Source organism: Lepus europaeus, chromosome 13 (assembly GCF_033115175.1).
Source record: "Lepus europaeus isolate LE1 chromosome 13, mLepTim1.pri, whole genome shotgun sequence".
Taxonomy (NCBI): Eukaryota; Metazoa; Chordata; class Mammalia; order Lagomorpha; family Leporidae; genus Lepus; species Lepus europaeus.
In genome coordinates, this window is record NC_084839.1 from 81,171,944 (window position 1) to 81,293,839 (window position 121,896).

Below are 121,896 nucleotides of genomic sequence, written 5' to 3' on the forward strand. Positions count from 1 at the left end.
GTACCATGACAGCCACATGTAAGTTAAGCTCTATAGCCACCATGAAACCCCAAGCCTCACACATACTTCACACCACCCTGCTTGTGTTTCAATTAGGACACAAGCCCATGCCTCCAAAAGGGGGGAGTAAGAATGGGGGAGCGGCCCTTTTTGGCTCCTCGCTCCTGGACCACGCTTTTGGGTTCACCCTCCCGGGAGGGGTCGCCCACACTCAGGTGGGAACATACACTCACTCCCTCTCTTCAATACATTCTGCCCCACTTGTGCGCTTTACTTATGTCTCTGCTTTGACTTCTTACCTCTGTGGGGGCGAGAACTTGGAATAAAGATTGAGATGCTTAGGCGCAGATCACCTCCAGCCCCACTGCCTGGCTTCCCTCCCCACCTGGCCCTGACCGAGGCCTGCCTGTAGGACCCAAGTCTGCCCAGCACCTTCCCTTTCCATGTTCTGCCTGAGTGCAGCCCATGGCAGGGGTGGGGGTAATGCCAGCAGCAAACAGGGTGGCGGAAGGCAAGAACCACATGGCACTGGCTGCAGGGTGGGTTGGCAGTGGGGCGTCTGGTCCCTCTCGGGAGGGTCATGCTGTGTTCCAGCAAGCCCTCCTAAAGCTCTACTTCTCATGGGTCCTCACAGCCACTTTTTTTTTTAAGATCAGTTTTATTTTACTTGAAAGTCAGAGTTACACAGAGAAAGAGAAGCAGAGAGAGAGAGAGAGAGAGAGAGGTCTTCCATTTGCTGGTTCACTCCCCAGATGGCCGCAATGGCCAGAGCTGCACTGATCTGAAGCCAGGAGCCAGGAGCTTCTTCTGGGTCTCCCATGAGGGCGCAGGGGCCCAAGGACTTGGGCCATCTTTCACTGCTTTCCCAGGCCATAGCAGAGAGCCGGATCAGAAGTGGAGCAGCCGGGACTCAAACTGGTGCCCATATGAGATGCTGGCACTGCAGGTGGCGGCCCCCTCACAGCCACTTCCTCCCCTTGTTCATTCACGCTCAGTGGTGACAGCCCTCTGTGGTGACTCTCCTGGACAGGCTGCACCACTTCGTGTAGGCTTCCTTTCAGCTTGTCCACGTCTTTAGATAAATGGCCCATTCATTCTGTATGCTCCAGGAACTTAATAGTAACTGCAAACGGCCATCTCTCACCTGCTAGCTCTTGGACTTGGTGTGGCAAGGTCAAGGGAGGAAAAGACGGCTCTGTCTTCTCGGCCCACCTCCCACTCTGGTTCATGTAAGAAGTAGATGAAGAGCTACAAGCTCTAGATCTGAGAAACATTAGAAAGAAGGTATTCAGAACAGAGACGATACCCACAACTCTGCTAAAAGTGAAAAATAATAAAAGTCATAAACGGAATTCTTTTGTAAGAAATTCTCTATTTTCCTGGGCACATGAAAGAGTTAAAAAATATTCTTTCAATTTGACCAGGGCGCACTCTCTTTCCTGGGACGGGGTTTCTCCAAAAGTCAGCATCACAGGGCCAATGTTGTGGGGCAGCAGGTAAAGCAACCAGCTGCAACATCGGCATCCCGTATGAGCGCCAGTTCAAGTCCTGGCTGCCCCACTGCCAATCCAGCTCCCTGCTAAGGCACCTGGGAAGGCAGCAGAGGATGGCCCAAGTGCCTGGACTCCTGCCATCCACATGGAAACCTGAATGGCGTTCCGGGTTCCTGGCTTTGGCTTGGCCCAGCCCTGGGAGCGAACCAGTGGATGGAAGATTGCTCTTTCTATCTCTCCCTCTTTCTGCAACTTTGCCTTTCAAATAAGTAATAAAATAAATCTTTTAAAAACGAAATCTTGGCCGGCGCTGTGGCTTAACAGGCTAATCCTCCGCCTTGCGGCGCCGGCACACGGGGTTCTAGTCCCGGTCAGGGCGCTGGATTCTACCCCGGTTGCCCCTCTTCCTGGCCAGCTCTCTGCTGTGGCCCGGGAAGACAGTGGAGGATGGCCCAAGTGTTTGGGCCCTGCACCTGCATGGGAGACCAGGAGAGGCACCTGGCTCCTGGCTTCGGATCAGTGAGATGCGCCGGCCGCAGCGGCCATTGGAGGGTGAACCAACGGCAAAAAGGAAGAGACCTTTCTCTCTGTCTCTCCCTCACTATCCACTCTGCCTGTCAAAAACAAACAAAAAAACAAAAACAAAAACAAAAAAAAACACAACAAAATATATTTAAAAAAAAAAGGTCAACATCACACAAGCTGTAAACAGAGGTTATTTTTAATTTTTGACTTCCCTGTATTTTTCAGTCCCAAATCCACCAGAATGTTTGATTTTCCTGTCCCTTTCCACTCTGGCTCATGTTCGTCTTACTTTTTTTTTTTTTTTTTACTTTGACTGTGACAAGAGCCAACAACCTTGTGTCCAGCTTTTCTTGTTCGTCTACTCCACAGCCCTCTCTCACATTTGTCTAGCTTCACCCAGGCCCCTGTGTCCGGCCCCAGATCAAAGCATTTCACGGCTTCCTGTTGAAGTCTGAACACTTCAGCCTGACCTTCAAGTGGGACTCGGGTTTCCGGCTTGCCCCATGCCAGGAACTTCCCGCAGACAGATCAGACTCCAATCCCTGCTCCCCACTCTTCACTTCTCTCTCAATGAGCAGTCTGACTCCCACCTCTCAGGTGTGGCCTTCCCGGCCCACTCAGCCGGGGTTGACTCCTCCTAGGGCACCTCTCATTCTCAAGATGGAGAACCAGGAGATCACGAAGGAAGAGCTGAGCTCACATACCAGCTCGGGAGCCTGTGCTCGCCCGCCTGGTGGTCACCCCTGTAGGCCTCCCTGGGCAGTGGTGTGCTCAGCTCCATGCCAGAGGAGCTGGGGGAGACCCTGCAGCTGCAGGCGCGCCAGCTCCTCAGGCCTCTCCCTTACCTGATTTTGTTCTCGGATGTCATCGCATGATGGTGCTGGTGGTCTCTCTCTTCACAAACTGGGGGCCCCGGGTTATCTTGCCTGAATGCTTGCATCAAAAGTGGAGTCAAAGTCCCAAGGACTCCTTGCATCTTAGTTCCCTAGAATCTTAAGCCAGCTCCAGGAAGGACTTCTCCCAGGAGGGAATCAGGACAGTGACCTTGGGAACAGAAGAGTGCCAAACAGAAGGAAGTGCTTCCAGTGACCAGAGGCAGCCTCCTGGGGGAGGTGTGGGACCCCCAGAGCAGAGGCTGAAGCACGGATAAGTTGGAGTCAGGGTGGCCAGAGGTGGGAGGCAGACACCGGGTCTGTTGGTTGATGACTGGCTCTATGTCCTTGGCCGGTTCACCTCCGGATCTCACTTTCCTTTCTGTACATCACTGGGGCTTGAGGAGGGACACCTAAGAATGTTTAGAGAAAAAAAATACTACCCATCACTTTTCCCTCGCTGTGGGCATCCTTCCCGGTACCTTCAGATGCAGAGATGGAGCCCAAGAATGGTCTAGGACGGCAGAGTCAAGACCTCCAGCTGCTTCCTTACTGAACACCAGTTTTTTAGGAGCACCCTCATGGATTGGGAGAGACCTTATTCAGGACATCGGATATGCTCAGGGCGCAGAGGGTAGTGGGGAATGGTTGTTCCTGGCTGGGCAGGGGGGGAATCCTGCGGTAAACCCCTGAACAGCAGGCACAGCCAACCTCTGCTGAGTTGAGTCTAGGAGGGTAATCTTGGAGCTCCGGCACAGGAAACTCTTGGGGCTTTCCTGGGAAATCACAGAACAAGGGCTTCCCTGTAGCAGGGACAAAGCTGCATCACATGGGACAGAACTAAGTTTCAACTAAGACAAAGCGTGGTGGCAATATAACAGGAACAGTCCCCACACCCAGCTCTGTTTCTGAGCCTGGTGGCTGGGAACAGAACTGGATCCTTTGGAATGAGTCAGCCAGTAGGGGGTTCTTGGACCATAGGTTGAGGGCAAAGCACAAGGCAAGCCTCAAAAGAGACGCCAGACCTCCTGCTAATACGAAGGTGCTTCAAAAATTAGTGGAAAATGTGTATATTGAAAAAGCTCTGCATGAATTTAAAAATGGTCTTGCACTGAAATAAACTTATCTTCCATGTGCCTGGCAACTTTTTGAAGTATTCTTGCATAGTCAAGTGGGTGCTCAAGCAACTAATGGGGAAAATCCAAGAGATGCTTGCCAAATGAGTCACAGACTGCATGAAAAACAGATTTCCTAAGACCAGCCAACATTTAAAACCTGTGAGGTTAAGTGAGATTAAGAGATGAGGGGGGCCGGCACTGTGGCATAGCTGGTAAAGCCACTGCCTGAAATGCTGGCATCCCATATGGGCACTGGTTCGAGTCCTGGCTGCTCCACTTCTGATCCACCTCTCTGCCATGGCCTGGGAATGCAGTAGAAGATGGCCCAAGCCCTTGGTCCCCTGCAGCCACGTAGGAGACCCGGAAGAAGCTCCTGGCTCCTGGCTTCAATCGGCACAGCTCTGGCCGTTGTGGCCAATTGGGGAGTGAACTAGTGGATAGATCTCTCTCTCTCTGCCTCTGTCTCTCTGTACGCTTTCAAATAAATAAATAAATCTTTAAAAAAAGAGAGATGAGGAAGTGTATTGGAAAATAAGAAGAGTTGCCACCATGAAGGTGTAGAGACTATCATCTATTCTATTCTCCTTTCTTGTATTAAAAGAGTTGGTCCTGAGATTTAGCTATGCTTATGGCTACCCAATTGAAGACTTCATTTCCCAGCCCCCCTTGCAGCAAAATGTAGCCATGTGACTAAGTCTGAGCCAATGGAATGAGAATAGAAGCAACAGGTGTTGGCCAGCATTGTGGTGTTGCAGGTTAAGCCACCATCTGTGACACCGGCATCCCATCTAGGCACAGGTTGGAGTCCCGGCAGCTCCTCTTTTGATCCAGCTCCCTGCTAATGTACCTGGGAAAGCAGTGGAAGATAGTTTAAGTGCTTGGGCCCCTACACCCATGTTGGAGACCTGGAAGAAGCTCCTGGCTCCTGGCTTTTGATCAGTCTAGTTCCAGCTGTAGCAACCATTTGGAGAATGAACCAGCAGATGGAAGACCTATCTCTCTGTCTCTCCCTGTGTCTGTAACTCTGTCTCTTAAATAAATAAATAAACAAATAAACAAACAAATAAATAAATTAATTAAAAACAATAAAAAAGAGGGCTTATAACGCAGTTACAAAAGGACCAGTTTTGTATGACTCCACCTTCTATGTGAGGTACCTCGGGAAGTCAAACTCCTGGAGGCAGAGACTAGCATGGGGGCTGCCAGCGGGTGGAGGAAGGGGGTGCACGTTCAGTGGGTGCAGAGCTTCCGTTCTTCAATGTGAAGAGTTCTGGAGCTGGACGGGGGCAACTATGGGAATGCACTAAAAGTCCATAACTGTGCAATTGACAATGGTTAAAATGGCCAACTTTATGTTGTGTATATTTTATCACATTTTAAAAAAAGAGCATCTGGATGTCAGAGACAAAAAAAAAACAAAACAAAACAAAAAACAAACAAAAAAACCAGCAAAGACGAGGGAGCAAGCCGTGTGCTGTGCAGGTGCCAGGGAATGGCGGGCAGTCACTGCAAGGGACCTGCTTAAAACTGGCGAACCACAGATGTGACCAAGGCCCCAGTCAGCACTTTGAGTACAGCCTAGCAGGTCCCTGAGTAGAGGGCCCAGTTTAACTGTGCCTTGACTCTTGACCCACAGAAACTGGATGGTTTCAAACACACATGTGTTCATTCAAGTTGCTAAGCATGCAATCATTTGTTACACGGCAATAGGAAACTAAGACACCTGCTATGTACTTAAAAAGCTCCTCCTGGGGCCGGCACTGTGGCATGGAGGGTAAAGCTGCCGCCTGCAGTGCTGGTATCGCATATGGGTGCTGGTTCGAGTCCCAGCTCTTCACTTCTGATCCAGCTCTCTGTCATGGCCTGGGAATGCAGAAGATGGCCCAGGTGCTTGGGGCCCTGCATCTGTGTAGGAGACCTGGAAGAAGCTTCTGGTTCTGGGCTTTGGATCAGGCACCTCTGGCTGTTGTGGCCATTTCTGGAGTGAACCAGCGGATGGAAGGAAGACCTCTCTCTCTGCCTCTGCCTCTTTGTAACTCTACCTTTCACACGAATAAATAAATCTTAAAAAAAAAAAAAAAAAAAAAAAAAAAAAAAAAAGCTCCTCGTGTGTCTAAGAAGACCATGGGCTATTTTAAGGCTGGGGTACCCAAATCACTCTGCACAGCTCACTCTGGCTGCTTCAAAGAGGGTGAGTATAGAAGCAGCAATACCAGTTGGGAGCCTCCTGCAGTGGCCGTGGCAGAGGCAAGAGATGAGAGAGAGCTATTGGGACACCACCATGAGCAAAGAACAGAGAGAACTGGACTGATTCAAAATAATTTGGGAAGTGGGTAGTAGCTTGGGAGGGCAGAGGCAAGGGAAGGATCAATCATATCTTCCATGAATTTGGCCTGAGCATCTATGACGGAGTCGCAGCAGGGAAAACGTGTCCCTAGGAAGTGCTTTCTGGGATGCCCCCGTGGGAGTGAAGAATGCATTTGGCTGTAAGTAACAGAAAACCCACATGGCTAGGCTTAGTGATCAAGATGTTGAATGCCATCACATAACAGAGGCCAAGGTTGGCTCAGCAATTGGTGGAAACAGAAAATTATGAGTCATATATTCCTGAATTCAGCCCTGGCTAGAAAAGTTTAATTCAAGTTCAAGGCTGCAAGCTTCACTCCATGGTTAATGAAGGACCTCAACAGAATGGGCGCCTATTGACACAGGTGCCTTAGGAAGACAAACCCTGGGTCAACTTGTTGATAAAGTCAGCAAATATTTACATGCCCATTATTGTAAACTGTAAGTTAAAACTATGCCTTTTTTCCAATTTTGATCACAAAATTCAGTCTCTAAGTCTATTGACTAAGAAGGGCAAAAGGTTTTCCTGAAGTAGTAAGAGTTCTCATGGTAATGGTTCTAAGGATCCTTGACTTACAACCTTGTAGTAATGTATGCCAGATAGCATATTGTAGCAAATCTTTGTTCACGTAAGGTCACAAATTTTATCTGATCTTTTGGACTTTCCTGGACTTCATGGATCTCACTCACATTTACACAACTTTTAATTTTTTTATTTTTATTTTCATTTTCATTTTTTTGACAGGCAGAGTGGACAGTGAGAGAGAGAGAGACAGAGAGAAAGGTCTTCCTTTTCCGTTGGCTCACTCCCCAATGGTGCTGCGGCTGGTGCACCGTGCTGACCCAAAGCCAGGAGCCAGGTGCTTCTCCTGGTTGGAAGAGGACCATGCAGTTGCCCTTAAATGTAGGGACATGGTAAAAGTCTTCCTTGTGCAGCGGAGTGATGATGACATAGTAGCTTTAGAGCACTATGCAGAATCAACATAGGCCACAACGTCTATGCTAAGGCCTTGGTTGGCCCTCTGCTGACCTCGGTCTGCTCAAGGGCAGCAAGATGACCCCCAGCTGTACACCGTGCAGGACACGTGCACAGCAGGAAGGGGAGGAGGAAGCTATCAACGTCTTTTCCCAGGAGCTATTGATAGGTCAGTGGCCAATCAAGAGCAAAGGAATTGGCTTTTCTTTGATTGGGTTAGGCCAATTGTGGATGGGCATATTGCAGCCTGGTTGAAAGTGTGGTTTTAGGCCGGCGTCGTGGCTTAACAGGCTAATCCTCCGCCTTGCAGCGCTGGCACACTGGGTTCTAGTCCCGGTCGGGGCACCGGATTCTATCCCGGTTGCCCCTCTTCCTGGCCAGCTCTCTGCTATGGCCCGGGAAGGCAGTGGAGGATGGCCCAAGTGCTTGGGCCCTGCACCCGCATGGGAGACCAGGAGAAGCACCTGGCTCCTGGCTTCGGATCAGCCCAATGTGCTGGCTGCGGCGGCCATTGGAGGGTGAACCAACAGCAAAAAGGAAGACCTTTCTCTCTGTCTCTCTCACTATCCACTCTGCCTGTCAAAAAAAAAAAAAAAAAAAAGTGTGGTTTTGTTTCTAAGGGAGGCAGGGTGGACAGAAGGGCTGCCCAGCACAGGGTGAGATTTCAGAAAGCTGCCTCTGCCTTCATCCCCGTGCAGGCTGCACAGCCCTGGGCACCCACAAGTGAAGACCCATGATGGGCAAAAAACAGATGTGAAAAAGCTCAGTTTTTATGGAGCAGTGAGTACTAAGCAGCTTTGTGGGCGAGTAAGAAGACTGGCGGGGGTGAGTGGCCCAGGGTCCTTCTTGGAGGACTGGCCTTGACAGGGAACAGGCTGGCCTTGTGGGTAGAGCCCTGTCTGCTTCCCAGGGCACCTCTGATGGCCCAGGGCAGGCCAGGGAAGCGCTCCTCTTCTCCCGGACTCCCCTCGCAGGGACACCAGTGCTCGGTGGGCCTCCAGGAAGACACTGGCGAAGTGGCCTGAGAAATGACCCCAGGCTCCTCCCAACCTTCCTCCAGCCTTGGGAGACTCGCCAGAAGCCGGGCCCTGGTTGAGCACTGGGTTCTGCTCCCTTCTCTCCCAGCAGGGACGAGTGAAATACTGCCCACGAGTGAAGAGACAACACCCCTTGTGCACCTGTTTCAGGAAGGCCTTGCTCCCTCCTCCAGGCCGGGAGCTGGTACCGCCTGCCCTGTACAAGCGGCCACAACTATCTGTCTCCTGGGCCTGAGCCCTGCCATACTCTCCACTTACTCACAGAGCACTTTCAACTGGGACGACAGAGAATGAAAGACAGTCCCCCCCACCCCCAAAGTCTAAAGCTGGGCCTGCCAGAGGGTTGCCGGCCACCCAGGCCCCTGGCCTACAGTGCGACCAGACATGGAGGCATCTGAGCCAGGCAGCCCGTTCGTGGGAGGTGCAGGGGGCACACGGTGTTCCAGGTGAGGGGCCCGGGTGCCCTGCCAGGCCGTGAGAACCCAGGCAAAGCCTGGCCAAGCTTTGTACAGGGGCAGAATGCTGGACTGGGAAGAGAACTCTGGCTGGCCACCCAAGGGTGCCTTCCAAGGCAGGGCTGAGCTTCTCAAGAACCTCGAGTTCACCTTCCCAGAGACACCCCCCCCCCACGCCCCTGGACTCCTGTGGCCTCTGTTGCCCTCCCTCTCTGACCCAGGTCTCACCCCTCAGGGGCCCCTTTCAGGGACAAAGCTGGCCACCCTATCAAGTCCACCAGCCAGCACCCCATGGCGGCAGCAGGAAGCTTGCCAGGGAGAGCTCTAGGGACTCCCAGACCTGACACCCTCATCAGGATTTGCACCAACCCTAGGGTATCTGTCCCCCTCCTTGTCCTCTGTGAAGTGGGGCCACACAGTGATCCACACCCAGGTCCCCTCCACCGTGGAGGCCCCTGGTCTATAGACTCCTCTGCGTTAACCCACCCGCATTCAGGTCCTCACTATATTTTCTGACTCTTGATTCTACCTGCACCTGGATTTGGGGTTTTCGGTTTCTCGGTATGACTGCCGGTCATTATATTGGTTCCAGCTCCCCAACCAGGCGACGGGCAGCCCCCTCTCCCCAGCAGTCCTGTCTGTGCCTCCCAGGGGCAGGGGGTGCTCCTGGGCCAGAGAGGCATCTGACACCCCACTCCACACAGGGCACCCCCTGACTATGGAACTCCCTTCCTCTGGGTCTGTCCAAGCAAAGGGGTGGGCACAGGGAGGGGACTAAGAACCCAGACTCTGGAGCCAAGTGTCTGGCTTCACATCGTCCTGCCAAGACTTGTCGGTGATGGCCTTGAGCAAGCTACTGTAAGAGGCAGGGGGCAACTGTGCAACCACATCCCCCTCACTGGCATCTGGGGAGCACTGGGTACAATAACACGTGTCAAAGGCTTCGGCCTGCAGCTGCATGTGGCAAGCTCCAGGCAAAGGTGGGCATCTGTTCTTGCAACCGAGCCCAGCAGGAGCCACGGAGGGCAGAGCTGGCTCCACCTTGTTCCTGACTTCTGGTCATTTTTGGCATGTACCATGGTCCCTCTAATACATTTGGATACATTGACACATGACAGGTATTCAAAACCTTCCTGGGAACTGTCTACTCTGAAAAAATTATGCATGGATTTCAAAAATGTTTTGCCCCAAAATAAGCTTATCTTTTTTTTTTTAAGATTTACTTATTTATTTGAAAGGCAGAGTTACAGAGAAGCAAAGGCAGTGAGAGAGAGGTCTTCCATCCATTGGTTCACTCTCTAAATGGCTGCAACGGCCGGAACTGAGCTGATCTGAAGCCAGACACTAGTAATTAGAAGCTTATTCCGGGTCTCCCATGCGGGTGCAGAGGCCCAAACACTTGGGTCATCTTCTACTCTTTCCAGGCCACAGCAGAGAGATGGATGTGGAGTGGAGCAGCCGGGCCTCAAACCAGCGCCTATATGGGATGCCAGCACTGCAGGTGGCGGCTTTACCCACTACACCACAGCACTGGCCCCAATAAACTTAATTTTAGCCCCATGTTTTCACAGACTTTTGGAGGTTCCTTCGGCTGGCGGGAGGTTTCCTTGGTTGATTGTGGGTAACTAAAGCCACAGAATGGGAAACCACAGCTAAGAGGGGATTGTTCTATTCAATGCAGATGATAAAAGGTTATCTCTAATAATGATTTATAAAAATCAACAGGGGCTGGTGTTTAGAAGTTAAGTTGCTGCTTGGGAGTGGCGCTGTGGCACAGTGTTGGTTCATGTCCAGGCTGCTCCTCTTCTGATCCAGCTCTCTGCTACGGCCTGAGAAAGCAGTAGATGGCCCAAATCCTTGAGCCCCTGCCCCTATGTGGGAGAACCAGAAGAAGCCCCTGGCTTCAGATCGGCTCAGCTCCAGCCATTGGAGCCATTTGGGGGAGTGAACCAGGGGATGGAAGACCTCTCCATCTTCCCCTCTTTCTGAATGTAATTCTGTGTTTCAAATAAATGAAATCTTAAAAAAAAAAAAAAAAAAAAGGTCCTGCTTGGCACACCCACATCTCCTATTGGAAGACCTCGCTTGAGTTCCGGCTACTCCAGTTCTGATGCAGCTTCCTTTTCTTGCGTACCTTGGGAGGCAAGATTACTCAAGCACTTCCACAAGGGAGATCCTGAGTCCCAGGCTCCTGGCTTCAGCCTGGCCCAGGCCTGGCTGTTGTGTGCATTTGGGAATGAACCAGCAGATGGGGTATCTGTATTCCTCTGGTTTCCAAATAAAAGGAAAATCAATTTTTAATAAAATTAAAACCTAAAACAATACACACAACAGTACACCCTAATAGAAAAATGGGCAAATCTCAGCAGTGCAAGTCAGAATAAATAAAAAAATAAATATAGGAAGAGAGACTCAGGCTCATTAATAGGCAATCACAAATCTACAAGGCACCATGAGAGCTTTGCTGCACAGGTGCGCATACACACGGCTCAGAGTCCTACTGCAGAAACCTAGGGCCGGTGACTCACCACCTGAGAAATCCCCACATAGGAAGTGACCATGATCGTGGATTCCCACTTCACACTTGACTCTCCTGAGAGCTTTAACGCCTCCTCCGATTCAATCAACAAGCAGTTCAATTGGTTAATTAAATCAGAACATCTGGGAAAGGCCCTGGAACCAGCCTTTGAGAAGCTTCCCAGGTGGTTGCAATCTGCAGAACTGACAGCCTCTGTTTTTTTTTGACAGGCAGAGTGGACAGTGAGAGAGAGACAGAGAGAAAGGTCTTCCTTTGCCGTTGGTTCACCCTCCAGTGGCCGCCGCAGCTGGCGCATCGCACTGATCCCAAGCCAGGAGCCAGGTGCTTCTCCTGGTCTCCCATTAGGGTGCAGGGCTCAAGCAGTTGGGCCATCCCTGCACTCCCAGGCCATAGCAGAGAGTTGGCCTGGAAGAGGGGCAACCGGGACAGAATCCGGCGCTCTGACCGGGACTAGAACCTGGTGTGCCGGCGCCGCAGGCAGAGGATTAGCCTATTGAGCCACGGCACCGGCCTTGTTTTTGTTTTTTTAAGATTTACTTATCTGAAAGGCAGAGTGACACAGAGGGGGGAGTCAGAATGAGACCGTCCATCTGCTGGTTCACTCCCCAGATGGCTGCAACAGAGCCCAGAATTCCATCCATGTCACCCCTGTGGGTGGCAGGGGCTCAAGCACAGCCCCCTGTTCCGAGTGGACTTGGGAAAAAGTGGGTGGTGGTGGTTGGCATGGGAACATCTGATGTTGCTCACTGCAGCTGTTTTGGTGACTGGGGTTCAAGTAAGATTGTCCCGGGATCGAGAGGCCGGCAGTAGGTCCAGTCTGTTACCTCCAGGATGGGCTGCCTCTCCAAAGAGGGGGACTCACTGATGGATAAATCTACCCAAGCAGACTTTAAGGGACAGACTTTCCTGTTTCCGGGGTGCCTTCCAGACTCTTAGAGAACCCAACTCAACCGTAAACTCAAAAACATTAAGATTGGTAAGCAATGGCCAAGTGCTTCCTGAGTCTCGGCAGGTGCAGCCTACGTAAGGGCCCCAACATGCAATTAAAACACAGCCCCAATCAAACCACCATGAGGAACCACTTCACACCCATTAGGATGGCTATTGTGGGAGAAAAAAAAACACAAAGACCCAGGAGAGAGGAATTCGAATCCTCGCGCACTGTTGGTAGGAATGTAAACGGTATGGCCACTGTGGGAAAGAGGATGGCAGAAACTGCAAACCAAGGGGAAAAGGCTAACAAAACCCAAGTCTTGACTCTCAGCAGTTAGCTCCGGTGATGTTTATCACTAAGCCTGAGCAGGAGTAACATCAGACAAAAACAGCAGCAGCCTCTGGCTTCACAGAGCCTTTGTACAAGTCTCTGCTTTTCACGCTGGGGCAACTGGTACAGGGAGCCCTGGCCACCCCACACAGGGTAGGGCTTATGGGGAGGAACACAGGCCTTGATGCTGAACTGCGGGCAGAGCAGGGGCAGCCAGGCACACAGCGGTCCCAGTGGTCACCGGGGTTTTCTGGGTGGCAGTGAGCTGCTGGGGCCCCCCAAAAGAGCCTCCACAGGGGCAGGGAAGCTCAGGCACAGGGCAGCAGGGCCAGGACCCTGCCCCAGGGACAGAGATTGGGGCGGTGGAGGACTGTGCCACCCCACACGCAGCCCAGGGGAGAAGCCTCGGGTGGGGACTCTGCTCCAGGGATGCGGTTGGGACGAACAGGCCACAGGACAGCAGGCTGCGTGCTGTCCTCCTCATCAGGAGCCCCTGGAATCCCGCTGCCAGCCCTGGCTGCTCACAGCGATGAGGCCTTGCTTCCCTACGCTGGGGTACGGGGAGGCCCCAACAGTGAAGCATTGCTCCCCTTCTTCTTCCTGGTGAACAGCCCCAGGCCTTCGCGATTTTGCCACTGAGGCCTCTTGCAGCACAGGGGAAGCCGCGGCCACCTCGGAGGGGACTTGGAGATCCTTGTTAATAATCCTGAGACACGAGGGGCAGAGATGAGCAAAGCCGTCACTTCCTGGGGAAGCCAGCCCAGGCCAAGGAGCCTAGTCACTGCGGTGCCCTGCCCTGTCACTTGGAAGTGCCCATGGTTCAGGTCTCCTGGTCCTCTGGAGCTGAGGCCAGGCCGGCGGTGTCCACACCCGGGTCCCCCAGGCCGAGCAGACGGGGCTATCTCAGGGGCTGCTTGAGCTCGAATAGGCCCGTGCCGCCCTTGACGACCTTCCCGACCACAAGGCAGGCTGAAGGGGACCTCAGCTCGTCATGGGATCCTGCGGGAGACACAAGGGCACACGTCGCATGGTTGAGGGGGACGCTAGGGGTGAGGAGAAGGGACTCGGGGGGGGGGGTGTTCAACACCACGGTGGGATGGGCTGGTCCTGAGTGTCTGAGGCTGCAGGAAGCAGCTTGCCCATCTGCTGCCCACCCTCCCCAGCTGCCACGGCGGCACTGCCACATGAGGCTCCGTGGGCAGGAGCCCGGGGCTGGGCAGGGCACGCGGTGGGAAGGCCTGGGCATGGCCAGCACTGACCCATCATGGTGGCCTGCTTCAGAAACTGGAAGCTCGTTTCGAAAGTCATCTGCTGCAGAGGCGAGGAGTTTGACCGGATCCCGAAGCGATTCAGGGGCTTGTACACACCCTCGAAGCACATGTAGTCAGCCACCAGGGAGAGGTGGCGAGGGTCGACCGCAATGCCTGTAAGCGAGCGAGCAGCGTCAGAATGCATTCAGGAGTGACGAGGGACACCAGGCGGGCTGCTTCCGACCCCAGCTCCGCCACCCCCAAGTCCAGCTCCTCAGCCCTTGTCGGGGGAGCCCCCCACAGTCCCTGCATCCTGCTTCTACTTCCAGCCAACAGCACCGGAACTCAGAATCTAATCACACTGTTTTCACCAGGGAGCAGAAATCCCGAAGGCAGGAGGGGGCCGAGTCATCCAACAGTAGCTTCCTCACGGGGGCTGGCAGGGGAGAAACCCTGGGGGCCGCAGTGATGGGGCTGCCTGGGGGCCGCCATGATGGGGCTGCCGTCTTTGCGGGGTCAGACTCCTGCAGTGCCTCCCAATCGCACACTCACCCTACCACGTCCAGTTCCTGCCTCACTACCAGATGGACTCAGCCCTGACCCTCTCACCCTGGCTGCTGGGTGCTCCGGCCAGCGCCAGGCCCTCCGCGTGTCGTCTTCTTACCGTACACGGCAAACACGTCCTTGATCTCCTTCTCGATCACACGGAGCGCGGCCTCGATGCCATACGTGTTGGCCATGGCATGGATGTCATTGGAATAGAGGCGGCGCAGATCCAGAACCTGTGGGGAGGCAGGGAGGGCCGTCTTTAGGGGCCAGGGCTTCTGCTCCATCTGAGCGGAGCCGATGACAAAGTGTGCAGAGGCAGCCCAAGACGAGCGGGAGGAAAGGCCATGGGCCCCCCGCTCTGTCTTGCTGTCATTACAGGAAGCCTGAGAGGACCTGGGGTGCGCTTTAGACCCAACAGGGTCTGCTGTTTATCCTTACTAGCAAGATGACTCCCCTGGAAGTTACAGGGGCTCCTCCTGCAAAGACACATTGCGCAGCTTTTCAGGGCAAGTACAACGGCGACATGTCAGCCCCACGAGGCTCTGTGGGGCTTCACTAGGGGCCTGCGGCTCTAGCTGGGCTGTCTGGGTGGCCGTACCCCAGGGCTGGCAGAGCTGCAGCCCAGCAAGTCATGCGCCACAGGAGCAAGCAGAGACAGGCAGCCTGCCTCGGGCATGACACGAGTCACCCATGTGCAGATGGGCAGCCGACTCTGAGCAGGTGCACGTGCGCTCAGCCCCTGGGGAAGCACACGGGGAGAAGCTCCGTGTGGCGAGGGGCCCCAGGCAGCAGAGGGCCCTGGGTTGAAGTGCATGAGGCATGAGGAGCTGTGCCAGCTTGGCGTGGACCAGGGAAGAGTGGGCTGGAGGACCCTGCTCTTCATCGTTCTCGAAGGAAAACCCTCACACTCAGGGCCCGAGAGCCTCTGGGAAGCACCCGGAAGTCTGAGTTCAGTGGGAGAACTTGGGGCCACAGCTCAGGCAAAAGGAGCAAGTGGGACAGCAGTGCCACGAGCGGTGTGTGGGGCTGGGCCACTCAGCTCCCAGGGCTCCGTTCACTAGATCAGTGGTAGAGCAGCCTGGCCAACTCTGCTTTGGCAAACTCTGGGTTTGGGACCCTCTAGGTTTCTGCACAGCAAACCTTCACCAGGCCAATGTGCACCGTGTGTCTCCAGGCGAGTGAGGGCACGCACGCTTGGTTTGGGAAACTGGGCCAGCAGCATGGGCGGTTCTGGAAGGGCTAGCCCCTGGCTGCAGGGCCGGCTCTGGGACAACATGCGGGTCGCTGCCTCAGCCCCGGGGGCGCGTACCTCTGCGTACTTGAACAGCTCCGGCAGGTTGATCCCTTCTGTGCTGAGCAGGAGCTCCTTCTCATTGTTCCTGTTGGTCGTTTCGTTCAGGAGGCACCGAGTGATGCCCTTGGTTGTGTAGACCACAGCGCTGTGGGCCAAGGACACCACCAGGGAGCTCATGTCAAAGTTAATCTTCATCAGAGGAAGCTTCAGGGTCACCTGCAGGAGGAGCAAGAGCTGAGCCAGGGAGACCCCCTCCCCCACGGTCAGCTTCCGGGGAGACCGCGCAAGGCCCTGGCTGAGGGCGTCGGGGCTGAGAGCTGCACTTTCACAGCCAGCGGCGACGACACAGGCTCCTAGCCCACGCCACACTGCTCCAGTGTCCTTTCCACGCACACTGCACGCAGTGCGTGGCCCCTCAGTGAGTCTTTGCATTATCAACTGCGAACCCCTGAACTGGGTCAAAGGGAGGACACGGGGTAAGTCTGAGTGGGTGTCAGCCAAACCATCCAGACTGAGGGAACCATGAAATTCCTTGGGTCCACGTGGGGGGCGCTGATGGGTTCCTGCTTGCTGGAACAAGGATTGTGATGTGTGCCGCCCTGTTTGTTGTGCAGAGGGTAGATGAGATGCTGCATTTAAAATACCAATAGGGCCTGGCAGGTCCCGCCCCCACACCGACTACCTTGGAACAATCAGAGACAACTGGCTCACCAGGGGTCTGAAAGAGACATTGTGGGGCTGTACTTTGGAGCAGAGGGTCCACAGCTGTCCCCAGGCTCTGCCTGGCATCCCTCCCTCCCCTTGGGGCCGGCTGCAAGCACACGGACCTGGCACCACAGGCTCTCCTCGGTGTCGTACTGGTAGTCCTCTATGAAGGCGTGGGCCTCTCGCACGGCCTGCACGCGGCGCTCCACGGTCTTGGCTCCCCGGGGCTCCTGGCTGTAGGGGCGCTTCTGGGGCGAGTCGTCCTCGGCGCCGGAGCCCACCTCATCGTTGTCCGGCTCCTGTGTCTTGTGGGCACCTTCACTCTGGAAATTCCCTTCCTCCTGCGCATCCTCATCTTCATTTTCTTCTCCCTCCTTCTCCTCCTCTTCTTCACTCTCATAATCGACCTAGCAGGAAACGGAGCTCGGCTGTGTTACCTGTGATTTGGCTTTTACCCGTGGAACAAGCTCCCCGGCAAAGCCTGTGCCTCTCCTGGGGCCCCACCTATCCACACTCCTGGCCTTTCTGCTCTGGCCAGGCCGCCTTCCTCCTTCCCCCCCACAGCCCCTCCTGAGGGAATGCCGCCCCTAGTCCTGCTGTGCCCCCTCGCACCCCACCCAGCCTGCCCTGGCTCGCTCACTCACTTCAGGCCTTGTACCTGTACATTTCCTCAGCACCCTCTAACCTCCCTTTGCCCCTGCACTGATTCTGACAGTAGGGGACTGGACTTGGGGGTGGGGGTAGGGGTTTTATGTCACTGTAGAGGCAGCTGACTTCCTTCAAGTCTGATTCCAACCCAGGGACAGCCGGATGCAAAGGGCAGCCCTGGGACACCTCCCAGCCCACAACCTTCCCCACTGGCTAAGTGCAGGGGTGTGCGGGCAGGCAGGTCTTGCTTCTGGTGTCCGGTGGGTTCCACAGGACACGAAGTGTGGCCCATACGCCTGAGGTGTGTTGGTGAAGGAGAGGTGTGGCTACAGCGCCTTCCTCCCAGCCACTGCCCGCTCACCTCCTCCTCCTGCTTCTTCCTGCGTTTGGCGTCAGACGCATCCGCATCCCCCTCCTCAGCTTCAGCATCCACGATGTGTCCGTCCTCTTCCTCGTCACCTTCCTGTTCTCCCTGCGGTTAGGGCACAGAGAGGAAAGGATTAGCTCATCTAGTGCTCAGGGGATGCTGACTCCACCTGTTCACCCGCAAACCCAGCCATCGTTCATCCACACAACCACCTGGCCGATGGACCCTTCCATCCACCATCTACTCCGTGTAGTCCCAGATTCCAAGCTCCTTCCTTTCAGTCTTCATCTTCATATGCAACGTATTTAATTTTTAAGTATTTAAAAAATAGGGGCCTGCGTCATGGCACAGTAGGTTAAGCTGTGTCTGCAATGCCAGCATCCCATACGGGCACCAGGTTGAGTCCCAGCTGCTCCACTTCCAATCCAGGCCCCTGCTAATGTGCCTGGGAAAGCAGTGGAAGATGGCCCAAGGACCTGGGTCCCTGACACCCACATGGGAGACTCAGAGGGAGTTCCAGACTCCTGGCTTTGACCTGGCTCAGCTCCAGCTGTTGTGGTCATTTAGGGAGTGAACTAGTGGATGGAAGATCTCTCTGTCTCACTAACTCTGCCTTTCGAATACATAAATAACCTTAAAAAACAATTTAAAAAGAATAAAAGTTCCAGGGTCCAGGTCACCAAAAAATGAGGTAAAATATTGTTCCAATTATTTCTGACCAAACCCAGTCGCAGGTGGGGATAAGAAGAAAAGGTTGTCTAGTAGAATGGTGTTTTCTCCTCCTGACCCTGGCTCCTAGTTTCTTGTCATCTCCTTCTGGATAGATGAAGAATGAAGATCAGGCAGCCTTCCAAAGACTTAGTCTCATGCTTGTTTGTGCTTGAGCTAGCCTATTAGTGAGCTCACAGGGTGGGAGAGACCTGGCATTTTCTCTGACCTCAGAAAGGTGACACAGGTAAGACCACAGGGCCAGATGGGGCGATCCCACTCCACATGTGCCCCCACCCAACAGGCTCTCCGCACTGGCTGCCTGTCAACTGCTGGCTCAGAAGGCCCTCAGGGAACGGCCTGGGTTGCTGCTCAGGTTTGGCCTGTGCCCTGCTCCCCTGACAGAAGTGGCATCATTATTCCTGGACTCTTGCCTCCCTGCCCCCTCGTTTTTCATCACTGAGGCCAACCTCCCACTTTTTTTTTATTATTTAATTAATTTGAAAGGCAGACTTAAAGAAACAGAGACAGACAGACAAAGAGGTCTTCCATCTACTGGTTCACTCCTCAAATGGCTGCAACAGCCGGAGCTGGGCCGATCCAAAGCCAGCAGCCAGGAACTTTTTCCTGGTCTCCCACGTGGCTGCAGGGATCCAAGCACTTGGGCCATCTACCACTGCTTTTCCAGGCCATGAGCAGAGAGCTGGATGGGAAGTAGAGCAGCAGAGACTTGAACAGGTGCTCACATGGGATGCAGGCACTGCAGGCAGAGGCTTAGCCTACTACCCCAACCTCCCTACTTTAAAACACCTCTCTGGCCCCTGCCTGGGCTCTGTGAGGCTCAGTTCATCTGGCTGAAACCAGAAGAACTTTCAAAGGCTCAGCAGCCTCTGTTACTTCGAGCCCAGCCTCAGGATGAAAACCTTGCAGAGGGGCTCTAACAGCAGGGGGACAGATGTCCTGAGCCCCAAGCCAGGCCAGACCACGTCATGTCGGCTGGCAGCTGCCCTGCCTGGCCTACTGCACCTAAGAATGAGTGTTGCTTCTTGGCTGCCTCTGAGCCACAGATAAATGTTAAGGTGAGTGGAGGGACAGGCCAACCCCAGGACGGGGCTTAGGAAGCAGCGAGAACAGTCACAGAGCCTTCCCAAGAGGGAAGACTAGGTGAGGCTTCCACGCTTCCGGCCCTGGGTCCGCTTGGGGGTCTCCCAGACACTCACTCACCCGATTCCTCCCCGACTCCTCAGAGTCATCTAGATCCCGCTGTGTCGCTCTCCGAGTGTTCACGCTTCTGACAGCTGAGGCTTTGCTATTCTTCTTTTTGATGGATTCCATCAGAAGTTTAAAGAATCTAAAACAAGAAGAAAGTCATACAGCCCCTTTTAGTCCCAGTGTCTCCAGCAAACCTGGCTGCAGGGGCAGGAGGCTGAGCAGTTTCTAAGGGGACTGGCACCCGAGTGGAGGCACAGCCTCTCCTATCTGCCCTCTTTTGCCTCTCGCCTGTTCCTGTGGGCCTGGCATGGGCCTGCGCTCTGCCACTTCATGGTGTGTGGCTTGAACAGGACGACCAGCACCCTGGGCTTTAACCCCTTCATCTGGGAAGTGTTGCCATCTATATACACCACGCAATCTTGTTTTAAGGGAACAAGCATCCCACGTCTGACACTTTTCCCAGGGTCCTGCAGAGTGGGTATTCATTAAATGATGGCTATTGCTGCCGCTGCAGCTGTCTCATAACCTGGACAGCAGAACCAACTGGGAGAGGGGAATCTGGTCTGGAACAAGGACTTTCCCCTGCCTGCCACCTGCGACATCTCCAGAAAGGGAACTCAGAGTGGGAGACCCGACAGTTTGATGCATCTCCCTGCTGCCTTTCTCACACAGTCTCCTGCTTCTTCTTCACCAAATTCCACTGCTGTTAACTGTAGGAAGTACCAGCCCCCTGCACACTCAGCCCCCCACCCTCCTAACTCCTCCCTGCCTCCCTCCACCACGCAAACCTCCTTCCTTCCCTCCCATGTTGTCTGAGCAACTACCGTGGGCCCATCCGTGCTACCCCGAGGACAAGCAATGACAAGACAGGCTCCTGGCCCTCATGGGACTTTGGGTCTCATTATGAAACGGCGGCGGGTCAACTATGCACACCTCCAGGAGCAAACATTTTAATGCTGTTCCGTGAGCTAGGGACAGGAACTAGCAAGCTAGTCTGCTCAGTAAATCCGTAAGAATATTACTCTCCCTTGTTACTTATTTATTTAACTTTCAAGACCTGTAGGTGACTTTGTAGATTTCTGCCACTGGCAGAAAAAATGGTCCCCATACACCCATCCAGCAAGAGCTTGCTCACTAGACATGGAACAGGGACATGAGGGCCAGAGAACAGGGGCTGAGATGTTTCAGACAGGACAGCCTCAGGTTCAAGTCCCTGTTGTGCCAGACAGGAAAGGAAGGCCCTGATCTCAACTGTAATGTGGGGCCACTCTCACCTCCCACACGAGGCGATGCTGGTACAAAGCAGAGATGGAATGAGCTGGAGCAGGGGTCATAGGCATGTCCCTCTGCTGGGGGCCGGGGGCCACTGCCCTGTCTTATCAGGTGCCCCTGTCTCAAGTGGGATGTCACAACTCTGAGGCTCCTCCCTCCAGAATCCGACAACCAGCCTCAACCCCAACTGTGGCCCTGACCCAACTCCCGTGCACCCTTTGGGACTTTGCTCAAGCTCTTGGCTCTACCAGCAAACTCCCTGGCCCATCTCTTCCTGCTGGCGTGGTACCCGCCCTCTGAGGCTGTAAGTGCAGACGTAACTCCGCCAAGGAGCCTTCCCTGGTTCCCCCAACTGGGAATCTTCTCCACCTTATTTGCCTCTTCTGGTGACTAGGAATGGTAAGAACATGGGAGAAGGCAAAAGAGTAGGATAACCCCACCCCCCAGGTCAGTAAGTGGCAGGCATGCGGCCAGCGAGCCAGAGTTCTCCTGGGTTGCAAACAACATGCCCTCTGTGATTCTGCCAGAAGGGCACGGCTGGCCCCAGGGACTGCTTGCTGAAGGTCATGCTATTTATCAGAATGTAGCAGCCGAAGGGACCGTGCAGAGAAACCTCCCACCCCACATAAATAATTAAGCACAGAGAACATGACCCTCAGGGCTGTTTCTCAAAGAGCCTGGCGGCAGCTCCGCCCCTTGCCATCGGAAGTTGGGTCCACAGAGGCTGGCTCTGCAGACGCTGCCAGCTTAGTCACTTCACGCTGGGGACCGGAACCACCGGAACTTAGGCCCCCGGTGCCTAGCTCTGTGCTCTTTTCCCTGCCCCTCCCTGGGCCACCTTCCAGAAATTCACAAGTCCTTTGACTGAAAGGCACCAGTGCAGACTACATCCAAAGAGGGAGTGGCAGAGATTAGGGGGAGGTGGAGGTGGGAAGTGTGGAGAGGGGAGGCGGGCAGGAGAAAAGGTTTCTTGCAGGAGGGCTGCTCTTGCAACATACACTCCCCTCCCCTGGTATTTCCTGTGGGTTGGCAGAGGCCTTCCCGTGACTGCTTGGCTGCCTGGGCCCGACCACGGGAGTCCAAACCACACCCGCTTCCTACAGAGCGCCTTCCTGTACCCTGCCTGAGACCTCAGGCCCTCCCCGCTGCAGGAGCTCAGACCACTTCCACTGAGAGCTGCATGCACGTGGTTTTGTTCATCACGGCTTTTTCAAGTGCACGAGCAAAGCACAACTAAGCACTGAACGAGCACTTCACTGCTGGGCACAAGCCAGGGCTGTCATTCATTAGGAGAAACGTAGAAAGGTGACTTATTATTTGCAATCCCACGAGGTAATGAGTGGAAAGAACTGAGCCCAGCCTGGCGGGCGCCCTACGCCACCCTGCCTGAGCCGCAGGTGAAGAGAAATGGGGCAGCCCATCAAGTCCACTCACTCTCGGCCACTCAAGAGGACATGTGATGCTAATTCCCATGTCTCAGAAAAGGGCTGCCGGGCCAGCACAAATATCCACTGCGCCAGGGAGCTACACTCCTAGCGGTTAATTACCGAGCAGGCAGGCTGGTGCCTGTCCTGCTTTCCGGTCACTTTGCCCAGAGAGCATGGAGGACAGCCTGATGGAACAAACCATCTCGATCCAGGCAGGCACCAACATGGGTGCTCCCTGAAGGCCCAGCCAGCCACCGCTTGGTCCAGGATTACTGCCACTGATGCAAGATCCACCTAGCCTGTCCAAGAGGGCTGAGTTACAGCCAAGCTCAGCCATCCCCATTTCCAGCACCCTAAACACCACCTGCTCAGCCAGCCACTCCCGAAGCCAGGCCACATCTCAGGTCTTCAGGCAGGAGGGTAGAGGAAGGCTCAGGACAGCACAGTTTCTCTCCTGAACGGGCAGCACTCAGCGCAGGAAGACCCGATAGCCGCTCTGGACTATAGGTAGTGGGCAGGACCCATGGCAGGATCCCACCAACCAACGGGAGCTACTGTGCTTTTACTACACTTCCAAAAACCTATGATTTAGGTGATGACGCTTAAAAGTTACAAGACTTCTTTTTCAAAAAAGCAAATGCAAGCAACCAAACCACCAAAGAAAGAAAATGAGAAGGGAAGCTTGCTGCATTCTTCCCTTTAAGGGGAAGACCTGGCCACTCTGGTCCGTGTTCCTGGACACTTGAGAGTGGACCTGTTGGGACAAGTTCAGCCCCAACCTGCTTTTCTGGCACCTGCAGCTGCTTGAGTTTGCCCACCCCCACGGAGGGGCAGCCAGCAAGTCTGAAGGCTTTGCTGGTCCTTCCTAGCTTGCCTCAGTCCCAAAAATCTCCCTCCTGCTCCTAGACACCCAGCATTGTGGCTGATGGCTTCAAATGCCCAAGTCACTTGCACGTGAGAGAAAACAGGTGCTCTCCCTCCCTCCCAGATCCCTCTGTAGGGAGCTGGAGGTCAGCCTGCTTACAGACTGGGGTTGAAGAGCAGCACACCCTCAGCACATGGCTCAGATAACCACAATGTAAACACATCAAGGACCACGTTACGCTGCCTGGAATCCCATCTGATCAACTGATTCCACACGCAGCAGTGGCAATGCAGTGGGGCTCCCTTCCCTCTGCTGAACGTGTACTTGCACCTCTTAAGGCTTGCAGGACAACAACCATCTTGACTCATCAATCTGAGAGGGGAAATGGGTTCAGGGAGTGAGGTGTGGCTAACAAAATCACATCCACAAGCCACTTGAGAGCTGAGGTTTCCAGATGGGGCTGCAAGGGCCCATGCTCCTAGACGCTCTCCTTGAAGGCTCACTCGGGCAGCTTGACCCAATCTCCAAGGAGTCCCAAGGCCAGGAGAGCGCTCTGGGTCAAGGTCAATGACGAATGTGGCCTGAGCCCTGACCTTGTTTCCATGAAGCGCAGGATGTCATCAGGTCGCAGGCACTTCTCCTGCTGGTAATATGCGTGTGGCAGGAACTGAAACCGCACCTCGTACACCCGGAATTTGTTCTGTTTTTCTCCCATACAGAAGGACTCCTGGACGTCAACTTTTTGCAATACCTAGAACCAGATGGACAGAGAGAAATGGACTTGTCCAGGTGCCAGGTGAGTTACAGGAGATTCAGGATTTGGAGGGACAGCAGCTGGACCTCAATCCCAAACACAGTAAGCTCTGCTGGCACGGATGCCTTGGTGGGGTGGGGCGGGGGCGGGGAGGGTGCAGAGCCACGGCTCCCAGGTCACCTCCAGACAAGGGCCTGTGCCTGCTGGGAGTGGGCTCCCGGGAGGCTGGTAAGCTACCAAGCTAGCCCAAGCAGCATTCTCTTTCCCAGGCGAGCGAGGACCCTGCAGAACTAATGACTATCTTAACAGCGTCTTGATTCACGGCCGCTCAGCACCTGGCAGACACAGCGTCTCCCTCGCTGGTGGGATCTGAGCCATCCTGAGCAGTCAGTGAAGTCTGCTCTTCACGGCCGGTGGGGGTGGGGAGACAGGAACGTGCCCCTACCGCGGCTGCAGCCCAGGCAGGAGAGAGACAGTTACCTCCCCTAAGCACACCCTGGTGAGCTGCTTCTTCAGGCTTTTCACTCTCTTCAGGGCTTTCTTGGTGTTGAGCACCGGCACGCTCATCATGGGTGTCTTGATGTTGGCGCTGGCCACCATGAGAATCTCCCTCAGCCTGTCACAGAACAAGGGCACAGTGACCATGAGAGGAAATAGCTCCCTGCTTGTGTGAAGCTTCTGACGATGTCAGTGTTCTACGGAGACCCGCCAGAGGCTATGAGACTTCGCAGGGGGATAAGCTGGACCAGAGAATCCCGGGCCCCATGTACAGTCTCTTCCACAGAGCGCCAACCCAAGGGCGAGGCTGCCTGACTCTTGTTTCCAATCACTTGTGCCCTGTATACAGCAGGTGCTTTCTGAGTGCTCACTGAGTGAATGAGAATTGCACCCCCAGACTGGACAATGTGTCTCAGCCTCTTGCACTCCATGGGGGCCCTGTGCAGGGTCCACCTGCAGGGAAGTGGCAGGGCCAGCGACTGGATGCAAGTGGGTCTGATCCCCCACTCCTCCTCAGCCATCATCCTGCACTGTGCATACATTTATTGACGGGCCAGGGTCACACAGGTCAAGTCAACTGACACCCCTGGAGTTGGGCAACCAGGTGGCCCTGCGTGGGGCTTGTTGACACAAGTGCACAAGTCTCCTGGGTGACTCTGATGCAGGCAGACATTGGCAACCACAGAGATCTTGATAGGTCATGGACACCGGCTGGGCTCCAGAAATTCCAGGCCTGGTCCCCACAATGAAGAGAGCCCATCACTCTCTCCAGCTCTCACCCTCCACTGAACGACTCCTTCCCTGGGAGAGGGCTAGGACAAATTCCAGCCCACCCCCCCACCCCCCACCCCCCCGCCACGGTCCCGCACCTTGGAATGCCCAGCGTGACGTTCATCTCGCCTCTGCCAGCAAAGTGGAAAGTGTTCAGGGTCATCTGTGTGGAGGGCTCTCCGATGCTCTGGGCAGCCAGCAGGCCCACGGCCTCGCCCGGGTCGCACAGAGAGCGCTGCCACTTCAGCTGCAGCAGGGTCCTCAACCTGGAGATGGCGGGGCGATGCAGCTCAGGAGCAGACACCACACACTGGCGACGGCACAAAACCCACAAACCCAAACCTCTGCCCTCTTTCTGGGCTTGTTTTTCCAAGGCACACAATCCCTCTCATCTTTAAATTCCCACCAGTGACCCTGGGTTGTCCTCAGATCATGCAGCACAGAGCCCAGGATCTAGAAGCTCCTGCCGCGTCTGTTGCATTTGCTTCTGTGTGCCCCCCGAGCCAGCTACCACAAGCCCCCAGTGAGGATTTCTGGGCTCATGTTCACCCTTTTCTTTGTCTACCACACTTGGTCCTGGGTCCTAGAACTGGCAGAAGCTAAATGGGGACCAGATTCCTTGACTTCCCTCAGCCACGCCCACCAAACTCAAGAGAGAGAGGCCATGCTGCCAGCCTCCGTCCCAACAGAGCCTCTTCCCCGCCTTGGCCCTGATGAAGAACAGGTGTCCACTCCTGCCTACCCGCTCGCAGCTGGCCTGGAGTCATCAGGGCTTGCAAGGTGCCCCCTCTCCCCAACCCCCTCCTGTGTGGTGTCTCAGACCAGGAGGCCACCCTCTTCTTCAGCAAAAGGTAGGGAAGGAGCTGCAAGGCAGATACGACCCCTGCACAGGCCACGCAACACACTGATGTCATTACCTGTCCAGAGAAAGCTCCGATTTCTCATAACTCGTCTCTGCTTGAGCTGCCCACTCCTGACTGTAGTCATCAACCTTTTTTTCAAATGTTTCAGACACAGACCCCAAGTAGATGTCTGGGCGCCAGACGGACAGGCTGGGGTCAGGACAAGGGGCTGCTTTCTTCTGGTATTTCCTTCGGCTCTGCTCATCCAGCTCATACCACATCTGCAACATCTGGAAGGAGAGAAGGGCGGGTCTCAGCTACACGGGAGGACAGCAGGAGCCCCCTGCTCCTCCCGGGACATCAGTGGCCAAAGATCGAAATCCTGGCTGCAGGTGAGAGCAAGGGAAAGAGTAAGACAGAACCTCAGCTGCAGTGAGAAAGCCACCATGGTGTCCGGAACAGGGAGAAACTTCAGGTGTCTGGGGCACACCGCCTGAGTGTGACTCCCAGCTCTTCATCCTGGCTCATTCACGCACAAGTGCAATGACCATGCCACCTACTGTTCACACTCAGATTAATAATGATGCTGGGACAAAATGCAAGGCCAGGACTGTCCTTGGCCCACCTGGACGGTTGTTACAGGCCAGGTGACTGTGCTGGACCTGTCCGTCCCAGGATCCAGGCTCTTTCACACGCACTGTGCGCCCAAGGCTACTCCAGTGGGCGCTTCCAAGAGCTTGGCTGTTTCCGGCCCCAAGCTGTTGGTTCAGCTGATGGGCAGCACAGGGGCAGGGAGGAGAGTGAAGCCGGGCATTTGTCCTGGATCCTTCCCCAACAGGGCTCCTGTCCAGAGGCCTCTGCCCACAGCCACCCTCTCCACTTCCTGTTCCTTCACAGCTGGGGTGGTGAGGAGCCTCCAATCACCAACCCTCGTAAGTTACCTCAAATCACACCCTCTTCCTTGTGCAAAAGTCCCCTCCTCCCATTGCCATTTGAGTGCCGTGTGTCCTGACGGGGAGCAAAGCCGATTTCACTATTAACCCATACGTTAGGGAAGAGCCCTCACACCCAGCCCCTCTGCATCACCTGCTGAGTCTCCGGGCTGCGGCCGTTCTGGTTCTTGCCCTCGAGGTTCTGGGCTTTCACGGCCGCCTGGATTTTCTGAGAGTAGCGCAGGAAGGCACCAGTCCTCAGCAGGGGGCCGGAATGCTTGCTTTGCCATTTTTTGATGGCTCGGAAGTGGCGCAGAGCTTTCTTAGGATCTGCTTTGGCTAAAACCTCATGGAGATGCTTCGATTTCGTTATGACCTGAACAAACAGAAAGAAATGAGAGTGAGACAGAAGGGCCAGGTCACGCATTGTCCTGGGATCCAGGCAGCCCAGGCGGAGCCCTGGTGATGCCTCTGATGGGATGTCGCTTTGTGCAAACTGGACTTGGGAGTTGAGGAAGTCCTGGGAAGACAGGACAAGGTGGGGTGACAGCCAAGGCTCCGGGACACATGCCAGAATGGAAAGGACCCGGCACTGGGGCGCAGTCCTCAATTTTGCCATGAGTTTGATGACCTTGGACAGGTCACCTTGGTTTCAGTTTCCCAACCTGCAAAGTGGCTGGCGGTCGTTACCGTGGCAATAAGCCCTGCAATCAGGAGCCACGCCAGAAGGGCCTGGGTCCAAACACTGGATCTGCTCTCCCCAGGTGGCTGTTTGAGCTCTGGCACTCGGCTGTCTCTGCTGTGAAATGGGCAGAGTGGTATTTACAGTGCTCGGTTGCAGTGAGGATGAAATTAGTGTTTGCTGTATGCATCAGGTTAGGGCCCAGCACACGGCACGTGTCATCAAACACAGGTGCTGTTCCAGAGGTGCTCGCGCCCTCTGCTGCTCGAGTGATGACAGTCTGCAGGGGGCTTTGAGAGGCTCAAGTGCTTGGGGCACTTCCTGCTCTACTCTTCTATGGCCATAAGTCTCTAACATCAGGGTGGGAGGTCCTGTGCATGGGCTCCAGGGGTCTGGCATGCTACCTCATAGTTGCTGGCCAGGAAGGGGAACTGCTTGGGCTGCAGGAACTGTGTCTTGGGGATGTCCAGGCCGTCCTCCCCATACAGGAACTGCACCACGCTGCCGTCGCTGTCACGCACCGTCAGGTCATACTGGACGACCAGTCCTTCCAGGTGCTTGATGATGCACCTGCAAGGAGACCATCAGCTCCGCACCTGCCAGGCCTGGACCTCCCAGGGCAGCCTCTGAAGGGGCTGGGGCCAGTGGTGGGGAAGAAAGGGGACTGCTGTTCTGCAGGCAAGCAAGACTCCCAGACAGGGGGCTCCAACGCCCCAGGCTTTGGGCCGCAGCACCCTCACCAGCCAGGAGCTGCACTTCCTGACAGTCTTCTGGAGGAAGCTGCAGCCGTGAGGCTGAGAGGCGTGGCTGCCTGCCAGACACGGCCGCCACCTACCCTGCTGCTGGGTCTACTGCCGCTTCTCTCTTGCAATGCACAGCTTGCCTGAGCCAGCATCCTTAGCTCCACAAGGTGGGTGAGGCAGGGAGCTGGCAAGCATTTTTAGACTCTCAGTCCAGTGATGGTCAAGGATCCCAAGGGGCATCAGAACTACATGCTGATGGGATTTCCCCAACCCAGGGGCTTTTTCCCTCGTTCTCCTGGTGGTCAGCTGCCTCCCTCAACCTGTGCCTCGCTGTGGCCCCTAGGCTTGTCTCTTCTCCTGCCACTCAAGAGGGGATTTCCCAGAAGCCACTATCTCCCCCTAACCTCCTGCCCCCACCCCCAGCTCTGAGGACAGAGCTCTTTGTGAGCTGGCCTGGCTCAGGGCCTGGAAAGGATGGTACCGCGTAGCCACTTCCCTTCTGCCATTGGCCTGGGGGTCTTTAGCGCTCCGCTCCACTGGCCTCCCAGGCTCTGGCAGCTGCCCTCATTGCATTTCTTTCCACTGGGCTTCTGGCCTCACCTCTGAGTGCCCGCTGACAGTCCACTTGAAGGTCCTGCTCCTGCCACCTCACGCCCACCCACTTCCTCTTTCCTCTGTAGCTGTCCATCACCTGTGCCACCATGGGGCCCTACAGGCCTGAAACATCTCCTGCACTCCAGCCAGTCACTCACACCTTCTCCACATCTGCTTCCTACTATCCACTGCCACCTTCGAGACGGCCTGTCACCCATGATGCTGGCTTCTCCTACTCAGGCTGTCTGAAGTCCTGCCTGGTACCCTGCCTGCTCATGAGCCTGTACCAGCTCCTCACTGGCAGGTGCACCACACAGATGTTTGTGCCTCTGCTCTGACACCTGCTGCTCTTCTGTTCCTACCAGGACCCCTAATACCTCCCATTCTGTACCCACATGGAATCTCCCAAACCAAATTTGGCCATTCATTTTCTAGTCTCTTCTATACTACATATGTATTCATAACCCACTTGAGGGGGATGGAGGTGTACCCTCTGCCCACAGGGAACTGGCCACATGGCCTGTGTCCGCAGAGAAGGGGAGCTGGCCCTGACGCACTGAGCATTTGAGCTCCCCAGGGCACTGTAGCCCTGCAGCTGGGCTCCTCACAGGCTTCCCCCTCCAGGGTGTGTCTACCCCAATCCCACCCTTTCCTACCCATCCAACACCCGGGGGCTGTGTCTTAGGAGTCAGAGGGCGAAAGCGCTAGAACCAGGTGTGCAGCACTGGGAAACGGGGAGCTGGAACAGGAGGCCGGACTCTGAGAGGGTGTGCCCCTCCACTGGCGAGTCCATGGGGCTCCCCGAGGACCCGACTTAAAGCCAGGCCCGAGGGACTTGGGATTTCTTCTCACGTCCTCCTCTACTTCCTACCATCATTTCTACAGCATAGGTTCTTGGGGCTCAAGGGGAACCATTACAGAAACGTCTGAAGGGAGGCAGGCTGGATGCTGGGATCTCCTGCCCTGTCCTGACGGCACCCTGGAGTCAGCCTTCTTCAGGTTTACGCCACCCCACCACCACCACCTGCCCAGCGAGGCTGGTTATAGGGACTGCTGCTCCCTTTCCTCCCGGAGAACAGAGGAGGGACAGTCACACCTCTTTTAGACTCGGCTACGGACTCCAGGCCTGGAATCTCCCACACCTCCCTCTAGCACCCAGCTCACCACTGTCCGAGACCTCTTCCTACATCCTTAGCTTTCCCCACCCTGTCCCCCTGCCCAGGACAAGGTGGGCCACAGAGTGTGGGGGTCCCCTGTGTGCGCTCCTGGGCTCACGCTCTACCGATCCTGCTAAAGGGAAGAGTAGCTGGTTTTTTCTTTTTTATCTCAATTCACCCAGAGATGTTTAAACATTCTTTTCACCCGAGGAATTGCCAATAAAAAGGTGAACGATGACAGAGGCTCACCCCAGGGGCCAGACTTCCGGGTGCTTTTTACCTTTGGAGATAGCCGGAGCGGCTGGTTTTCACAGCGGTGTCGACCAGGCCCTCTCGCCCCGCCATGCAGTGGAAGAAGAACTCCTGTGGGAGGGCGGGACCGGGTCTCAGAGGGCAGCGAGCGTGTGTGCTTCCTGCAGCAACACCTCCGGTGGCCTTTCCCTGATCTCCCAGGACCCGGGCTGTGCCAGCTCCCATGGCCCCCAGTGACGTCTGCCCTCCCCTGTGGTTCTTTGTCTTCCCTGCCTGAGACAGGACAGGTAAGTGGGTCAGGAGCAACTGCTCCCAGCTACAGGAGTCAGTACACATCCTGGCACGCCAGCCTCAGGATGTTACCCCATGCCCAGTTCCCAAACAGCAACAGCACAGTGTCTCACCACTGCCTGGATTAGCCCACACTGTCCTTCCCATGGTGTTAACAGAGGTACACAGTGTTTGCCCACAGTAATCGGCAAATGCAGACACACATATTCACATGAGTATAAAGACAGGGAATAGGAATAAGTGTCTGGCACAGAGTCAGTGTTTCTTGGGATGCCTGCACTGCATGTGGGAGTGCTGGGTTCAAGCCCAGTCTTTGCTTCCAATTCTAGCTCCTGCAATTGCACACACTGGGAGGCAGAGGGTGATGACTCAAGTACTTGGGTCTCTGCCACCCATGTGGGGATTCGGACAGAGTTCCAGGCTCCTGACTTTGGCCTGGCCCAGCCCTGGCTATTGTGGGCTTCTGGGCAGTGAACCAGCAGATGGAAAATTTCTCTATCTCCGTCCTGCCACCTGTCAGATAATCATAAAGATATGCAACTCAAATACAAACTTTATGGCACCATGCCATTCCCTATCACGTGGGACAAACTCTGGTTTTCTTCACCTCTCCACTCTATCCACTACAATAACTTCTTGATCTACTAAGGAGTCACTGTCAGAACCTGACCCACTCTGATCTACACTGCTTCCCCAGCGATCCTTGCCAGAGGCCATGAACAACCCCTGGAGCAGCCGGGAGCCGTGGCTCTCACAGCCTACACTCAGCCATCTGATCACAGGGCCACCCTCTCAGAGACACACTACGCCAAGGAACAAAAGGTGCTGGCATTCAGAAAGCCATTCCCGACAAGTGTGAGGAGAAACTCTTCTCTCAGGGGAGAAGGCTGCTGCTGTTGTTGATGAAGCAAAACTAGCCAGTCAATTCCCCCACCTGAAGGAGTTGTGGGAGGTACCTGGGCATGGACAATTGCACTCTCCATGATTCTCCTTTTGGCAATGAGAACACGCTGGGAAGTGGCACCCTTTTTCTAGTTGCCTTCATGTGCAGGTGGAAATTGTTCAGAGAGTTCGCACAGCAGAAAACGATGGAGCTGGGACCAGCCTCCTCCATCTTTTAAACATTCACTGAGCACCTACCATGTGCCAGCACTGTGCTAGGCTTTCGCGTGACAACGGTGAACACAACACGGCCGGGTCTCATGGGCCCTCAGGTCTAGTGGGCAAGTAGTAAACGGCCTGGCATTTATCACTCGATTACTTGATCATTCCTGCTAAGTCAGTGGGCGTCACAGGTCACCTCCCACTAAGCTTAGAGATGAGAGAAAAAGCCAATGGGAAAAGCAAAATACATACGGGAGGCTTGATGCCAGTGAGGAATCTCCCGGTGACAAAGCCACCAGCTCTGGGGGTGAACTCGTAAGGCTCGAAGCAGGGCAGTGACTTGCCAGATGCCATCAGCGGAGGTCTCCGACCTTCCAATTCGATCTGGCCCAGCAGGCATGAGATCTGGGGGGAAGGAGGCCCAAAGGTGACATGAGATCCACATGCATGCTAGACAACAAGGGACAGTCTGCTCTTCAAGAAAGGTGATGCAGAGACCAAAAAGTTCATGGAAAAATGGAATTAAAAGGAAAGTTTATTTTGCTGAACCTGTCCAATGAGGTGAACCTGCCCACTGTTGTGGTGCAATAGATTACGTTGCTGCTTGGGATGCCAGTATCCCATTTTGGAGTGCCAGTTTGAGTCCCCGCACTTTGGCTTCCAATCCAGCTTCTTGATATTGCATACTGAGAGGCAGCAGATGACTGCTCAATTGTTTGGGCCCCTGCCACTCATGTGGGAGACCTGGATGGAGCTTCAGGCTTCTGGCTTTGGCTTAGTCCAGCCCTGGCTATTGTGGGTATTTGAAGAGTGAATCACTGGATGAAGATTCTCTATTTCTTTGTTGTTGTTATTGTTAGAGATTTATTTATTTATTTGAAAGACAGAGCTAGAGAGAGAGAGAGAGAGAGAGAGAGAGAGAGAGAGAGAGAGATATCTTCCATCCGTTGGTTCACTCCCTAGATGGCTGCAAAGGCCAGGCCAGAGCCAGGATCCGGAGCCAAGGAGCTTCATCTGGGTCTCACACATGGATGCAGGAGCTCAAATACTTGGGCTGTCTTCTACTGCTTTCCCAGGTCCTTAGCAGGGGGCTGCATCGGAAGTGGAGCGGCTGGGACACAAACCAGCGCACATATGGGATGCTGGCATTGAAGGTAGCTGCTTTCCCTGCTGGCCCTCTCTCTGTTACTCTTTAAGTAGATTAAAATAAATGAAGTTCATTTAAAAAAAATTGAAATCCATGCAGTTTTTCCATTATTTGCATTTTTCATGAATTTCTGAAGCTCTGTTACACGCACAGATCTCATGTCTTTCACACTGAAGCTATATTTTAATTCTATTTTCCACACCCTTTCTGAAGTGCCCTCATAAATATGCACCATATGTACTCATGTTTACATTTGTCTCTAACATTGACATGCTAACAATCACCAACGACCCTGAAACCTGCGGCCTGCCAGCAGCCCCCCGCCCCCCACGAGCCTGCCGAGCCACCTGCTCACACCTGCATTGTGTTCACAGTCGAACCTTTGGCTCCCGATTGCACCATCATCTGCAAGTTGTTCTCGGGGAACTGTCTGTGCAGGCCAAAAGGCATGCATGCCTGCAGGTGGAATCAACACAATGGTCAGTGATGACCCCCGCTAGGTTCAGAAGTTAAGCCCAGGACACAGAAGCACCAAAACAGAATATCCACCCAGAGATCAATGCCAAAATCCCACTTGCCATCAATTTTTTCCCTAGAACCTCTACAGAGGGTTCCAGTGGATGGCCCCCACCTCCACCCTGTGTGTTGCACTTCTACGCTCAGCCAGCCCCAAGGTCTCAGAGCAGCAAAAAAGGAGGAGGAAAATGAGAAGCTGAGAGCCTGCATATCCAGTTTGTGCCTCTAAAAAGGAGCAGGGTAAGAATAGCATGTAAGGTGACGCCCTTGCAAACTGGCCCAGCAGAGCCTGGCCTGGCCCCCACACTGCCGGCAAATGACCAATGTCCACACCACTCTCTCGTTCACCAGCATGCTACCCAGCAGGGTGTGGGCCTTGCCTCGACTCTGGGACTGCGGGAAGTGAGCCTGGAGAGAGGCTGCGAAGGGTCTCGGGGTCTGTTTAAGCCCCTGCCTGGGGTTACAGACATGCATCTTAACACGGGGCGGGCAGAGCCTGGCTGGAACAGGAGAGCTGGAGGGCGAAGCAGCCATTCTGAGACACTGCTGAAGATAACCCCCCACCCCCCATTTCTATAACCCAGGAAGCTGAGCCCTGCGAAGGCTCCCTCTGAACAAAACCTCTCAAGGACAGCACCTGTTCTGGCAAGATGTAGGTCTTCTTGGCAGCCTAAGGGGACGCTGAGTGCCAGGCGAGAGGACCCCACCAATGCGGACTTCCCTGGAGCGCTGGCCTTGCCGTCTCCTCAGATTAAGCCCCAAGGCCCAGGAAGCAGGGAGAGGACCAGGCTGGCTCCTCCCAGTCACAGGACGGGGAGTCCCAGCCCTGGGGCAGAAGAGTCAGGGCTTGTGCAGAAATGTCCCTTTCCTTCCTCAACAGCCAGCCGCTGCCTTGGCATTGGGCACGTTAGCTCCTCCCCCTCTCAGCAAGCCTAGGAGCGCAGCCCCACACGTCTCTACTTCCTGTCTGACCATCAAGGCACAGGCTGGTGATAACCCCAGCCCAGGTCCACGAGGCAAGCACAAGGCAGAGCCACAACCTGCAGCCAGACCTCCACCCTGGGCCCCACAGCCTGCTCTTGCAGCAGGCCCACAGGGAAGATTTCCGTCTTCCCTCCCCCTGAATGCTGTGACCCCCAGATAAAAACATCACGAGTGAAAGAGCACACGGCATGCCCTTTCAGTGTTAATAACAGCCTTTCCAGATCCCAACTGGTGAGAGAAGGAGAGCCCAGGCTCCTGAAAGGGACGGCTTCTGCCCAGCCCACGCCGCATCAGGCTGCTCCACAGCCACACCGCTCCGCAGGGCCCCACGTGACAACCCAAATGTAATTTTTTAAAAACGAGCATTGAAAATGGTGGGGATAAGTGCATGCGCTGCTGGGCTAACCTTGTTAATCTCATTGCTGTAATGGTTCACTTCCTCCTTGAACTTCAGATCAATCATGTTAAAGTCCCTCTGGTCCTTGCCCAGATGGGCATCCTGCCATTTCTCTCGGACCTCATCGCACGACGCGGCTTCTGGCAGGTTGAGTGCAGCTCTGACAGCCTAGAACGACGAAAGGAACACGTCTGGTGGGGATGCAGCCGAGCTAGGAGGCGGGGCTTTCACTCGGCAGCAGACCACGGCCTCAGCACCTCCTTACCCGGGACCCACACTGGGTGGATTCTTCAATGATCCTGTGTCTCCTGACGTCTGCCTTTGGCTTAACCAAAATATCTTCCACACCTGTGAAGTGAACCAGACAAGCTCAGAGGGAACCAGGCCTGACTTCTCACTGGCATGCCAATTCGACGATGGCACGGCAGTCGGCACAGGGTCGCAGACACAGGAAGTACTTGAACCACGCTGATGAAATGACCTCATTACTAACAGAATGCTACTGCACTCATGGGCTGACCCACGGCCCCTAACATCGTAATCTCCATTTCACAGAAAATAAAACTAACGCTCAGCATTGAACTACTTGCCCAAGGTTGCACAGGTAGAAGGCAAACCCAGGCCCATGTTCCAAACTTATGCTCCTAGCCACCAGCTGTCCTGTCTCCTCCATTCAGTAAGTATGCACTGGAGGAATGGGAGAGGGAAAAGTAGAGGATTCTGGATAAAAAGCTGAGTTTAGGGCAAGACAGGGAGAGCATCCTGGCATTGGCTCCCAGAAACTGTGTGTTCCAGAGGCCAACCTACAGTGTGACCATCGAGCCCTGGCAGACACGCTGGGGCCTGGGTCACTTCCGGCAGGCCCATCCTGGCTCACAGGCTGAGGAACCCCTCCTGTTGGGCACAGTATGTCCTCCTACTTCACCTCTGTCTGTGCATGATCTCGCGAGTCCGCAGCCAAGACCTGAGTGGGAAGAACACAGCGGTCTGTACTGGTCAAAGGCCGGGGCTGAAACTCCTGGAGACCCCAATGTGTTGTCTTGAAAACTAGAGGGCTTCTGAAGAACCAGTGTGAGCACAGGGGGAAGAAATAGTCCACAAAAGTGGGCCCTCCCCTGCGGCCAGCGCCCTGCACTGGCCCTGGCTGAGAAGGGCTGGAGTGAACTTGACCTCTCCAGCCAGTCCTCCCCTCGGAGCCCAACTCCCAGCTCAGCTGCGCTCCCTCCTCCCTCTCCTCTCTCAGCCTTGCAGCATCTGGACTCCCTTTGGGCTCAGGGGGCCAACCTCTGATTTTAAGCAGAGCTGCAGGCTTGCCTTGTTTGTAAAGTTTGGTTCTCATCATGAGCTGCGTGTGGAATCTTCCTCTATGCTTCATTTTTAAACCTCCCCAAACTTTTTCTAGTTAGCAGAAATGCTTGTGCTTATTCCAACTGTTTGAAACAGATTACATTTTAAGAGTGTGAAGTTCTTAGTCATCACATATCACTGTCTGCCACTGCCCTGGGGGTGAGGCTCCTGGTCGGGTTTCCAACTGGAAGTGCAAGGGCCTGGACACAGGTGCCTCCATCAGCCACCCAGGCCCAGTGCAAGAATTAGGAGGGGGAGGGAAAGGTCTTAGTCATTTATAGTCCTTAGTTTGGTAAAATAACAGACTATACAAGCTGTTTGTTCAAGGGTGCTTGTCTCAATGATACTGGAATGAAAACCTGGAAACAGGCCGGTGCCGTGGCTTAACAGGCTAATCCTCTGCCTTGCGGTGCCGGCACACCAGGTTCTAGTCCCAGTTGGGGCGCTGGATTCTATCCCGGTTGCCCCTCTTCCTGGCCAGCTCTCTGCTATGGCCCGGGAAGGCAGTGGAGGATGGCCCAAGTGCTTGGGCCCTGCACCCGCATGGGAGACCAGGAGAAGCACCTGGCTCCTGGCTTCGGATCAGCACGATGTGCCGGCCGCAGCGGCCATTGGAGGGTGAACCAACAGCAAAAAGGAAGACCTTTCTCTCTGTCTCTCTCTCACTATCCACTCTGCCTGTCAAAAAAAAAAAAAGAAAAAGAAAAAGAAAACCTGGAAACAGCCTAAATTAATTACAGGAACTGGTTAAATAAGCCACAGTACATCTATACTGGTGGAATAATCTGTAGCTACCAGACATGAGGATGTAGATTTGTATCGTGACCCTGGGGAACATTTCTAAATACATTTGGAGATGGGGGAGGAGGGGACAGATGATCAAACAGCATGCAGTAAAGGACTTCATGTTTTCTCAATATATCTATAATACGAAAGTCTAGAAAGACACACATCAAACTGATACCAGCAGTTTCCTTTGGCAAACGATGTCGGGGGATTGTAAGTTCTCTTTAGGTCTGTATTTTAGAAATATTTTCCCATAATTAAATAAATTAGATAGTTACAAAGTAGGACACGTGTAATGCAGACCCCCCTGCAGCCCAGGGAACAGACTGACTGTGGCAGGCCCTCAAGCACACGGGATTTTACTACCACCATCACCGGCATCACCCACTGGACAGTCCTGACAAGTGCCGTGGTATGAGCTCCACACACAGCCTCTCCTGGCACTCTCCCGAGACCACAGCAGAATGGATTCTGCTCCCTGTACATGCAGCCGCACCATCCTGAATGAGCTCAGCCCGTGGCCGGGTCCTTGGGCAGCTCTCCTGCCGGCAGTCCTGCTCCGCACATGGAAGCAAACGGCACACTTGTTTTCTGTATCAAAGCTGGTTTGCTGAAACAGCGAGCGCTCATTTTTCAGAGAGAGTGGTCCCTCTGCCCGTCTTAGAATCAGACCAACAGTTCTGCCTCTGAGGAGTGTTTTGAGCACTTCTGACCACGGGGAGACCCCCGTGTGGAGTGCAGAGGACCCAGGGAATTCTGGAGGGCACTTGCAGGAGAGAATGAGGGTGTGCATGAGTGTGAGAAACCAGTCTCAGGGCCAGAAACTGTAAAGGGTGAGATTAGGAGAGGGTCAAATGCAAAAGGGGCTGGGGGGGGGGGTGTCACTGTAGGCTGTTAAGGGGCAAGGAACACCTACTGGGGGGAGGGGCTCACAGCACCAAGAGGGAGAGAGGCCTGCCAGCAGGTGAGGACATGCTTGGAGAAGGAGCATGGCAGTCCTCCCGAGGGAGACAGCCCGGTGGCCATGTGGCCCCCAGAGGCGGGGCCAGGCCACTGCTCCAGGCGGCCAGGGAACTCACCCAGGGTAAAGCCCCTGTAGAGCTGCAGGTAGGCGGTAAAGAGGCGAGCCAGGCAGGTGAGGACCTTGCCGCTGGTCTCGCCCCCGTAGATCTCATAGCAGCAGTGCACCAGGCCGTAGGCAGAGCTCCCGTAGTGTGCCTTGTCCAGCACTCCGCAGAGCAGCTCCCCTTCCTTGATGATCACCTGTGCAGGGAAAAGCCACCGAGGCCGGGTTGTAGGGGACGCCTCCAGAGGAAGCATATTATTCTCTGATTTGATATGTATTAACCTCATTGTGTGTGTCCCTCTCCTGTGGCCTGCCTTCAATCCTTCATTGAAACAAGCAGGGTATACATGAAGTTAATATAGCTATAGCTTGTAAATAAAGCAGATGAGCACACACAGACTAACAGTTTTCACTCTTTCCTTTGTAAGCATCTCTCTCTTACCAGGATGTTTATATGTTCCCCTGCTCCCCCCACTCACCCATAGTGAGCGAGTACCCTTGACAAAGACCTTGTGACTAGAATTGAGAACACCTAGAGCTTCAACTTCATAATTATGACCTTGGCCTAGGTACTCCCTCCTTGCACCTGGGAAGTAGGGACAAAACCTTTCTAACAACCTCTAAAGCCTGCGTTTGTACTTTCAAAGAGTTGGGTTACAGCTAATGAAAAGAATCTCAAGCTGCATAATGAGCAGAGGCCAAGCACCTGCTCCACAGAGGCCAACACAGCAACAGCCTCAGGTACTTGCTAAGCCCCTGTGAGCTGGGAACCTGAGGCTGCCCCCCACTGAGAACACAGAGGCCTTGGAAACCTCCAGGGTGGGCTGCTCTACTGCAGCCTCACAGCACCTGGGTTCCACCACCCTGGGCCAGGTTCCTAAGCTTGGAGCTGCCACGCGTGTGACCTTGTAGCAGTTCAATTATCTTGCGCCATACCATGGTCTGGAAGGAAAATATGTGCTCTGCATTTCTAAGGCCTGCAAAATCAACTCCCACTTTCTGCTAGAGAAAACTCGCAGCTTCCCAAACCAGCTATGAGTTTCAAATGCTACAGATCAACCCCGACTTTTGTCGAAACAAAAGCTCGGACCCACTTGGGCACAGCTCCTCCCCTTCTGAGGCACTGCACCTATTTCTGCGAGTAGGTCCCTGCCTAACCCTGGGGCTAGAAGTCTCCAATGCATCCAGCCGGCTGGCCATACCTGGGACTCACACATCGAGTTGGGGTCAAAATTGGGAACAGGTCGAGGAGTTTCTTTAACCCAGGCTTTCCCGCTGATTTTTGCCTTCCCAGACAAGTTCAGTGGGATGTGGTCCTCTGGGATTATATTTATGAGCAGCGTTGAAACAACCTGGAGAGAAAAAGAGCACAAAGCTGACGGCAGGAAAAAAAGCTGAGAAATTCCCGGGGAAGACCTCAGGGTACAGCAACACAGACAGGGCCTCCTCTGTGGGACAGATGATTTCTGTTTTTATTGAAATGACTTCAGAGTAGCAACAAAAATAAGCCAGTGAGAACTTCACTGGGAATTTTATCCCTAAAATAGTTCTTCCTAAAGTGAATGACCCCCTAGACCTGAATTAAATTCCTGGTCAGGCCAAGGGAAGGAGAGGAAAAAGTAAGTCCTGAATACACAGTAAAGAACAAAAAAAACACTGGCAGGGCTGACAGGTGATGGGGCTCCTGCCGTCACCCCAAGTGCCTGAAGCGAGCCAGTCCCTGAGGGAGGCCCGGCTGCAAAACTCTTCCCAGAGACATCTTTTGTTAACTCAGGCCCCTCCAAACGGACAATGATTACACCTGGTCAGAACTTCCCCCTGCAGAACCGTCTGGACCTTCTGGGGGGGGGGGGGGCGCCAAGGAAGGAGCAGGTGCAGAGACCAAGAATGGACAGCATTGCTGCTCAGCAGCCTTCCCACAGGGGGCCTGAGGCCGCCAACGGAGAGACAGGCCTGGCAGCGAAGCTCCAGAGGTCATGGCCACGCCCTGGGCGGTACATTCTTTCTCTCAGCCCTGGGGTTGCTCATTTGCAGAACACAGACAAGACTCATTAGTTCACCAGGCATGTCAAGTGCTTAGTATGTGCCAGGCACTGGGAAGAGCAGTGAGACTTCATTCTCCGGGGATCCGTGGTTTGGAGGAAAATAAAGTGGGCAGGAGAACCGGAGTGCAGCAGGGGAGGGTAACTGTAGTAAAGCACTCAGAAGCGCCTTCACCAGAAGGTTCGATGAGCAAGGGGCTGTGCAGACGTCAGGGGAGATGACGCGGAGGCTTCCATCTGTGCTTTTCCAGAATGCGTCTGGGCTACCAAAACAAAATACCACAGACAGTGTGGCCTGTACGTGGCAAAAACTTATTTTTCATGGCTTTGAAGGCTGGGAATTCTAAGATCAAGATGAATCTGGTGTATGGAGAAGGCCCTGTGCTTTTGTTTCAGGGAGCTCGATGGGGCCTCTCTTGTGGACTCCTCCCACTCCAACCTAGGTACCTCACACACTATCACCTTGGCACTGAGATTTTTTTTTTTCTTTTTTTTTTGACAGGCAGAGTGGATAGTGAGAGAGAGACAGAGAGAAAGGTCTTCCTTTGCTGTTGGTTCACCCACCAATGGCTGCTGCGGACGGCGCACCGCGCTGATCCGAAGCCAGGAGCCAGGTGCTTCTCCTGGTCTCCCATGCGGGTGCAGGGCCCAAGCACGTGGGCCATCCTCCACTGCCTTCCTGGGTTATAGCAGAGAGCTGGCCTGGAAGAGGGGCAACCGGGACAGAATCTGGTGCCCCGACCAGGACTAGAACCTGGTGTGCCAGTGCCGCAAGGCGGAGGATTAGCCTAGTGAGCGGCGCTGGCCAGCACTGAGATTTTAACATATGAATGGGGTGGAGTGGAGGGAATACAAGCATCCAGATCATAGCAGGTTCTGATTTAACTTTACAGGGTCATTTATTCTCTCCCTCTCCCTCTTAGTATTTATGTATTTGAAAGTTAGAGCAACAGAGAGATAGATGGACAGAAATATCTTCCATCAGCTGGTTCACCCCACAAATAGGTGCAACAGCTGGGGGCTGGGTCAGGTTCAGGTAGGCGCCAAGAACTCCATCGGGGTCTCCCAGGGAGATGGCAGGGGTCCAAGCACTTGGGCCATCTGCTGCTGCTTTCCAAGGAACATTAGCAGGGAGTTGGATAAGAAGCAGAGCAACTGGGATTCGAACTGACACTAATATGGGATGCTGGCATTGCAAGGCGCGGCTTAACCTGCTGTACCACAATGCCAGCTCCTGGTTCATTTGTTCTAACTACATTCCTGGTCTAGACTTGGGGACGAAATAAATGCCTTAGAGAAGAGAGAGGCCTTTTGAGTGACATGAGTGGGAAGGGCTGATCCTGGACAAGCGGTTACTAAAATGCTCTGAGAGAGGAGCCGAGTATCCTGCATTCCTGTACCGAGGGGCATCACAGGGCGTGTGGTTGAGGTGACTGCTCGGGAACCTAATGGCTTCTGTGCAATTAGCTTTTTACAGAGCTAAATAACAGAAATCAATGTGTTTGGCTGGAATTGATTATAGCTACTGAAAGGCCAGGGGGTCCCTTCCGCTGCCCCAGCTGGGTCCATCAGAGGGGCCACCCACCAACAAGTGGTTGCTAATGGAAGGCCACGAGAAGCTCAAGCAGCTGCTCCCTAGAATGCCCGAGGGGAGCCAGCTGTCCCTGGGGAGAGTCAGGGGCCGGCTCCAGAAGGCCCAAATGTGCACATTTCCGCAGGGGAGCCGGGTGGGGTAGACAGTCCGTGTAACAGGCACCAGGGATGGGGAGAGCGCTAGGAGGAAACAGCTGGCATCAGCAGCCCTTTGTGTGGCTGTGGCACGCCCCAGAAAGTAGCATCTGTACCTGAGTGCGATGAGGACAGGGCAGTTAAGGGAGCGGCTGCCTTTCCACACACAAGCGCCAGGAGCAGGGCACTACTGGCAGCAGCAAGGGAGCTTCTGAAGGAAGCGGCAATACTCCCTGTCGTCCCGGCAGAAGACGACCAAAACGCCACAACCCACACTCTCCTCACCTCGGCTCTGCAGGAGGCCAGGAGTCAGGGCAGGAAGGTGAGAGTTCCCGGGGATGCCTCCCACAGGTGCACCTCACAGTGCCACACGCATAGCAGGGGCCACTGGCCAGGCACAGTCAAGATGGTTTGAAAGACAACAGACACTCTTGTATCCAAACATTATGATACAAATACAGACTTAGGAATAGAAGCGGACGTCACTATTCTAATAAATGAGGAGGCACCTAGGAAAAACCCACAGCTCAGTGACAAAACACTGCACACTCTGGCTAAAATGGAAAAAAAGACAAAAATGTCTACTCTCGCTACTTCCGTTCAACAATGTACTGGAGGTTCTAGCCGTGGCAATCTGACAAGAGAAGAATTAAAAGGTGTCTACACTGAGGAGGAAGAAGTAAACTACCTTTTTTTGCAGATGTCATGACCATATACAAAGAAAATTCTTTAAGAGTTCACAAAAAGATTATTAGAGTTAGTAAATGGCTTCAGCAGAGCTGAAGGGTACAAAACCAACACATAAAAGCCAATCAGCAGGGCTGCTGTACTGTAGCAGTGAAGAATATGAAAATTACACTAAGGGAAAAATCCATTTAAAATAGCATCAAAAGAATAAAATGTTCAGGAATAAATGTAACTGAAGAAGTGTAAAATGTGTATACTAAAAACTATAGTAACACTGTTGACCAATATCTGAACAGAATAAATGGAAAGATTTCATGGATTTGAAGCCTCCCTGTTGCTTAGATGGCAGTTCTGATCTACAGCTTCAATGCTATCAGAATTCTCTCTATTAAAATCCTAACTGCCACTTTCACAGAGACAAACGAACTGATCCCAAAACTCACACAGAAATGTAAGGGACCTCAAAGAGCCAAAACAATCTTGAAAAAGAACAAAGTTGGAAGACTCACACTTCAGGTTTTTTTTTTTTTTTTTTTAAAACAGGCAGAGTTAGACAGTGAGAGAGACAGAGAGAAAGGTCTTCCTTCTGTTGGTTCACCCCCAAAATGGCTGCTAAGGCCGGCATGCTACGCTGATCCAAAGCCAGGAGCCAGGTGCCTCCTCCTGGTCTCCCATGCAGGTCAGGGCCCAGGCACTTGGGCCATCCTCTACTGCCTTCCCAGGCCACAGCAGAGAGCTGGATTGGAAGAGGAGCAACCGGGACAGAACCGGCACCACAACTGGGACTAGAACCCGGAGTACCAGTGCCGCAGGCGGAGGATTAGCCTAGTGAGCTGCGGCGCCAGCCCACACTTCAGGTTTTAAAACTTACTGCAGTGCAGGTCATTGTGACATTGGTGTGAAGACAGATACGCTGATCCACAGAAGAGAATGAAAAGCCTAAAGATAAGCAGCTGACTGACTTACGGAAGGGGTGTTAAGAACATTCAATGAGAAAAGAAAAGCCCTGTAGGGGCCAGTACTGTGGCATAACTGGTTAATCCACCGCCAGCAGCACTGGCATCTCATATGGGTGCCAGTTCAAGTCGGAGCTGCTCCACGTCTGATCCGTTTCTCTGTTAATGTACCTGGGAAAGCAGCAGAAGAGGGCCCAAGTCCTTGAGTCTCTGACTTCAGCCTGGCCTAGCCCTGGCCATTTTGGCCATTTGGGGAGTGAACCAACAGATGGAAATTCTCTGTCACTCCTCTCTCTCTCTCTCTCTAACTCTGCCTTTCAAATAAACAAATCTTAAAAAAAAAAAAAAAAAAGTCTTACCAAGAGTGGTGTTGACACAATTGCATATCTAAGACTGAATCTGGACCCCTACCACATAAACAAACAATTCATACAATCAAATAGTATTCAGCCCTAAAAAGGAATTAAATCTTACAATTTAGAAGTCTTGAAAACATTATATATTATAATAAAACAGTATATTATAATAAAACATTACATATTAAATCTTACAATATAGAAGAGTCTTGAAAACATTATACATTGGGGGCTGGCTCTGTACAGTAGTGGGGTTAAGCTGCAGCTTGCAGTGCCTGCAAACCATACTGAAGTAGTGATTCTTGTCCCTACTACTCTGCTTCTGATCCAGTTTCCTGCCAATGTACCTGGGAAATCTTCAGATGATGGCCCAAGTGGATCAGCAGATGGTGGCCCTGCCACTTACACGGGAGACAAAGATGGAGTTACTGGCTCCTGGTTTTGGCTTGGCCCAGACCTAGCTTTTGTAGCCATTTGGTGAGCGAACCAGTGAATAGAAAGATCTCAGTTTCTCTCTCTGTGTCACTCTGTCCTTCAAATAAATAAATGAATAAATAAATGTTTAAAAGATTATGTTGGGTTGGGTGTATGGTCTAGCAGCTAAGATGCCTGTATCCAGTGCCCGGGTCTGAGTCCTAGCTCTGCTTCTACTTCCAGCTTCTTGATAATGCACACAATGGGGGGGGGGGGCACGGAGCAGGTGACAGCTCAAGTAGTTGGGTCCCTGACACTTGCATTGAGATCCTGGTTCAGGGCTTTGGCCTGGCCCAGCCCCAGCCAGTGCAGGCATTTGGGGAGTGAATGGTAAAGATGGGAAGGCTCTTTCTCTGGTCTCAAATAAATAAATCACATCATGTAAAAGAAGGGAGTCACAAAAGGCCATATATTGTATGATACCACTTATGATATTATTATGTACAAATTAGGCAGATTCATAGAGACAGAAGTGGTAGGTAGGGGATAGGAGAACTGAAAGTGACTGCTAATAGTTGCAGAGTTTCTTTTTGGGGTGATGGAAATGTTCTGAAATTAGCAATGATAGTTGTACAATACAGTGAATGTACTAAAAACCACTGAAATATACACCTTAAAGTGATAAATTTTATGTTAAATATGAATTGTGTATCAATTAAAAAAAAAAAAAAAACAAGGGAGTGAGACAAGATGACCTGAGGTCCCTTCCTGTACTAACATTCTAGAAGTGTTTCATTTCCTTTCTGATCATAAACCATTTCTCATATTCTGCAGGTTTAGTGGCTATTTGCAACATTCTCTTAAACTATGAATTATAAAATGGATAAATATATGATGGAATATTTATCTAATGAGATATTATAAATGAAAACTAACAAACTACTGCTATATGAGGGTACTTCAAAGAGCTGTGGGGGGCCGGTGCTGTGGCACAGCAGGTTAAAGCCCTGGTCTGCAGTGCTGGCATCCCATATGGGTGCTGGTTCGAGTCCCGGCTGCTCCACTTCCAATCCAGCTCTCTGCTATGGCCTGGGAAAGCAGTAAAAGAAGGCCCGAGTCCTTGGGCCTCTGTACCTTTGTAGGGGACCCATAGGAAGCTCCAGGCTCCTGGCTCCTGGCTCTGGATCGGCCCAGCTCTGGCCATTGCAGCCATTTGAGGAGTGAACCAGTGGGTGGAAGACTCTCCACTATCCCCCTCCGCCTTTGCCTCTCTGTAACTCTGCCTTCCAAATAAATAGTAAGTCTTAAAAAAAAAAAAAAAAAAGCTTGTGGAAAAAATAATTGAAAGTTGATTTTGGCATAAAAATTCTTTGAAATTCATGTAGTTTTTTCATAACACATTTTCCATGAGCTTTTTGAAGATCGCCTCTCATGCACGTATTTCAAAATTTTATTGACCAAAATATATTGAGTTTTTAATGCCATTTTCCACAAACTTTCTTAAGTACCACTGTATTATGGATTGAGTGGGACCTGTCTCCCCAGAACTCAAATGGAGACTTGCTCTGGCAGGGAGGTCTTTAGGTCACTGGGGGTGTGACTCAAGAGAGGTTCTCATGAGATGGCTCATTATGTGAATTCAAGGTCAGCCTAGCTCTCTCTCAGCTTTCTCGCTCACCAAGTGATCATTTCTCTGCAGCCACCATGACCAGGATCCACTAAACAATGGAGCCATCTCATCCTGAACTGCAACCTTAAACTATAAGCTGAAATATACCTTTTCTTTCCCGAGGAGCTCCTCTCGGATATTTTAAAGTGGTGAAAAGCAGATTAACGTATCTCATAAGTTATCACATGAGTGACTCACAGAAAGGCATGACTTACCACATGATCCATTTAGAGAAAGTTCAAGAAAAGACAAAACTTACCTACAGTGTTAACACGGGAATCAGGACAGTGGTCACCTCCGGGAAGGGGCAGACGGTGGGAGGGGCTGAAGGAGATATTCTGGGGGTGCTGGTGACAACCTACTCTACGTTCTGGTCTGGGTGAGTTTTCCAAGGTATATTCACCTTGCGAACATCAGCAAGCTGGGCACTAGAGTTGTGCAAGGATGGGCAAACTCTGTTTGGGCATGCTCTTCAACAAATGATAAGACCGCTGATTCACAAAAAAAAAGCAAAGCACTCAACAGGTATCTGAAAGGTCCTAGAGAAACAGGATAGGACTTCATTTTCTGGGGCAGTACACAAACTTCCCAAGCTGAAGTTCCTGATTCTAAACATGGCTTTTCTCTGCAGAACCAGACTGAGCTACTCACCAAATTCTTTTTTTTTTTTTTTTGACAGACAGAGTGGACAGTGAGAGAGACAGAGAGAAAGGTCTTCCTTTTTGCCGTTGATTCACCCTCCAATGGCCGCTGCGGCCAGCGCATCTCGCTGATCCGAAGCCAGGAGCCAGGTGCTTCTCCTGGTCTCCCATGCGGGTGCAGGGCCCAAGCACTTGGGCCATCCTCCACTGCCTTCCCAGGCCATAGCAGAGAGCTGGCCTGGAAGAGGGGCAACCGGGACAGAATCCGGCGCCCCGACTGGGACTAGAACCCAGTGTGCCGGTGCCGCAAGGTGGAAGATTAGCCTGTTAAGCCACAGCGCTGGCTACTCACCAAATTCTTGTGCGATGAATTCACTCCTGCCCTTTTTTACCTATTTGAAGAGAAACAGCCTGTACCAAAATTTTGTGAAACATTGAAAAAAGTCTCAACAGTGACACACGTTAAAGCTGGGTCCAGGGCCGGTGCCACGGCTCATTAGGCTAATCCTCCGCCTGTGGCGCCGGATTCTGTCCCGGTTGCTCCTCTTCCACTCCAGCTCTCTGTGTGGCCCGGGAGGGCAGCAGAGGATGGCCCAACTGCTTGGGCCCTGCACTCGCATGGGAGACCAGGAGGGAGCACCTGGCTCCTGGCTTCAGATCAGCAGCAGCGCCAGCTGTAGCACCCATTTGGGGAGTGAACCAATGGAAGGAAGACCTTTTTCTCTGTCTCTCTCTCTCACTAACTCTGCCTTTAAAAAAAAAAAAAAAAAAAAGCTGGGTCCATTTTCTAATTTTACTGGGTTATACAGTAATCACCACAGCTTAGAAATATCAAATAAAACAAAAAAGAAAGGATCCTTAATATGAATAAAGCTATTCTATCATCCTGATCATTTTAATGCCAAGTTTATCCTCATATACATTTAAAAAATGCTTGTAACTATGAATGCACATAGAATTGTTTGATCTGTTTTTCTCCTTGAACACTGTCATAGCATCTTCCAGACTGCTGCATGGCCTTTCAAAACCATCCTTACAACAGCTGCATAATATCCTAGCAAATGGATTTGCCATAATTTACTTAGTCCCAGTGTTGAGTTATCTGTCTTTTTCTAATTCTCTACTATAATAATAAACTATGATGTAACAGATTATTTCTTTCAAATAGCTTTTCCCACATTTTAGATTATTTCCTTTGGCTGGATCCCTGGATCAAAGGGAGGAACATATTTGTGGCTCTAGATATTTATTCTTTGTCCACTATTTGGCTCTATTTTGACTACACTGTTTATGTTTATATAAAATATTATTGGAATTTGTACACTTAATTACATAAGATTTACAACCCATTGATTTCCAAGATAATCTGAAATGGATGCTTTTTAAAATAAAGACATATAAACAGGAAAAAAAGTAGAAAAATACACATAGCTAACTAAACAAGGCTTGGCAAACTACAATCTACAAGCTAAATCTGGCCTATCAACCTGTTTTTGTAAATAAAGTTAAGCTGGATTGCAGTCCATGGCACATCCATGCAGCTGAGTAGCTGCAACAGAGACTGTGGCCTACAATATGTAAAATATTTACCATCTAGTTCTTTACCAGGAAAAGCTTACCAATCCCTGAACTAAATTATCTAGATTCAGAGGTTTTAATTTTAAACAGCAAAATTCCTCTCCTATTCCATTAAATCAACTTCCATTTCTGGTTAACAGGACCTGATTTATCCGCCCATTAGAAATAACAATAAAAACACAGATGACTATGCAACAGTTTCAAGACACTGACACAAGGCAGTGAAGGAAGGATACAGTAGACTAGATCGTTAAGCAAGACAGACCACATTCCAAGCCATAAGGCAAAACTCAATGAATTTAAAAGGATTCAAGACACAGTGGAATTAAACCGGAAATCAGCAACCAGGATATCTGGAAAATTCCTAAATATCTGGAAGCTAACCAATGTATTTCCAAATAATTCATGTCAAAAAAAAAAAATCAAAAAGGAAAACTAGAAAGTATTCAAAAAGGATGAAAATGCAAATACAACATATAATTTGTAGGATGCCACTTAAGTAGAACTCAGAAGGAAATTCATACATAAAATGCCTGTATTAATAAAAAGGGTCTTGGGGCCAGCCTTGTGGCATAGAGGGTAAAGCCGCTGCCTGCGATGCCAGTATCCCACATGTTCTACTTCCAATCCAGTTCCCTACTAATGCGCTTGGGAGAGCAGCAGAAGATGGCCCAAGTGCTTGGGCTCCTATATCCATAAGGGAGACCCAGCTAAAGCTTCTGGCTCCTGGTTTTGGCCTAGCCCAGTTCTCACCACTGTGGCCATTTGGGGAGTGAACCAGAGGATGGAACACCTCTCTGTCTTTCCCTTGGCTCTCTGAAATTCTGCCTTTCAAATAAATAAATCTTTAATAATAAATAAAAAAGGGTTTCAAGTCAATGACTTCAGCTTCAGGCTTAATTAACTGGAAAAAGAAAGCAAAATAAACCCAAAGTAAATAGAAGAAAGGAAGTAATAAGAGTGAAATCAATAAAATATAAAACAGCAAAAACAATAAAGAAAGTCAATAAAGTAAAAAACTGATAAACTTCTACTAGACAAATTGGTCAGGAAAAGATCCAGAATAAGAGAGTTGACACCACTACAGTTTCTACCATAGAAAAGGACAGTAAAGAATACAATGAACAATTTTATGGCTGTAAATTCAACAACTTAGACAAAACAAATTCCATGAAAAACACAAACTACTAAAGCTCATTCAACATGAAACACATAACCTGAATAGTCCTATCTCTATGAATAGTCCATTTTCTGATGTTTCAACAAAAATAACCTAGATTGGGTAATTTATCTTCTCACAGTTCTAGAGGCAGGAAGTCCAAGATGCAAGGGCTGGCACCTGGTGAGTTTCCTGATGCATCATCCCATGGCAGAAGGACAAAGAGGGGGTGAGTGAAAGGCACCAAGGGGCCAAACTCATCCTTTTTCTTTTTAAGGAACCTGCTCCCAGGATGGAGAACCCACATGGCCTAATCACATCTTTTTTTTTTTTTTTTTGACAGGCACAGTGGACAGTGAGAGAGAGAGACAGAGAGAAAGGTCTTCCTTTTCCGTTGATTCACCCCCCAATGGCCGCTGCGGCTGGCACGCTGCGGCTGGCGCACCGTGCTGATCCGAAGCCAGGAGCCAGGTGCTTCTCCTGGTCTCCCATGCGGGTGCAGGGCCCAAGGACTTGGCCATCCTCCACTGCACTCCTGGGCCACAGCAGACTGGAAGAGAAGTGACCGGGACAGAATCTGGCGCCCCGACCGGGACTAGAACCCGGTGTGCCAGCGCTGCAGGCAGAGGATTAGCCTATTGAGCCACAGTGCCGGCCTTTTTTTTTTTTTAGTTTTGACAGGCAGAGTGGACAGTGAGAGCTAATCACATCTTAAAGGTCCTTCTCTTGATACTGTCACACTGGGGATCAAGTTTCCAACACCTAAGCTTCAGGGGACACATTCAAGCCACAGCAGTTCACTGCAGAAATGGAAATTTTAGTAAAAAACTTTCCCACAAAGAAACTCTAGGCCCAGATGCCATCAGTGGCAAATTCTACCACATATCTAAAGAAGAAACAGTACCAAAACTACATGAACGCTGACAGAAAACTGAAGGAGAGTAAATTCTGCCCAACTCATTGCATTGTATGAGGCCAACATTACTCTTTGTTACCAAAATCAGAAAACTACAAACCAATATCCTCATGAACACAGATGCAGAGACATTCTAAGCCAATTATAATAAACTGAATGAAATAACATACAAAAAGAGTTGTATTGCGTAACCAAGTAAGGTTTATCCCAGGAATGGTAAGGTTGGCGTAACAAATGAAAACCACTGAAGTAGCTAAGTCCATAGACTTAAAGAATGGTAGAACTGGAAGAGATCAGTAACATGAGCTCCTTTTTTGGATGAGAAACTGAAGCCCACAGAACCACGACTACATAGCCAATTAGGAGGTGATCCCCAAGGCTGAACATGGGAGGTCCAGTCAGCAGTAGAGAATATCTTTTACCCTACCTCATTCTTTGATCACTAGGTATACTATTATCTAGTTATTTTGAGAAGTAAAGTGCGATGCTGTGGGAGCTGGAAAGGCCTGGGTCTGAAGCCCAATTTTGTTTCCTACAGCCTTGGGTATGTATATAAACTTCTCTGAGTCTCAGTAATACTGTTTGCTAAAGGGAGATAACATGGTGTCTGCATCACAGGTTGGTGGTAAAAGGACTGAATGGGTGACGGATCTCAGGGAAGTGCTTGGTATTTCACAGTGGGTAATACTACTGCTTCCACCACTACTTATCATCATCACATCTGGATTCTGAGGACAGCAAGTCTAAGTGATGCAGCCCATTCCTTATAGATACTCCCTAGAAAGCACCCAGACATAGGTACCCCCAAAAAATCAGACTATTTCTTGATGAGCCCCTTCTCTGTTTCTGGCGTGGATCCTCCTGGAAATTAGAACTGTTACCTGCCTTTTCTCTTTCCTTTTTCTTTTAAATATACACTGAGTATTTTCTCCAATTACCTGCTTTCCTGTCCACAGTGGAAAGGGTTTCAGAATGGCTGGAGGCAAGAGCTTCACACGCCCGACTTTGTCTGTGAGTCCTCGGTACACCAGCTCCATATATTGTTCCCGGGTGAAAAAACAACCCCGAATCGTCATGTTTGCACCTGAAACCATGTGATCCTGGATCAGTCCTGCCAATGGCTGGCCATCCTACAGACCAAAACAGATTAAAAACAGAAGAGCAAAGATCAATTTTGAGTAAAACTTTAATTGCTAATCATCTGCTTAGAAGACAACTTCTAGCAACAGTCTTCCCTGTATCCCTGTGTTGTCTTGTCCATGTCCTCACCAGGCGTGTGCTTAGGAGCAAACTGCCTCCCCAAACCCACGGCCAGGGCTTCCTGTCAGTCTCCACTTTTGCCATTGGCCCACTGTCCTGAAAACTGCTTCCAACTCATCCAGCTTCCCAAACTTTCTCTGCTTAGGATCATCTGGTTCTAGTTACTCCAGCATGTTTTTGGCATTTACGCACAAATTTGGTCTGGTTAATGTTAGTTGTGTTCTTGTTTTTATACTTTGGTTTTATGCTTTAGTATTTTTCACACATTTCTGGCCTGGTCCTCCTATAAATCAGTCATCCATTCAATAAATATTTATTGAGAGACTACTGTATGCCCAGGCACTGGGGATACCTTTGGCCTACTCCAGTGAACCGAATGGCCACAGTTCTGTATGAGAAAGAGCTAGACAGTAAACAAAATGACTGCATAAATATATTTATCACAAAGCACTTTAAACTATCATGGAGAAAATCACAGAATGGGTCCTCAGGGGCCCGAGAGTGATGGAGCTAGCCAATGCAGGGAGGTTGGGGTACAGGCACAGGTGCTGTAGAGGGCTGTGACAGAGCCTTGATCCACAAGACTGTGGAAGGAAGAATGTTCATTATTAGGATTTCCTCACAATGGCTCATGGTGGGCCCTTAATAAAGGCTGTTATCTACCAGATGTCAAAACAAGGGCTTTTATAGGAGCCCCAGATTCGGTGAGTACATTCATCTCAGTTGACACTTTCACAGCTTCTCTGATCCCCAGTCTCCTGGACCTTCTCCGTTGGTCTGTGTTCATGGCAACGTAAGGTACACTAAAGTAAAAACAGCTATGCTCACTGATGACCTTTAAGAAGTAGGTTTTGCAAACTTTTCCATTCTTACAGGAATTTGAGAAAAACCTGAGCTTTGGATCCAGAGGCTGTTCTCCTTTGATTACTTGTTAGAAACTAGCCACTATTAGGGCCATGTTTCATAACTCAGGTTCAAGGAACTCACAAATGCAGCCAGGGAGAAGGGCCAGGAATTTAACCACATGTACTAATTCAAAGACTAAAAAGGGTCCTTGTCAAATGGTCTAAATACTACAGCGATAGGCTCTAAGTAAACTCAAAAATAATTATTACAAATGGGCTGAAAAGGAGCCACAGACGTAAGACAAGGTCAGATGGAGCGCTGGCCCTTCTTATGGAGGCTCTGAGTTACTAACATAAATAAAAAATTGTACACTGCACTCTGTGCCAAAGATGGTCTTATTTTACTTGGTGGGGGTTAGGGGGCCCAAACCAATATACCACATTTGACTTATCCCACAGTCTTTGGGGCAGTTAAAGATTGTTCCTTTTGTTTTCTTCCTTTAAAGAACTGAATTACAAATTATGTGATACATTCAGTGCCTTCTCTTCTTTCTGTCAAGATTTTTCCATGACTAGAAAATTACTTTAATGGCTAAACTGCTTTCCAGGCAATAATCACATGAATTCTAGCTTGGAATGCTGATTAAAGCAATTACTAAGGGTCTACTTATAATTTTCAATCTCCTAAATCCCCCTTGGGATCAGAAAGAACATCTCTGAATCAGAACTCCAGAAAATTGTCAGTTATACAAGTCCACTTAGCATCATAGCAAAATGACGATGTAATTAATGTCTTTGGTCAGGATGCTTGGAGAAAACGGGTATCCAATTTTCTAGCTGACTGTAGATAGTCAGGAAACTATGTCTCAAGCCTGTTAAAAAACTTTTCTACAAAGCATTGGCCCCCACTACCTCTAACAGAAGGAAAAAAATAAATTGATAAAGAAACATGGAAACAAAAAGTTTATTTATTTCCTTGGAAAAGAAATGGCTAAAGTTCCACTCATCTCATGCTTTAGTTAAGAAGACAACACAGAACTCTACTTAGTGCATGCAACCGATAATCCAGAAATATGGTTAGGTAAGGAATAGAAATCAAGAATACAAACAGAGATAGGGAAGCAAAGGGAAATAAAGATACACCCATAAAAATGATCCTCAGAAACGTGCTTTCCCACGTTTAACCAGGCCAACCCTTGTTCTCTTGGGATTTTGCTGCCAAAATCATGTGGCATTTTTATAACCATTAGCAAAAATAAGGGTTTCACTTCTTAACATTTACACTAAGGACTAAATAAAATTTATCAAGACTGCAAAGCTCTTTACCTGACAGAAAAATCAACTCAAAATGTATGGCAAGCATTGTGGCTTACAGGTCAAGCTGCCGTCTGCAATGCCAGCATCCCACATGGGCGGCGGTTCGAGTCTCGGCTGCTCCACACCTGATCCAGTTCCCTGTTAAAGCTCAGCAGAAGATGGCCCAAACAGCTGGGCCCCTGCGCCCACACGGGAGACCCGGATGAAGCTTCTGGCTCCTGGCTTCAGCTTGGCCCAGCCCTGGCCCTTTCAGCCATTTGGGGAATGGACCAGTATAAAGTATCTCTCTCTCTGTAACTCTGCCTTTTAAAAAAATAAATCTTTTTTAAGATTTTAATTTATTTATTTTTTAAAGATTTATTCATTTATTTGAAAGTCAGAGTTACACAGACAGAGGAGAGGTAGAGAGAGAGAGAAAGAGAAGTCCTTCATCCACTAGTTCACTCCCCAAATGGCCTCAATGGCTGGAGCTGCATTGATCCAAAGCCAGGAGCCAGGAGGCAGGAGCCAGGAGCTTCTTCCGGGTTTCCCACATGGTCGAAGGGGCCCAAGGACTAGGGCCATCTTCCACTGCTTTCCCAGCCACAGCAGAGAGCCAGTTCAGAAGTGGAGCAGCCAGGACTCAAACTGGCACCTATATGGAATGCCGGCACCGCAGGTGATGGCTTTACCTACTAAGCCACAGCGCCGGCCCCTATTTGTTTATTTGAGAAGTAGAGTTAGGTCTTCCATCTGCTGGTTCACTCCTCAAATGGTCACAACAGCCAGAGCTGGATCAACCTGAAGGCGGGGGCTAGGAACTTGCTCTGGGTCTCCCAGGCAGGTGCAGAGGCCCAAGCACTTGGGCCATCCTCTACTGCCTTTCCAGGCCACGAGCAGAAAGCTGGATTGGAAGTGGGGCAGCCAGGACACAAACTGGTCCCCATATGAGATGCCAGCACCGCTCCCTAAAATGAATCTTTGAAAAAAAAAATCAACTGAAAATGAAGTGAACCTGAGGCCATCCCTTGTAAGTTTAATTTTTAAGAAATCAGGGGCAGGTGTTTGGCATAGTAGTTAAGTAATGGCTTGGGATGCCTATCTCACACGGAGGGCCTGTTCAAAATCTGTTACTGTGCTTCCAATCCAGCTTTCTGCTGACGTGCACCAGGGGAGACCGCAGGTGTTGGCTCAAGCACATGAGTCTGTGCCATCCACGTGGGAGACTCAGATGGAGCTTGGCCTGGCCCAGCCCTGGCCGTTGGAGGCATCTGGGGAGTGAACCAGCAGATAGAGGATCTTTTCTCTGCCTGTCACTCCACTTTTCAAATAAAAACATGAAACCAAATAAAATTTTTAAAAAGTATTGATGTGAGCTTATTTACTGCAGTCTATGAAGGTGTGACATGGCTCATTTAGAAATAAAGGGACCTGCCCTTTGCAGGACGTGAGGCAAACATGAAGCCTCATATTGCTTTGCACCTCATGCAATCCAAAGCAAACACAGGTCCATCGATCTGAGGACTCTGGAGTGCCTCAACTCCCCACAGAGCTAATGCTCACGGGTCACTCTGCCAGCAAAATCCACCTGCTGCTCCTGGCAGGGTTCTCGCTGGTGATCCTGATTCTGCTGCTAGATTTGGAGCAGTCCCTAGGAGGCACTTTCTGTCATGTGCCCTCTCCCACCCAACAAGTCAAGAACACATGTGGCTAAGCGCACAGGCTTTAGAGTCGGTTTGAGTCCTGGCCTCATCACTAGCTGGCTACTGACTTACTTAAATCTTCATCTGAACATCACACCTACCACTCAAGTCTGTTGTGAGAACCAAGTAAGAGAATGCTTGTGAACTGTTTAGAGCAATACCCGAGGTCCAGGGCCTGCTCAAAAACGATGGTTTTTACTGCTGCTACTTACTAAAGCTACTAATACTACTCACCTGAGAAGACAAAAAGCCAATTTCCTCATTAGTAAAATTATTTTTTTCTCTGCTCCAAATGATCCAAATGAGACCTTACTTCTTCTTTCTGCTTTTAGTTCCTTTATTAAGCAATTTAGCAGGGGAAGTCAAACAACTGGGCCATGCATGAAGCCACCCTGGTGCACCTGGCAGGAAGAGCCTGGGACGCTGGGCTCCTAGCCAGATGCCTGACCCGCAAGGGGCTGGTACATGGCTGACGGGATGATTGAAGACACAAAGAGCACAGGATGCTAACTGGGACTGGGTATCTCCAAGCAGCCCTATGCTCCTTGGATATAGAATTCTCTGTAGAATAAACCCCACAAAGATCTGGGAGCTCTTTGTCCTTCCTCTTACTTCTCAGCTGGGTGTCCCTGGGCAAGCTATAGCAATTCTTTGGGTATAAAATGTGGACTTTATAGCACCTACCTCCAAGGTTGAAGGGGAAGTTGAAACAAGAAGCCTCTAAAGTGCTTTGCACAGTGCCTGACACTGACAAGTGCGGGTGACTGAGGTGTAACTGTGAATCACTTGATGCAAATGGCTTAGCACTTCACAGGCCTCAGACGTTTGAGTGGAGGGTGAGGGCTAAAAGGAGACTAGAACTTCCTCCATCTATTTGCCTGCACCCTAGCTCTTTACCTCCCATAAGCACACACTGACTCAAGACCCTGCCACTTTATGGAATAAATTGGCTGGCCAGGCAAGGTGGGAAGAAGTTACATCCTTCCTACGTGTCCCACTGGAAAGTCATGACCACATGGAGCTGCCTTTGAGGATCGACAAAGAAAGAAGGAAGAGATTCAAAGAGGAGGTAATTTCAGGGGCTGCAGGAGGATCTCAACTGGGTCCTTGGGTTAAGCTGTCTCTTAAAACTCAAGCTTACTAGAATCCAAAGGATCAAAGTTACCTGGAGACCATGATAACCATGACAGCTGAGATGAGAGGATGATTGTCAGGAGCTAGCAAGTTGCAAAATCCAAATATAAGTCCGGAAGACAAGACATGCTATGCAGCTGTTGACCTTGGTTTTCTAGAATGGCCATCACACTTTCTCCCTGACTTAGTCAATTTTAAGACACAGCAAGACAGAAGTTCTTCCCTGCCTGGGAGCAACTGGAAGACTGAAAACACCTGGGGAAAAGCCAGGACCCTCTGTTCTATGTGCCCATGCATTGGAGCTGCCCACCGACCCCAGAAGCTGGGGGAGGCCCAGGTTTAAAGTGGCACGCCATGCCAGAATTGACCATGGAAAGGCCTCAAGGTCAGACCTACCTTGGGAACAAGGTACTGCTGATCAGTGCAGGCCAGGACGTAGGCCTCGGCCCGGCCCAGCTCACTCTGGGGGAAGTGGGCATTCATCTCATCTCCATCAAAGTCAGCATTATAGGCCTTGCAGTTGGCATAGTGGAGCCGCAGGACTTTCTCTTCAGGTAGGATGCGGGCACGGTGGGCCTGGATGGAGGGTCTGTGCAAGGTGGGTTGCCGATTCAGTAGGAGAATGTCCCCATTCTTCACGTGCCGGCACACCTAGGGCAGAGTGGAGACCAGGTAGATGATCAGTGGGAACTCAGCAACATCACTGCCCCTTCCAAGGCTCACCTCAACTTGGCCTCGGCGTGACTTCTGTCCCATTCAAGAGGCACAAATCTTAGCTTATCTAGACTGGAATATTATGCAATGATGAAAAAGCCTAAGTTAAATACAGTCACACAGCGCATAATGTCTCTGTCAACAATAGACTATACATAGTAGGTGGTGCTAGTTTTCACTGCCATCTTAGTTTGCGAAAGTAAACACTATGACATTTGCATGACAAAATTACCTAACAGTGCATTTCTCAGAATATGTCCCCAGAGTGTAAATATAAGTCCTGGAGTGAGGAAAAGAAAATCCCAGTGGCGTAAGGTGATAAGGTGCAGCAATCTAAAGCCCAATCTAAAACTCAGTGATGGCCAGCACCGCGGCTCAATAGGCTAATCCTCTGCCTGCAGCGCCGGCACACCAAGTTCTAGTCCTGGTTGGGGCTCCAGATTCTGTCCTGGTTGCCCCTCTTCTAGTCCAGCTCTCTGCTGTGACCTGGGAGTGCAGTGGAGGATGGCCCAAGTCCTTGGGCTCTGCACCCGCATGGGAGACCAGGAGAAACACCTGGCTCCTGGCTTCGGATCAATACAGTGCGCCAGCCACAGTGTGCTGGCCACAGTGGCCATTGTGGGGTGAACCAACAGAAAAGGAAGACCTTTCTCTCTGTCTCTCTCTCTCAGTGTCTAACTCTGCCTGTCAAAAAAAAAAAACAAAAAAACAAAAAACAAAAAAAACCACAAAAACAAAACTCAGTGATGGGGGCCGGTGCTGTGGCATAGCAGGTAAAGCTACCACCTGCAGTGCTGGCATCCCATATAGGCTCCGATTTGAGTCTTGGCTGCTTCACTTCTGATCCAGCTCTCTGCTAGTGTGCCTGGGAAGGTAGTGGAAGATGGCCCAAGTCCTTGGGCCCCTGTACCCATGTGGGAGACCCAGAAGAAGCTCCTGGCTCCTGGCTGCAGATCAGCCCAGCTTTGGCCACTGAAACCATTTGGGGAGTGAACCCACGGACAGAAGATTGATCGATCAATCTCTCTCTGTAACTGTTCCTTTCAAATAAATTAATCTTTAAAAACAACAACAACAACAACTCAGGGATGGGCATTTGGCCTAGGGGCTGACAGCAGTTAAGACCCCCGAATCTGGGGCTGGAGTTGTGGCACAGTGGGTTAAGCCACTGCCTGCAATGACGGCATCCCACATGGGCGCCACTTTGAGTCTGCTCCTCTTCCTATCCAGCTCCCTGCTGATGCACCTGGGAAAAGCATCAGAGGATTACCCAAGTGCTTGGGCCCCTGCACCCACATGGAATACTAGGAAGAAGGTCCTGGATCCTGGCTTTGGCCTGGCCCAGACCTGGCCATCGCAGCCATTTGGGGAGTGGACCAGCGGATGGAAGTTCTCTTTCTCTGTAACTCTTTCAAATAAACACATAAATCTTTTTTAAAGGGTATCTCCATCATCCTCTCCCCATTCCCCTCCAGCGTGGCTGAAAGTTCCCTCTGCCTTAGGAAAGCAGGAAGCAAAGCCCTCACATCTACGAGGCAGGCCTGGAAGCACGTAGCACACAGCTAAGTCTTTTTGCACCCTAAGGAATTGGAATCTTGCCCTCCCTATTCCCTAGTGGCATGTTTCCAAGGAGACCTGAACTCCAAGGATTCCCACGAACATCTGCCCTGGTGCCCCGCGTGACTACGTCACACAGCCCAAGATCTTCCTTCTTTAGCCTCTCAAGGGAGAAACTGCTCCAACCAAAAACCCAGGCTGGGCCTATGACCTGAGTCTGGCAAACTTGAGACATCCCGAGCGTAAGCAAACTCGGTGCAGCTGGGATGGGACGCGGGCCAGTCGGGCAGGCACTGGCCAATCCAAACAGAAGCCCTGGAACCCAGGGTGCTCCCCTTGCCAACCCAAACCCCAGGCCCTTCCTTTCTCTTGTCTCTAAATAAACACCGCAGTGAAAATTAGTGTGCCCCAGTGCCCGGGTCAGAGTTTCCAGAGGCAGGCCTAGGGCCAAAGGCCTCCCCCTGGCAGATGCTGGGCAGGAAAACAAGCCTAGAGGTCTTGGCCGCTTCCTCCTTTACTTATGAGGCCCAGGGGAAACAGCAGAGGTTTCCCACCTCATAGGGGGCACATCCTTTCGCCTCCTCACCTAACTGTGGTTCACCCTGACTGGACTCTGTCTCCTCCCTCAGCCTCCCTGGCCCCGTCCTCACCCGTGTACAACATGCTGACAAGGCTGTGCAAAGTAAGCCTGGGTGCATCACATTACACGTTCACATGTCGCACACACCTTTATTAAGATTTTGGAAAATGAAGTTAGCCATCCTTGCCCACCCCTTATCCCAACGTAAGTACCGCGTCCTCATGTCTAACCTGGCCCTCATATCTTGGGGCCTCCAATGCCTCCACCTGGATCCACACATTCCACAGGGATGTCCCGAGCACTGGGTGCTGGGGAAAGTCGTGAGCAGAACACTCCCTGCCTTGAACTCACAGGACAAAGGAATTCAAGGGCAGAGAGCTGGGGGCACACACAGGGACAGCACAATACGAGGGGTGAAGGGTGGACAGACGCAGGTGGGCGCTGGAGGTAGGGGAACTCACGGGGGCACCTAACGCAGGTTTCTGGGAGCCATGAACTGCATTCCGCCAGCTAGCCGCCTGGTTTTGTAAATGAAGTTTTACAGGTTCCCAGCCACACCCATTCATCCATACCCTGCTCTGGACTCCCAGGTGCTCTACGCAGAAGTGAACCAGAGGTCCACAGAGGCTGCAAGCACCAACTCTCAGACCCTAGAGACTCTGCTGAGACCTGCAGGAAGAGCAGTCAGCCAGGAAGTGTGGGGGAGGGCGAGGGGAAAGCATTCCAGGCAGAGGAGGAGGATCTGGGAAGCCTAAAGGGGAGAAGGAGCCCAGAGTGGCCAGGGACAAGCTGAGCAAAGAGGCCGAAGGTGGATGAGTGGAGAGGTGAGCCCGGGACAACGTGAGGACTCGTGAGTTTGCCAAGGATTTGAACTCAAGGTGACACGGGTGACCGGACCACTCTCATTCAGCCTCCCCACTGCACACGGCGGCCAGGCCTGCACAGCCTCCAGAGCCGCTGATCACAGCCCTTTCCCCATGCCCTCATCTCAGCGAGTGGCACAGGAAGTTCCCTCTGCCTTTGCCTCATGCTCTTAACCAGACAAGGTCAAATGCCTTTGGTTCCTCTTCACAAAGGCTCTGAACACTGGCTCCCTCCAGGTGACCTTTATATGTCCCTGAAGCACCCCACAACCACATTCAAGAGATAAATGACACAAAATGAGTGAGCCTGGTCCTGTGCCTCCCATGTTTGAGCCTGTCCGGTGTCCCTTCTTCTCTCTCCTTTGTACTCTGTGCTCAAAGAGGTCAGCGCGCCGATGGCTTCATGTCTCACCTCCATAGCCCTCCAAAGTCTTACGCTTCTACTCTGTACATGAGCTGGGCCCCTGGATTCTCCACAGCCCCTTCCGACTTAGCAGGGCCTACAGGCAACTCCTCTGCAGCATTCCCATTGTCCTGCACTGAAAGCCACACTTCTGTTCTCAGCTCCCTCCCTATTCTACAGCCCCACGCCCAACCTATTGCCAGTACAGGACCCCTGGCTCTCTCCCCAGCACCTGCCTGCAGCCCTCTAGGATGCTCCATTACCTGACTCACAATCGCCTCGTGATGACTCTGAACTCTGCCCACTCGCCCTGCGTGCTTCCTTCAACCTTGTTTCTTCTGAGCGTCTCGTGTGCACAAAGTTGCTGGCCCCCATCGCTGGCCCCTATGTTGCCCGCCATACCAGTCAGGACTGGGGGATCCATCTACACACTCATTCACCGCTGGTACCCTTGCCATACTGTACATGGGGAGCAAGGGCCACGGCCACAGTGACTGGCAGGGCAATAGCACACAGGGGTCCTCAGTCCTACCTGAGCTCTTAGCTTGTAGTTCTTCTCTGAGATTTTCTTGCTGTAGGACTGTTTCCCGTGCTTGACCTGGGTAAACTACAAGACTGTTTCCTTTTTAACCCGCTTTCACCCAAAGGTGCATGAACTAGACCTTGCATACTCTTACAATCCTCACACAACTAATACCAGGTACTGAAGAAAGGCAGAAATAAGCCCCCGAATCTCAATACAAATCATACTTAATGCTCTGGGGAAGAACAAGAGGTGAGTGTATCTGTGTCTGCACGTGCTGCCCTGCCCCAAAGCCAATCCCAGTGGCATGCTAAAGAGAACCAACAGCCACAGTGACGAGGCCAAGAGTGCGTCCTCTTCCGCTGCTCCTCCAAGGCTGATGGAAACTTCGTAGCGCTTCGGCTCATTACTCAAGAGGAGCCTTTGACCCCTGGGTAGAGACTGGCCAGATGGCAGAGAGGGCTCCCAGCTGCACAGATGGTTTGGGAAATGCAGTAACCTCTTGCCTCTGGTAAGTCACATGTTCAACCCAAACTGAAACTACTATCTGTGCTGCTGTTGCCTGGGAGGGGGCCATGTGCTACTCTCCTCCCAGCCAGAATGGACAAGGACACAGATGCTGTCACCCACCCAACTGATGCCTCAGCAACCATGCTGATTGATTATTTGCTTTCCAATGAAACTCAGATAAGAGCCTCACAACACAGCACAACAGGCGGGAGCAGCAATGGTGCACTAAGGACGCGTTAGTCAACACTAGTCCGTTACGGCTACTCCCAGCCCAGAGCACTTCCTTCCTACACAGCAGTTCCCAAACTTTAGCACGAAGAACCCCTAGCCCCAATCCCAGAGGTTTCAATTCTAATTCAGAGGGTAGGTTTTCATTTCCTTTTTTTTTTTTTTTTAAAAAAAGATTGATTTACTTATTTGAGAGGCAGAGTTACAGACAGAGAGAGGGAGAGACAGAGAGAGAGGTCCTCCATCTGCTGGTTTACTCCCCAAATGGCTGCAAAGGCCAGAGCTGGGCAGATCTGAAGCCAGGAGCTTCTGCTGGGTCTCCCATATGGGTGCAGGGGCCCAAGCACTTGGGCCATCCTCCACTGCTTTCCCAGGCCATAAACAGAGTGCTGGATTGGAAAAGCAGCAGCTGGGACTTGAACCGGTGTCCATATGGGATGCCGGTGCCACAGGCAGAAACGCAACCTACCATACCTCAACGCTGCCCTGGTTTGTGTTTCCCACACCTCTGGACACGCTGCTGCTTCCACCAGGGGACTGCCTTTGAGCAGCCCTGTTCCGGAAACTACCCTGCCCCAGAAACACAAATGAGTTCTGAAAGTACACTTCCCAACACCAGCTGTGTGCCCAGCACTGCGCTGCATGGTGTGAGATGGCCAGAGAAGGCTGGAAGTCAGGGTACATACGCCCCAGTGCACAGACTCTGGCTAGGGAGACAAGGTGAGCGTCACCAACCACCTGAAGACCACCCCTGGCTTCTTAAAGGTGTAGGAATACTTACACAGCCTTCCTGGATCAGCACCCATTGGAGTCATAGCTCTAGTCAGCATTACAGGGGAGTCAGCCACCTCTGGGCTCTTGACCTAATCTGCCCACTACTCACGATTTTTGTCCCCTGGGGCTTGGGTGCCCCTGTAGCTGGTGTCAGGAGCTGCTTGGCCACGGCCTCCCGCTGGGTCACGTCCGTCGCACTTAGAGCTGTGCGACTGCCATCCTCGTTGATGACCATGGAGGCCCCTGGGTGCACGTTGGGGCCATTGATGACTGCTTGCCTCAATTCCTGCACGTTCCAGGGAGTCACCGGCTGAGGGTAAGTCAGTTTTGTGGCAAACACCTAGAGACAGGGAGTACACGTAGAAATTCAGAGTGGGCAGAAGAAGGTCACACGGCGTCAGGATCTGACGCAGGTTGTGTGGCTTCCCCCCCAGCAATGTGCAGAAGCTTCTGGGCCAAAAAAGCCCTCCAGTGAGTGAAGCACATCCCGCTGGCCTCCTCCACGGAGCCGTCTTGCCAGACTCTCCCTCAGGGACTGGAGATTAGGCCTCCTTGTCCAGCAGTCAGTCTGAAGAGAGTAATTGAAGCCTCACAGTTGATGCATTAGAATTTTTTTAACCACTCTAAAACTTCATTCTGCATCTGCCAATGAATTCAGAGTCTCCAAGGAAAGGAGCATAGCACAGGACACAAACTTGAGAAAAGTGGCGAATCCCACCGGGCCCTCCTTCATCACCAACTGATCACACAACTTCCCAGAGCCAGACATGGCGTCAGAAGGTCTTAACTCAGGGCTGGAAACCCCTACTAGCAACGTGGCACTTCTGATAGATGAGAAAATGCAGTGTGCTCCATTTGGTACTAGGTCTGCAACATGCTCCAATAAAAACAAGCCCACCTCCCCCGCCCCCCCCCAAAAAAAAAGAAAGAAAAACAGCTTCCTTCCCAAAGAAAAATGAGTTTCCTGATTGAGTTTCTGAACTGCTAAATATTATAAACTCCTCTGATGTTTCAAAATGTATATGAATACATCAAAGAGGCTGAGAAGCCCCAGATAGGGAAACTTGTCTACATTTTTCCAGGCCTCTGCACAGTAGCACTCAGTAAGGTGCTTCCCCTACTCCCCCTCGCCCCTGTGCTCCCTATCCCCTCAGCCTGCTCTACTGTAAAAAAAAAAAAAAAAAATATATATATATATATATATATATATATACATACAGAAAATGGTTGGGGGGGGAAGTGCACACAAGAACGAGCAAGTTTATATCCACTGGTTCATGCCCCAAATGCCTGCAACAGCCAGGCTGGATCAGACCAAAGCCAGGAACCCAGAACTCCACCCAGGTCTCCCACATTGGATAGCAAGGAAGGACGCATCATCCACCATCTCCTAGGACTGCATTAGTAGAGGTGGATCAGAAGTGGAGTGGCCAGGAATTGAACTGGGCACAGGTGTTCTAAGCGTCAGCTTAACCTGCTGCGCCTATACCCACGCCCTCCTGCTCCACCTTTCGCATCTGACACGGTGCTGATGCACTTGTTTCCTCTTCGTCTCTCCTGCTGGAACCTGGGTTTACCTTTATGAGGAACACTTTGGTCTGCTGGGCCCACTGCTGGGTCTCCAGCTCACTGTCCAGGCTTAGCTCACTTCCCCTGTTCCCCACAGTCTCTAGGGGCAGGGCAGGATATGCTACAAGGGGCCGAGAGGCAGTGTGACCTGCTCTGTCCTTCCCACCACGGCCCTGAGACCTGAGGCAGGCTGGAGGTGGGCAGAGGGGTCACTTCAGGGCCCCTCCTCAGGGAACAAGCTACCAGAGCCACAAAGCCAAGCCTAGAATCTATGTTGGTCCAAAAAAGGAGACTAAAGGTCTCTCCCAAGGCTGGGACACTCTAGGTGCTGACACCAAAGCCAACAGAGGTGGCTCTGCCTGCTGCCCAGAAAGGGCAACAAACAGGCCCTGGGCCTCTCCTCGCAGGCCCTGAGACCCAGGAACGTCCCCCTGGGCTTTGCAAAGCCTTTCCTTGCTGCTGGGCCCAGCACTTGGAAGCAGGAGGCAAGGATGGAGCCTTCCCAGATGCTTGTCTTGCCCTCATCTGCCCAAGAGAGATCACAACACTTCTGCTCACGACCAGCACCCCCGAGGGAGAGGCGGCCACGGTGTGCGAGGAAACAAGAACTTTCCACGGAGGGCAGGACACCATCACCACAGTCCTGATCTCATGCCCATTATGAGGGAAGCTGATGAGCGGGTTGCTGCTAATGAGCACCACAGCTTGAACTGGATGGGAACTGAGAAAAGGAAGCTGGCTCCCCAAGGCAACACTGATGGCGAAATGGGCTGAGTTGTTTCCTCCAGAAGGACTGGGGTGATGGGCAACACACGCCTCCTCTTTGGGGGCTCTCTCCCCTTCTTCTCTCATGTGACCAAAGGCTTCTCTCATATAACCCCTGGCAGGACTACTGTTCCCCTTGCCCTCTTCCTCACCTGTCATGTGTTCAATCTGACAAGGCAAGTTCAAAGACTAGGCCAAGGCAGGCAGGAGGCAGCCATGTGGGCAGAGACACGGGAAGCCTTGCCATGAGTTCCCTGGGGCCCCAGAGTGTGGGTCTCCCTTGTGGGGAGATGTCTGAAAGACTGGCACGGAGCGACAGCAAGTCTGTCAAAGCCACATGGGCCACTCAGGAAAAAAGCAGAAGCTATTCCCACCATAGGAACCACAGGCTGCCACAAACCCTGTCCAGGGCCCTCGGTGGCACTCCCTGTCTGCCACCCCCAGTACCAAATGAGCCCTCTTCCCCCCCCTCGCCTTGCCACATACCATGGGAATTCCGATTTCGTTGGTGTTGATGTACATGTCTGGGCAGATGACTGAACGAGCCGCGTAGTCCACTCGCTTTCCCATCATGTGCTTGCGGAACAGGCCTTCCTTCTTCTCCAGAATCTGTACGGAGAAAAAGTCCAGAGAAACATGGAAAAAACAAAAATTAATTATTTACTATGTTGGTTTCGATACTACCAGCTTTGTTGTTCATTCTCCTCAGTTAGCAGTGGGAATCCAACTTACTGCTCACCTGTCTAATGCCGGGGTACTTTTCCATCATTAATTTATCCATCTCACTGTCAAACACGATATTGACGTGGCTCTGAAGGCGAATCCAAATGTTGTAAAGTTTGTCTGTGAGGGACTGGCCCGGAAGTGCGCTTAAAAAGGATCGATCCACAGCAACTGAAGTATCTTTATCCTGAGAAGAAACGACCAAGAAAACAGGCACGAATGACAAAAGCTCCGAAAGATCTGGCTTGGTTTTATTTGTATTTCTGACCCTATCTGTGACAGATGATGAGCTCTGCAGTTTGCCCTCACATATCAGTGGCAGAAGTGCTAATAACTCAATTTTGTTAAGTATGTCTGGTTTATTTTACAAAGATCCATTCATCCATCCATTTATTTATTTGAAAGGCAGAATGAAAGAAAAGAGAGAGACAGAGACAGATAGATCTTCCATCCCGTAGTTCACTCCCTTAATGGTTCAATAGCCCAGACTCAGCCAAGCTGAAACCAAGAGCCAGGAACTCCATCCTGGTCTTCCACATGGGCGCAGGGGTCCAAACACTTCGGTTGTCTTCCCAGATATATTAGCAGGGAGCTGGATTGGAAGTGGAGCAGCAGGGCACTCCGATATGGGTCACCAGTGTCAAGTGGCAGCTTAACCCTCTGTACCACAATGCTGACCCAGTAAGTATCATTAATAACACACAAGCCCATTACATATTTACTAGCCTGTGTCTTTCTGGCAGTAAAATGACCTGAAAACGTAGAAGCTGGCTCCTTTATCAGGCACTTAACAGCTCATCGCTAAGAAGCCCTTCTGACATCAATACCTTTTTTCTAAAGTTCTATTATCCTGCCAGTTAACCAATATTCACAAGAATTTCAGCTTTATTTATGGTTTTTAGAAAACCCAATCCAAAGCACTTATGAAAACCAAGTGGAACAACTGCTTAAAAGAAAAACTGTTTGCCATATGATATGTATGTCCTCAAGATGTGGGTCCCCAACCACGCAATGTCAAGTTACTGGTTGTAAGTCTCCAAGTCTCAATGGAGTACTGAACCCATCCTTAGAAATATCTGTGCCCCTGGCCTCATCTCCTCCTTGTCTTCCACTACTTGCTCAGGTGACAGAAACACAGAGGCCTTAGCTACCTGACAGTACTGCCTACTGACACCGTCTGCCCATCCCATGTCCTTCGGGGTGGGTCAGATGACAAAAGAAATCCAGCAGTGTGGTGGGCTGGCAGGGAGGGTGGGTGAAGACCCAGTAACCGAGACTGTCATGAGAGCCACCAGGGCTGAAGCGCGTTCCAGAGTCACCACTGATGGGCTTCCCTGGCTCAGGGCCACCAGCTCACTGTCATCTCCCGAGCGCCTAACACACTGTCTGGTGAGGAACGCCATGGGAATGGAATGAGGGAGGGAAGAACAGCAGCGTCCCGCTCGTCGGAGAGGAACTGTGACTTAGGATCCAAGAACGTGCTGGTTGTTCCTACTGAGACTCAACCTTTATATTTTGGACAGATGGGCTGCCCTATTTCCAATGACCACCACAATAAAATCATCAGCCCTGGTCACCGGATCTGTCATCCTACGGCCTTGCATCGTCAACGGGACTGGGGCCTGCAGAGGGCAGCTTTCTCTTACACTGAGGTTTTTTTTTTTTTTCCAAAGAACACCTACACAGGCTAATCAGAAAACTTATGCAAAGCCAGAGAAAGCTCCAAGGAGAAAGCCTGGGTAATGCAGAGCAGCCATGTCCAGGAGACAGTGGCGCCACCTTGTGATGGGCATGGCTGACAGCAGGACTGTCTCTGGCTAACAGGAGTCCTTTCCTGATTGTATCCAGAGTACCCTAGAGCTGGGGTGGGGGGGTGGGGGGGGCAGTGACCTCAGCAAGCTTTCTGAGCACTCAATTCATCTTTATATCCAGTAAAGACCTAGTGCAAGGCTTGTCACACCAAAGGAGCTCTGGCAATGTGATCTGAGACTCTCTTACCTTGGAAAATTCCTACTCTACACTCTACAACACTGCCTTCCAGAGCCCAGTGCAGGGAGCTAAATGACCCAGAAGCTGACAAAGGCCTAGAATAGCCTCGATGTGGAGACCAGTCCTAGAAATTAAAGTGACTCAACTAAGGTCTCTCAGTGTTAGTACCAGCCCAGACTTTGCCATGCCCACGCTCATGCCTACACCTCGGACCTTAACCAATTCATCCAAACCCACAACTCCCACTAGGGGTGCTGCCAGCTGCAGAGGACATCCCAGTGACATCAGCTGGCACCCACAACATTTGTATCTACACTGCATGGGGGCCAGACCGAAGCATGTGTGCCTAAACATCAGTACCAAGGCGGTCCTGACCTCTCCTGTGACGGGTAGTGCCACCTCACACGGCAGCTTCTGCTCCTGGGCCATCAGTGCCAGAAGCTTTCGGATCAGAACTATGTCCTTCATGACAGCCTGCAGGTTCACTGTCTGGCCATTGGTAAACATCTGGTCCCCCAGGCGATTGACAGGGCGATACCTGCAGGGGACAGACAGAATCGACAAATGTTTAGCTTGAGGCGAGGGTCTACCTGTAGGCAACAGACAACACCACAAGCAGACAGACAATATTCCTTTAGCATTCACAACAACCAGACAGGAGAATACTTCCTCCTCCTGCAACTGGAAGGAAATGCTGATCTATTTCTCAGGGCCCTTGGCCCTCCCAGCTCCTCCCATGGGTTGTCACTGTAGACAGTTGATGAGAGGGCATTACCTCGAGGGTGGTACAACCATGAAATCCAGGAAGAACACAGCGGGGTTGAATCCGGACTCCACGCCAACATCATCCAGTCCAGAGAAGAGGTAATTCAGAAAGAATCCTGTGTTTGAAATAGGCCAAAGAGATCATTTAAATCTCTCCAAAAAAGCACAACAGGACAACCCCAAAAATAGTCCCCAGTGAAGAAAAAAAACAGAGGGTAATATGTAGAATAAGATCACATTCTTCTCATAAAAACAAATAAAAAACAGCCTCTGTGTGTATGGCAGCTTGTACGCCAATGAGCTAACAGTGTAAAGACAGTACTACAGGGGCAACACTGCGTAACTCAAGGATTGAATTGAGCAGGAATAGAAAAAAAAAAAAAACACCTTCCTCTATTATCTTCCTGGATTACTAAACTTAAGATACACAATTAATCAGATACTTACTACTCTGGTGTTTATAAAAAACTGACTTGGGTACAAGCATTTAGCCTATTAGCTGAGACGCCAGTTGGGACACACGCTTCCCATACTGGAGTCCTAGGTTTGAGTCCTACCCTCTGCTCCTGATTCCAGCTCCCTACTAGTGTATACCCTGGGTCCCTGCTACCTATGTGGGAAAACTTGGATTGGGTTTCTGGCTCTCGGTTTTGGCCTGGCCAAGTTCAGGTGGTTATGGGTACTTGGGCAGTGAATCAACAGATGGGAGCTTCTGCTTTCTCTCTCTGCCTCTCAAATTAAAAACACATAAATTTGCGGCGCCGGCACACCGGGTTCTAGTCCCGGTCGGGGCACCGATCCTGTCCCGGTTGCCCCTCTTCCAGGCCAGCTCTCTGCTGTGGCTAGGGAGTGCAGTGGAGGATGGCCCAAGTCCTTGGGTCCTGCACCCCATGGGAGACCAGGAGAAGCACCTGGCTCCTGCCATCGGAACAGCGCAGTGCGCCGGCCGCAGCGCGCTACCGCGGCGGCCATTGGAGGGTGAACCAACGGCAAAAGGAAGACCTTTCTCTCTGTCTCTCTCTCTCACTGTCCACTCTGCCTGTCAAAAAAAAAAAATTATTTAAAAAAAAAAGAAAAATATCAAAATAAAAAACATTAGCTTTCTTAAAACACGAGGATGGATGTTGTGGCCCTTGGGATGCCTGCAGCCCATATTGGAGTGCCGGTTCAAGTCCCAGCTCCTTTGTTTCCAATCTGGCTTCCTACTAATGCCTCCTGGGAGGAAGCAGACAATGGTGCAAATGCTTTGGTCCCTGCCACTCATGTGAGAGACCTGGATGGAGTTCTGGGCTCCTAGCTTTGGTCTGGCCCAATCCTGGCTGTGGTAGGCATTTGGGGAGTAAACCAGGGGATGGAAGATATTCTCTCTGCCTTTCAAGCCAATGAAAATTTTTTAAAAATCAAAACAAAACACATCCTCCACACGGGTGCTGCCAAAAAGGGATCTTTTATCGGTCAAGGCTGTATCTCAAGTTTCTGGTGACCTAAAAAAAATGCTAAGAGAAACTGAATAAAAAGTACTAGAGCCCGCCACAGAAAGTATCATAGTAACTCCAGTGCTTTTTTTGATATTACACAGGGGTTACAGTCAGTGTTCTAGAACACACAGAGGATGGACAAGAAGGCTTGGATCCACTGCCAAAAGCTCTGTCATTCATTCAAAAGGGAATAGACAATTTCCCTTTTTTTTTTTTTGGTAGGGAATTGAAATGTGAAGAAATTCACATTTTTTTAAAAAAGCTCATTTTTTATTTATAGAAGGAACTCCCACAGAAACTGTTAAAGGGGCCTTTTATTTACGGGCATTTGAAATACTGTGAGTTCCAGGGACCCTTCAGGAAATACAATCTTTTTAAGCTGGGCCCTCCTGCAGCTTTTATTTAAGGTCAGGCTCATTTATAGTAATCAAGTTCTTGATGCTAGGTATCACCTCCTCGACTCCACGAGACCTCAATGAAGCCTGCCCCAAACCTATGGATCAATTTCAGGAGACAGCTACAATAATCACAACTTTATAAAAAAAAAAAAAAATACAACACGAGGGTTAGCGAGTCCAGGAAATGAGAGCCTAGAGAAGAAAAGGGCTATTCCTTTAGCTTGTACAGTACCTTCATTCTTCCAAATGGCAAAAAGATGTTCTCGTGCACTGTTTGGTGTTAGGTACCCTCGCTTTCCCATCTGTGATTCCTCAATTCCTGGAGGCAAGGAGGGGAATCAAAGCCACATAAATCAATAACAGTTACTCTGACCATAATGAGATTTATCAATTCTCTGTCCCCACCCTGTAAAGCCTGCAACTGACTGCAAAAATCAATCTTTAGACCGTTTATTTTCAGCTCTGGCTTTTCTCCCCTTGATATAATTTCTAAAGTAATGAAAACAATATACAGCAAAAGAGAAATGTTAGTCACTATTCCATTATATTAACATAGCGATGATCACTTTTATATATTCTTTTCCAGTCAGTTCCTTTATAGAAATATTTTACGTAATTGTAATCTTCAGTGTGCCCTTACTTTATACATTATTTCACTCACTTAGTATCCACTAGTGAGCATTTCTACATGTTCCTACATAGCTTTTGCCTAACCAACCACCACTTATTATTTAAGATGTTCATTTTTCTACATGAAAGGCAGAGGGAAAGAGGAGACAAGACACACACAGAGAGAGAGAGAGAGAGATCGAGAGAGAGAGATCTTCTATGTGCTGGTTCACTCCCCAAATGACCACAAGAGCCCGGGCCTGGCCAGGCCAAAGTCTGGACCCAGAACTTCATCGGGGTCTCCCAGAAGTGTGGTAGGGACCCAAACACTGAGCATCATTTGCTGTCTCCTGGTATGTACTTGCAGGAAGCTGGATCAAAAGTAGAGCAGCCAATACTGAAACCAGTACTCTGATTTGGGATGTGGGCATCTCAAGTGGTGGCTTAACCTGCCGTGCCACAGTACGCACCCCTGCCTGACCACTTCTGATGGCTGCACAATGCTCCACTGAAGATGCTTGCTAAGTTGCTTAGCTACACTGGCACAGTTAGACGTTTGGATAGATTTCAATTTTTTTATATTATAAGCAACACTATGATGAATACCTTCATGCACAGGGCTTTTACCAGAAAAGTTTTGAGGGGCAGACTTCAGGGAAAATCAATGCAGACACTGCTATGGGTAAATATATATTGATTTCTTTGTATGAATATCATACCAGTATGCGAGAAGATTGGGTGTGGCTACTCAGACTAAACAAGGTAATTCTGGGAGACTTTCTATCAGTTATGCCCAGATTAAGTCTGGAAATCAGACTTGCGAATACCATTCAGGAGATCAGGCCCCAGGCCCTCAGATGAATAGTACAGAGAAGTAATGGATCTTCTAGGTGCAAAACTCAACCTGCTTTGGGATGCATTTACTGACACTAGGCATCCCTCAATTCCCCACTTTGATCTACTTCTCAGGGTGGGAACTGTGCCTCATCCGTGTCCCTAATACCTGACATTGTGTATAGCACAAAACAAATGCTAGTCACTGGTTCGGCATAGATGTCCAAAATATCCTAAATCTACATAAAAATCCCACTGTTTTTGCCTTTTTCACACTTGTAATATCTAGTTTCACTCCACCTCCAGTTCTCCATTTAGTTTCTTTACAATCTGCAGAAAGTTTTTCCACAAATCTAATTAAGATCACAATTAATAGATGCATCATCATTTATTTAACTGGTCTCTATTGGTAGGCACTTCAAGCACGCTCAATTCTAAACCATTTAAACAATGCTGTGGATATTCTAATTCATTAGGATAAAGTCGTATGAGCAGAATTATTGGGTCAAGGAGTCTACACATTTCAAGTTTTGGTACTCTCATGAAAGCAAAGCAATTCAGTGAGTGAACGCAACTGAAGGAAGCACTGACCTTGAGGAAAACCACAGCATTAGAAAGCTATGTCTATTTATTGGGGGAAAACAGGCTCTAATAACCTAAAGAACAGTTGTGTGGGCATGCCTGGACATGAGTAGCTGAACTTTCTCTCCTCCTTCACAGGTGCTGAAGGGCTGATGAAGCTCTAACTGAAGCTCCCCACATCCTGTCCCACGACAGCAGTTCAGTCGCCATGAGGGGGCCTGGGGATGTTCAGTCATGCGATTTTTAGGGTCAGAACGACCTACAGGAAGCTACTTCCTCACATAGGCTGTGCCTGCTCCTAACAAGGCATTTCTGCAGCCTGCAACAACAAAGCACCTAGCTGGACTTTCAGAGCACCTTGATTGTGTGTTTAAGAGGTGCCGTATAAGCAAATGGCCTACATAAAAGATCTCTGTGAGTGAGATCCTGGAGGAAAGAAGGGGCCATCAAAGAAGGAGGTATCTTTCTCTGAAGGGAGGAGAGAACTTCCACTTTGAATATGGGCTGGTCTAAATAATGTTGGAGTTTGTGGACACAAGAGGCTTCCATAGCCTTGGCAGCTCATGACAAGAGGCTCGGGTGATCACTGATGTCATAAAAGAGTGTCAATAGTTAAATCAACAACAAGAGTCACTGTGCACTTGCTCCCCATGTGGGACCTCTGTCCTCAATGAGTTATACTATGAGAATTAATGGTAAAACCAGTCTTCAAATGGTACTTTATACTTTGTGTGTCTGTGTGGGTGCAAGCTGCTGAAATTTTTACTTAGTATAAAGTTGATCTTCTGTACATAAAGATAATTAAAGATGAATCTTAATGAAGAATGGGATGGGAGAGGGAGTAGAAGGTGGGAGTAGTTTTGGGGTGGGAAGGTGGGTTTGGAGCAGGGGAAAGAACCACTATAATCCAAAAGCTGTACTTTTATTAAGTAAAAGCTTTCTATAAAAAAAGAAAAAAAAAGAGGTGCCGTATAAAAAGCGGGTCAGAGGTCAGCATGGTGGCCCATTGGGTTAAGCTGCTACTTGGATTCCAGCATCCAATCCCATACTGGAGTGCCCGTTCGCATTCCAGATGCTCTGCTTCTGATTCCGCTTCCCAATAATGTGCCTGGTAAGGCAGAGAAAGATAGTCCAAGTGCTTAGGCCCTTGTTACCTGTGAAACCCCTGGTTTGGCCTGGCACATACCTGATTACTGTGGCCATTTTGCACGTGAACCAACAGATGGAAGGTATCTCTCTGTCTCTCCCTCTTTTTGATGCTGTGCCATTCAAATAAATAAATAAATCTTTTACAAAAAAGGGTCAGTCGTCAGAAAATCTGGAAAAGATTGTGTCACGGCACATGGAAGTGTTTTGGCTGCAAGAATTCTCACTTTAAATGCTATTGTGCCTCATGGGGCCTCAGAACTCGCCAACACACACACAGCAGGCTATATAAGCACTCCTCATGGGATCACCAGTACACAGGGACCGCCGAGGCCTCACTTCTTGGTTCCCTCTTAGTAGCAGGCTCACGGTCAGAATGCCCACTGCCCCGCCTCACCTGTTCCCTGGCGTTACTGACATGTGTCACCTGAAGCCTGGCTGTTCATGTAGCTGGTCTCCACCTTGGCACTGTGCTCAACCACAAGCATGGCCCTTGGCATGATGCTGAGTGCCAAGTACATGTTAAATACTAGAACCCCAGGTCTGGAGTCATCAAAAATCACTGCCCACATATTTCTAATGCACAGACTTTGTCTGCATCATCTTCTCGGGCTGCAGTGCGAGGTTATTTCAGAAGAGTGGGTTTGGCAAAGGCACTGAAAGGCTACTTAACTGCTGGATGTCTGCCCCAAACCAACAGCTCTTTTCTAGAATTCAGACCATCTTTTTTTTTTTTTTTTTTTTCTTTCAATCTGTAAACATTTTCTAAGGCATCCCAAGTGGTGTTAAAATTGTATAAAGGGCTATTAGAAAGTTCACTCTGTGGTGTTAACTAGTAATCATTAAACAAAAGTAAGCAGGCTTTCTGAATGCACTGTGGTACCCTGGATGGGATCCTGGAACATAAAAAGGATGTTTCTGGAAAAACTGATGAAATTCAGATAACGTCTACAATTTCATTAATGGTACTGAACCAATTTCAAATCCTTAGTGTTGATAAGCGTGTCACGGTAATCTAGGATGTTACATTATGGCAAACTGAGTAAAAGGGTACATGGGAACTATGCTGGCTATTCTTTAAGTTTGAAATTATTCTAAAATTAAAGGTTTATTAAAAAAATAAGAAACAGGTTCACTATTGACTCCAGACCTTGCCAAAGTCTTCAATGTAAAAGACACATCATACCTCTCCAGGAGAGGGACTCATTTCTCAACCTATTCCATACTCTCAAGCCCTGGAAAAAATGTTTGGTAACATCATCTGCTATGGGCTTCAACCCAGAAGATCCCCTCAGCTCTGGGCAACAGGTTTTGTTACTGTCTCTTTATGTAGTTGGAAACTAAGAAGTAGCTTTCTCTGAGCTAGTGAGAGTACACAGCAGAAACAAGTGTCAATATCAAGTTGCACCTTTTATCCCCTGGCATGTTGGTAATACAACAAATAATATATAAAGCTCTATGTTCTATAGTTAACACCTGTAAAACACCTAATACAGTGACAGTGTTGTGGGGTAGCTGTTTAAGCCACTGCTTGCAATGTTGGCATTCTTTAATGGAGTATCAGTTTGAGTCTTGGGCACTCTACTTCTGACCCAGCTTCTTGCCAATGTGCCTAGCCCCTGCCACCCACGTGGGACACCAGGAGAGAGTTCCTGATTCCTGACTTCAGCCTGGCCCAGTCCTAGCTGTTGCAGCATTTGGAGAGTGAACCAGTAGATGGAAGATTTCTCTCTCACTCTGCCTTTCAAACAAACAAACAAACAAAACACATAGCAGGTACCTGTCTCGGGATATCACATGGAATCCCTTAATCTTCCTCACTTCACAATAAAAAAAAAAATATTTAACTAATAAGCTTATAACTATAGGGTGGGCATTGTAGTGCTATGGGATAAGCCACTGCCTGCAAGGCCCACTTGAGCATCAGTTCAAGTCCTGGCTGCTCCGCTTCTGATCCGGCTCCCTGTTAAAGTGCCTGGGAAGGGAGTGCAAGATGGCCCAAGTGTTTAGGCCTCTGCCACCCATGTGGGAAACCCAGAGGAGTTCCAGACTCCTGGCTTTGGCTTTGTGGCCATTTGGGGAGTGAACTGGCAGATGGAAGGACCTCTTTCTCTCTAACCCTGCCTTTTAAATAAATATTTTTTTAAGTGGGCTAAACCCAAAAATAATAAAGTAGGAGTTCTCAGTCTGTCAAAATTCTCCCTAGTGTTCCCTGGGGGGGGGTGTGTTGAGCAGAGCTGAGAAGACTCCGCCCACAGAAACCTGCCTGGAGAGCCAGGAGGAGCAGCCTGAAGGAGACAATAACATTCTGTGGAATTCTTGTGGGTTTTCTTAAAAATTATTCACCTACATTTTATCCCAAGTACATTCATACTTGCTTTACGATAAAATGTTTCTAAATATTTGCCAGAAAAATTTCTTCATCTCTCCCTCAGGAGTCTTGCAGGGGGCAGCTGCTTAACCTCGCAGTTAAGGTACCTGCACCTCACATCACAGGACTTGGGTTCAATTCCTGGCTCCAGCTCCTGACTGCACCTTCTGTCAGTGCAGCCCCTGGAAGGGAGTGGTGATGGCTCAGCTAATTGGGTTCCTGTCACCATGTGAGAAATCCAGACTGAGCTCCTGGTCCCTGGCTTTGGCCCCAGCCTAGCCCGGCCACTGTGGGCATTTGGGGAGTGAACCAGCAGACTGGAGTGCACTTTCTTTCTCTGCCTTTCAAATTAGAAAAACGAAAAAAACACCAAAAAACTTTGAGTGAAAACATTGGAGCCCAAGAGGCAACCACAGATTCTGCCTCACAATGTAGCTCCGCTCACCAGCTCCCCTGGCTGCAGGCCTGGGCTGGGCACTCACTTACATCCCTAAGTGGCCTGGATGCCATCCCTCCTCTGATGACCACAAATACGCAGTTAAGAAACACGTGGCAATGAGAACAAGGGGTTGCCCAGGTCTGGGACACATCTGATAGCTGAGAAGCACCTGCTAAGAGCCAGCCTGCTTACCCAGCGACTCCGTGTCCTGCTGCCCAGCTTTCTTGTGCACAATGGCAGGATACGTGATCGTCAACTTGCTGTTGTGCTCCTTTCGGACAACTGACCGCCCAGTCCTGCACATGGAGAAGGTTGTGACTGAGCAAAGACACCCCGATGAGACGTTCGGTGACAGCTGTGGGTGACTGGCCAGAGCCTGCTCGCCTGGAGAATGGGGAAAGGCAGGTGTGCCTAATACTCACTTGCAATGGGGACATCGCTTGGCGGTCATATGTGTCTTCCAGAAGTAAGCAATGAGTTTGCTCCGGCTCTCACACACATTTTTCACCTGTTAAAAACAGTCAGAGAACTTTGCAGTGCGATTTTGAAGAGAATATATAGGTATTCCAATTTTGTGCTTCTCCGCTTCTATTTTCTAGCCAGAGTTTGAAACTGCTGCTGCTGCTTAAAGTTTTCCACAGAATGCAAATACAACCATGCTCTGCCGATTACTAAGGGACCTCTTTACCGGTTCCTCCGTTCACGATGCAGGAACAAGTGCAGCCAACACCTCAGAAAGCGGTTACCAGGACAAACGCTCAGGAGCACAGTGCACTAGGAGCCCAATGAATGCTGGTTCCTTTACTTTTTATAAAACAATCTCTCTGATGCAGGAGGGGCACCAGCCCTGCTGCCTCCCTCAGACAGACCTCAGGGTTCTGAGGAGGGTGCATCCAACAAGGCACCAGGAGTGGTTCTGAGCCTGGCTGCAGACAGACCCCAACTGGGAGCTTCGGGCCCTGCCCCAGACTATTAAATAAGTTGTCTCTGGTGTGAAACCCGAGCAAGGGCTCCACTGGCTCCAGGATTCGTGCTGTAAGTTGGTTATCAACTTCACTCATTCACTGCACAAAGCAATCCTTACACAGGAGCTATGCACTAGGGCTGAGGGGGGTACAAGAAAGTGCTGGAGAAAGAACAGGAGGACAAACAGGCCAGCGTGCCAGCGTGGACGCTGGCTGTATGCTACACTTAAACATACAGATGTCACCTAAACTCTCAGCAGTTCTCCAGACACACAGGTACTAAAGATGAGGAAACAGACACCACAGAGACAAGTGTTTAATTTGCCCACCACAGGTCTCTGAAGCAGAGCTGAGACTCAGATCCTGGTCTACCCTGGGAGGCCAAAAGCACATGTAAATGACAGTGTCGAGGGAAAAGTGATAATTATGACAAAAATATTAAGGGAAAAGAGAGACAGCGATAACTTACATGTGCACCCTGGGACCCCAGCAGGTTGTTCTGTACTATTTCAGCTGTGTACTTTTCTAACTCTTCCTGAATTTCGAAGGCAGAAGGATCAGCATTTTCTTCCAGAAACTGGAAAACAAAGAGGAAAATCATATTACTGCAAAGAAGTTAGTATTTGTCTGATGTGCAGCATCCCTCGAGCCAGTCCTTCCAGAAGGTCACTTTGAGGGGAGAAAAAAAGACACCACGGCTGCTGAGCCGCATTTTCAAAACAGTGAGGCAAGATTACTGTTGGAAAATCCAGCAGAACATCCTGCTTTCAATAAAGGTAGCTTAGATTAGTCGGACAAAATCTAAGATTGCAAAGAACCAAGAAATGGTAAAACATTTATCAAAACCTTAAAGCTCTGGAGAGCTGACAGGTCAGCAAGGAATAACTACGCCAAACAGGAAGGACAGCAGGGATTCAGCAGGGTCAGGGAGTGCACAGGGGACATGTGTGCATGGAGAATGTTCAGTACACGTATGTGCCCCTGAGGAAGACACCGACGGATGGCCAGGAGGCTCCCTGGAGCTCTGGGACATGCCAGCCCTGGCCTGCGTGCATTTTCCAACTCAGCAAGTTAGCATTTTTCATTTTGAAGGCCTCAGATGGTATGGGAGCCTAATAGGACACTACCACTCCATACTCCCCATCCCCCCAGCGTAATCTAGGAACCCACCCTCAGGAACCATCAGCCCCCGTACAATCACATGGGCAGTCCAAGGAACCCGGACTGTGACCATCCTGAATGGGGGGCTCTGAAGCCCACGGCTGAGGCAGTTAGAATCCTCTTCAGAAGAAGGCAGCATTGTCCTGTGCCTCAAATTATTCCCAGAAGGAGGTTTTTAAGCAAAATAACAAACTGTACACAAGAACCAAGGAGAGGGCCGGCGCCGTGGCTTAACAGGCTAATCCTCCACCTTGTGGCGCTGGCACACCGGGTTCTAGTCCCGGTTGGGGCACCGGATTCTATCCCGGTTGCCCCTCTTCCAGGCCAGCTCTCTGCTATGGCCCAGGAAGGCAGTAGAGGATGGCCCAAGTGCTTGGGCCCTGCACCTGCATGGGAGACCAGGAGAAACACCTGGCTCCTGGCTTTGGATCAGCGCGATGCGCCAGCCGCAGCGGCCGTTGGAGGGTGAACCAACGGCAAAAAGGAAGACCTTTGTCTCTCTCTCTCACTGTCTAACTCTGCCTGTCAAAAAAAAAAAAAAAAAAAAAAAAAAAAAAAAAAAAGAACCAAGGAGAGGAGAACGATTCCAGAACATGGGCAGTATCTTGATATTTGAGGGCTTTAAAAAAAAATTTTTTTTAAAAAGAATCATTTTTATTTTGAAAGAGTTACAGGGAGAAAGGGAGAGGGAGGAGTTTTCCATCTGCTGGTTCACTCCCCTGGAAGCCGCAAAGCCAGTGCTGGCCTAGGCCTAAGCCAGGAGCTTCATCCAGATCTTTCACATGGGTGGCAGGTGCCCAAGCACTTGGGCCAACTTCTGCCACTTTTCTCAGGCCATTGGCAGGAAACTGGATTGGAAATGGAACAGCCATGACTTGAACCAGCGCCGGCGTGGGATGCTGGCATCGCAGGTGGCAGCCTTACCTGCTATGCCACAATACCAGCCAATACACATAGAAGCTTTAAATTCCATTTCAACATTAGGAGACTAATTCTGGGGTTCTCTCTTTTATATATCGTAATTCCTTTTCCTGATAGTGTGAAATCTAGCCCCGATTTTCCTTAACCTATGTTCTTATTCAATCAGTCCCTCTCCCTTATGTGCACTCTGACTGCCATCACCCCTCCTCTGTATGGGCCCCTCTTGCCTGGCCTGGGCTCACACCCCTCACTAGTCCATCTCCTTGCAGATGCCTTCCTGACCCTGTTTGGGCTCATGTCCTCCCGCAGCCCTCACCTCGGGCCTCCTCCCACTGGCAGCCTCTCCCCTGATTGGGACTGTCATTTATCATCTGATTAGCGTCTCCTCCGCTGACTATTTGACCTTTGGCATCTGACATGGGGCTGCTTGAGCTGAGCACCTGTCTGGGAAGCCCCCATCCTGGATGTTTCCCCCACCCTGCTGGGGCGCAGACACCCACACAGGGCCTTGCTGCTCTGTGGACTCCTACTTGTCCTGCCTCCCAGATGTCTTTAGGACTGAAGTAGTCGGGAAGGGGGAAGGGAAGATGAGAAACAAGACAAGCATGCCTCATTCCACGTCAACACAGCAATGCAGATCCTAGTCACCAAAATAATCCAAAGAAGGACCGAAAAGGAACAAAACTGCCCTGAACGGCTGGCCCTCCGCATCCACAGGTCCCACGCCCGTGGACTTAATTCGCAGTGGCTCATGCTCTGTGCTGCTGGATGTAGTTTCTTGATATTCCCTAAACAACACAGCATAACGATTATTTGCGCAGTTTTTGTTGTATTAGGTGTATTAAAGTGATTGAGAGATCATTTAAAGTATTTAGCAGGATGTGCGTAGGCTACATGCATGCCTATTTTTATGTAAGGGACTTCAGCAGCCCTGGATTGTTGTATCCCTGGGGGAACCTTGAACTAACTCCCTCTGGATGCTGAGGGCTGACTGCATTTGCAGGGTGACACGACTGTGCTGACAATCTGCCAGTGTATACAGATAACGTCTTAGAATTAATGAGAGTTTTGCCAGGCTGCTTCACATACAGCCAATAATATTCTGATACATCAACAAATAGGAAATGAAATTTTAAATGAAGTATTTACATTAGCACCAGAAATCTGAAGGAAATTATAAAATTTACAACAGAAATGGTGATCACCACCTTATCCGAAAATAACCCAATTTAGAACTGCCAATAAGGGAACAACTTGTCATCACGAGCCTCCTACAATGCAGCAATATGAAGTATTCAATATCACATAGATTGTATTCTTTTTTTTTTTTTTTTTTGACAGGCAGAGTGGACAGTAGAGGGAGACAGAGAGAAAGGTCTTCCTTTTTGCCATTGGTTCACCCTCCAATGGCCGGCGCACCGCGCTGTTCTGATGGCAGCAGCCAGGTGCTTCTCCTGGTCTCCCATGGGGTGCAGGGCCCAAGCACTTGGGCCATCCTCCACTGCACTCCCTGGCCACAGCAGAGAGCTGGCCTGGAAGAGGGCAACAGGGACAGGATCGGTGCCCCGACCGGGACTAGAACCTGGTGTGCCGGCACCGCAAGGTAGAGGATTAGCCTACTGAGCCGCGGTGCCGGCTATAGATTGTATTCTTGCACAAACATGATTCTCATGAGCAAATAATCAGACAAACTCAAATCCCGGACGACAACTGGTCTTTCATCTTCAAAAAGTCTGTTTCATGGAAAACAAACCAGAGATGCGATAAGGAAAAGCAGTGCGTAAGTCCGGATTAGATGGAGGGGAGAGAAAGCAAGCCCACCGCAGACAAAATTCACTGCTGTTCCCACTGCCTTTCTTCAGTTACTTGACTGCTACACGTTCTCACCCCTAGCCACTGGCCTTTGGTGAGAATGCTTCAAGCATTCTGGGGACCATGAGGGCGGCAGCGAGGGACAACACGCAGGCACCTCCTGTCCCCGCCACTCTGGTTCCCCTCACGTCCACGGCCGCCGTTTCACACCTACCCTGTTCAGAATCCGCTCGAGCTCGAAGACGGCTTGCAGGGCCCCGACCTCCAGAACCCTCAGCTGGCAGAACAAGAGGTGGATCACGGCCCGGGGACAAGTCAGCATGTGGCAGTTTAAACAAGAGCCCCGGAGCAGCAGGTAGAGTTTCTGGAGAGGGAAGAAAAACAAACAGGCTAGGAGAGAGAGACACGGTAATCCTGGGGACCTCCGGCGTACTCCTGTGTGACATCCTCTCCTCCCTCAAGTAGTCCGAGTCACCTAAAACGTTTATAAGGGCCTGTGTGACCCGAAGTTTACATTTTTCCCTGCATTTTCTTTTATGGCTGCATTTTAATCCACAAAATTAGGAATTTAGAGTGGGTGTATGGTCTGAGGTAGGATGTTACTTTTCTTTATTCCAAGTATTTAAATAAGACAATTCTCTTCCCTGAATATATTAACAGACACAAATCATACCACACACCATCATGTGTGTAGCTTTCAGAGCAGGCTCCTGGAGGCTAGGCTGGCTGGTACCGAAAAGGAGGGCCCTGGACGGGGGCTTTATTCTGATCCGACCATGGGGCTTGCTGGGGCTCTGCTTCTGCCACCACGCAGGGGCCTACAGGTCTACTGCAGGGCTCGGGGAGGCCTTGAGAGCCCTGAACTGTCGGCCAGCAGGGAGGCACCGCTAGCTTTAAAGCCCCCACACAGAAGCTTCAGGGGAGGAGTCTGAGCACATGCTTCCTCCCACAAGAACACAATCGAGCTGCAGCTTTTCTCAACTGGGACCAAAGGGCAGCTTTTCTCAAACTGGAACCCAGTAGTTGTGCTACTGGGCAAAGTGAAGTCCTTAGCTTCAGCTCCTCAGGGTTATAAACCACTCTAAAGAACACATGAACCACAAATGCCCGGAGTTCAACCTCTGATGGGGAGAGGGCAGCGCTCCCAAGCCCCACCAGCAGCCCTGGGGCCCACGTGCCCTAGGGAAGTACTTACATCAAAGAGGAGCGGGTTGTACACGGTGAGGGGCAGCTCAATGTGGCCCAGGTGCCCAGAGCAGTTGTTGAAGTCCTGCACGCAGGTGGCACACACTTCTTTGGAATCTGCAGGGCCCAAGGCTAAATCGTACAGGCCATTGGCCGAGGGGTTCCCCAGGCTGTCCACATAGCGAGGATTTGTAATGGATTTCACACTTAATTTCCTGGAGACATAAATGACAAAGGTCAAACTCAAGTTATCGACTTTCCTGACATGTCTTTGTTGGCATTCACAAACCTGTAGTCAAGAGGCTATGCTGTCAGCTCCAGAGGGCAGAACCCCTGACCACCATGCCTACCACTGTACCCCACACTTGAAACACAGCCAGCACATAACAGGTGCTAAATGAATTAGACAGTGCAAAAGGTGTGCAAAATGCATGGTGGGTTGTTTATAAAGAGGAGTAAGCACCCGCTACGTGCTAAAAGCTGTAGGTCAGGGGTAGAGAACGTCTCGCCCATGGGCCATAGAAGGCCCAGAACAGTATTTGGTCTGGCTTTGCCAAGGTAACCACAGGTAGGGCTCAAAATTCAATAGATCAGGGCTGGCACTGTGGTATAGAAGATTAAGCTGCCACCTGCAGTGCCAGCATCCCATATGGGCTACAGTTCGAGTCCAGCTGTTCCACTTTTGATCCAGTTCCAAAGCAACAGAAGATGGCCTAAGTACTTGGGCCCCTGCACCGGTGTGAGAAACCCAGAAGAAGATCCTGGCTCCTGGCTTTGGATTGGCCCAGCTTTGGCCATTGCAGACATTTGGGGAGTGAGCCAGTGGATAGAAGATCTCTCTCTGTAACTCTACCTTTCAAATAAATAAACAAATCTTTGGGAAAAAAAAGCAGCAGCATTAAGTAATCCTGGTCTTAACTCTAATCTGAGATGGGCATCACTACGTGTGTTTTTCAGGAGGGGAAACTGAGGCTCAGAGCAATCAGGTGTCTAAATTCAAGAAAACAAATATTCAAACCTCTGAGACCCAGAACTTGATTTACAAAAGATTTCATCATATTTCATATTCAGTGTAAAGGTTCCCACAGGACATTCAAATAACTACTTTTACAAAGCCAACGTTGCTTTTTAAATGTTTTCTTTCCTGATCTATAAAATAAACAACAAATAATCCCAGGGGCCAGTGTTGTGACACAGCAGGTTAAGCCATCCTCTGTGACACTGGCACCCCATATCAGGGCGCCAGTTCGAGTCCTGGCTGCTCTACTTCCAATCCAGCTCCCTCTTAATGCACCTGGGAAAGCAGCAGAGGATGACCCAAGTGCTTGAGGTCCTGCTAACCAAGGAGGAGATGCAGATGGAGTATTTAGCTCCTGGCTCAGCCTTGCCCAGCCCCAACTGTTGTGGCTGTTTGGGGGAGCGAACCAGCAGATGAAGATCTCTCTTTGTCTCTTTCTCTCTGCCACTCTGCCTTTCAAATAAACCAATCTAAGAAAGATTGTTTTAATTAAAAAATAAATTACCCCATCCTCACACCTTAGAGGAAAACTGACAGCAGGGCCCAGCTGGGGACGAAAGCCCCCTTCTGATGTACACACTCCCTCTAATGAAGCACAAAGAGGATACAGACCTCAGCAAGTGGGGACTCACGTTCTGGGTATAAAATGATGATGACCCAGCAGGAACTAAGCTGCTCAGATCTGGAGGACCCTATGTTACATGGCCAGTGTCGCCCTAATGGCCAAGGCCAACTGGAAGACACACCTGTTGCTGTGGCTCTGGTCAATGTGGAGCCCTGGCTGCCAGTAAGAAACTCTACCAAGCCAATGTTGTGTGGGTGGGCTATTTCCACAAACCTGGAGTGCATCTTCAACCCTGCACTGGGAAATACTGAACAAACTACTTAGCTTCTTTTTTTATCTCAGCTTTGGAAATTGTAATAAAATACACATAGAACTTACTGTTGTCATCATTTTGAAGAGTATAGTTGAGTGGTAGTAAGAATATTTACAATATGATCTGCTTACACAAGGTGACTTACCTAAGTGGACCCAAACAGTACCTGTCCTTTTGTGAATGGCTTATTTTACTTAGCATAATGTCCTCAAGGTTCATTTACATTGTAGGCTGTGCCAAAATTTCCTTCCTTTTTTATGGGCTGAATAATACTGCATTGTGTATACACACCACATTTTGCTTATCAACTGCCATCTATCAATAAGACACTTGGGGGTCTCCCCCATTTTGGGCTATTGTAAATACTGTTGCTATGAACATTGGCATGCAAGTATCGCTTTGAGACCCTAATTTCAATTCTTTGGCTATACATGCAGAAATAGAATTATTGGATCATATGGCAATTGTATTTTTAAATTTTTTTTTTATCTTTTCCAAAGTCATTGTTTATGTTAATGTTTTTTTTTTTTTTTTTTTTTTTTTGACAGGCAGAGTGGACAGTGAGAGAGAGAGAGAGAAATATCTTCCTTTTGCCGTTGGTTCACCCTCCAATGGCCGCCGCGGCTAGCGCGCTGTGGCCGGCGCACTGCGCTGATCCGATGGCAGGAGCCAGGTACTTCTCCTGGTCTCCCATGGGGTGCAGGGCCCAAGAACTTGGGCCATCCTCCACTGCACTCCCTGGCCACAGCAGAGAGCTGGCCTGGAAGAGGGGCAACCGGGACAGAATCTGGTGCCCCGACTGGGACTAGAACCCGGTGTGCCGGCGCTGCAAGGCGGAGGATTAGCCTAGTGAGCCGCGGCGCCGGCTATTTTTAATTTTTTGAGGTGCTCCCATACTGTTTCCCACAGTGGGTGCAACACGGTATGTACCCACCCACAGTGCACAGGGTTCCACTTTCTCCACATCCTCATCAACACTGGTTATTTTCTACTTTTGCTTTTTAATTTGGTTTTATTTACTTACTTTATTTATCTGGAAGGCAGAGAGACAGAGAGCAATCTCCCTTCTGCTGGTTTACCTCTCAAGTGCCTGTAACAGCTAAGGATGAGCCAGGCCACAGCCAGAAGTCAGGAACTTAATCCGGGTCTCCCACATGGGTAGCAGTACTTGAGCCATCACCTGCTGCCTCCTAGGGTGTGCATTAGCAGGCAGCTGACATCAGGAGAGGGGCGGGGATTTGATTCAGGCACTCTGAGATGGGATGCAGGCATCACCAAGCAGCATCTTAACCACTACGCCAAACACTCACCCTGGGTTCTTTCTCCTAAGGGATCTGAGGAAGTAACTCACTGTGGTTTTGAAGTGCATTTGCCTAGTGATTAGTAACGCTGAACATCTTTTCATGTGCTTATTGGCCGTTGGGACAGCACTGGAGAAATGTCTATTGAAGTCCTTTGCCCATTTTTAAAACAGGTCCTTTTGTTGTTGCGTTGTAGGATCTCACTAGGTATTTTGGATATCAATTATTTATCAGATTTATGATTTACAAATATTTTTCTCCCATTCCAAGGTTTGCATTTTTCACAGTTAATCTTGTCCTTTGATAATTACTTAACTTTTTCTCACCTACAATGTGGGTACTGCAGCAGCTCTATTAGGATGACTGGAAGATAACACATAAAACACAGTGCCTGGAACAAATCTCCTCTCTCTGAGGAGAAAATCTCTTTTGTTCTTGTGGGAGCAGAATGGAGAGGAGGAGCAACCAATAAAGATTCTACTGGAGCAGAGTTTGAGGATGGATTTGCCATTTCCTAAAGAGAAATTTTACTCTCTCTCAGCCTTCACTTTCTTTCCTGCGACTGCAGGCACAATCACAAGTGGTCGTAGTAAGGACTGGAAGCAGCAGGTGCTGAGAAAATAACTCCTCTATCCACCTATCCATGCACTCAACAAATGTCCGTTGAGCACTTGCCATGTGCCAAATACAATTTAATTGCTGGGGAAACACACAAGAATCCCAACACTTACGGGCCTTACGTTCTGTTGGAGGAACGAAAACAGATAAGACCCCAAACAAATGAAGTACGCAATCTGTAGAAAGTGTGGTGGAGAAAAACTGCCGGGAAAGGGAAGGATGACAGGGTGGGTGAGTGGTCCGAGAAGCCCCTTCTAAGAAGGTGGATGGGAAAGGCCTGAAGGAGAGCAGGGAGCGAGCCCAGCAGTCCTTAGGCAGAGGGCTTTGCAGGAGGAAAGGCAGGGAGGGCAAAGATCCTGAGGAGCGCATGTGCAAGGAGGTCGGGGATAAAAGTCAGGGAGGCAGCAGGAACCAGAAGGGCTTTCCTCCGACTGAACTGGAAAGCACGCTGACAGAGAACACATTTCTTGAAATTTCTCAGCCCTAGCCACAAGTAGATCTACAATGTTAGTGATGGGGATATATTTGCTCATGCTGCTCCCTGATGGAAAATTAAACAATTACCTGTTGAAAAATTCAATCAGCAAAAACACTTTTGCTTTTGGATGAAATTGTACTGATGGTGATGATATATTTAAAATTTTGGACTACCACACTGTTCGCAAGGATGGCAAAGCTATAATTCAGAAGTCTATGAATTCAGTTATTTAACATGACTTGAGACACACAGGAAGTTCAAGGCTAGTGGAGGAAGGAAAATGCAAGTACAAAAAATGACTAATGATAGACAACTGCACTGGGTGTTTAATGGCCTCAGAAAATGAGGGATGTTGAAATGAGCCTTCAGGAGAGTGCTGGATGCGAGACAGAGGGAGGTAGGTCCCTTGGCAGAATGGACACTGCACCAGGTAGGTGTTGCGGCAAGTGTGTTACATGGCTACTTGGGATGATCATATTCCATACTGGAGGGCCTGGGATTGAGTTCTGCCTCCACTTAAGATACAGTTTCCTGCTAGTGTACTGGGGAAGCAGTGGATGATGGTTCAAGTACTCTGTTCCTTGCCACCCACATGGAGACCCGGATGGAGTGGGTGGCTCCTCACTTTGGCCTAGCCCAACTCTGGGTATTGTGGGCATTTGGGGTGGGGTGAACCAGCAATTAAAAGATCTCTCTGTCTCTCACTCTGCCTTTCAATTCAATGGAAATAAAGGAATTAATTTCAAAAAGAAAAAGGACATTGCACTCAGGGAAAACAGCTGAAGAAAGGCCAGGCTGTTGAAACAAGCTGGCAAGGTGTGATTTGGTAGAGAAGGGATGATGTTATAGCTAAAATCAGCATTGGCCTGATCATGGGGGAGACGGTGTAGACTATGGTAAAAATGTTCTTTACCGAAGGGAAAAGGAGACTCTCAGTACAGTTTCAAGGATGACAGCAGCACAATTACAGCGTTAGTTTCAAGAAAACTTTGACAGCAGCATGAGGATGGACTGGACAAGTGGAAGGAGCAGGAGGTGGATGAAATGACAGTTCAGACATGAGAGAAGGGTCTGATCAAAGGCAGTGGAAAAAAGGACAAAATGAAGGGTGCAAAACAGATCTGAAGGTGACACAAGGCAGGAGCACAGTAAATAACTTAGAGACACAGAATTATTTCCTGGTTTCTGGTGACCATTTTTGCAAGGGTAAGTTCCTAAAGTTCCTTTGGTGCGGGGAGTGCATGTTGAATTTTTGATATGAGTTTAAGATCTCTGTGAAATTCAAATAAAGTTGTCAGTCAAATAAATGCATCTGGAAATTATGAAAAGAGTTTTGTGCTGGAGATTTGACTTTGAGAGTACCAGTTCTGGAAGTGAGATTGTCTAGAACAACGCTGAGGACGAGAAAAGTAACACGACTGGGATAGAATCCCGAGGAATATCAAATTTTCAGTAATGAAAAGGAACAGACCTTTTTACTACTGTTCAGCTTAGTGCCTGGCAAAAACTGGCGGCTCACTAAATATCTGTTGGTTGGCAGATGGATGGATGAAGGGAGGGAGGAAGAAGTACTTGTCACAGAAATGGAGAACCTGAAAACAGGTTTTGGAAGAGAAGAAAGTTTCAAGAAGGTGTGGAAGAAACCGTGGAATGCTCTCACGATCAAAATAAAAACTAAGGAGAAATCTCATGATTTTGTAATTAATGATTTTGTAATTAGAGAACCTAAGCATGCCGGAGTCCTGGCAAACAGAAGTTCTCACATAAACTGAGACTTAAAGGATAATCATTTTCAGCCAAGAGGAGACTACGTGCTAACTGCGTCAAGGACATCATCATAGCTCTACAAAACCTTGTTAATTAACGACAAGACCCTCAGAAAACTTCCGCCAGCCCCACCGCGTCCCTGGCAGCACACGCCGGCCCCAGAACTACGAAGCCCAGCAGGCCCCGCGCCCGACCACCAGCAACTTCAAGGTTACGCCGGGCGCGAGGCCTTGTGGGAACAGTAGTTCACGGCGCCAACCTCAGCGCCTGGCTCCGCACGCGTCCCACCAACTGCTTACTTGAGCTCTTCAGCCGAATACATCCCGAAGGAAATGCCCTGTAGCCGGCGCCAGGGCACGTTCTTGGAGCCTAACATCTTCTAGGTCTACTGTGAGTTCCAGCACCAAGAGAATCCAGTCACCCCTGGAGAACACCTATGAGCCCTAAGCCAAGAGCCACCATGTGATTCCAAGTGGGCTTGCGTACCGGAAGCGCTCGCTAGAGTATTTATGTGGACGAGACCACTTTCGTTGTGGGGGCCGGAGAAAACTAATTCACGGCTCTCGTGTTTTCTAAGAACAGAGCTCTATAAGACTTTAAAGTAATGGCTTCAGAAAAGCTTTTCGAGGCCAATGGGCGTACTGAGCTTTTTACTTCCTTGATAAAGGAAACCGTGAGGGTGCAACCTCCCATTTCAAGATAGTTTTCGCCTCGGCCAATAGGCGAGCTGTTCCCGCCCACCTCCCTCCTGCGATCCCGAAGGGCGAGGGCTTTCCCGACACGCTCTGCGAGGACGCCAAAGATGGCGGCGGCGGCGTCTGCTCGCTGGCTGGGTGTCCGCAGCAGGCTCGGCCTGCCGCTGAGCGCTCGGCGGGTAGCGCTGTGTGAACAGGCACCCGGTTGCAGGTAAGTCAAGCTTGAGGGCCGACGTAAGAGTCCTCTCAGTCTTGTTTCCCGAGAGCTGTGGAACTAGGGACGATGGAGGGGTTGGCACGTGCGGGCTGAAACAGCCGCGCGAGCCGCAGGCCCGGCACGTGGAGCCGGGGCCCTGAAACACTCGCGGAGTTCGGACCGCCTTGTTCGATAAGGGGGTATCTGTTGGTTGTTGGCAGTACCCTGTCCGCAAACCTAGGCCTCTGCTCTCGTGACGCTTACATTCCAGTGAGTGTGGCGGTAGCGGATTCACGCACCACCGCCACCCGCCCCGAAAAGAAAAAAATCCGCCCTTACTTGTTTTACCCCAAGCGGCATGGACAGGGAGAACTCATGAGACCTTCCCAAATAAAAGGCAGTCTTGTCTTGGCTAAAGATATTGCCAGGTTTCATAAAAGAGAAGTGTCGAAATCTGCCTCCATGCCCTTTGGATCTGTGGCCGTTACAGATCGGAAACTATAACATCTGTTATTGCATTTTTTTTTCCCCACGTAGTACAAACAGTGGTATTGTGGAAACAGGCAATAACACAGTAAAAAGCGTGAGAAAAACAACTTTAGATTGATTGCTACGCTGTGTTAGATGATAGACGAATTTTTCCAACTAGACTGAGACTAGTGATCACTTTCAGAAACATTGCCAGGAGCAAGTGAGTTGTGTAACTTACAATAGGAATTTGATTTCTACTCTTTTCTCAGGCTGCTTCAGAAGAGAGAGCAGCCTGCCTTGTATTTCAGAAGCCTACAGCGGCCCTTCCTCCTCGCTGTAGTGCCCAACTTTTATGGCTTTCTTTGTCAGTCACGTGTCTTCCGCAAAATTCTTTGAGAACGCGATCTCTGTCCCAGTGCCATGAGTTACAAGTAGCATGATTTGAGCGTCAATTACTTTTTTTTTTTAATTTGACAGAGTTAGGGAGAGAGACAGAAAGGTCTTCCCTCCGTTGGTTCATCCCCCCAAATGGCCTCTACAGCCAGAGCTAAGCCTATCGGAAGCCAGGAGCCAAGTGCTTCCTCCTGGTCTCCCATGCCGGTGCGGGGGCCCAAGCACTTGGGCCATCCTCCGCTGCACTCCCAGGCCACAGCAGAGAGCTGGACTGGAAGAGGAGCAACCAGGACTAGAACCAGCGCCGCAGGTGGAGGATTAGCTGGACCCGAGAGTCAATTACTTTTGCTAATGTTTAGCAGAGAGAAAAATTCTTGTTATAAAATGATTTTTGAAACCAGATAGTGATGGAGGAGCTATTTTCCTTTGTAATCACACCTTAATACTTTATTCTATTAATACCAGTTAGGGAGGGAATAGAATAGAATACTCAAGGTATTATTGAACACATTCTCTGCTTGGCATATTGACTACTTTTAATAAAATCAGAGCATTTTAAAATGGTGGGCTGATGACGCTATATTTTAGGTAAAGAATAATTTCAAAGTTGGGTCTCTAAAATGCCAAAAATTACAATGCCAAGTCTAAATTAGGTCTGATGTATTTGGCTCATTCCTGGTTGTTGAAGGAAGTAGAATGAAAGGCTCGTGGGTGATCTTAGCTGTGTCATAATTGCTTTAAGCAAGGCGGCGGGGGAGGTCCCTTATAGCAGGTGCTGTTCATTGAAAGTTAATTGTTCCTCTTAAACGTGTTTTTGGGTCCAAAGTTAAAACTCCCTTATATTTGAAACCAGCTACTTAGATTGTTCAAGTGCTGATCAACGTTTCATTTTCCTCCTGATTTTGTGTAATGAGGTTACCTGCTTTATCTATTTATTTATTTATTTATTTTTTTAAGATTTATTTACCTAGGCCAGCACCGCAGCTCAGTAGGCTAATCCTCTGCCTACGGTGCCAGCACACTGAGTTCTAGTCCCAATCGGGGCGCCGGATTCTGTCCCGGTTGCCCCTCTTCCAGGCCAGCTCTCTGCTGTGGCCCGTGAGTGCAGTGGAGGATGGCCCAAGTCCTTGGGCCCTGCACCCCATGGGAGACCAGGAGAAGCACCTGGCTCCTGCCTTTGGATGAGTGCGGTACGCCGGCCGCAGCGCGGCGGCCATTGGAGGGTGAACCAACGGCAAAAGGAAGACCTTTCTCTCTTTCTCTCACTGTCCACTCTGCCTGTCCAAAAGATTTATTTACCTAAAAGGCAGAGTGAGGAGGAGAGAAAAAGATAACACTACCCAAATGGCTACAAAGGCCAGGCTGAAGTCAGAAGCCAGGAGCTTCTTCCTGGTCTCCCACGTGGGTGCAGGAGTCCAAGGAATTGGGCCAACCTCTGCTGCTTGCCTAGGTACATTAGCAGGGAGCTGGATAGAAGTAGAACAACTGGGAGTTGAACTAGGGCGTATACGGGATGCAGGCAGAGGCTTAACCTGCTATATCACAGTCCTGGCTCCAGCCTGCTTTAATTCATATCTTGTGTCCATATTCTGTATCCATTCTGTAATGGTATTGACATAGTGTTTAGGCTGTGTCTTCTCAGTATTCGCTGACATGAGTTATCCAGTCAGTGTGATCCATGATAACTGGAGATTTGGAACTCGAGACGCAGAGGTGGGGGTGATGATTATGAGCTTTAGGGCTTTTAGCTTAGTTTTTTATTTTTATTTTTTGCAGATTTTATTCTGGAAGTGCAACTCTCTCAAAGATTGAAGGAACTGATGCAATAGGTATATTAAAAATGTATTGAAATAATTTCATTTTTATATTACATTTTATTCTGTTGTAGTTGTAGTATTAGAAAATTGATATATTCTATCTTTGAAATTTAGGGATTGAAGAAGTAGTCATTCCCAAAAAGAAAATTTGGTGAGTATTCAGTAGTCACTGTTCTCCATGTGGTTGAGTGCTTGCAATGAGGGAAACAAACAGGAAGGCCAGGTGAGAAGTTAGTAACGTTAGAGCAGCAGGAGAGTGTGCATGAAGGGGGAACAGCTGGGGGAAGCAGCTGGGGAGGTGGCGAGCACTGAGTGAGGGAGGACTAAGAGTTTTTTAGAGTTAGAAGATATCCAGAATTACACGTCTGTTCATGTTTACATAATAATGGTTGTTCTCAAACATCAGCATTTGAATAATTTTTTTTTTAAGTTTTATTTATTTGAAAGGCAGAATGATGGGGATCTTTATCTTCTGTCTCCTTGTTCGCCTCCCCAAGTACCTGCAAAAGCCCAGGCTTGGCCATGCAAAAACCAGGAGCCAAGAACTCTGTCTGGTCTTCCACGTGGAGCCATCATCCACTGCTTCCCTGGCACATTAGCAGGAAGCTGGGTTAGAGGTACAAAGTAGCTGGACTCATACCAGGCACTCCCCGTATGGAATGTGGGCGACCCAGGCAGCTTAGTCCGCAGCTGCAGAATACCCACTCAGGTTCTCCCATATGTGCTACAGAGACCACACAAAATTAGTATGTTTATAATCTCTAGCAAGGTTCAAATAAATATGAAATTTAGCTTTTTTATTCACTAGGTAGATCCTTGAGCTAACTTTCTTATTATTTATTCAGCATGACTGTACGAATTAAAACATCACAGAGATGCTTGTACTATGACATTTTTTAATCCATTTAAACACCCCTAAAAAGCCACACATTAGAATTTTGAGTGTGACCTGAAGACTTCGATTGACTTGTGAAAGAAAGGCTTTAAGTTACAAAAGTAATAAATAGTTAATGCCGCCAAAAGAGGGATGGGATAAATCTAATATGCAGAAAGGAAGCAAAACTACAGACTAACTGCTGGCAGGTGGGTTATTAACCGATCTGTGCCGTGGTAACATGCAGTAAAGGATAGCCCATGCCTTAAAGGATTAAATGGCATGTTGAATGTTGCATTTCATATATTCTGATTTTAGTAGTTGATAGATATTAAAATTTGGGCTTGTAATCATGCTTATTTTGCATATGAGCTATTTATATACCTGTAGTTTAGAATTGATTTGCTTCTGTATGAACTGTTGATATGTGTATAGGTTAGAACTGCTTATACTCTGTTTTTAATGACTACAAAGTATTTCATTATACAAATATATTCAGATTCATTTCTCTCTTCCCTGAGAATCAGAACCAAGCTAAAAGGAGAAATATGGGCATCTAAGATATAGGCATTTCTCTGATAGTATTCATGTCCAAGGTCCTTTACCAACCCATCGCACCTCTATCACTGAAGAAGATACTACAGGGAAAACAAGAGAGGATGCTTAGGAGGATGTGCTGCAGTCTGGTTAAGTTGCATGTGTAATTTGTGCTTAACATTCATCACATGTATGTGACCTTACAGCTAGTTGAGAACACAGAATATGGTGTAATCAAGAGTGGCTGTAATGCACTAATCAAGGTGATTTTTGTTGAAAGCATAAAAATTTAGTTATACCTTAAGTAGGTAGGATTATCTTCTTAGCACTGGAATCACCCTTTGAATTTTGTTTAAAAGGCATATTCTTGGGACCAGTGTTATGGCACAGCAGGTGAAGCCACTACCGGCAATGCTAGTATCCCATATGGGTGCCAGTTCATGTCCTGGCTGCTCCACTTCTGATCTACCTCCCTGGCTAGTGGCCTGCGAAGGACAGTGATGGATGGCCCAAGTGTTTGGGCCCCTGCAACCATCGGGGTAGAAGACCCAGATGAAGCTTCTGCCTGGCCCAGCACTGGCCATTGCAGCCATCTGGAGAGTGAACCAGAGGATACAAAGTCTCTTCCTCTGTCTCTGTAACAATGACTTTTAAAATAAATTTGTTTGGGTAAAGATTTATTTATTTATTTATTTATTTGAAAGCCAGAGTCACAGAGGGGAAAGACAGGGAGACCTTCCATCTGCTGGGTCACTTCCCAAATGGCCACAGTGGCCAGGGCTGGGCCAGTCCGAAGCCAGGAGCGTCTTCTGGGTCTCCCATAGGGGTGCAAGGGCCCAAGTATTTGGGCCATCTTCCGTTACTTTCCCAGGTACATTATTAGCAAGGAGCTAAATTGGAAGTGGAGCAGTGGGACTCAAAGCAGTGCCCATATATGATGCCAACACTGCAGGCAGAGGCTTAACCTTTTTATTAAGATTTATTTTATTTGAAAGACAGCTACAGATGGGCTGGCACTGTGGTGCAGTGTGTTAAAGCCCTGGCCTGAAGCACTGGAATCCCAAATGGGCGCCAGTTCTAGTCCTAGCTGCCCCTCTTCCCATCCAGCTCTCTGTTGTGGCCTGGGAAAGCAGTAGAAGATGGCTGAAGTCCTTGGGCCCCTGCACCCACATGGGAGACCCAGAAGATTCTCCTGGTTATGGATCGGCGCAGTTCCAGCCATTGTGGCTGTGTGGGGAGTGAACCAGCGGATGGAAGACCTCTCTCTGTCTCTAGCTCTCTGTAACTCTGTCTTTCAAATAAATAAAATAAATCTTAAAACAAACAAAAAAAAAGCTAGAGAGAGAGGTAGAGAAAGGTCTTCCATCTGCTGGTTCACTCTCCCAAATGGCCAGAACAACCGGAGCTGAGCTGGTCTGGAACCAGGAGCTTCTCCTAGGTCTCACATGTGGGTGCAGGGGCCCTAGGCCCATCCTCCACTGCTTTCCCAGACACATTAGCAGGGAACTGGATTGGAAATAGAGCAGCTGGGACTCCAACCAGCACCCATGTGGGATGTAGACACTGCAGGCTAGGGCATTAACCCGCTGCACCATAGCAGTGGTCCTGGAAGGTTTCTACGCCACAGTGCTGGTCCTGAAAGAAATTTATAAATAAATGAAAAGGAAGGGCCGGCTCTATGTCCTCTTTTTTTTGTTTGTTTGTTTGTTTTTTTTTTTTTTGTATTATTTATTTGACAGAATTAGGGTGAGAAAGAGAGATCTTGCATATGCTGGTTTATTCCCTAAATGGCCACAATGGCCGGGGCTGGGCCAGGCTGAAGCCAGGAGCCAGGAACTTCATCTGGATTTCCGTGGGGGTGCAAGGGCCCAAGCCCTTGGACCATTTTCCACTGCGTTCTCAGGCACATCAGCATAGAGTTGGATTGGAAGTAGAGCAGCCAGGAATCAAACTGGTGCCCATATAGGTGGCTTAACCTGCTGTACCACAATGTAGACCCCTTCTTGTTTTTCTTTTTCTGATGTTTTATTTGTGGCTGCAATGGCTGGGTCTGGGCCAGGCTGCCTCCTCTGGTTCCCACGTGGATCCAGGGGCCAAAATACTTGGGCTATCTTCAACTGCTTTCCCAGGCATATTAGCAAGGACCTGGATCAGAAGTGGAATAGCCAGAACTTGAACCACAGCACTCATGGAATGCCGGCATTGCAGGTGGCAGCTTAACCTGCCATGGCACAACATCAGCCCCTGATATATTCTTATAAATGTTTTGCTGAACTTTGTTTAGAAAAAAAATACTTTTCGTTTAATCTCTGTAATTCCCTTTGGGAAATGAGGCACATTAAATCTAACAGGGTTAAAAGTGCATCTGAGGGGCAGGTGCTTTGGCGTAGCAGCTAAGCTGCTGCCTGCAGTACCGGCATCCCATATGGGTGCCAGTTTGACTGCTGGCTGCTCCACTTCCCATCCAGCTCTCTGCTATGGCCTGGGAAAGCAGACGATGACCCAAGTCCTTGAGCCCCTGCACCTGGGTGGGAGACCCAGAAGAAGCTCCTGGTTTTAGGTGAGTGCAGTTGCATCCATCTGGGGAGTGAATTAGCGGATGGAAAACACCTCTCTCTGCATCTCTAACTCTGCCTTTCAAATAAAATTAATAAATCTTAAAAAAAAATACATCTGAAACCAAATTATCTTTTCATTTACTGCAGTGAAACCTTTCCTGATAGTTCAGTGAAGGTCTCTATTCCAAAGGCAAAGTGGGCAGGTAACCTGTAGCTGTTTTCATTGGGTTGTGTATGGTTTAGAGACTTTAAGTTGGGAGAGGAGGGGAGCGTGCATCACAGTCATCTGGAATTTCAGTAAGGATGCATGTGACAGACTGATGTGTCTTGGACAGTCTGATGCAGTAGGTCTAGAGTGGAGCTTGTGATTTAGTCTCATGTGTAATTGAAGTAGGAGCCACCCATTGGGGCCCTGCATGGTGGTACAGTGGTTTAAGCTTCTTCAGATGCTTGCTTCCCATATTGGAATGCAAGCTTACTCCTGACTACTTTCTTTCTGATCCAGCTTCCTACTAAGCATCCTGGGAGGCAGCAGGACCTAGGCTCAGGTTCTAGGGTCCCTGCCACACACATAAGAGACCCAAGTGGAGTTGTAGGCTCTTGGCTTTGTGCTGGCGCAGCCGTGGCTGCTTTGGCATTTGGCGAGTGAACCAGAAAATAGAAGATCCCTCCTTCTGCCCTTCAAGTAAATAAAAGTAAATAAATGATTATTTTTAAAAAACTAGCTCTGAGTCACTCCCTCACTAGCTTTACAAAAAGATAGAGCGCCATTAATTTAGTTAGTAAAGGCAAGAGTGGTCCAGAAGGGTGGAGTGAAAATGGGTAGAAAGTGCATGGGGGCCGGCGCCGCGGCTCAATAGGCTAATCCTCTGCCTGCAGCACCGGCACCCCAGGTTTGAGTCCCGGTTGGGGAGCTGGTTCTGTCCCGGTTGCCGCTTTTCCAGTCCAGCTCTCTGCTATGGCCTGGGAGTGCAGTGGAGGATGGCCCAAGTGCTTGGGCCCTGCACCCCATGGGAGACCAGGAGAAGCTCCTGGCTTCAGATTAGCGCAGTGCGCCGGCTGCAGCGGCCATTAGAGGGTGAACCAACGGTAAAGGAAGACCTTTCTCTCTGTCTCACTGTCCACTCTGCCTATTAAAAAAAAAAAAGTGCATGGGAGGAAATAAACTATGTAGTTTTATGAGGTGAGGGTAGAGATCACTAGCCCTGGGTGATGATACTGGGGATCAGGCAGAGAGGACAAGCAAAGCAAAGAGAGGAGCATGTATTACCTGCCTTCAGACAAACAACTAGACTGCTTATCTTCCAATTTGTTCTCCAATGATCAGGAGAGAAAAGCAGCTCTAGGTGAGACTCTTAACGGCGCTGTTGGCCAGTCTCCAAGCAGACACTGTTCATTCTTGAGTATAAAGCGCCTAGAGGAGCGCTAACTTGTGTTTCTTACTCTTAGGGATAAAGTGGCTGTTCTTCAGGCGCTTGCATCCACGGTAAACAGGGTAAGTATGGTTTTTAGCTTTTTAAATTGCCCAATAATATCACATCTAATGCTCGTACCTCTTCACTGTTTAGAATAAACTGTTGTGGGTCTAGCAAGTTTTTTGAAGTCATCTAATCCAGTCCTGTCGTTTGACAAGAGAAGAAACCAGGGCTTTTAAAATGACATGGGGCTGTTGAGGATACTGTTCTAGTGATGTTTCATCAGCAAGAGTTTGGGGTAACTGTGGAAAGTGATGGCCACACAGCTTTGAAAGACTGTGCCTGCACACTGGCCATACAGAGTGATTCAGAAGGTGGATCCTGTAGCTCAGAGCTGTACTAGCCTAACAGTAGGCTTCACAACTTTATCTCTTGATACTTCTCTGTTTCCTGATCTGCAAAGTGGTTGTGGTGAGAATTAAATGAGTGAAATATAGATCAAAGGGTTCAGGGCAGTATCTGGCACAAAGGAAACGGGTAGTATGATAGCTGCTTTGTTGCTGCTACAACTATCTTAGATTTAATGTGTCAGTAATTTGCTCTTTGACAATTCAAGAATAAAGTTTGCAGTCAGAAACTGGTAAGTAAATGTATCAGATATGGAATTTCTTTTTGATTGTGTTTTTCATTAGTTAGAAACTACTAATTTTTAACTCTAGGGGAAAATGTCTCAATTAAATCTTTTTCCCTGCCAAATATCTCCAAATACTGACTGTCAAATTATCACAAATACCTGGAATTGTTCTTGTATTGTAGATGTTGAACTTAGGGGTTACTGGGCCAAATATACACTGAAGCATACCCTACTGATTTCTGAGAAAGGGCTTTTTAAAAATGGGGCGGGGGGGAGCAGGGCAGACACCACATTCATGCATAGGTTCATTCCCCAAATGTGTACAATGGCCAGGGTTGAACTAAGCAGCCTGGAGCCAGGAACGCTGTTCATGTCTCTCATGAGGGTGACAGGAACCAAGTACTTGAGCCATCACCACTGACTCCCAGATTCTGCATTGAAGGGAAGCTAGAGTCAGGAATAGGCTGGGAATGGAGCATGAACAAGCAGCATGGGACACAGGCATCATAACTGGTGTGTTAAATGCCCACTCCCTAAGAAAGAATTGTTAAATATTCTGTCTCCCCACTCACAAGGCATTAAGATTTTATACATAGATAAACTCTAAGAAAGTCACTCATTTATTCAGCCACCATGTTTGTGTGTATATAGACACACACACACACACACATATTTGAGAATATGTTTATGATACTTACCAAGTACCTTTCTGAGTGTAGAATTCAGACACAATCCTTGCATAGTTCCACGAGAGGAGGACTAGGAAGGACTTCCAAAAGAGTTAATGATTGGATGGGGTAGAGCAGAAAATGAGGACAAAAAAGAATTTAAAAAGCTATCTGGTCCCCCAAAGAAAGTCCAGGCGAGTGAGATGAGGCATCAAGGGCACAATCAGAATAGACTTAGGAAATTTGGTGAGTTTTTACCATTTAAAAAAAAAGGTCCAGGTTGGAAATGTAGAGACAGAGGAGAGGAAATAAATTGGGAGCATTTCTAAGGGGTGGCCCTTCGTGGAGCAGGAGAGTTGATTTTACTTGCGAATTAATGAACTATTCGAAGGAAAACAGAACCTTGGACAGCAGGTCATAGGAAAAGCTGCTGCTGTTCACACCCCCTGGAGACCCTTTGGAGCAGACTTTATCCAAAAGTTGAGCATGGATAGATAATGACAGTGCTTTGAAGAAAAATCTATTCCAAAAAGGTGGTGCTGGGCCTGGTTAATTTCCAGGATCCTTATCTAGAGCAGTATAGCAGTAGTACCCACTGATGGTAGATGCAAATCCTAAGTAACAGCTATGGGGTTTGAACCATTACTTGCTTTCGGTTTTGCAGTTACTGGCAACTCTTGCAGAGCTGAGAGTGCAATATTGTATGTTCTGTGTGTATATATGTGTCTGAATATATAAATACATAGGTACGTATTTTGCATGTATGTTATATATATAATTAAAACGTAATAGAATTTTTGGTTATCACCAAAACTTACAAAGTCATCGTAATAAAAATATAGCTAAGAATAGTTATTTGTCTTTTCCACAGGACCCTACAGCTGTCCCTTATTCATTTCAAGATGATCCTTACCTCATACCAACATCCTCTTCGGAATCAGTGAGTATTTTCATGTAACTTGTCTAGGTTTTTTTGTTTTTCTTTTAATCTTACTGGTTTGTGTCTAAGATTACATCTATAATTTAGTTACAAGAGCCTTTGAAAAGTTTATAAAAACTAATAGCTCAATTGGTAGGTTTTTTTTTTTATTCCTTTCTGACCTTAATTAGATTGAGGTAATATGGAAACTATTTTTAGCTTTGTTTTTAATACTTACGGGTTTTTCTCACTGGAATGAATCGCTCAGTTTAACTCTCAATAGAAAAGGTAGCCTTGTGGTATATTGTAATTTAATTGGGATTTCATGTATTGTTAACTTATTTGTGAGGGGAGAATAATTCTTTCTGAGGGTATAACTTTGATCTCTTAATTACATATAAATAGCAATTTGTATCAATTTTTTTTTATATAGCGTTCATTTTTATTGGCAAAGAAATCTGGAGAAAGTGCAGCAAAATTTATTATTAATTCATATCCCAAGTATTTTCAGAAGGACATAGCTGAACCTCATATACCGGTAAGGAAAGTTGGCTTCTTACATAGCATTAAATAAATGTAAGCTAAATCAAGCTTTCATAACTATTGTTTAAGTAGTAATTTGATTGGAAAAGCCTTTTAATGTATGGAGTTACCTGTGCTCAAAATACCAACATTTAAAATTCTTTTTTCTATATATTTGCCCTGAATCTTAATATCTTCTCCACTTGGCTTCTGGGACCCTCACTTGGGCCTGCTCCTTTGTAGTTTTCCTTCACCAGCTCCCTAGCCACTCCTTAAGCATTGCTGTCTGTCTTAGTCATTTTCTCTTTTATTGCCCATGTCTTTCCTTCAGTAACCCTTATGTTCTGTTTGGCATTCTTGGAAATCCAGCCTAGAGCTCTCTACTTAGAACTACCTGCTGTTTACCACTCTCTGTTCTGTGGTCATGCAGTGAATGTGTGATGAGCCTTGTGCTTAGTGCTGTCGGTTCACTGGTGACCCAGACACTTGCACCTCTGCCCTCCTGAGTGTATTCGTGGAAATACTAAGCTCACGCTTGCCATCTATAAGCTGTACCCTGTACTTCACATCTTCCTATTTCCCAAAACTCAACCCCTCCTGTTCTCATACCATAATCTGGTGACAGAATGGGAAAACAGTGCAGTTGTGTAGGTAAAAATATTCAAATCCTGGACTACGATAGTGGCAGTGATGGAATAAACACTTGTTATCCTGGCTTTTCTCTTTTATATTTTTATAATTTTTAAGTGAAATATATGTGGTGGGTTTTTTTTATATATATATATTTATTTGAGAGGCAGAGTTACATAGATTGGAGTCTTTATCTTTTTTTAAGATTTATTTATTTAGTTGAAAGAGTTACATAGAGAAAGGGAGGCATAGAGAGGTCTTCCATCTGCTGGTTCACTCCCCAATTAGCTGCAATGGCCAGAGCTGCGACAATCCGAAGCCAGGAGCCAGGAGCTTCTTCTAGATCTCCCACGTGGGCGCAGGGGCTCAAGCACTTGGGCCATTTTTCCCAGGCCATGGCAGAGAGCTGGTTCAGAAGTGAAGCAGCCGGGACTTGAACTGGCGCTCAGATGGGATGCCGGTACTGCAGGCGGTGGCCCCAAGAGAGCAAGGTCTTCCATCCACTGTTTCACTTCCCAAATGGCCGCAATGGCCAGAGCCAGGCATTCAGGAGCCAGGAGCTTTTTCTGGGTCTCCCACATGGGTATAGGGACCCAAGCACTTGGGCTGTCTTCCATTGCTTTCCCAGGCCATTAACAAGGAGCTGGATCAAAAGTAGAGCAGCCATGACTTGAAGTGGTACCTGTATGGGATGCTGGTGTCACAGACAGAGGCCTAACGTACTAAGCCATAGCGCTGGCCTCTGTATTTTCAACTAAGAATTAGTGTTCTGTATTTAGCTGCAGGCCTCTATTATTTGCAGCCTTCCAAGGTCCCCTCCATGGTGGACAGCAACACTGACACTGTTTTGTAATGATTCCCTTAACTGCCTTCTGCATTATCATGAGCACCTTGAGGGTAGAGAATGCCGTTCATCTCTGTGCCCTCAGTTCCTACCTTAGTAGTACTATTCAAAACATGCTTGAAAAAATACTGACTGAGGTACATACCTTGTTGGTATTGAATGTTTGGAGTAGAAGCAGCATCAAGAGAAGTTTCTGCCTTGGAAAGTGGGAGCGCTCTGCCACCTTACACCAAGACTGGGAGTAAAGGAGGAAGAACGGTTTTACATTTGAGTGCTTTTTAAATTCCTACCAAGCTAGGAGATAAATAGGGTTTTTTTTTGTTTGTTTTTATTTAGAGTTGTGATTCCCTACAGAGTTATTAACGTGAAAACAATAAATGGGCTCTGGCTCCGGAAATACTAATTGGAGCAGTGAAGCTTTGTTTCACTGTTTTGATGATAAAAAGTTTGTCTTAGGGCCAGGGTTGTGGCACAGCAGGTTAGGCTGCTGTTTGCAGATACCAGCATCCCATATCAGAATATTGGTTCAAAATGCAGCCACTCTACTTCTGGTTTTCTGCTAATGTGCCAGAGAAAGCAGCAAAAGACATCCCATGTACTGGGCACCTACCATCCATGTGAGAGAACAGGTAGAGTTCCTGGCTCCTGGCTTTGATCTGGCCCAGACCTGGCAATTACAGCCATTTGGGAAGTGAACCAATGTCTAAAAGATGTCTCTATCTCGCTTTCTGTCACTTTGCCTTTCAAATAAATAAGTAAATTTTTTTCTGAAAAATTTAAAAGTTTGTTCTTGGCTACCCTCCCATTTTACCTGTTTGTAGTAACTGCAGCCATCTTGTTTTCCTAGTGTTTAATGCCTGAATATTTTGAACCTCAAATTGAAGATGTAAGTGAAGCTGCTCTTAAGGAAAGAATCAAGCTCAGAAAAGTCAAAGCTTCAGTGGACATGTTTGACCAACTCTTACAAGCAGGTGACCAAATTCAGTTGAAGCGCCGCTAGGAACGTGAACTTTAAAGCAGATCTGTGATCCAGAGAGTTTTGAGTAAAAATTGCCAATACTACTGTCTCTACTCTGATGGCTGTGCATTGTTGTTTTTTAAGATTTTTTTTTATGTGAAAGTTAGAGTTTGAGATCTTCCATCTACTGTTTTACTCCCCAGATGCCTGCAATGCCTGAGCCTACAGAACTAATTCATTGTTATTAAAAGATCATTTACTGAACAAGTCTAAGTACAAACCCATACCACAAAGAGCTAAAACCAGAAACAAGCCTCAGTGCTTCAGCACAGACCCACATTAGATGTTAATCATATGGGGCAACACGCCAGGAGAAGGGTCAAAGAAAATCTGTAAAGCCCCTAATAAGTGTCAGATAGTCCTAGGCTTTTCACATATTTTATTCTATAAGACTTTTTTTTCCTTTTTTTTTAGGATTTTATTTATTTATTTGAGAGGGAGCGAAAGACAGAACTTCCATCCCCTGGTTCACTCCCCCAAACAGTCACAGTGGTTGGAGCTGAGCCGATCCAAAGCCAGGAGCTAGGAGCTGCTTTTGGGTCTCCCACGTGGGGCAGGGGCTCAAGCACTTGGGCCATTTTCCACTGCTTTCCCAGGCTGTAGCAGAGAGCTGGATTGGAAAAGGAGCAGCCGGGACTCAAACAGGTGCCCATATGGGATGCTGGCATTGGAGGCAGAGGCTTAGCCTGCTGCACCACAACACCTGACCCTCTACAAGGGAACCCAAGTACTTGGCTGTCATCCACTGCCTTGCCAGGCGCATTAGCAGGAAGCTAGTTGGCAGCAGAGTAGCCTGGACTTGAACTAGCGCATGAATATGGCATGTTGATGTTGCGAACTTCGGCTTAAACCATTGTCTCACTTGTCTTAAAGATATATTGGCTATTTGTCTCTATGATGAACTACCTTAAACTCACCTAAGGGCAGTGCCCCTAGCAGGAACTAGGGACTTAATACTAGACCCTACCTCTTAAAGGTTCTGCCACCTTCCACCAACATCACTCTGGGGAAGACACTTAAAACCATATCCAAACCATAGCAAAAGGAAACTGTTGAGTCATTTTTCCAGGTACTACATATCTGCCCTCTGTGCTCTGCCATGCTTTCATTTCTAGGCATTTAAATTTCCTGATGGGCATTTTTACTTAAAAGCACGTTTTTTTGAAAGATGAAATTACTTTTATAATAGTAAATTGCAGAGCTGGTGCTGTAATTTTGCAAGTTAAACTCTTTCAGTGCTGGTGTTCCATACTGGGGTGCCGATTCCAGTCCTGGCTGTTCTCTTCCAATCCACCTCCCTCCTGATGTGCCTGGGAAAACAGTGGAGTATGGCCCAAGTACATTGGCCTCTGCCATGAACATGGGAGACCATGATGGAATTCCAGATTTCTGCACAGTCCAGACCTGGCTGTTGGGACCTTTTGGGGAGCGATCCAGTGGATGGACAATTCTGTCTCTCACACAAACACACACACCTCTGTTCTGCCTTTCAAATGAGTAAACCTTAAATAAATGACTTGTGTCTCATTATTCTGTTTCCTGTGCCCTAGTTGCCATTGTTAATGAGTAACTTGATATGAGCACAATGCTTTGAACTACAGGCAGTTACTCAAGTGTTTTTAGGCAGTTTTAGTGAGGGATTGGACCAATGTGGAATGATCACACTTACGTATGTTCACTTGGATCAGAGTCAGAAGGACTAAGTGGAATGGTTTGAAGATACTTTGGGGGACCTAGCATTGTGGCGTAGTAGGTAAAGCCGCCATCTGCAGTGCCGGCATCCATAGTATAGGTGTCAGTTTGAGTCCCGGCTGTTCCACTTCTGACCTTGCTCCCTACTAATGCACATGGAAAAGCAGTGGAAGATGACATGTTTGGGCCCCTGCACCCATGTGGGAGCCCCAGAAGAAGCTCCTAGCTTTGGTCTGGCCCAGCCCTGGCTGTTGAAGCCAACTGGGGAATGAACCAGCAGATGGAATATCTGTGTTTCTCTTTGTGTGTGTATGTGTTTCTGTCTCTGTAACTCTGCCTTTCAAATAAATACATCTTGAAAAGAAAAAAAAAAAAAAAAACAGAAGATACATTTTGGAGATGAGTTAAAACCATGAGGTAAGGACAGGTGTTAGAAAGTCACTACTTGAGGCACCGGCGTTGTGGCACAGTAGGCTAATCATCCACATGCGGCACTGGCATCCCATGTGGGCACCAGTTCAGGTCCCGGCTGCCCCTCTCCCGATCCGGCTCTCTGCTGTGTCTGGGAAAGCAGTGGAGGATGGCCCAGTCTCCTGGGCCCCTGCACCCGTGTTGGAGACTGGGAAGAAAGGCCTGGCTCCTGCCTTCAGGTTGGCGCAGCTCCAGCCGTTGCGGCCATCTGTGGAGTGAACCAGCAGAGAGAGGACCTTTCTCTCTGTCTCTCCCTCTCACTGCAACTCTACCTCTCAAATAAATAAATAAAAATCTTAAAAAAAAAAGTCACTTCTTGATTCACCTGCATCTCATATTGGGGTCGTGGGGCTTATGTCCCAGCTGCACATCTAATCCAGCTTCTTGCTAATAGCGCTCTAGGAGGTAGAAAGTAGGTGATGGCTCACATAGTGGGGTCCCTTCCACCCACGTGGGAGCCCTGGATTGTATTCCAGGTTCCTGGCTTTGGCATGGCTCAATACAGCCTGTTAGAGGCATTTGCAGAGTGAACCAGCAGATGGAAGCAGTTACTTGATCTGTCTGCCTTTCAGATAAATAAATAAAACTCCTAAAAAGAAAACCAAACAGCATGAGAGGACATCTTGTACCTGTCAGACCACACGGGTAGTGTGCGTTTGTCCCTTTCTGCATCATTAGCACATCTCAGTTCCTGTGGAGTGTGTTTTTAGTAGTTGATACAGTGGTGGATGATGACATAGCTGAGAAAGCTATAGCTAGTAGAAAAAGTAAGGAATTAGAACCTAACAGGTTTCTTATTTTGGTTGTTCGAAACTGATTTTGCTGTTTTTCTATATCCACAGGAACCACTGTGTCTCTTGAAACAACTAATAGTCTTTTGGATTTATTATGTTATTATGGTGACCAAGAACCCTCAGTTGATTTTCGTTTTCAACAAAGAGAACAGTCAGAAGAATTGGTAATAACTGTGTCAACATTTGTTTTGGAATTAATAGCTTTTCAAAATAGGATAAGTACTTGTACCACGTGTCAGGGTAGTAATAAGAGATTTGTACTGAGAGGTAATGTGGTGCAGTAGCCTTGATAAAAATTGATGCAGGAGGCCAAGGGGAAGTGTTGCAAGAGGAATATTTTAAGTAAATATTTTAGCACTGGTTCCCTTCTTAGAAATATTTTGTCTTCATCAGCCACCTTTTTAGGTAAAACTGACCAGAAGTGTTAGTGACTGTACTCCATGCCACTTAACAGTGACACTGTGATGTGTAATGGCTAAGGAGACTCGATAGCCTTAGCCACCTCAGAAATTATGCATGTGTGGACAGGTGGGAGCACAGCAGGCTGGAAGATTTAGAACAGTTTTGTGCCTAGAGCTGTGTATAGATTGAGTTGTGTCCTGTCTCTCAACACTTACAGAAATAATGGGATCTTTTTGGTTAAGGAAAGATAAGTCATAAATGTGTCACAGGCTAGAAGACTTTATATTCTGTTTTTCATTGGCATGAGAAAATAAATTACTCCTTGGGTGTGGGATGAGGGTTTTCTTTGTGTTTATACAGTTTTCTCTAAGTTTTCTTCATTAGCTGTGGAAGTAGAATAAATCAAGTCTTTTAAAAATGTGTAGATGGTGGGTAGTGGTCATGCCTTACTGTCTACAGCATCTTTTGACACTTAGCCTAACTAGCCCTGCAGCCCCATTTTACTGCCAGTCAAGTGTGTCTCGCTCTGTGTACCCATCCCAGAACTTGGTTTGTAAATAAAAGATTGATGTAGGTTTAGGGTTTTTTTTTGTTTGTTTGTTTGTTTTTTGTTCAAGTCAGCCTGCTGAGATCAGAGTTAGGCTTTAACTATACTCATATGTCATATTTTCTTTTATTCATAATTGTGAACACTACTCTGTGAATCAGGCCGGATGTAGCCTCTGTAGATGCATGCATTGGATTCATCTTGTTTCTAGCCCATCGCTGTTGCTTTAAGGGTATCTTTACTTTTCATGAGTGAATTGCTGGTTTACATTTGACAAATGAATATTCTAGGCATACGTGTTTACTGGTTTTCCCCCTTTGCCTTCTTGATTTTGAGCAGTGTGATTGGGAGAATGCATTCCATTGACTTTAACTTTTATTTTGGTTCAACAGGAAGAGACTACAAACGAAAATGCTGAGAAGCCTAGGAAGAAGTTTGGAGTTATTTGGAGGTACGTGCACACAATTAGAGCTTTATGTGGCAGTTCCTGAGAGGTTGAGGAATGTGTGCCATCTTCTTCTGAAGAGGATATAATCCTGTGATGTTCAAAAATAGTTTGTTTTCATGAAACTCTTTATCTTCAGTCAGTAGCACAAGAATCTGTTCAAAGCTTGATGCCTGTTGGGTCCCCCTGCCAGGGAACCCCCATTTAACTCCGCCATCACATGGGACGATGCCTTTGGTGGTTGCGTCAGTGGTGCTACCTTGGAATAGATACCTCTAATTCTCAAAGTTTGGCTATTTTTGTTTTCTAAAAACAATAGACACTAGAGTGTAATGTTAAATTAAGACTGACCAGCAGGCAGGCTGGCGCCGTGGCTCACTTGGTTAATCCTCCGCCTGTGGCGCCTGCATTCCATAGGGGTGCCGGGTTGTAGTCCCGGTTGCTCTACTTCCAGTCCAGCTCTCTGCTGTGGCCTGGGAGTGCAGTGGAGGATGGCCCAAGTCCTTGGGCCCTGCACCTGCATGGGAGTCCAAGAGGAAGCACCTGGCTCCTGGCTTCGGATCTGCGCAGCACCGGCTATAGTGGCCATTTTGGGGGTGAACCAATGGAAGGAAGACCTTTCTCTGTCTCTCTCACTAACTATCTGTCAAATAAAAAAAAAAGACCAGCAGGCAGAAATACTGAGGCGTCCCTAACAAAGTAAATAGCGTTTAACTACATTTGAGAATTTAACTGAATGAAGTGTCTAAATAAGTGTTTCATGTGGATGTTTGTTGGGAGAAGGAAAGCTATATTTTAGAGCAGGGAGTAGAGGTCAGTGTCTCTGCTGGAATATGACAGTTATTCATATTGGTGAACTGGTGATTGCCTCTGCGGTTTGAGTGAGGGTGGGAAAGCTTCACCGTGTCCCTGTCATGCAGTGCTGTTGGAACTTACTGCTTGTTTCAGTCTGGCTTCTGTCATTTAATGCAAAGCTTGAATTACTTCATTTTTGAGCTTTGATTTGTTTGCATTTTCAAAATGAAAACTGTATCTCCCTTTCTGGAGGGTATGAATCATTTTAAATTATATATTTGAGCGCTCATCACAATGCCCAGAACATTGTAAGTGCTCAGTTCATGGTGGTAGCTGTTTTCCTGATTCACATTTACTGCCTTGTTTCTAGAGTAAAAAACAATGCTGAGAGAATTTTTGCTCTAATGCCAGAGAAAAACGCACATTCCTACTGCACAATGATCCGAGGAATGGTGAAGGTATGTTTATTTTTATCTTTAATTTCTGTGAAATCAGGATGTAACATGAGCAGCTGCATTTCTTCATCCCACTGGATGGGAGTAATACGCTCTTCCCCTCCCTCAGTTGTGACAACAAAAAATGTCTCTGGGCATTACCCAACATCCTCTGGGTAAGCAACCACTGCCCTGCGCTATAACCTGCATGAGAACAGGAGCCTGGCCAGGTGGTGGTTTTTGTTTGAGCTACATTTCCCAAACCCTAGGATAATAGATAATGTGACTATTTCCTTGAATGAATAAATTTGGTGATGCATACTTTTTCCTTACTGTCTTTCAGTACCGAGCACATGAGCAGGCATTAAACTTGTACACAGAGTTATTAAACAACAGACTCCATGGTGAGTTTGTTTGGAATTCCTTTTCATTCCTCTCCCCTTTTCTTCTCTCAAGAATCTACATGAAATTTTTCTTTTTTGAACAGCTGATGTGTACACTTTCAATGCTTTGATCGAAGCAACAGCATTGGTGGCAAATGAAAAATTTGAGGACAAATGGAATAATATATTGGTAAGGAGGAGCACTTGGCTTTTCTCGGCTAGCCATTGAGCATCCATTACTAGCAATGTGTAGGGTAGGTGCAGCATTCATTGAGCATGTAAGTAGCCGCCCCTGCAAGCAGAGGTGTTACCTGTTTTCAGCAACCCTCTAAGTGGCTGTATCTTGATGTGTGAGAAGGAAGACTTACTGGGCTCAGAGCATACAGCTAGAATTCTGGAATACCTGGGTCACTTGTATTCATTTTAGGCTTTTTGTTTTTGTTGCTACAAAAGTGAACTTGTTTTTTTTTTTTTTAATTCTTGCTAGGTGACAAATTAAAACTACTGGATTGATTCTTGCATAACAGTTTATGACTGAAGCATGTTTTTATGCCATATTGGTCATTTTTGTTGTTGTGTTTTAGTAGTAGGTGGTGGTGGTAATATTACTACTAATAGTATTTTCTGGAAGACTTAATAGGTAGATGACCGAAGATAGTTAAACATTTTGATCTTGAGCTTCTGTAACAGAATTACAGTTTCTGATTTGGGAATAATAGGTATTAACTACAGATAATTTAGTTAGACATAGCTAGAAAGCAAACTTCTTTTTGGCGAAACAATTATGAGACAAATTATCTACCCTCGCATTTAAAGTAAACACCAAACTTCTTGATTTTGATGAAACTAGGAGCTGCTGAAACATATGGTTGCACAGAACGTGAAACCCAATCTACAGACTTTCAATACCATTCTGAAATCTCTCCGAAGATTCTATACAGTTGGAAGAATGCTGGGCTTACAGACTTTACGTGAAATGAAAGCTGTCGGAATCGGTGAGCATAGATCTTGGGGTCTTTAATAAAGACAGACTGGACTGACCAGAGGGTTCGGGGCCACGTAAGCAGAGAAAATCTGTAATTTCTTTTGCTGTCTTTGAAATACATTGGGAACTTCCTTTCCACCACTTGGCCCTCTTAGACATGTACAGTCAGCCCTCCCTGTGGGCCTCAGATGTATTCAAGGAAAAACAGTTTGTAAGGATCACGTGTATACTTTTTCCCTGTCATTTCTTAAACCATGAGGTGTGCCAACTGTTGATTATCACTTGTCCAGAGACAAGGATTCAGATGGATGTGCATACATTGGAGCAAATGCTGTGCCATTTTATGTATGGGACTTGAGCATGTGTAGATTTGGTATCTGGGATGGGGAAGTGGTGTCCTGGAGCTGATCCCCCAGACACCTAGGGACTACTATACTTAATCTGTGGTTTTCATCTTCATATTCTTTGCAGCAGACTGTAATGTTGTAATATTTTAGGTTGTTCATGGACCATTCAATTTTGCAGAGGATTGATTACTTTCAGCTAGATAGTTTTAAATTTCATGACATTTTCCTAGAATACTTAGATATTTGAATCCAAGTGTCTCCTAATATGTTACATATTTTTCAGTTATTTATTGAAGTTTGCTTTGGGAATCAATTTGCTTCAGTAGGCTTTATTGTTCTTAATGAGAATCCTAGTAGTATTAGATTTTTAGACTTTGAAAGTGATGCAGTCTTTGATTTTGTCACCTCTGCAGTAATTAGATGAACTGGAAAAGAGAAATTCGTTCTTTATTTAAATGTTAACTTCAGTGTGCTTTAGTACACTCAGTTTCTTTATAGCTGTGTTTTTACTTTTTCTCTTTTTTTCTATCCACCTGATAATCTGAGAACCGTCACTTGCAACATATCACCATCTTATTCAGCTGTTTTATCAACATGGTATGTATGGCATTACATTGTATTGGTTTTTGTAGGAAATTGATCGGCTCCTTTGCGTTTGTTTGCAGTTTGTGTTCATTTGTATTTTCTTTTTGACCGAGTGGACGGTGAGAGAGACAGAGAAAAGGTCTTCCTTTGCCGTTGGTTCACCCTCCAATGGCCGCTGCGGCTGGCGCTCCACACTGATCCGAATGCAGGAGCCAGGTGCTTCTCCTGGTCTCCCATGGGGTGCAGGGCCCAAGCACTTGGGCCATCCTCCACTGCACTCCCGGGCCACAGCAGAGAGCTGGCCTGGAAGAGGGGCAACCGGGACAGAACCCGGCGTCCCAACTGGGACTAAAATCTGGTGTGCCGGCGCCGCTAGGCAGAGGATTAGCCTGTTGAGCCACGGTGCCGGCCTTCATTTGTATTTTCTGCGTATGAGTTAAGAATAGAGAATTCACAGATTGCAATCTACAACCTGAACAAAAATTTTTTTGAGGATAGTGACCTACCTTGTGATTTGAGCTAGAGGGGAGAAGACTGGTGAAGTATATGAGCAGTGTGGGTATACAGATAGGAATGGACAAGAGTATTTTAGGTTGGAGATCCTTTTCCTCTCCATAGCTTTACTGTGCAGCACAGTACCCACTAGCCAAATGTAGCTACTTAGTGAAAAGTAAAATTCAAAATTCCTCTCTCACATTGTACTTGGCCACAATATGGGGACTACCATATTCAGTGATGTGGATATAGAGCATTTCCAACTTTGCAGAAGGTTGGGGAACTATGCTGCTCCAGAGGAAAGTTAACCTCATTTTGAAGCTTTTTGGGTGGACCTTGGGACCCATTGTCACCTCCTGTGAACTTTAGAGCCTGGGACACCTGTGTTGTAATTTCAGTTCTGCCATTTATTTACCTACCCGAGGGATATCAGGATGTGATGATTAAATGAATTATGCCCATTGTCTTGTACCAGGTTTGTAAGGCACATAGTAGTCAGAATCTTTTTGCTTCTGTTTGTACCCAGCCTGAGAAAGCGAAAGGTTTCCTGGGTTCAGAAGTGACAGTTCCAATCATTCCTTCCTATAGTGGGCTTGATTCTGTTGGCTAATTTTACAAAACTCACATCTTTGCATTAGGCTAGGGATTTTGTTGTTGTTCTAGTTGTTTATTTGACAGATAGAGTTAGTCAGTGAGAGAGACAGAGAAAGGTCTTCCTTCCATTGGTTCACCCCCAAAATGGCTGCTATGGCTAGAGCTACGCCGATCCGAAGCCAGGAGCCAGGTGCTTCCTCCTGGTCTCCCATGCGGGTGCAGGGCCCAAGCATTTGGGCCATCCTCCACTGCCCTCCCAGGCCACAGCAGAGAGCTGGACTGCAAGAGGAGCAACTAGGACTAGAACCCGGCGACCCTATGGGATGCTGGCACCACAGGCAGAGGATTAACCAAGTGAGCCACGGCGACAGCCCCTGGTTTTGTTTAGTTCTAACCTTTTAGGAAAATTAGCAGGTAACTGACTTTATCACATAAACAGATAAACAGTTTTTCCAATAGTGTCCTCTAAAATTGTACTCCACCTTGGTGTGATTGTGGTGAAGGTCTTTTTCTAAGGGTATTAGTTCAGTGAGGGGGGTTCTTTATCTGGTTACTTGCACTCCAGTGAAGGGCACACTTCTTAGGAAGAGACTATGAAGGAAGGGTGGTATCTTTAACTGGAGCAAGTGATCAGAGGCCTGCTTTGTTCCAGCTCCTACAGAGACCTGTACCATGCTGGCTGGAGGAGCTCCTTGAACAAGGGTTTGCTCCTTGTAGAACTCTGCCAGGCCTTAGAGCCAAGGCAGAGGAAAACTGATGTGTGTTTGGGGGTGGTACAGAATGTGAACGCTTGATGAAACCCGTTTGTTTCTTTTTTCTACATGAGACTCCTCAAAAGAATCATCTTTTATCATCTATGACATAATGAATGAATTAACAGGAAAGAGATTTTCTCCAAAGGACCCAGATGACGGTATGTGCAGAAACTGCTTGTGTTTTCCTCCTGTAAATGCTGAGGTTCTAGGCACACGTGGGCAGGGGTGGGCTGGTTATTCTGTGAGCAAAAATGTCTGCAGGCTGTTGCTGTACACATCTTCTCCACTTGCGTTTTAGCTTGTTTACTAACTAGTTATGGTAGCAGGATTTGTATTAATGTTACTCACTTGAAATTTATTTCACCCATAGTAACCTAAGCTCTTGTGAACTTTGATTTTCAGATTTGTTTTTTCAGTCAGCCATGAGAGTTGTAAGTACAAGTTCTTATTTAACTTTGCTATCTATGTTTTTAAAATTCCCAGTGTATTCATTTTTATTTATTTGAAAGGCAGAGAGAGCTGCCATGCACTGGTTCATGCACATGCTATTGTAATTGTTGACAACAGTCGGTGTTTCCCAAGAGGGAAACCTTGTAACTGCTCTGTGCTTGTTGGAGTCATTTCCTGGGACTTGGGTTAATGAGCACTTCATGTGTCTTCTGTAAGCTTAATTTCTAAAGGTATAGTTGCTAAGTTGAAATAATTCTCCCCAGTATTATAATTTACTTGCTGTTAACCACCAGTTTGAATAAGCATAAGTATTTTCACATGCATGTATCCTTTTTTCTTACTCAGTGAGCTGCTGTTCAGTTCAAAGGATATCATAGTAATACCTTCTCTGCACATTTTCAGTGCTCCTCTCTCAGAGATCTAGAACTTGCTTACGAAATACATGGCCTTTTGAACACTGGAGACAACCGGAAATTCCTTGGACCTGATTATCGGCGTAATTTCTATTAGTAAGTGTATGACATGTATCCCTTTGCTTTCATTAGTAGATTGTACTGTTGTGCCTGAGTGAGTGCAGACAGAGGAACACCACACATGGATAAGATTTGATGGCTTTGGAGAGCAGCTCATGCCCTAACTCTTCACCCTAAGGCTCAAAGCAACAGGGAGACAAAAACCGCAAGGAAGGGAGGGGGGAATTTGTGGTTACAAGGGTCAAGCTGACCTAAGGCCCATATGAAACCAATAACCAATGTCAGTTATTACAATCTTAACATTAATCCAGGAGCAGCCTATCTGTTTTAAATTTGAGCGATCATGCTAGGGAGTTTCTATGTTATGCCAGGTGGATGAGTGTAGATCAAAGTTTCAGACCAGAGTTTAATGGTGGGGGATGGAGTCTGGGATGCTCTAAAATGGAGCCCCTACAGTCAAGCTGTTGCTTCACTACAAATGGGAGGGTGTTGGGGTCCTCCACATTTCACCTCCGGTTTCAGACAGCTGACCTGTGATTTAACAGTATGCGTTAATTGAGCATTCTGAAATTACAGCAGTGGTAAGATTGTCAGGTTTGAATGTCTAGTATCTTTTTCCTCATCTCTCTTAATATTTGATATTTTTAATTATAGGAGGATGTGTCTTTAAAGACTTTGTTCCAAAACTGCTTGCTTTGGTAATGGTAAAGACACTGGAGGCCAGAAAGGCTCCTTAAAGTGGGCTTGCTTATAGGAGGATAAAGCTTGAGCTTAAGGAGATAGCTGTTCATGGAAGTGTGAGAATTGTTTCTTCTATGTGAGAAAGTCCTTATTCATACTGAGTGCTTTTCATGGGATATTAAACATACTTTTTCTCTCCACAGTTCCAAGTTTTTCAGTTTGCTTTGTCTAATGGAAGAAATCGATGTCACCTTGAAGTGGTACAAGGACCTGATACCTTCCGTAAGAGATTTGTATATGTCGCTTACCATTGTAGATGAACTTGTATCTTTCCTGATTGCTGCTTTAAAAAATAAATTCGTATTTCTCTCATCAGGTCTTCTTTCCCAGCTCTCAGACATTGATAGATCTTCTCCAAGCATTGGATGTGGCCAATCGACTAGAAGTGATTCCTCAAATTTGGAAAGGTAAGTAATCAGCTTTGTGTCCAGGCCCATCTCAGTTCAGTGCCCTACCGTTTGATTAATGAACATGTTAACTTTGTTGGGGTGGAAGTTTCCATTTTAAAATGGAATAGATGAAATCTGCTTCAGTTACTTGCTGATGTTGGATAACATGAATAAACTAAACGCAGACCCTTTATGACATAGGAACAAGCTAAGTTCTGCACAGCTGTTATGTGACATGACCCAGAGAAAAGCATGGTTAGCCTGAAGTCTGAATGACCTCGGAGCCTCTGTACGAGTGGTGTATCACTTCAGTTCAGTTGCTAATGAAAGACCATGATTACTACATTTCTTAAGTAGCAACCATGACTGCGATATGTGTGTTGGTCTGTTTTATGTGTATGAATTGACTCAAAACAAAACTAGGTGATTCTATATTATCAGAGTCAGCTTTTGTTTCTATTAATCACCCTCCTTGTTTTCAGGAATCTTGGGATAAAGCTAGAATGGCTCCCATGAGCAACGTTTTTTACCCACCAAAAACGTTAAGAATTACAGCTAACAGTGATCTGATGTCAGCCAGAAAGGGTATTGGTTTTACTTGGTGGTGATGGCTCTCGCGTTCCTTTTTCATTTCAAGATAGTAAAGAATATGGTCACACTTTCCGCAATGACCTGAGAGAAGAGATCCTGGAGCTCATGGCAAGGGATAAGCACCCACCAGAGGTAGGGCTGCAGTGTCGCTGTTCTTGTTGATTTTGTGTGTTGATTTTGTGTGCTAACAGTGTATCCTGTAATAGGGAAGTCCTTTTAAGGATAGTTTCCATGGTTTCTTCTATCATTAGGGAGAGCTCTGCCATCCAACCCCAAGTGTACATTCTGGTGCACTTAAATGAACCTGCTGTCACTGTCACTCCTCCAGTCCAAGAAGGCAGCATGGAAACTGCTGCTCTGTTCTGACATGAATAGCAGCTTGCTTCCTAACACTTTGCATCTGAAAGGAAGGCGCATGGTTGAAGTTAAAAGGTGTGGGTAATCTAGTTATTGATCCCACAAGAGAGTCTGCTTTGTCTTTCTGCTGGCTTACTTGTGTGGCGTACGTTTGATATATTCAAATGGTACAATGGATTGCTCAAAATTTTGTGGCCCTCTGGTAATCTCCGGAATATAAATCCTCTCACAGCACTTAAGGCAGTTCTGCTGACTCTCAGAGCCTCTCAGCTTCAGGTGGCGTTTGCTGACTGTGCCGCGGATATCAAATCCACCTATGAAAGCCAGGATGCCAGCCAGACTGCTCCCAATTGGCCAGCTGGTCCTCTCAACTGTATAGCTATTCTGTATTTAAGGGCTGGAAGAACCCAGGAAGCCTGGTGAGTACACAGTGTACATTAGAAGCATTTGTGTTTGCATGTAAAACATGTACCCAGGACAGTGAGAAGAGGTTCTCTAATTTGGAGGTAAGATAGGTATATCAAGAGCCATTCTCGAATGTATGAGGATTTTTGTTTTATTCATTAAAGGTAGAGCATCAGAGAGAGAGAGAGAGCACTTTCATCTGCTGGTCATTCCCCAAGTAGCCAGAACAGTCAACTCTGGGCCAGGCCAAAGCCAGGAGCAAGGAATTCTAAAAGGTCTGAATCGGTGGCAGGGGCACAGGCCATCATCTACGGCCTTCTCAGGCACATTAGCAGGAATCTAGATTGGAAGTGGAGCAGCTGGGACTTGAACCGGTACCCATATGTGATGCAGCCCTGTAGGCGGCAGCTTTACCTGCTATGCCGCAGCGCTGGCCCAAGGGTATAGTTTTGAAGGACTGAGCCTTCTTCGCATTTCTGTCCTTCAGCTTAGTGTATCCGTAGGCAAGTCAGGCTGTCAGCCTCATTTTCCAGCCTACTTAATGGAACAGAGTGAGCAAAGAAATGTATCTTTGAAAAGTGATTTGGTCCTTTGGGGTATTAAAGTGTCAGTTAAGGTGCTCCTTGTACCCACACTCTTCAGCTTAAAACATGGACTGAATACTTGGACTTCTGGCATTTGTTCACATTTACTAAAAATGACCTCAACTAAAACCCATCTTTGGTTTGTGTGTTCTGGTAGTTTCTATCAGTACTTCATTCACATACTAGTTTTTAATTTAATTGAGTGGGACCTTATTCATATTCATTTTGCCAAACGAGAAGTCATCAAAAGGATACCTTGTGTGAATAGTCAAAAATAGCTAGTTCCATTGTATTTTTTGTCGAATATAAAAGTGTGTTCAAAGAGTCAATGAGTTGGAGGTGGGGAGTTCTGCCTAGCTAGCTTCTTGAACAATAAAGTAACTTCAGTTAAACATTAGTTCAAAATGTGGCTGTTGAGTATATCCAGGGAAAGATGAGGACTTTGTGCCTCAGCTGTCTTGGAAGAGTGCTTGGGAGCCGCATTCGGTGTGGCAGTTAAACCACCACTTGGGATGCTGAGGTTGCTGTCAGAGTGTTTGGGTTTGAGTCGAGCAGTGCTTGCTCTACTCAGTCCAGCTTCCTGCAACGCACATGATGGCGGCTCAATTAGCTATGTAGAGTCTCAGAAAAAAGTGTGGGTTCCTGGCTTTGGCCTAGTCTGGCCTGTTGTCACTAGCACTCGGAAGTAAAGTAGAGAATGGAAAGGTGTGCCTCTGTAGCTCTTTCAAAGAAAGCAAAGATTGAAGTGTAGTTCATGCACACGAGCACCTGTGCTGCTGGGGGCAGCCGCGTCTGGCGTTTGCATGTATTTGCTCAGGCAGATTGGCACACGCTTGTTGTGCATCAGGCTGTGATGATTGGCGCAGGGGTACGGACCTCAGCTGAATCATGGGAGCTGAATGTTCGTGTTTCTCCTTTGTCCTGCATGTGGCAGGGTGAAGGGGAGCACTTACATGAGACTTGCCGCAATCTGAGCCTGCACTTCTAACAGGTTCGGAACCCCCGAACCTCGGCCGTACCGAGGGAAACACTGCACGGCTACACAGATGCACGTCCTCCCTGGAGGACAGAGGGGTGCTTAAGGAGCCAGGCACCAGTGCTTCTCTACATTGCTAGCCTGTCTAGCTGACCTGTGGAGTGGTGTGTGGACAGGGCTTGGAGCCAGCAGAGCCTCCAGATGTGTATGTTCAGAAGCTCACGGTGTAGTTAGAAGGAAAGGGGTCTCGGGACAACAGCTGCAGTCATCTGGTTGCATCCTCTTTCTGTTAATGTCATAACCTTTGTCTCACCTCATCTCTGACAGGAAAATGTTTGGAATATTCAAGAAGCATAATAAGATCCCTAGGTAAGTTGAAATTAACAGGCCCCACCTCCGCACATGTAGATGCAGCAGCCCCGCCTTAACTTTGAACTGTGTTGGGATTTCTTGACCTCTGCCTCTGCCTATGAGTAATCTTCTGTTAGGCAAGCAAACCTTCAGCGTCCCACTAGCCAGGCAGCCTGAGGCAGGCGGCTTCAGCCTGTGCTCAGTGACTGCAGCTCACTGGGGGAGCTGAGCAGGTGCTCCGTAAAGGCGTATTGAATGAGTATTCATTATCATTCTCACAATTCGACTTCATGTCACTTAGCTTCTAGAGTTACTTCTGAGAATTTTGTGATTGAACTTAAAGATTTACAGCACAATCTAGCCTTACGGGGCTTAGTTGAGGACTGTTCCTGTCTTGTCGCTCTTTCACAGAAATGACTTGCTGAATGAGTTCATGGACAGTGCACGAGCATCCAGCAGCCCCGCCCAGGCCATTGAGGTAGTGAAGCTGGCGTCTGCCTTCAGCCTACCCGTGTGTGAGGTCCTCACCCAGAGAGTAACGACCGAATTTGCGATCACTCAGGAACAGAAGTAAGTGGGACCTACCTGCCTCTGCACCCTGAGGGAGCTGACCGTTTCTCCACCTGCCATCCAGATGGATACAGCTTTTTATCCTGTCAGGTGTTCATTACCAAAGAATAGTGAGATGTGTTGATGCAGTGACTTCATGTGTTACACAAGTCATATTGTTGCGTAGTTGTCGGTTAGCAAATACAGGTCAGCACAGCTGCGGTCTCTTCCTGATCTCCAAATTGCTCATGAAAGTGCATGTCGGTCACCAAGGACCTCAGCTGCCGAGTGGCAGTGTAACTCCAGTTTCTTTTCCTTACAGGGAATCCCTGGGCAACCTAACTGCACAGAGCAGTGACAGTGACAGCGACAGTGACAGCGATAGTGACAGCAGTGAAGGCAAAGGAAGGTAGGAGTCTGCCTTGCCGCAGTGCTACCAAGAGGGGAGCATACAGAGCTTGTGAACTTGCTACGTGAAGTAAACTTGCAGAAGTCTGTCCGCTCTTCACGTGCCACTATATGTAAGCAGCAACACCACCATGTTCATTGTTACCAAGACACGAGGGGAGGGGCCTGGCTCGTGGAGCAGAAGCCCTGCACCCCTTTGGGGCTGGGGGTGGCTTCCATCAGCATGCTGTTCCCTTTCTCTGGCTTCAACCATGGTTGGCCTCATCTGCTGCATGTCCTTCCTTGCTGTTAGAGATGATGAACAGTTTCCATGAGACTACCTTGTAGTAGTAGCCCAACTGGGGCAATATTTAGATGTGAGTGCGCATCTTGGAATCGAATGAACAGAATACTGGCATTTCACTTGTAGAACTAAAGCTTCTAAATGAAGTCTGTAAATAAATACTGTAACTCAGGTACGTGTGTATAGTCTTGCAGCTATAACACCCAAGCATGTTCATCTCCCTTTTTGTGTGTATGCTGGCACATTCATTGTCATGACAAAAGAATAAAATGTCTTCTATAGGTGATTGTGCATTGCTGTGACTTATAGTCAAGAACTTCTAGCATCCCATGCTACCCTTGTGCAACACCAAAAAGATGTCAGTAGCTTCAGCCTGGCCCAGTGCTAGCTGTTGCGGCCATTTGGGGAGTGAAGTAGCAGGTGGATGCTATCTATATCTCTTCTATGTCCCTCTGCCTTTTGAATAAATTTTTTAAAAAAAATTCCCTTCCCATCATCTCTTAAGACATTAAAGTGGTATCGCAAGGCAGCAAGAACATTTTAATTCTTACTTGAAAGGTAGAGTGACATCTTACGTCTGGTTCACGTCCTAAATGCCTGCAGCAGCCAAACTAGGCCAGGTGAAAACCAGGAGCTGGGAGCACCATCCAGGTCTCCTGTACGCATAGCTGAGATTCAGCAGGAAGCTGGAGTTAGAAGTGCAGTAGCAGGGCCAGTGTTGTGCTATAGCAGGTAACGCTGCCACCTGTGATGCCGGCCCAGCAGCTCCACTTGCAGTCCAGCTCCCTCCTAATGGCCTGGGAAAAGCAGAAGATGGCCCAAGTGCTTGGGCCCCTGCTGCCTACGTGGAAGACCCAGAAGAAGCTCCTGGCTACAGCCTATCCCAGACCCTGCTGGTGCGGCCTTCTGGGGGAGTGAACCAGTGGATGAAGCTCACTGTTCGTAATGGAGACTTTCAAATCAATCTGAAGACACTCTGAGATGGCATGCAGACTTCCCAAGCAATGTCTCAGTTGCTTTGCCAAATACCCACCCCACCTAGAACTCTCAAGGTTTGCAGGGAGACTTAATTCACAAGGGCTTCAACCATAGGCTGCTTGCACATAACCTGCTTCCTAGATTTACCGAGGTACTCGGGAAGAAGAGCTTCATCTTTCCCTGCCTGGGCTGACATTGGTGGCATGCCGTATGGATAGGTAACATGGTGCTCCCACCTCCATTTACCTTCCTGTAGCCCAGGATCAGTTTTGTATCCTTAGAAACCTAGCTGTTGGCTTCCTGTTTCGTCCTATAAAGTCAGTTCTTTTTCTAAGTTTGTTGCTTTAAAAAAAAAAATATTTATTTGAAAGGCAGAGTTAGAGAGAGAGGTCTTCCATCCACTGGTTGACCACAATGGCTGGAGCTGTGCTGCTCAGAAGCCAAGAGCGTCTTTCAGGTCTCCCGCATGGGTGCAGGGGCCCAAGGACTTGGGCCATCTTCCACTGCTTTCCCAGGCCACAGCAGAGAGCTGGATCGGAAGTGGAGCAGCCGGGACTAGAACAGGTTCCTATATATGTCAGCACTGCAGCTGCCGGCCCCTTAACCTAAGTTTTGAAAGCTTTAATGCTGGAGTTCAGAAGTGTCACTGTTCATGTCATGTGTGGGAAGAGACTCATTCAGTGTCGCATCAGCATTTACCAGTTAGAAATTGGAGAGTAGCGGGTTTTGTTTGGACAGACTTGTAACAGTAAAGTGGACTGTTGTATAGCTATTTATCAAGACATTCCAGCAAAAGGTTCAACAGCATCTAATGACCTAAACGTCTTTAGGGTCAAACCTAAATCTGGGGCAGGGGTTGGTTGACCTACTAATTAAGACAATCTGTAGAATACTATACAGCAGTTTAAAAAAAAAAAAAAGTAGAGTGCCAGATAATGCTGTGAATATTTTACTGTTGGTTATGGTCAAAGTGTTTGGAAAACTGAAACAGAACATGCTGCTGCGAGATAATCACTAGGAACATGGATGGGGAGAGCTTGTTTTATAAAGGCAGCACTAGCCTTTAAAGGCAGAACGGCATTTTCTCAGAGGAATGGGTATATTTGATATGTTTAAAATAACAAAATGGTGTAGGCAGTGAGCCTGTCTTAAGCCTGTTCCATAAAGGAGCCTACTAAAGAAATGCTATGCCCATGCATCCGCCGAGCTGTCAGCCTTCTAGAGGATTCAGGGCAGCTAAGGATCAAGCCCAGGAACATTTTTAAAAACTAAGACCATCAGGGGCCGATGCTGTGGCGTAGCAGGTGGCGCCAGTTCAAGTCCCGGCTGCTCCACTTCCAATCTAGCTCTCTGCTATGGCCTGAGAGCAGTGGAAGATGGCCCAAGTCCTTGGAAGACCTGGTTTCCAATCTGCACAGCTCTGGTGGTTCCTGTCATCTGCGGAGTAAGCCAGCAGATTGAAGAACTCTGCCTCTAACTCTGGCTTTCAAAAAAAAACCTGTCCAGCAGCTGTAAAGGTCACTTCAGGACTCATGCCAGGACAGCCAAGCTCTGCCACCAGTGCCAGTGGCGGAAGTTCTCACAAGTTGGCTCTTGCCTCACCATCCCTCCAGAACTCCCTCAATAAAATAAGCCAGTGAAACCATGGCACCTCCTTGCTATGACCCCTCTTCTCTGGCCATGCCTTGTGCCAACCTCAGGGTCCCTGTATGTTAAAGGGGAGGAAACTAAGGGAAGCATAGACCAATGGTTTGGGAGGTGATGGTCAGTCAATCTGATGAAGAAAATTTGCCTGACAACACAAATGATGTGTTCAGCAATGAGTTCAGGCACGTTACTCTAGAACTGCTGGGACTGCCCAGTGGGAACTTTGAGACTGCTTTTATCCAGAACCTGTTAGCAGAGGATTGACGTTATTAATACAAAAGAACTCAAAAATAGCGTGCCTTAGGAGACACGTTGTAATGATGCATCGGCACCCGTCAGGAGGGAGGCACTCAGGAGATGCACGTTAAGACCACAACAGACGGGATGGCTTAGCTGAACGTGATCTAGCTGACATGGCAGCAGTGTGACTTACTGCAGGGAAGGTCCGCTGAAGGGAGCTGGCTTGCCTCACACACTCGGCCACATCTGGGTTCTTCCTTGAGGGAAGCTAAGAGTTCAGGTTTCAAAGCACACCCTCCTTTCCACTGGAATGATAAGCATCTCAGGAAGACTGTTCTAGGCAGGAGGCAGGAAAATCAAGGCAAAGCATGCAGAGTCCCTCTACCAGAATCATCCTGTTTTCTAATAAACAGTGGGAGTGAGGGGCCTTGTTAAAGGAACTATGTGCAAAGAATTGAAAGCCAGA

The 121,896-nt window shown here is 48.7% G+C and overlaps 2 protein-coding genes and 1 non-coding gene across 3 annotated transcripts; 2 read left to right on the forward strand and 1 right to left on the reverse strand.

Annotated features, from left to right (window-relative positions):
• Positions 1 to 10,034: 10,034 nt before the first annotated feature.
• POLR1A (RNA polymerase I subunit A) lies at positions 10,035 to 88,738 on the reverse strand. The gene is made up of 34 exons (XM_062209778.1): positions 88,393 to 88,738; positions 82,044 to 82,248; positions 81,063 to 81,212; positions 77,424 to 77,531; positions 76,412 to 76,497; positions 76,182 to 76,285; positions 70,241 to 70,327; positions 68,143 to 68,248; positions 67,743 to 67,905; positions 65,395 to 65,565; positions 65,142 to 65,264; positions 62,431 to 62,661; positions 56,566 to 56,820; positions 50,870 to 51,061; positions 38,988 to 39,137; positions 37,799 to 37,982; positions 34,852 to 34,934; positions 34,596 to 34,754; positions 33,047 to 33,145; positions 31,795 to 31,947; positions 30,176 to 30,258; positions 27,806 to 27,971; positions 26,874 to 27,095; positions 25,863 to 26,077; positions 25,044 to 25,211; positions 24,157 to 24,292; positions 23,516 to 23,673; positions 19,371 to 19,497; positions 17,433 to 17,543; positions 16,546 to 16,830; positions 15,734 to 15,934; positions 14,540 to 14,657; positions 13,885 to 14,049; positions 10,035 to 13,624 (listed from the first exon to the last, which is right to left on the reverse strand). The coding sequence occupies exons 1-34, from the start codon at positions 88,467 to 88,469 to the stop codon at positions 13,524 to 13,526; spliced, it is 5,142 nt and encodes a 1,713-aa protein (XP_062065762.1). The 5' UTR covers positions 88,470 to 88,738; the 3' UTR covers positions 10,035 to 13,523.
• A 149-nt stretch (positions 88,739 to 88,887) lies between these two features.
• Positions 88,888 to 119,006, forward strand: PTCD3 (pentatricopeptide repeat domain 3). Its single transcript, XM_062209779.1, has 24 exons — positions 88,888 to 88,999; positions 91,625 to 91,677; positions 91,780 to 91,816; positions 97,084 to 97,129; positions 99,223 to 99,291; positions 99,704 to 99,808; positions 102,114 to 102,237; positions 105,290 to 105,405; positions 106,583 to 106,641; positions 107,801 to 107,888; positions 108,208 to 108,268; positions 108,352 to 108,437; positions 109,098 to 109,242; positions 110,126 to 110,176; positions 112,080 to 112,166; positions 112,411 to 112,439; positions 112,861 to 112,967; positions 113,816 to 113,894; positions 113,989 to 114,079; positions 114,699 to 114,784; positions 115,280 to 115,428; positions 117,302 to 117,343; positions 117,737 to 117,895; positions 118,197 to 119,006. Exons 1-24 carry the CDS (start codon positions 88,896 to 88,898, stop codon positions 118,285 to 118,287), a joined length of 2,064 nt encoding a protein of 687 aa, XP_062065763.1. The 5' UTR covers positions 88,888 to 88,895; the 3' UTR covers positions 118,288 to 119,006.
• LOC133773101 (small nucleolar RNA SNORD94) lies at positions 116,843 to 116,977 on the forward strand. Its single transcript, XR_009867886.1, has one exon. It is a non-coding gene; the product is annotated as a small nucleolar RNA SNORD94 (small nucleolar RNA).
• Positions 119,007 to 121,896: the final 2,890 nt, after the last annotated feature.

What these genes read in the sequence shown, in the direction of transcription:
- PTCD3 (XM_062209779.1), top strand. Translation starts at nt 88,896, where the DNA reads ATGGCGGCGGCGGCGTCTGCTCGCTGGCTGGGTGTCCGCAGCAGGCTC. An exon ending in GAACAGGCACCCGGTTGCAG is followed by an intron (nt 89,000 to 91,624) that starts GTAAGTCAAGCT and finishes TATTTTTTGCAG; the next exon opens with ATTTTATTCTGGAAGTGCAA. An exon ending in TGACCAACTCTTACAAGCAG is followed by an intron (nt 102,238 to 105,289) that starts GTGACCAAATTC and finishes CTATATCCACAG; the next exon opens with GAACCACTGTGTCTCTTGAA.
- POLR1A (XM_062209778.1), bottom strand. Translation starts at nt 88,469, where the DNA reads ATGTTAGGCTCCAAGAACGTGCCCTGGCGCCGGCTACAGGGCATTTCC. An exon ending in AGCAGTACCTTGTTCCCAAG is followed by an intron (nt 51,062 to 56,565) that starts GTAGGTCTGACC and finishes TTTGGTCTGTAG; the next exon opens with GATGGCCAGCCATTGGCAGG. An exon ending in ACTCGATGTGTGAGTCCCAG is followed by an intron (nt 37,983 to 38,987) that starts GTATGGCCAGCC and finishes TTCCCTGCACAG; the next exon opens with GTGATCATCAAGGAAGGGGA.